The sequence below is a fragment of the Saccostrea echinata genome, unplaced genomic scaffold (genome assembly GCF_033153115.1).
Source record: "Saccostrea echinata isolate AGI-Se365-2 ecotype Australia unplaced genomic scaffold, CSIRO_AGI_Sech_v1 ptg000014l, whole genome shotgun sequence".
Lineage (NCBI taxonomy): Eukaryota > Metazoa > Mollusca > Bivalvia > Ostreida > Ostreidae > Saccostrea > Saccostrea echinata.
Genome location: NW_026889763.1, coordinates 11,579,212 through 11,707,500, shown reverse-complemented (window position 1 = coordinate 11,707,500; position 128,289 = coordinate 11,579,212). Strand labels below are relative to the sequence as shown.

Here is a 128,289-nt window from a genome sequence, read left to right as displayed (position 1 = left end):
CCGTCACCCATTCTTGACCTTCACCTACATTCAACTTTTTTCGGAACTCCTCTAGGTTTACATGGGGAAAATCGCCGGTCTTAATCAATTCGTACGTAAACTTTCAATTATTTTTTAAAAATATGAAAAAAAAAAATCGCGCAATTAATGAATAAAAATTTTACAAAAAATGCATACTTAATATGTGAAATTTTGAATCACATGATCTCAAAGGATTTTTAAAAGCTTATTGTAGGCATTAAAAGCATTCTTACAATGAAACAACTGAAAGACAATCTTAGCTCAATATCTTTAGCTTATATAGTTCAATTCAATATACGATTATCTATAAATTTCAGTTTTTTAAAAAAAAAAATCATGAATCAGTTATAATATCGGTGACAACTGATAATTAATAGGTTTTATTACACTTGTAAGTACTGTTATTACTCTGTTTCTATATAATTAGTTTCTCCGCTTCGTGAAATAATTTCCTCCCTCGGGGGTATATTTTACCTCATACCTATTCCATAATTGTATAATATTTTTGACTTATTACAGGGTGCAATATAATATACCCCTCTCATCTTCAACAACCTTCAACTCCTTCTTTGGCCCTCCTCCTTCCCTTCCCCTTTCACTTTTTCTTCATCTCCCCTTTCATTTTTTAGTTCATCTCCCCTCAGTTTTTCTTCCCTTTGCCGACACTTCCTCATCCCGAACTTTGACTTCTTCTTTCATCTCCTCTCCTACCTCTTTTGCTCTGTACACATAAAAAGTATACAAATATTTAAATTATAAATCCCTTTAGGAAAGTATGAAGCTTGTGCACAGTCTTATTTTAAGACTTTTGTCAAATTACATGTAGTTATTTCACTCATATTCAAGATTCGGTCATTCGATGCCCGCTCACGCATTAAAATTTTTTTCTTTAACGCTGATCCCCCCCCCCCCCCCGAAGAATCTAATTTATAATCAAAATGCACTAATTGCGGCGCAAAATTAGACAGAGCCTTTAAGTTGATGATTTTATAAAGGAATCATAGTCATCTATCCCAATGAGAGTTATATCCCTTATCAGCGTATTGATGAACCTTAAAATCATCTATAATTTGCAGATTTATTTTTTTACAAGACCCAGAAGGACATTTCCTGGGGATCCCAGGTTCACGTTTTTCAATCACTTAATAGTTGCGTACATTCGAAATCACGTTTTTAAACATGACTAAAACTGCAATACACATGTATAATGTAATAAAGTGATGACTACTTCATTATGTCTAATTTACAAAATCAGCAATTTCAAAAGAAGTTATTTTTACGCTATAGCGTGAAATATTTCTTTGGAAAGCGCTATGTACAATGAGTTTCAGGTGTTTTTTTGTGAATAGATCTCTCTCTCTCTCTCTCTCTCTCTCTCTCTCTCTCTCTCTATATATATATATATATATATATATATATATATATATATATATATATATATATGCATATGCGTGAATATTATATACAAAACAACACAAAATTGGAGAGAAAGGGGAAAAGAGAGATTCTCTAGCTATAGAGAAATAGGGACATGATTACATTCGTTCTCTACAACATCTCTACAACATTCGTTCATCTACAGACGATCAGTCCCTGAAATATAATTTCTGTATAGATTTTTTTTCTTAATTGTACATGTATTAGATGTTAAGGATGAGCCGGTGGAAAGTTTCCTTGTTTTTTAGTAATATATGTGATCAGTTTGAAAATTTAAATGGCCATAAAGTGTTAGAGCCAAAAAATATATAAAAGATCCCAATTTTATATATCAGTATTTGCTGTCGTGTAATGTATTTAAGGATTTTAAAAAAAAATTATATCGAGTTCCTTTGGTTTTTCTGGTGTTTTCTTTCTTTTTTAATTATTTTTTTTAAATGCATAAATGTAGAAACATTGGTAACAAATGAACCCACTGCTAGTATAAGCGTTGTTTAACGTTACTTTTTGAAAATAAGATATATAAAAAGATACAGAATTTAAAAATTTTAAATTTGTGAAGTGATGCAGTATATTTTGTTTCATCTGTCTTATCACCCAAGACGTGACAGCACATCGGATATACAGTGTATTTGGCAGATTAAATGTGTTCTGTACATGAAAGCAATTAAGGTATAAGCTTTAATGGATTCACATTATTATTAAAGGCAAAATGTTAAAACAGAATCCGTTCTATTAATCTTTACGATATCCTTATGAATTCGGCTATAGATCAATAATGAATGACACAGCCGTGATTAAAGCAGTTCACCCGGGAGACACAGAGTAGACATATCAATATCAAAATGACGACGAAAAAAATCCTCTCCGATGTTTATTACTGAGTTGAGATTTTCTGTGGTTCAGTAAATAAGGAGTAGGAGCTACTAGACACATCGTGTGACAATGACAGTTAACAACAGTATAGACGATCATGTCCATCAGGCGATACAGGATTTCGCCTGGAATCGAACCCTGCACCAAACATTGTCAACGTTCATCGCAGTAGTGGGAACGATACTAAATTTGATAGCTATATCTGTGTTGGTCAAAGGAGGGCTTTACAGACAAAGTCCGTTCAAATTTGTACTGAACTTGTTTGTCAGTAATCTTTTCATGTGTTCAGTGTGTCTGCCTATTATTTCCTCGTACACGTTTTCGGAACATTTGGAAAACAATGGAGTCTGTTCGTTCTATGGATATATCATTTACAGTATACTAGGAACCGCTGTTCTCAACATTGTACTTATCTCACTGAATCGCTATTTTTTAATTGTGAGGTTCACTCTGTATCGAAAAATTTACACTGCTAGAAACATCAGGATAATGCTGGCCGTCGTCTGGACATTCTATCCTATTTTGTTTCTTTTTCCACTGTCGGGGATCTGGGGATCATTTTCGTACGACAGGTTCAGGTTTATATGTCACCCCGTACACTCCAGTGATGGCTTCCGAGATTTTGCTTTCACTATTACATTACTTCTCACAGTTCCGTCTATTTTATTCTGCTACATCGAAATTCTCAAAAAAGTCAACTCGACCTTCCGACGAGTGCGTAATTTGCAAAGGGCACAGGCTCGCAGGTTAAGGAATGAAAGACAATTGGTGCGGACTATTTTGGTAACCATTATATTGTTCTCTTGCATGAATCTCCCTTTTATTGTGTTATCTATTGCAGACCCTTACATGGACAAGGCGAGCCTCGCAGCCCATGGCTTTGTGATATATCTTGGATGGTCCAATGCTGTAATCAACCCAATGATTTACTCAATACTGAACAATCAAATTAAATCTTCCTTACTAGACATTATAGGAAAAATACTGAAGAGAAATTCTCGCAGGATTTTCCCATCAGAAATGCCAAAACTTGAAATAAGGGTAATTTCTTTACCACTTCAAGAATCGAGCGTCTTCGTGGAAGTTAGAGAAATAAAGTATCCCAACTGAACTTGCTTCCAATTCAAATTGTATAAAAAGATTATTGTGGTGAAAATTATTTTCTATGGACATGTAATATATGTATCTTGTTTGTTGTTTTGACTATCGTTTATATATTTTGTGCGCATGTGCTGTAGATAATGCTTATTGAGCTACATCTAATTTGTCTCACAAACCAAGACAACTTTCATTTGGTCATGGCTCTTCGGGAGGGGGGGGGGGGATGGGAGAAAGGGAAAGGAAGAAAACGGAGGAGCTAGGCATAAAAGAAGAATGGGAGGGGGTTGAAAGAGAGAAGAAGGGATTTAGGAAGAAAAGGTGGGAGGAGTGAAAATTCTACCCAATTTCTCATTCCTCTTCTTCAAAAAACCAGCTCAATTAGTTCCACCAGTTTCAATGAGTTTCAGGGAAATCAGAAATACTCAAAATTTTACTCACCGAAATATGAACTACTTTTGATGAGTTGTACAGAATATTTATGTGCAATGCCCACCCACTACCCACTTCCTTCTACAAAGTTAAAAACTCGTCTTCAGTGCTTTTGGAAGTTACGAAGAGGTATACTAGCATTTGTTAATGATGAAGTAGACAATGAGCTCAACCAATGTAGCAACACTCATATGTCCCTTAGTAACCAATCCTTGACCTATAGCTAATGTGGGATTAAGCAGGTCGTTCACGACTACAATTATCTCCATATATTCAGGAGGAAAAACAGGCCAGTAGCAACGGTTTAAAAAGTTGGGGGGGGGGGGGATCTTCCCAAAATAATCTGACAAGCTAAATATAAAAGAAAGAAAAAGAAGAAGCTTATTTACTGTCCAAATCCTGGAATTTGCCAGTACTTGACCTTACAACATAAAAAAATTGGGGGGGGGGGGCAATCAACATCTGAAAATTTACTATAGCAAAATGCTATACTCAGAAAAAAAGGGGGGGGGGGCTGCTCCCCCCTGTGCGTTCTACGGGCCTGAAAAATGTATGATATAGATCTATATATACAATGAATATTGACATATGCCCTAAGTAAAGGCTCAGGCAACCAGGGTTAATGCAGATTAAAAAAATGAGTTTTGAAACACGTACGGCCTTTACTGCAGAAAAACATTACATTAAGGCAAAACCCACCAATATGAAAATCAGATAAGATATATATTACTACACGCGTAATACATGTAATTATGAAATAAATTCACTGACCATGTATTGCTTTGTTGGAGCCCAACTATTACGACTCAAATACTACGGTATACCTGTCGACAATATACTGTATGCCAGAATTGCCGCTCACAGATCGATCACAGGTGGCAATATTACCTTTTCTAAGATTTTTTCGCTCATTATCCTAATAAAAAAAAACCCATAGTATGCTCACAGCATCCCTCAAGAGGTTATGATATAACCAAAGCTGAATCCACATATTGGGAATCTACATTTATCAATATGATTTTCATATTCACCCTGGATCCTTTTTCCTTGTACACAAGCAAATATGAAAAAAAAAATTATTACAAATTTGATCCCCACCCTAAACCCAGGGTCCATTATTAAAAAAAAGGTTCATACAGCTTGGGTTTATTTCCATATCAACAGTTTAGTGTGACTCAGCTACTCTTGAGAAGGTCGTTTTTTTAAATACAACTTCACTTGTAAAACTCCCATACCAAATAGTTGCCCCATCATAACCGGGGGATGGGGGGGGGGGCATGACATGATTAAACTTGAATTTACACTAACTGGCGGTATTTCCATATCGATATGACTAATCATGGCCCTGGTGGTCTTGAGGAGAAGACTTTTTTAAAAAAATTCTCCTTATACATTTATACGTATGTAAATCTTTGACCCCCTATTGTGACCCCACCCTACGCAGGGACCATGATTTGAACATGAGTCTACATTACCTGTGGATGCTTCCATGTTAATATTATAAAATTATGGTCCTGTTGTTCTTCACTGAGAAGAACTTTTTCCAGATTTTTTCTCCTATAGTTATATTCCCATGTAAAACTTTGACCCCCTATACTGCCCCCTCCCTAATACCCCGTGGTCCATGATTTGAACAAACCTGAATCTACACTGCCTGAGGATGTTTCCATATTAATATGACTTATCATGGCATTGCTGTTCTTCAAGAAGAGAGTTTAAAAAAAAAATCCGATATATTCCATGTAAAACTTGATCTCCTAGTTTTGAGACCCCACCCTATCTCCGGGGGTTCAAACTTGAATCTACACTATCTGAAAAAGCTTTCATATAAGTTTCATCTATTTTGACCCAGTGTTTCTTGGGAGGAATTTTTAAAAGATGCCATTATTTCTTATTAATTTTTAATTATCTCCTCTTGGAAGAGGGCGTGGCTTTTCATTGGAACAAACTTGTATCTTTCACCTAAGGATCTTTCATTTAAAGGCCGGTTGCCAATCCCACCTTCTTCTTGTTTGTTGAAAAGAGACCCCCTCCTCTAGAAATAGGTTTTTCGAATTTTGGTTTTTTTTTTACCGTCACAGTCCTTTTCAGACACTTTTTTGTGCTCTATTATTTTCTGGAGAACCCTCCCCTTCCCCCATAAAAATCTGAATTATATTATCTTTAACCAGAAAATATCTGCAACATTTACTTCTTACGATTTGTTTACTGTGTCAACGACACATGTATTGTAGGGTTCCAAGGATAATATTTGCGATAACCCCTCCCCCTTTGAAATTTGGATCTGCCCATATCCCTGTCACCTGGGCATGGGAACCAGTCTCAAGGCGTGGGTTTGTTTTCTGAATTAATATTTTAAACTGATAGAGTGCCTCTGCTTAACTGTCATTACTTCCAAGCAATGGTAAATAAATAAATTATGGTAAAAATTGGGAAAAGCTTTATATATGCAACCATACAAACAAGCTTTTATTAAAAGTACAGTGAAACCTGTCTTATCCGAAATGTATTTGAAGACAAATTTTGTGTGTGAATAGACAGGGTGCTGCAGTGCTCAGCGTAAAGAACATGGAAAATAGTAAAATGGGAATAAAAATAAAGGTCAGAATTCCCAGAGAAACAGATTGCACAGGTGTTGGAATAGACAGTTTTCACTGTATCAACATGGCAAATTGCATTAATTGCTTGCTAAATGTCTGTATTCAAGATAGCCTTCCAAACTCTTTCCCCGTTCCCCCTTTCCTCCATTCTCTAACGAGAAGAATGGATCTCTTTAGTACCTCAATGAAAAGTAACCCAGTAAATTCATATAGGTATTCTTTATTCTATCAAACAGAAACAACCATACAACAAGTCCATTAAATGGAGTAGAAAAACCATACAAAAAGTGTTAAATTATTGCATTTCCTCTAGGATTAAACAGGATTTACTCTGTTTTCTTAATACAAAAGAAAAGTTACAAATAGGGCTTCACCATATCTCAGTATATAACAGATTTGAATATCTTCATTTTGTTTTAGATATACAGAAATAAAGTGGAAAACAAAATATTGTACATGTACACACATATATATAAATGACAGGAGGTGATGATACATGTTTAAGAATCAAAACAACTTTTTACCTTCATCAGGCAAATTACAAGCACCCAAATATAAGGAACCCACGATAAGACTACAAGCCACATTCAGTGCACAATCTGGCCCTGAACGAAGCAAGGTCTTGTTTATGATTGCGTACATGCATATGGGCAGCTATGCACTTTAATTTTAACAGGTCAAATTAACCCACTAAATATGCAAAAAACAAAAACAAAAACAAAACACACCTAAGGCTATATGAGTAAATCAATTAAATACTGAAAAATATTGTGTAAATGTTTACAAGGAAAGAGCTGAGATTTCAAATTCCCAGGAATCCTCTATAATAATCAGAACAGTTTGATTGATTTGATATAGAGTTAAAGCTGTGTCACTCTGAGGAATACAGTCTGAGTCACACAGCTAGAGTACTCAATTCTACATGGTATAATTCATCTGCAATTCTAAATCATTTACTGTAAAATAGATCTAAAATATTCATTAAGTACCCTATATGTGTATAACACTTCCACATATATTCCAAGAAATTTAAATAAACAAAGAAAATTTAAACAAACTTTGGCTTAGACAAGAAAACACTTTTCTAATTACCGGTATTAAAATGAAACAAACTTAGTAAGTTTTAAATAGGTACACAGTCATACATGTACATCAATACCTGCAGACAATATCAAACTACTTTGCTAAATTGTGTCTATAAATACTGAAGTCTACACCACAAACAAAATTACCGGTAAAAACTGATTATTGACAGCAAGTACTTTATAAGGGAACTGTCATCCTCTCTTTCTCAGCATTCAAACTACCCGGTATCTTTTATATGTATAGCTGCTTAGGTCTAATAATAGCCTCATAAAATACTGTATTCAGCTTTTATATCGCTCAGGCACTCTATAAAAATAATCTACTAAATCTGACTGGAATTTGCATTTTCTCATCCCTTTCTTATTTTATTATCCAAGCTAATTTCACTTAAATGTTCATTTTACAATTTTTCCCCAAAATTGGAATGAACTACTATCTCAATACTTTCAGACTAGTAAACTATATATCTATAATAAAATTGTATAGGCCAACAAAAATAAATGAATTAATTTGCTATATTCCTTCTGTTGATCAAAGTCACAGATTGGAGAAACATTAAATCTGCATTAATAGCCCTAATATTCAAAGTAAATGTCCTTTTTATTCTGTTTGTGAAAAATAACACGAGCGACGAGGTACAAAAGGGAGAAATAAGAACAACATCAACATCCATTTTAACCCTGTTCATTTTTTTTTATAATTACATAAAGCATTATTAGTAGGGCTGTGCAATAATATCGATATTCCGGTATATTGCGATTTGTTAACAAAAAATATCATATTGTGATATGTTTTTCCAGTAACGGTATATCTGTAAAATGCTTGGGCTTGTGATTTCTAAAGTAAAATATGAAATTCAAGATGCCAGAAACACTTTCAATCATGCCAAATAATAAGGTTGCTGTTGTATGGTTGTATTTCATTGAAAAACTGAAGTGAAATTGACAAAAACTTTTTTTTGCTACAACGTATTTATAATACACATGTAGTTTTATTCACTCTGATTATAAATGGAGGTTAATAAACTAAGAAAAGAGCATTTTAACTGTTATTAAAAATATTGCAATACATATTGCAATACAGTTTAAAATATCGCAATATATCGCAATACGAAATTCCCAGCCGATACCCAGCCCTAATCATTAGTAAAATATATTGTGTGAATAATCCCTTACACATTTATATGCCTTTCCTTGAAATACATGTAATCATGTTATTTTCATTTTACTGACTAGCAACCAGTTCTCAAAAAAATTCTTGATAAAAAATGCAATAGTACACTGCTTAATATCTGTGGGAAAAGATTTCTGAAAAGGGGGAAGACAAGTACTTGCTTAAGTCACTGCAGTTACTGTAGATCACTAAATTTTCACGACACCTTATTTTAACGAGATAGACATTTACTCTTTATTAACGAGTCAAAATTTTCAAGAATTGTGGTTACTGTTCTACATAATCTTTAGGAATACTAATATATGCGAGAATGATATTTTCATGAGCACGTTGTCTCGTGTAATTAAGTGAAAATAAAGTTCTCGTGAATAAAAAGTGATTTACAGTATATATGCCTGGTGCTCATATAACACCACAGATGCCAGTCTCCCCAAAACAAGAATGCTAAATGGAAATATTCTGAGAATGTATTTTCTCTTCATTTCATAATTATGCTACTTTGTAATTGGTATACATTCTCCTACTTTCATATATCACAATTTTAGAAAACTGGGCAGATGACATTTAATTCATGTCATTCACAAAACAGAAAAAAAACTTGAGAACTAGTTGTTTTCCAGTAGTACTCTGTTCATGTGAATTCTGTTCAAATTCATGCATAATACACTTAAATTTGCCTATGTAACAAAGCCTTTAAAGTTTAATAATAAATATACCAAGCACCATACAAATGCCTTATAGTCTTTTCCTTCCAATGGAAGTCACCCAAAATATCACAGAAAGCTGACAAAAAGCAGGAAACATATCGATATCTGTAAAACTGTACACAGAAAAGAGCACCAAAACCAACGGGGGGTGGGGGTGGGGGGTAAATAAAGACAAGAAAAACACAGAAAGAAAAAGATAACCTGCACAGAAATACAGTGAGCCAAGAGCTCGGTGGATAATCTATACGATATAGATTTGGATTATTTATTACACGTTTGTGTATAATGGTTAATAATGAGAGGTACAGTTGTGTCTCTTTCATTAAATACTATAAGCTATAAAGGAAATACACAAAGATAAGCACTATATTATAAAACTGAGCAAACACAATTTAAAGGGTCACTACATATACAAATTTGACTTGATTTCCAAAAAAAAAACCCTCAAAAGATGTTCACAGATTAAATTCTTTGCATCAGTAACCTGAATGACATCTAGTATTCAAAATAAAAGCATTATACTTAACAATGAACCTTTCAAGCAATCATCATATGCATACTACATTGTTAATACCACCAGAAAACCACTACAAGTATTCAATAAATACCAAAATGACTATACATTGTATGTTATGGCCAGTATGAATATCAAAATAAAGGTGTGAGCACTATCAGGAAAACAGACATTTTAGTCCACATTCAATATTAAGTTTCATCATCTCTCTGTTCACTCTTATAAAAAAAAATTTGTTTGATTCATAATGATTTTCTATAAGAAATCTACATTATTAATGCAACAATTTCAGCATACCCTGTGGTGCAAAATTTCACAGAAAGTGCCATTTTGACTTCACAAAATTTTAAAGAAATATTAGTTATGAAACCCAGTGAGAGTTATCTCTCTTACCAGAGTGTCAGTGAACCTTAAAGCAATAAAAAGTGCCTCTTTGATTTTCCTAAAGAGTTGAAGATAAAAGTCTTAACTCCTTACAGGTTAGCTTCAGCAGCTGTTACTATAAGATTCATAAGTATTAAAAAAGTTGGAGGTGGGTACTCTGCATCCGTACTTGTTATATTTGATTTACAATAATTTTGCACCACAGGAGAGAAAAAGTACATGCAGACAGTAATAATCTACATGTACAATATACAAATAACAATATCTTGTAACAGTTTTAAGAACAAATTCATCTGAGTGGCAAATTTTTTCTACAAATCATCAATGTACATGTAAATTAACAATAAATAAATAATTTTGTTGGACAAGTGTCCAGATATACCCCATATTATTATGACATAACCCATTGCATATGACTTTTAAGTCTAAGAGTCTGCAAACAACATTAACATTTCAAATAGTAAATTATTTTTTTTTATCAAAACATATTGACAATATTCAGATACCACCCACTTTTCAACATACTATGCATATAGTTTATAACCACACAACTTTTATTATTAAAAAATTAATAATTTACCTTCTACACATGCTATCAAAAATTACAGCTATTTAATTGATATAAAAATAATCACCTATTACAACACACACACATATATGAACTCCCTCAAGTAAAATAAATATTAACCCCCTATAATATTAAGCTGAGCCTTCATTTATCAGAATCATGCCGTCTTCTTTCTGAGAGGTTTAGTTCATCCTGAAGTAAAGAAAGAGTTTCAATGAAGGAATTCTTCTCCTGGGTCACTGACAAAAGTTCGTCTTCTAGGTGTGCGATTCTCTCGATAAGACGAGCGTTTTCAGTGGTGTAAGTTTCCAGCAGCTGTTTTACCTCCTTCGCAGTCTCAGATTCAGGGCTACACTTTGATTTCCTGTTTTCCTCCCTCAGAAGTCTATTCTCGACCTCCAGTTCCTGTAACTGTAACTTCACAGATCTTATACTTAGACACTCTTCATAGTTACTCTGCTTTAAGACCTGCACCTCACCTTTCAGTTCATCTACCTCTCCATTTAGGTCTTTGGTATCTTGATTTCTGTCAGATATCATATTTTCTGAAAATTAGAGAAGCATTCTATAACATTTACAAACAATGATAAAATATTTTAACAACACTATGCAACACATTATACATGTTTCCTATTGTTTCAAAACATAAGCAATTCAATAAATAAAAAAGTCCCGAGAACAGTGTGCACCAAACTTTGTTTTCAACATTAGCCATGGCAACATTTTACTTGCCTAAATCACTTTTTACTACCCCCTTAAAAGTGTGAAAAATAAAATGACACAGTTCTATAAAATGTTTTGTCATTTTATTGTCATGTGACACAATAGTATCCACGCAAAAATATTTGACTCTGTAATAAAACTTTTTTTTGTTTTACACATGAATGCAGTCTAATGCACTATAAACATTTCATTACAATAGATGTATATTTCTAACTGAGTCATGCCCACTGTCTGCCTCTTTTCCATTGGACCCCTTAGGTATGTTTTAATTCAAAGCGTTTCTTGATGTCAGTGACAACAGTATTAATTTTTTCAGAAAAAATGTTTTTGACAACTTTTTAAAATACTGAGATAGAAATGGATAATTATCGCTGAAGATTCTACTAGGCCAATCGGGCTAGTGCCAACCTACATTTACTAACCTGATCAAATTTTCACTAGTGTTCGGACATCAGGCTAGTGCTTTTGGCACACACTGAGAGAATGCTGCTCTACAAGATACGTACGATTCAGGTGCATGACTCCATCCCTCCCTCTCATTATGGTCAGGGAATGAATCTGAATGTGGGTTGGTTCTGGTGGGTTAGGAAATCCTGGGGGAACTACATCATCCTTAAAATAATAGCAAGGTGGTTGGTTAATTATAGAATACAGGCATGTTTGTTCTTAATGAAAGATATACAGTCACATACTAAACTTGCCCATAGGCCAACTATCATCTGCCTCAGAATTAAAATTTTTTAAGCAACTCTAAATTCTTTTTCTCATTTTCTAATTAGAATCTTAAAATAACACCCACTGATTTAAACAAAATTAAAGATAAGACTGTTACTTGTAAAATCAGCATAAAGTTTGAGACATCCACGTGCATAGGTATAGATTCAGACGGTTTATCATCCTCAACAAAGTTTGTAAGTGTGGTCAGGCTGGAGGTCTTGAAATGTAAACCAAAGTCGTGGGCCTTGACAGCCAAGAAGCCTTCCTCTGAACCGAGACAGGACTCCTGCTTTGACCCGGGTCCAGAGGTAAACTTCAGCTTCACTGCTGGCTCAGAGATTGGGGTAAACAGCTTCTCCTGGCCAAAGAAACCTGAATTCATAAAAGATCTTTGTTACTGATCTTTAATGAAAGTTATAGTAAAATCTAATTTTGCGTGTTGGTTAAAATACTGTTAAAGTGGTTATATTGAAGGGTTGAAAGTTTGACGATTTCAGTATATTATAAAAATGGCGAATGGAAACTTTGACAATCTACTTGTATTTCACAGTGTTCTTTAACAGACATGAGAAAGTTGACAAGTGAAAATTTTGATGACTATGAGAAATTCGTCAACATTTCCACATCGTCAAAGTTTCCACTTACATAGTAGAATCCATCAATTTATATAGGTGGGATAATATAAACAATCATCTTCTATAATCTAAGATTGAATAGAACTTCAAGGTCAGAAAAATTTGGCAGATTCAAATTGTTTATGTGCAGTTTTAAGGTTTTGATTACATATCTTCAACAGTTTCTTTCAAACTGAGCATAACGCAAATTGGAGTGGACTGACAGAAGAAAGGTGGAAGGAGGGAGGATTGACATGACAAATGTTATATACCCAAGTCATATCATGGCCTGTCATAAAACAAATTAATTTCACAAATGTAATATGACAGCAGTATAAAAAACACCCACCACCTATGCCATGAATCAGACCCTGTACCTGTGGGTGAGAGGAACTTCTGATGGAATGTGTCGTATATCATGTTTCCTGGCTGGATGGTTAGGAGTTGCTGAGCCTGGATCCGGGCCGCCATATCCTCCCCATCTCCTTGTAACAACAGCTCTAAAGACGTCAGTTTGAACAGCACCACAGAAATCTACAGTATTGGAAAAGTAAACTTACATGTAGGTATACTAGGTGGGAGCTGGTAGCATTAGTTTGTGATTAAATACTAAATTTTTTTTTTTATTTCTTTCTTACAAAAATATTTTTCTATAATGAAACTAAATCACTGCAATAGCTATGCTAACTTATGACTTTACTGCATCTCATACATACATTTTTATACATATATAACAAAACACTTTAAATTTTTTTAATATATATATTAACAAGATAAATCTATCTGCTTAAGATTTGCATGACACTAATCCTGATAAAAGAAATGGATTAATTACTTATCAATGTTTTAACCATAAAATAAAAATTACAAAAATAATATAAAAACTTTCATGCAGGTATTTCTTCATAAAAGTGAAATTTTAAATCTTAATTTAGAAACATGTAGACAACATTACCGTTTCTTTGCCCCTTGCTTCAGCTGCATTTTGCTCTGCACAGAAGGAAGATAGGTCGTCTGCTGCATCAGTATCTGTAGAAAGGGACTCACTGATTGGTCGAGCTTTCTGGAATGCTGGGACTTCTACATCATCCAATGACAATTCCTCAAAGTCATCTTCAGAACTGTCTGTCCTAATAGACATACTGTCCAAACTGTCTGAAATACTAGAGCTATCGTCCCCTAGATTCTCCATCTTGGCTTTTATCTTGTCTGCCAGTCCTGACATTTTGGAAGTGAACTTTTTCATTGAGTCTGTTGTCTTTGGTAAAATTTTCTTGCTTTGTGGCACTGGAGCTTCTGAAAGTGATCCATAGCCAGACTCTCGCCCCACCGAGCCGAGCGCTTGAGTTGACTGAGAAATTCTCGACTGTAGATTGTTCTCCAGGATAGCATGAGTTAGAGGTGGCTGACTGGAATCAGGAGCAAAGTTCTGAACATTGGACTCACTGTAGGACTTTCCCAGTGTGTGGTGAGAGAGATCCATGATATCAACAATAGGAAAACTCCTGTTGGATGAGTCTAAAAGCAAAAGTTTATTAAATATATAATTTTTGAAAACAAATCAAGAATGCTGCTGACAAAATATTGTATTTTCAAATAAATAGCCCTGTTTCCATTTCTATCATTCATATTTTGGAGACACAAATGTTCCAGAGTACTGTGGAATCAATGCTTGTGGATTTTGTTGGTCATTCAAACCCATGAATTTACATCCCTAGGAACAATAACTTTGTGAATGTACCCTTGTGAATGTATCAATTCACTGAAACTTTTGTATATGTGAATTAAGGTTTAAGTCAAAACTCATTCACATGACAAAGCATAACATAAATCTCCATGTTGTTTACATAAAAAGCTATGAGGAAGGTTTACAATGAAGCAGTGAGACAAACAAATCAATACCAATATGCATGAATTTCCAATTGAGAAACTTTTTACAACTATAACTAAAACCTAGTACATGTACCTACCGTCTTGACTTTCATTCACTGCTAGAGAATCACTGACAGTAGATTCATCCTTCTCTATCACTTCATCCATCAAATCGTCTTGTCCACTCGTGGAGGTCGGTGGACTGATAAATGTCACAGGTATCCCAGGATTCTCTAGTACAACGGGACAAAGCATGGCAAACTCTAGTTCTGACAACATCAGGGGAACAGAGAACGTCACAGTCGGGGATACTGTCGTTATAAAATAACTAACATCGGCATTCATTTGTGTCTGAAAAATAGTGAAAGACTCCTGGAGACGCATGATGAAAATGTATTGAGAATGGGTCATTTGTGCCTTGAGGGGACCGGGACCAATTTTTGCCACCACATTGAAATCGGCTACCCTCAAAGCAGAATATTGCACATTATCATCTTTGGCACCATTTTCAGTATCACATGTTGATGGAGATCCTTGGAATTGACTGGTTTCTGACTCTTCAGACGTAGTTACACTCTCATCTGAATAATAATCCTTCAATAACCGGCGAGTTTGTCGCTTCTCTCTGTCAGAATCAGAGTACTCTTCCTTACTGGATTTCTCACCTACAGAAATGCTGTCACCATTAGGTAGTCTGGATTCTGACCCCTCCATTACTTTATCTGATTTATCCCCCTCCTTCCCAGCCTTGGGCGGGGATTTTGAGATCCAAAGAGTCAAAGGAATAGACTCCACAAATGGTAAAGGTCTGCTCTTCACATTAGAAGGTCCTAAAAACTCTAACCACACTTGTTCTGCATGGCAGCACCACATATCAAAACTGGCATCGTGTTTTAAAGTGTTTGACTTCCAGATTTTGTTCACTTCTTCCTGAGAAAACTTTTGAGCACACCCATTCAACAAATCCAGGGCTCTCTTCTCAATGAAGTGATTCTCCAAATTTTTGGCATGAGTGTTAAAAGTTTCCGGTATGGCTCTCAAACTATTGTTGTCATTGGGGAACTTCTGGGTACAGAATAGTGGGGAAGCTGCATAGTTGGATATAATGTCTGACAGACTATCACGTGAGAAGGGGCCACTGACTCTAGTGTTAGTGGCACACATCCTGGAGATCTGTAGCTGCACACTGCTTGGGAAGTCTGGCAATTCACACTTCTCATCAAACGGAACAACAATCTGGAACATAGATCCACCACAATAATAACACATAGTCAAATGTTTCTGACCTGTGTGTGCATTTAATAAGTACAAGTAAAGTATAAAGATAAAGAAATAATCTACAGTGTATACTTCTTACCCTTGGCATAATAGCCTCCACTTTAGTGTCAACATGTTCTAATGGGACATCTTCTAATTCAATCCTTTCCTACAATACAAAATTGTCTGTAATGATAGTGAAAAAGGGGGGGGGGGGCTTGAATTTTAAACTACCTGATGATGCTTCCATGTCAGTAAGACTAAACATAGCTTTTCTGTTCTTGAGAAGAAATATTTTTTCTATATGTTCTTATTCTTATGTAAAACTTTCAACCTCCCTGAATTTACACTACCTGAGGATGCTTTCATATCAAAATGACTAAACATGATTTTCAATTCTTGAGAAGAAGATATTTTCCTATATGTTTGTATGTAAAATTTTCAATCCCCCATATGCATTGTGGCCTGACCCTATCCCTGGGGGTCATCATTTTAACAAACTTGAATCTACACTACCTGAGGATGCTTCCATATCAAAATGACTAATCATGGCATTGCAGTTATACAGAAGTAGATATTTTCCTATATATTTCTATTTAAGACTTTGATCCTCCATTGTGGCCCCACCCTACCCCCGGGGGTCATGATTTGAATAAATTTAAATCTACACTACCTAAGAATGCTTCCATATAAATACTGGGGGTATGACCAATCAGGGCTTTGCTGTTCCTGAGAAGAAGATTTTTCCTATATATTTCTATGTAAAACTTTGATAGTCCATTGTGGCCCCGCCCTACCCCTAGGGGTCATGATTTGAACAAAGGACTATATTCGGTAATGACCAATATTTGCCCCCAAAATCAAACTTTGACGGAGAAATATATAATTATGTTCTAGAACAGGGGGATATCTGCAGACTTCAAAGCACTGAATATTTTCATAAGCCATGACGCCATATGTTTGATATGATGTCAGGAAAATGACGTAAATTCAAAATTTCCATGATTTCTACAGAAAAAGGTGTATATTACGTCGATATTTTGAGTAAAAGTCACCGAGCGCAGGTCTGCTCCAACTCAATATTTTGATATAACGTGAAGAATGATAATATCAATGAAATATGTAAATATTGTTCTGGAGCAAGCCTGCGCTCTATAAATTTTATAGTAAAAATTGAACAAATTTTGTCAATTTTTCCCTCTTTCTGAAAAAATAATACAAAATCCGAATATTTTGTGACATCATAGAAACAAAAATTGCCAATAACCTACTTTGAAACTATAATATTTTTTGTTGATTTAAATTTCTCGTACAATATATACAATTCAGCAAATTTCAAGGAATTTTCAAAATATGACTTTTGTGGGGGCAAAAATATGCATATACCGCATATAGTTCTTTGAATCTACACTACCTGAGGATGCTTCCATTTAAATATGACTCATCATGGCTTTGCTGTTCTTGAGAAGAAGATTTTTAAAGGTTTTTCCTATATATTTCTATGTAAAACTTTGATCCTCCATTGTGGCCCCACCCTACCCCTGGGGGTCCTGATTTGAAAAGAACTTGAATCTACACTACCTGAGGATGCTTCCATATAAATATGACTCATTATGGCTTTGCTGGTCTTGAGAAGAAGATTTTTCCTATCTATTTCTATGTAAAACTTTGATCCTACATTGTGGCCGCGCCCTACCCTCGGGGGTTATGATTTGAACAAACTTGAATCTACACTACCTGAGGATGCTTCCATTTAAATATGACTCATCATGGCTTTGCTGTTCTTGAGAAGATTTTTAAAGGTTTTTCCTATATATTTCTATGTAAAACTTTGATACTCCATTGTGGCCCCGCCCTACCCCCAGGGTTCCTGATTTGAACAAACTTGAATCTACACTATCTGAGGATGCTTCCATATAAATATGACTCATCATGACTTTGCTGTTCTCAAGAAGATTTTTAAAGATTTTTCCTGTATATTTCTATTTAAAACTTTGATCCTATATTGTGGCCCCGCCCTACCCCCGGGGTCATGATTTGAACAAACTTAAATCTACACTAGCTGAAGATGCTTCCACATAAATATGACTCTTCATGGCTTTGCTGTTCTTGAGAAAAAGATTTTTAAAGATTTTTCCTATATATTTCTATGTAAAACTTTGATCCTCCATTGTGGCCTCACCCTACCCCCGGGGGTCATGATTTGAAAAATCTTAAATCTACACTACCTGAGGATGCTTCCACATGAGTTTCATTTTTCCTGGCCCTGTGGTTCTTGAGAAGAAGATTTTTAAAAGATGCTATTAATTTTTCACTAATTCTTTATTATCTCCCCTTGAAAGAGGGTGTGGCCCTTCATTTGAACAAACTTGAATCCACTTCACCCAAGGATACTTTGTGGCAAGTTTGGTTGAAATTGGCCCAGTGGTTCTTGGAGAAGAAGTCAAAAATGTTAAAAGTTTACAGACAGATAGACAGATGGACAGCTAGACGGACAGACAGCTAGACAGACAGACAGATGCCGGACAAAAAGTGATCAGAAAAGCTCACTTGAGCCTTCGGCTCAGGTGAGCTAAAAATGGGTAATCTACTAGTCAGGGACATACATAATTCTAATTTTGATCTCTATCAGACTTCAATATCATATAGGGTAATTTACTTCTTAGAGGGTAAAGTGTACCAAGTTTGGTGTTTGTGAAGCAAAGAGTTCTCAAGATACTGAGCAGTCAGTATCTTCTTATGTCTAGTTTGACCTTGAACTTTGATCTTGTGATTTCAAAATCAACAGGGGGAACCAGTGTACCAAGTTTGATAACAGTCAAGCAAAGGGTTCTCAAGATTTTCATATATTAAGTTTGACCTTGACTTTTGACCTTATGACCTCAAAATCAATAAGTGTTAGCTACTCTCTACAGGTAATCAATGTACCAAGGTCAAACAAATTGTTTTCAAGATGTTGAGCGAACAATATCTTCTACTGTCTTGAAAAATTTGATCCTTGACCTTTGACCTTGTGACATCAAACATCTACTCCTCTTTGGGAACCAGGGTACCAAGTTTGATGTGAAGCAAAGGATTCTCAAGATAGTGACTAATCAAAATCTTTGTATGTCCAGTTTGGCCCTTGACCTTGGTTTTTGTGACCTCAAAATAAGTATAGGTCATTTAATTTTTAAGAGGAACCAATGTACCAAGTCTGATGTCAGTCAAGCATGGGATCTGAAGATACTGAGTGGATAATATGTATTTTTATGTCATTTGACCCTTGACCCTATGACCTCAAAATCAGTAGGGGTCTTCTACTCCTTAAGGGAACAAATTAATGTACCATCTCTGATGTCAGTCAAGCAGAGAGATCTGAAGATATTGAGCAGACATTATTTTCCAATGCCTTGAGTAGTTTGACCCTTGACCTTTGATCTTGTGGCCTCAAATTCGATAGGGGTCATCAACACTTTCAGGAAACCAGTGTACTAAGTTTGATGTCAGTCAAGCAAAGGGTGCTCAACATATTGAGAGGACAACACTTTGTCTACTGACAGACGGACATACAAGTGCAAAACAATATGTCCCCTTTTTTGAAAGAGGGAATAAAAATTGTTTCATTTACATAAGTGTTCATATTGTTTTATTACAAATGTTTTGATTAGAGAACAGTTACTAATGCAATGTATTTTTTATTTTAAGTAAGAACTTACAATACTTTTGGAGAGGTTGAGCATGAAGAAGTTGGCCCAGAGCAGAGTTAACCAGTCTACATTGAGCCGGATTGGGTTCAGGAGGACATACAGATTGGCATGGGGAACTGTAACACATCAAGCCAGGGTTTATCAATCAAAATCACACAATGGTTAGAAAGAAATCTTTTGACCTTAAATATCTGTAAAGACTGGATGTATGATATACGATAAAAGCTGTTACGAAAGACACCTATAGGAAATGGCATACATTTACTTAACAATGCGGTAAACTGGTAACAATTTAGAGAACTATTATAGTCTATCTATAAATACATGTATAGAATATTCCTGCTCAGCAAATTTACTGGCTCATTCTACATTGAGTTCTCTATATTCAGTGTGTCGCCCAAACTTTCAACTTTGTACTTCTTTAAGTCTGAGGTATGCTACTGCAGCCCTAGGATTGTGAATTATGACAGACAGACATTTATCTATAAGAACTTATTTTTGCATGATTCATACATGTCCTAAAGTATTTTGGTGCCTTTGGTGTAGTGCTTTTTGCATTGATTCATTTATACCACGGAATTATGATTTTGTATTAATAAGTTACACAGAAATACCCGTATGTTAAATTCATGAGTATGCCAAAAAATCCCTGACCAACGCTTATGCTTTTTTTTTTTTTTCTGAACACACTTAAGCACCATTTCAGATACCCAACCTTTTGTGTGAACTTTTATCCATTAAAATCTCTACATTAGTTTCATATCAGGAAGGTAACTTTTTTTACCTGGAAAGCCAATGTCCTCAGGGAAGAAATAATCAGTGTATTCAGCGTGCAACACTGACATATCAGGGGGGAGATGGAGCTGCTTTTTATCAGAACTCAGGAACTTCTGAGGGTTATTCCTCTTATTATCAGCAGTCGACACTTGATAAATTGTAAATTCCTCAATCTTAATCACATAACAACTTTCCAACAGCTTGGTGGAACGGTGTCTTCTCTGGTTTGGTGACCCATGACCTTGACCTGTATTGGGAGGGGGTGGTCTGGATGGAGAGGTTTTACTTTGACTGGCTGCTGTATTTTCTGTATTTTTATTGGTCAGCTTGTGAGCTGGGGACTGTGAAGGGGATGCTATATTTACAGTTTCTCGAGCCTTGGAGGCCTGTTTTTTGAAAGCAGAAAACAGTTGCTGGACCCAAGGGTTTCTTGATCCTTGATTATCAGTGTATCTGTACCAGTTCTTTCTTTCACCCCCTACAATAAACAAAAACTCCTCATGATTCTTCATTTTGGATAAAGAAGGTTATATTGTGATTTGTCTATAAATGATGCTTTATGCAAGGGAAGGTAACTCTATATGAAGTTAAAGCAATACTGATAGATTCAATAATATCCATAATATATTTATAATAATATGATCAATGAAGAAAAGCATACCATATTGGTTATAATGACAATGCAGATATTTTAAACTATCAAGCTAGTAATGTACACAACCATGCTTATAATTTAACCACTGGGCCAGTGTACTCTCCCTATAAACCTGCCATTAACATACATCACACTACTATAATTCATGTAGCGAATAACGATACACTGTACAAGTGCAGTCTACAAGCAGCAGCACAAAAACACCCTGTATACATCATCATTTCCACAACTTAATCCCAATATATGTAATATCTTATAAGGTAGATTTATAGACTGAGTGCTATACATATGTCGTACAATAGAAGTGGACATTAACCAGATTTATTTGTGCTATTGTATAAAAATTGTGCTAGAAATTTTGAGTCACAATAATAATACATGTAGCTTGAAATTAGGGATGTCAATGAGTATTTGAGTACTCGACTATCACTTGGTCAAACCGATCTTGACTATATTTAATTGTTTAAGCAGTCTGAAAATGACATAAAGTTAAACTGACATGAAAAAAAATATTTTAACAAGTACTCCACTATCGCTTTCTAAAAGTCCCAATTACACGACTAATCTATCCAAGTGTAATTGACATCCCTAATATAAATAATTACTGAAGACAAAACCTAGTACCAAGTTCATAGTCTGCAGAATAATGAGTTGGCCAAAATTCTAACATACAACAAAATTGACAAAGAAGTGTTGCCAGTAAATGTAAAGCATGGCAGTGGTGGTCTGCTATATGTCTTATGTAGAATCTTATGTTTTTTGTTTGTTTGTTTGTTTGTTGTTAACGTCCCTCTTGAGAATTTTTCACTCATTGCCAGTGGAGAGCTACAAATTTTGACCTATACTCGGCACTCAGGGCCATTGAGCAGTGAGGGATCTTTTTCGTGCCAGCCCCTACTGCGACACGGGGACTCAGTTTATATGGTCTCATCCGAAGGACTGGCTTCGGGGCCACCATCGCTGAGATTTTCTCAAATCTGAGATTTCTCAGAATATTTGAGTTTTTCTCACCAAACTGTGCCACCAAATAAATATTTTCTCAAACTCAGACTTATCTTTTGAGTTTTCTCTAAAATCTGATATTTTTCTCAAATCTGAGATTTCTCTCTAGCATCCGTATACGCAAATATTTAAAGAATGTCGCCTAAAATTCTGTGTACAAATATTGCTAAGCTTTTGATTCTTATTAATAAATAAATCTATAAAATTCTTAATTGTGAATTGGAATCTACTTTATACTCACAGTGCATCACACACAGAAATCAAAAATCCTTGACCGTTCAGATTATTTATAAGAATAAGCTTGACTTATGACCATTCTAAAGTACATGTATAAATTACGATAAGAACTTGTAAACGATAAGAACTTACAGTAATCTTTTTTTTAAATATACGACCAGTTACATTTTGAAATAATCATAATATAAATAATAATAATAATAATAATTAAAAAAAAACAAGTATGGTCCTGAATGACCTTAGTTTCAGACATTACACGATAACATGTATGCAGTGAAACTTTTATTTATGATATGATAATAGGAATTGATCAATTAATCGTCTCTTGAAAAGCGTATGTGAGATTGATTTGGGTTTCCAGTGTAATTAATGACGTATATACATGTATTGTTCACTATATTCGTTGTTAAAAAAAAAAGAAGAAGAAGATCGAAGGGGATCGTAGTATGTAGCCTCCTCTGTTTCTCTGACATTTTCTATAACAGGGATCATGGAAAATGCGATGTGTTTCTTAGCCTCGTCTCTAAACATGTCCGTAGTTCAATTTCAGGTTTTTCTTTCGTCGGGGGAAGGGGGGCTGAAATTACCTGACAATAAAACAATTCTCATCAAAATTTTCTTGATAAATTGGGATCGCATAAAACCAAGCATACATATGCTGGATATGTTTTCTGTCGCAACTTATGCATAAATTTTTACGAAACACTAAAGAAAATTATGATGTGAGAAAATTAGCTATATATCTAACATTTGATCGGCTAGTTAAAAAAATCACTAAGTGTTTATTTCTTAAAGGCAGAGATTTTTTACCGGATGGTTAATTCCAGGTGAGGGAGGGGCTTATTTTGTACAGGTGTGAATGCCTCGAGCGCTAGCAGTCTATATATATATTATCAAGCTAAAAATTCCATACTAATACAGCTTCCCTATTGTTTATACCCTATGTGGTAAACATCAAAGGATCAAAAGTTAATTTGAAGGTCACCAAGAGTGCCAAACAAGGTGTACATGGTATACACAGGGATTAAAAAGTAAATGTCAATCAAGTTCTAGCACCCAGTGATGTACCTTAATGTACTTGATTGACAGGGGTACACAGACCAGGTATTTTTGAAGGCGGTGCTTAAAATCTCTGCCTTTAAGGCCGAGTTGGCAGTATTTTTAAAATCATTATTTCGGAGGTAAAATTTGTTTCCTTTGATCGCTTAAAATGATTTTTTTTTTGAAAAAAAAAAATCTAAATAGGAATAAAAAGCTTATATCTAAAATATTTTTGCTGTGGAGAATAAAATGTAATAGATATATATATGACATTTTACAAAACAAAACTAAAGAAAGAAAAATATGTATTCGACCAGCAAATAAAGTCTGATCCGCCTATCTACTTTTTGTAATCTTTCGACACGTAACGTCACAATGGCGGAAGTGACACCTTGGTGTATATTTTGTGTGTTTTTTTCGACAGACGAGCCAAGACTATAACGTTTGGATATTTTTTTGTGTTATTCTTCTGTAGGGATGATATTACGGGGACTCGGTGAATATTTATTGTCGCAAAGATCGTAATGGAATCCTTTCCTTTGAATGACTCGAAACAACAAATAAAAGACGAAGGAAGTTGAGAATGTGTATTTTCCTGATTATATGCCAAAATATTGCATAAACAACTAACTGAAAGGTAAATTCAATCATTGATTCAAAAACTCCGTGCATTATAAGAAAAAAGGTCGCATATAACAATGAGAATAAGTCTTAAGATTTTTCTCAAATTTCAGCTTACGTGAGACGAATCTCAGAAATGTTGGTGGCACAGCGTTTTAAGAAAATCTCAGCTGAGGCAAAAATCTAAGATTTGAGGTTGAGATTTGAGCTGAGATTTTTATATGTTGGTGGCCCCGAAGCCTGGTCTCCACATCCCACAGTGGGATTCGAACCCGCGACGTAAGGATCATCTCCTTACTCCGCGACTCTAGAGCGAGCGCTCTAACCACTGCGCCACGCGGGCGACTAGAATCTTATGATGGTGGGGACTCTTCTTGATGACTGACCAAAATGTTCATGACTTCAGGTCAATCAAGCATTGAGCATAATATGCCATAAATTCTTATATGCTCCATTAGATAAGAACACTGTATTCAACCAAATTTTAAAAAATGTAAAATGATATAATAATGCAAAGTTGTCACAATGATTTGACTTTAATTTCAAAAAAGGAAGAAAAAAACCCAGATGGTTTCCCTCAGTAGAGATCTGTAATAGAAGAGTGTCTAGACATGCTTCAGGGGAGGGAACTCCCAAGGAACCTACACAAACCAAAAATAGCAAGGACTTACCCTGAGACATGATCAGTTCCTCGTCTACAGAAAACACAGCCTTTGTAAAGTGTCAATCAAATCAAAAGCTTCAAATAGTAAACATCTATGCCTGTTTACCAATATAAGCAAGAAGCCCATGGGCTACAATGCTCACCAGCACACATCACTCTTCTTGATAAATGTTGTTCAAAATAAATGAAAGCCCCACATTGTGTCTGCACACTGGATAAAAGGGTCAAACAGTAAAAATGAATGTTATCTGTAGGGCTGTTAAAATATTGATTTCTCTTATTCAACTCTGCTAAACATGACAAATGGAGTCTTTAAAGATATTTCCTATTCAAAAATTCTCCCCATTTGAACCTACACAATTTTGCCCTACCCTAGCCCCAGGAGCCACCTGGAATATATAGTACATAGGATACTTCTAAAACAATTTGAATGACTCTATTCTTGAGAAGACAATTTTCAAATAAATATTCCTATGTTATACTTCCACTCTCTTTTATAGTCCAATCCAAGCACTTAAGTCCATGGAAGTGGGATTCCTCCCAGACAGACAGACAGACATAAGTTTAGACAAACACTGGACAAAATGATCCCTATGTATCTGCCATGCTACACAGATGACACAAAAAAAATCACTTGAGCCACTGACTCAGGCGAGCTATAAAAAATAGAGTGTCCAATCACTCCAATGGTTATGATAATTAGTCCATGTCTTGCATCACATTTATACTTGATTATTATGTTTTACCTGCTGGGAAGAACGGGTAGATATCTACTGAGAGCTTGTGGATGATCACCTGCATAGCCCCTCCCTCAATCTGACTGTTGTGGCCTGGAATGTTTTCTGAAATCAAAGAATAAATCTGCCATCTCAAACAGTTGTGAAATAATCTTCAGCATGCTGATATGTGGAGAGCAATAAAAGTGGTATTTCTTAGACATTGATTTTACAAACCAAAATGTTGATGACATTATGGACTCTGAGTATAAAACAGATTTACAAAAAAAAATGGGGTTTATGGCAACTCGTTGACAGACAAGATTGAATATTTGTATTGAGTGTGTTCTTTTTAGTGCATGAAAGGCAAGCAGTCTAAAGTTGCTGATTCAAAAATATAATATAACACAGTTGGATCTAAGAAATTTTCTTTAAATAAAAAATGATCATGGCAAAAATTTTATTCGACACCTGGGACAGTAAGACCATGACATCCCAGACAAGTAGACATGTGCTTCTTTTCAGCCTGAACATTATGATGAATATTTATTTTTGCCGAAGAAATCAAGTAAATTAAGCAGTTAGTGTATTTTAAAAACTAACATCCAATTCTGATTGTGTATCATACTTGTATCCGTGGTGTTGTCATCACAAAGGTGAAGGTCAATCCTGCTACTGATCACATGATAAGATGTCGTCTGCACGTCAAATCGCTCAAATAGCTGAGAAACATGGGAGGGATTAGACTGGCTCCGAGGTCTCTGGGACTGGGAGTTGTCATTGTAAAGGGAGGTTAATCCTTGTATCTGTAAAATATCTCATCATATAACATCATACAAACTAGGATACACAAAAAAAATCCCTTCATAAAATCATAGCTTACATCTAGTGCCTCTGCTGCATTGTTTTTGCTCTGCTCTCTTGATTTCTCTATCATGTCCTTGAGTGAGTTGATATACAAGATGGCTGCCTTCAGCTGAGTGTCTGTTAGGACCCAGAGTAGATCATCAAGTAACAGCATCACACGTGTAGAAATAACTCCACAATCTGTATGGGAGAAACATCAAATTAAACTGCTTATGCCATTAAATAATTCAGCAAAAGATATGGTCATGAAGTGTAATTAAATAAGTCCATTAAATTATTCAGTAATTATGTCCTGTTCATCACAAAGATCATTTCTCAGAGATAACTCAAATATAAATAATCCTCTTCTCTTGTTAGTAAAATTGACTGATTACGTATGCTAAAAGCACTCTTACTTCACATTATGCTTATATAGACTTAAGTAATTTCATTTTTGAGAACAGTTACTTTATTCATATAGAACAATAACCTTACCACTGAGTCTCTTTTTGATGGTGATTCTGATTTTTGATTGGTTGGCAATGAACCTGAGGGGCGTGGTCAGAAATGTTTCAGAAGTCTCCCCCTCCACAGCAGTGGCTTCAATCCTTGTTGTCTGCCAATCAAACTCCTTAAATAACAGGATCTGTCCTCTCACTGTGTCCCTGATTTTTGTTGGCCCAAGGTCATCTGAAGGCTTCCAGTTAGGTGTCACACTTTGAACTTTGACCCTTGACAACTACAAAAATTAAGATGCATTTCTATTTTATTTCTTAAAGTTTTTTTTCTCCATACTTTATCTTTCTTATATAAAACCACTACAAAAGTTTACTAAAGAAACATTAAAAAGGATTTTTGAAATATTTTAATTTCAAACAGTTCAGAATAAATCTGTGTAACTATAATGGATAGTGTTCCTACTTTTATGGGCTAGGTTTTTATTCTCACCTGTAGAGATGCATGGAATTTTCTGGAAATGAATTTGACCAGCACCGAGTTGATGTGGACATACATTCCGTCAATGACCCGGTCCACAAAGCCATACTTTCCCCCACTTCTATAGCTAGCCACGTGGGCCGGGCTGTTTGGGGGGCGTGGTGTGTTACAGGTCTCTATCTCCAATTCAACTTCATCTAGGTACTGAAAAATCCCATCAAATTAAACAAGTTTAAGTTTTATGTTGATTATCAAGAACAACAACTATCATGAACTCAATTGTTTTATCTGACTATAGCTAACTGATGCTTACATAATTTACAAGAGAAACTCAAAATGTTCACACTGACAGTAACATGGGAAATCAAATTGTCTAGTACTAATTGTGGAAGTAAATAATGGTAGCTTTGTAATTCATACACTGCATATCAGTACATTCATAAACAATTATAATAAAGTCAATTTCTTACCAAACACAGGGGCTGTGACTTTAGTTTTGTCCACTGTACCTGTATAGAAAAAAAACAACATATATTCAACTCCAGTTCTATCAAAAAACATGCTATTTCAATATTTCATAAACAATTACACAGTGCAACATGCTAAATATAAATATTAACATGGACACTTGCATACACACATAAACTGGAAAAATATCAGCTTACAATTCTATAGATACTATTATCAGTTCACAAATATAACAGGCCTACAAGGTAATGCACTATGTATAATAAAATGTAAGCAAGTGCTTTCTTCAATACTAAGCTTTTATTCCACAAAAAATATCCATAACAGATGTCATAATATCCTATTTCAGGACAATGTTGTCAATAATATATTAAATGATATTTACCCGTTGTTAATTGCACATTACCCCTGGGGGATATTTCTGCAATACCAGAATTTGGTATTGTTAAAACTGATAAAAATATGTTTAAAAGTTTTGGTACATGGAGGAATATTTACAGGAAAGCTTTCTTCTCGTGTATTTGGCATAAATTACCCCTAGCATAAATTTCCATGTTTACAGTAGCCAAAAAAGCCCCATCGAGCAAAAGTAAAATATCATATATAAAGGTATATATGAAGGTATATACCCTAGTTGGTTTTTAAATCTCCTGTTTTAGTTTTCTTTTCTTTTTGACCAGCACTTCTTAACACTGAGAAATTCTGCTTAGTTATGAAAATTGTACATACACATGTACTAAGGTTCAATCAGTGTTGGTAATGGGTTTTGTCATCCCACTATTAACGTAATGTTTTTTACTTAGCCCTACAGCTGTTTACAGGAAATTTCTTCTATAATGTTTCCTTTGTTTGCCAAATATGACAATAAATCACTATTATACATTACTATACCAATTACAAACTATTCCATCAAAAGAAATCTATATGCTTTATGACTTGGTTTTATTTCACTAAACAAAAAGTTTTTTTTCCACTTGAATTATCAGGTCAAAAGCTTCATCTCACATGTGGTAAATTCCTTCAAATATTGATTCGCTTGCCTTTTAAGTACCTTGTAGTTGCAATTTTCATTTTAAAATAAACCCCACAAATTACTTTTTGTAAATGAAACAGCCTCAGATTATGTGCATACAGTAAACAATTGTAACTGATACTGAAAAATAAATGTAGTGTTTTCTTTCCACTTAACTGAGGATATATTCTATGCAATAATTCCGGTACTGACTAAATGTTGCCCTTTGTACCATCTGTAATTATCTCTGTCCCCAACACCCCCTTCTCAATGAACTGTAATTTCAGGAATAAAAATACAATGCATTTTAGAGAAGGCTTGTCATAAATTTTAGTGTAAGAATAAATTTTAAAATATCAATGAGATGAATATATATGACATGATCAAACATTATAGTTATTCCTTTAAAAATTGGTTCCTATATAAATCTATACTAAAAAAAAGTCTAACATTCCTAATGCTTTACTGAGCGGTCATAAAAAAATCGATGTTTGACCGCAGAGTGAGATATTGGACCTGTGGACGAGATATGGGACCGCTTACATTACACTGTGGGTGGGATTAGCTAAATCTTATTTGCATTCGTTGGTATGGAAGCCAGCAGCAAAAGATACATGTATAATAAAAATTAATAATACATAAATAAAAGGTATAACAACACATTTATTGACTGTAATCTCAGGCAAAATGTGTTTTGTTGACCCCTCAAATCAAACTGTTGGGTCCGACAAAACGCACGCTGCCCTCGAACCCAGTCAATAAATGTATAATATTATCCACTGGTCAAAGCATATGAATGATCTGTCCTGGAACATCTGGTTAGTCTGATGATGACATGAAACATCAGGTAATTCTGTGGTAACAAAGTGTCATTGTTTAAGCCTTGATTTAGTAATTTTTAGTTAAATATAAATTAATCATTGATCTATAAAACTTTCAATTCAGTATTTACCACGTAGTTATTGATTTGACTCTCTAAATGGCATTTTCTATAACCTTCACTATTATCAAAACTTATATTTTTCTTTTATATTGAAGAGGAAATACGATGTAAAAGAAAACTAGAATTTAATCAAAAGATCAAACATTGTACTAAAACTCCTATCAGACTGCATGGATTTCAGCAACCTCATCATGTCCAATGCTTGTGACAAAAAAAATCCAAATATCAGGTTTACAAAATACATTATTCAGAACATTTATTTTCTCTTTGTAGTCATTTTATTATTTGCGTTTCATTTAAAACACAAACTGCGGAGTACAGATCAATTGTCTGGACTCCCCATCAACAATCAGTTCTCACCATCCCACTCTTCAGACATACATGTCAATGTCTTGTGGACCTTCATTGATTTAATTCTGGTAGAGAAGGCTTCTACCACCTCTAGAGGAATAATTTCATCAAAGCTTGTACAATAATGCTAAAAAAACCCCTAAAAACTGGACAACAATGCTGAATACAACAATACAACAAACCTCAAAACTGGACAACATTGCTGAATACAACAAACCTCAAAACTGAACAATAATGCTAATTCTACTACAGTTATTGCTGAGATCAAAGAAATGCCGCGGACATTATTCTCCAACAAATCACGAACGTCATCAAAAAATTATCAGATCAAAAACAGATATTAAACCTGTACAGTTGAAATGAATATTTCACTGTAGAATCTAATACTTATTTAGACCATGTCGATGTGTCATCTTCCGCAGTCTAAAGAGTGTGTATTGCCTAAAATAGCTGTAAATGTCAGGTTTTATAGCTAAGTTGGGCCGTTCCACGGACCTCCCCACAACATTTACACTCCGTGATTTTACTGACAAAGCAATGAAAAAGACAACTGATTTTGTTATTTTTTCATTTTTAAAATTTAACCAGTATATGTTACAAACAAATTTATAAATAATTAAAGGATATAGTTCACCCAACAAAATCTCAAATCGTCTGCATTTTATGCAAGTAATCAAACAAATTGACCCTCTGGTGTTAAATGGAACAGCGAAATCGCGACATGATGACCTAATTCGTTTCTCTATAGAAGAAACGATCAGCCGTATTTTAGAGCTGTTAGTAGAATAGAAATAAAGTCCTTGTTGTCGTGAATGATGCAGGATAACCTCCTCGGTCTCGAAATGTTGTTTGAAATATAAAAGCCTCGGCTAACGCCTCGGCTTTTATATTTCAAACATTTCTCGACCTCGGAGGTTATTCTGCAACATTCACGAAAACGCTGACTTTATTTCTTAAATAAAACAAACCTCAAAACTGGACAACAATGTTGAATACAGCAAACCTCAAAAACTGGACAACTGGACAACAATGTTGAATACAACAAACCTCAAAACTGGACAACAATGCTGAATACAACAAACCTCAAAACTTTACAACATTGCTTAATACAACAAACCTCAAAACTGGACAACAATGCTGAATATAACAAACCTCAAAACTGGAAAACAATGCTAAATACAATAAACCTCAAAACTGGACAACATTGCTTAATACAACAAACCTCAAAACTGAACAATAATGCTAAATAAAACAAACCTCAAAACTGGACAACAATGTTGAATACAACAAACCTCAAAACTGAACAATAATGCTAAATTCAACAAACCTCAAAACTGGACAACATTGCTGAATACATTAAACCTCAAAACTGGACAACATTGCTTAATACAACAAACCTCAAAACTGGACAACAATGTTGAATACAACAAACCTCAAAACTTGAAAACAATGCTAAATACAATAAACCTCAAAACTGGACAACAATGCTAAATACAACACACCTCAAAAAAAACCAGAAGTCTCTGATGAGACTGTAGCTCTACTGGTCTGTTTGTAGAACAAAAGAAAAGTAGCACTTGGATTTGAAACATTGCAACATGCAACAATAAATAGAATTATGTATCTTAATGTAGTCTACTTTTGTGACAAGTTATTGAAATCAAATGAAAACTAGGAGTAGTAGCGTTTTGAAAGTATTTCACGGAAATTTCTATTTTTAGTACCGGTAACCATGACAACACCATTCACCCAAATAAAAAAAAACAGAAATACATATTATGTATCGTAGTGTATTCTAACTGTGTGCCAAATTAGATTGAAATCAGACCAAAATTGTAGGAGGAGTAACGTTTTAAAGGAATTTCACAGACATTTCTATTTTAAGTAACCATGGCAACACTGTTCATCAAATTCAAAAAAATGCACTAAATTATGTATCTTAGTGTAGTCTACTTGTGTGCCAAGTTATATTGAAATCAGACCAAAACTGTAGGAGGAGTAGCGTTTTAAAGAAATTTCACAGAAATTTCTATTTTTAGTAACCATGGCAACACCGTCCATCGAAATCAAAAAACCGATGCACTAAATTATGTATCTTAGTGTAGTCTACTTGTGTGCCAAGTTATATTGAAATCAGACCAAAACTGTAGGAGGAGTAGCGTTTTAAAGGAATTTCACAGAAATTTCTATTTTTAGTAACCATGGCAACACCGTCCGTCGAAATCAAAAACCGATGCACTAAATTATGTATCTTAGTGTAGTCTACTTGTGTGCCAAGTTATATTGAAATCGGACCAAAACTGTAGGAGGAGTAACGTTTTAAAGAAATTTCACAGAAATTTCTATTTTTAGTAACCATGGCAACACCGTCCATCGAAATCAAAAACCGATGCACTAAATTATGTATCTTAGTGTAGTCTACTTGTGTGCCAAGTTATATTGAAATCGGACCAAAACTGTAGGAGGAGTAGCGTTTTAAAGAAATTTCACAGAAATTTCTATTTTTAGTAACCATGGCAACACCGTCCATCGAAATCAAAAACCGATGCACTAAATTATGTATCTTAGTGTAGTCTACTTGTGTGCCAAGTTATATTGAAATCGGACCAAAACTGTAGGAGGAGTAGCGTTTTAAAGAAATTTCACAGAAATTTCTATTTTTAGTAACCATGGCAACACCGTCCATCTAAATCAAAAACCGATGCACTAAATTATGTATCTTAGTTTAGTCTACTTGTGTGCCAAGTTATATTGAAATCGGACCAAAACTGTAGGAGGAGTAGCGTTTTAAAGGAATTTCGCAGAAATTTCTATTTTTAGTAACCATGACAACACCGTCCATCGAAATCAAAAACTGATGCACTAAATTATGTATCTTAGTGTAGTCTACTTGTGTGCCAAGTTATATTGAAATTGGACCAAAACTGTAGGAGGAGTAGCGTTTTGAAAATTGTTTACAGACAGACGGACAGACAGACAGACGGACGGACGACGGACACCTTACTATCGCATAAGCTCTTCTGGTCTCTGACCAGTAGAGCTAAAAATACTTTATCTAAATCCTGATCCTTAATTGCATATGATAAATCTTTTTATCAGGGATTGCAATTTCTAACCGGTTAACCGATTACTCGGTCGGAACGATGGCAATCGGTTAAAAAATCTGTAATTGATTAGTTGAAAAAAAATTAAAATGCATGTGAAATTGAATGTAATCAATTTTAGAAAAGAAAATTCCTGCTTAAACATTTAAATTTAGCATTTTCACATATTTATGATTTGGAGGTAATTATGGCTCTCCAGATTAAAATTGTGGGGTAATTGATCAGTCTGTGATGTGTAAATCATCTGCGTTTTTTCAGGCATGTTTCACGGTTTCCTGATTTTTTTCTTGTCTATTGAAATAAAAATAAATGCATGTAGTTTTCTGATCAAAAATAAAGACAAATAGAATGTTTTTTAAGTTTTAAAATCATTTTTTAAAGTCTTCTTGTGCATAGGAATAGAGCTACTTGAAAAAAAGTCAAGAAAATGTGTAGTTTGATACGATTAACCGGTTAATCAGTCGAAATGTCTTGCAGTTAACGGATTACCAATTCTGTATTTGATTGCCATCCCTACTTTTTATATTCCTTGAACATCTGTGAGGATCTTAGTTTTTATATTCCTTGAACATCTGTGAGGATTTTAATTTTGAAGAGATATTTTTTGCTGAATCCTAGCAGAAAGAATGATCCATTTATATATATAAATGTATGACACATAAGCAAGGACACGCTTAAAAGTTTTCAGCACTATCTATTACATCTAGATCTATCAGATCTATAGTATCTGGAGAGAAATGAAATCTACATATCAGCTGTATCAGAACTGCTTTTATTGATGCCAGCTTGCCGAATTTGTGCAATTTCTAATTAAGATGTCAACACAAATCAAACCAACCAGATTATTGTTGTCTTTTCTTGTGAGACTGAAATTATATCTGTAATAATACTGAATAAGAAACTAAATACATAAAAGACATTAGCAACTCTGCCACTAACAGGTTCATTTGTTAAATAAGTGAGCCAGACCCAGCAATACTTTCAAAACTTCTCTTCATTAGTTTTATATTTATCAGCCTGAGGGTTGTTCCTTACACCCTGGGACTGGGGAATTTCCCCACCTATAATGACATAATCCCCCAGTTATTCTGGTATTCCCCCTCAACCCCCTGTTAGGGAAGGAACCCCAGACCCCCTTCTATTTTTTTAATGTCCCCCTGCTATTTCAATTCTTAGGGACAACCCTGTTTATAAATGTTAAGCTTATGTTTATTCTTTTATGTAGATATTTACATGTCATAATTAGTAGTTTTGAGGGTGTAATAAGAAAAGCATATAAACTCTTTATAAATAAAGAGAGACTAATAAATCCAACAGAAATTTAGAATTTCACTGTTTGTTGTGTTTCGAACTTTATTATTCTTGCCCAATCTCAAGTTATATCAAGTTAAAGCTTTATCTTTACATTAAGCTGCCTGAAACATTCATCAGCACTGCCTTCAATTAATATCTACATGTATCAGTAGTATAAAGCATGGTGAAAGTACAACTGTCCACTGAACTTGTGTCTCTTGTTCAATATTTTTCTTCACACTGATTAGCATCATACAATTATCTCCAATACATGTACTTTGTGAAGGAATCTGTGAGCATGGTAATTAAGCTGCAAGATTTCTTTTCCTTTGAATCCTGTTGTATATTTAATATCATAGAATAAAATGCTCGACAAATCACATTATCCAATCTTAAAATACATGTTCATATGCCATTAAGATAATTGAAAAAAAAAAACCAAAACTTTCCTGTGTTAATGGATATTGATCATTTTATATGTATGAACTATCAATGAATGTTATTTTTCAGGTCCAAATATCAGATGCGGGTAGAGCTTAACAAAAGCAAAGACTGACTATCATCATGTAGATTTTAAGACATCCTTATGACATACCTTAATGGACAGTTCTATAATATAGCTTAATGGACAGTCCTATGATATACCTTAATGGACAGTCCTATGACATACCTTAATTAATGGACAGTTCTATAATATAGCTTAATGGAAAGTCCTATGATATACCTTAATGGACAGTCCTATGACATACCTTAATTAATGGACAGTCCTATGACATACCTTAACGGACAGTCCTATGACATACCTTAATGAGAGTCATATGACATACCTTTAGTTAATGGAGAGTCCTATGATATACCCTAATGGAGAGTCCTATGATATACCTTAATGGACAGTCCTATGTTAAACCTTAATGGACAGTCCTATGACACACCTTAATGGACAGTCCTATGACATACCTTAATGGACAGTCGGTTGCAGACAGCTTTTGATAATTTCATCCATGTTGGCATGTCTAAGAGCTCCATTAGAACCACCTCATCCAGTTCCAGATTAGAGAGTTCACCTTCTCCTTTTAGAGTACTCAGGTTAATTTTGTCTGGAGACATGTTCTTGGTGAACCTTGAATAGTGGTTAATAGGATATATAAGCTGCAGTTCTGTAGCTCAATTGACAAAAAAATTAATTTGGCATGGATGACCATACACCTACTGCACCTCTACTGAATCTTTTTTTTTTTGGCCCTCATGACAGGGTCTTACCACATTTTGAATATACATATATTTAATTCAGCAAATCTGATTCCAAATTATACAAATGGTAGTGCATGTGCACTGAAAATTGCCAAATGAATCATAACATTTTTTTCAACCCTTTAAATTTACCTGCCATTTAAATATCTTGAACTCCCTTTACCATGTTCACTGTAACAGTACAATACCATACCAATAATGATATGGTACTTTTTAATGATACCTCAGTCTTTCAATATTTTTCATTGAACAATATGATTTTAGGACGTAATTATTATATTATTGTTATTATAGATGCTATCTTTATAACTTCTTTTTTCATTGAAAAGTTTTAAGAAAAAATATTCACACAGAAATATAATTCATATTTCCGTGTGAATTGCTCTAGCAACATGTAAGTCATGATAATATACAGAAAATTTGAGAAAATATTAACTTCAAATCTGTGTCCAAGCCCTTTCACCTCAACTTTGTTGAGGTGAGCTAAAAAGGATTAAATATCAATATGGATATTAGTAGTAAATGAAATGGAATTTTACTGGTAATTTTGAAAGAACTACTCAGTACAGTACAGATACTAAGTACTGTTGTCCAACCCTACAGATAATAAAATGACGTTTATCAAACAATTTCTGTTACATCATATTTCTCCAAATTCTACCAATTTGTTCTGCAAAAGAGCAGTAGTGCAGTTTTCATGAAACAGTCTACGGCAAATTCATTTAGAATGGAGTTACCCGCCCCAATGGGGTGGGTAACTCATTCTAAAGAAATATACCTGCTTTACTAAAAAATATACAGGACAAATTCTTTCACTTAACAAGGTCCATAGGACATTATTATTTTAGTAATAGTTTCATAGAACATTTTTAGTTATCTCACAAAATGTGGAAAAGTATGCTTTAATTACTGTAACAGTAGATTTTGAAAAGAAATATGCCAGGGTTCGACACTAACTTTTTTAGGCTTTAGTCCGGCCGGACTAGTGCTTCCTTACTTTTACTAGTCCGCATGCGATTTTATGAGTCCGTCAAAACAAAAGGAAACATCAATGTTTTGTAACATTAATTTAAAAATAAACATTTCAATATACGTTTTTTTTAAATACTTTTATTAAATAAACAAAGCATTTACGTGAAATGGTTTATTCCCCAGCACGGATTCATTGAAATCTCGTGATCAACGAGTACAATCGCATTCCCGATGTCGTTCTTTTTCTCTTGCATTACATCCAAAAAAAAACGGTCCTTCGGATGAGACCGTATAAACCGGGTCCCGTATCGCAGTAGGTGCTGGCACGAAAAAGATCCCTCACTGCTCATAAGTGCCGAGTATAGGAGAAAATTTGCAGCTCTCCACCGGCAAGTGGTGGCATCTCCATATGAGTGAAAAATTCTCGAGAGGGGCGTTAAACAACAAACAAACATCCAAAATGTCTGACATCTTTCTTTTCTGTGTCATATAAATTATGACCGCTAAAACGTTTCACTTCATATCAATCAGTCGAAAAATTAAGCTCTGACTCGAAATTGTCTAACTACCCGCCAAGAAGCTAGAAAGCTAAAAATAAATGCGGGGTTTTCCAGTAAAAGTTGTGGAGAATCGGACATTGGTAAATTATTCAAATTGTTTTCCAGGAATTTTTATTGGTCCGTTCGGACTAATTAGCCACAGATTTTATTAGTCCGAATAAAAGTGTATTAGTCTGAGACTAACGGACTAACGTTAGTGTCGAACCCTGTATGCTGGGAAGGCTCTGCTGTAATAGATTTTAATTAATGTACATGCATAGGCGCTTGGTTTTAGGATAGTGTATTTTGCGCATTAGGCCTAGATAAATTGTATGTATCTGGTTCCCCGACAGACCCTAAAATATGAACCGACCCTGAAAAATTTATCCGCCGAAATCTTTCCCGTAGTAAACAATTCAATTTTCACTATTAGAAATCCTAATCTCGATCACTTCCATGTTTGAGAAAATGCATATCCTATACACATTAAACAGAAATGCCATTAGTAAGCCGCCCTTTGGGAAAAAAGAAATGAACTCTTTGTTTTTCTCATTTTGTTTATTGTCAAAGTTGAATTTTAACTGATGTTAAAATAAAATAAAATGTTTTCCCTACCTACCTACCCTATTTTTTCTCGGATTGGAATAGGAAACACAATATTTATTTACCTTGGCCTTATCTGACAAGTTTGGCATGGTTTCTGACCTCTCTAGATTTTCTGTGTAATTCCCAGATATCTCTACATTTTACATAGTTAGAAATCGTCATTTCTGTTGCTTTCAGTTTCAGTGCTAGGTAATCAAGGACGTTTTGGTTTACTGCATGTTTTATACGGCAAGTTCAAATCAGCAGACGATTGAAGGGCATTATTCAATCATTTATATTTATATTCAGTGTAATTTTCTTTAAGAAATCCATGATGTTCAAATCTCTATAACACACGTGAAACCTTGTCACCGCGCTTCAGAATACAGTTACACAGAAGGAACTATATGAATTTTCAATACTCTAGGAACACCAAAATGTTTATTGTTTTGCCTCAATTTAATTGAAAAATTTAATAAATTAAATTTTAAAAAAAAACTGTATTATTAATGTAAAAATACAACAACTGTGTGTTTAGAATTAATTTGTCATTTTTTTTCCTCGCAGTGTTCATTTGTGTTATTTAACTTCCCAACGTCACAAACGGCTCTTATGTCTATTAAGCACACCAGTTCTGAAAGGCGCTAAATACATGTTAAAGATTAACGAAATAAACAATTATGAATAGAGAAAATTAAAGAATGTAAATATAAGCGTTGAATTCTTATTTTTGGATGGCATCAGTCCTATAACACACCTGGCCGTGCCGACAAATTATCATACCGTGCTAACGCGTGGTATTCAATTTGTCGGCACTGCCAGGTGTGTTAGGACTGACGCCATCAAAAAATAAGAATTCAATGCTTAATTGAAGCTACAGTGTAGATCTTACCCAACACCAGTAGGAAAAGTGTAGATATTGTATAAAATCAAGAGTGAACCAAGGCACCCCTAGATAGAATGTTCTATCGTTAAAATGATATTGTCCTACTGACCCGGTTTAACGATAGAATTCGTTCCGTGTATTCGCAATGTAGCAAAATAAACACGGGCGATAACTCGAACTCTGTGCATTTTCTATGAACAATCCAGAGAGTTCCGAATGTCAACATGGCGTTAAATTTGAAGCGAGGAAAAAACGTTGAGAAAATGAGTTGAATTTTCGTATTTATATGGATTATTTTTTAGGTTAAAAGGCATATACAATCTCAAAAAGGTTTGTTATGATTAATTTGGTAGTTATTTTCAGTGCAACTCCTTTTGTATTCTTCAAAATCATTTCGGAGTGGATCCACTCCGATTTGCTACATTGCAAGTATATGGGACGTATTCTAACTGTGGTGAGGGCTTGTCCCGAGACACAGTTAGATTATTCTAACTAAGGCACCCCATGAAATCTAAGATGGCAACTGTTGTGTGTTCACTCTTTTTATATACAGCAATATGATATTTTTAAAACAGGGTTCTAGATTCTCTATATTTGGGGCCGTTCAAAGGCCCCATTCCCAATTCAAAAAAGGTACCTTTTTTCCCAATTGAATGTGTTAATTTTCCCAAATATTAAAGAACATTTAGTGAGATATGTAGTTACTATAACTTGTAATTCATATTTCTCTATATCACAAAACAGAAATTTAGTTCATAATAACCACCAGAAATTCAATATATCATGAATTTAATCATGTTAATACATATAATGTGTAGTTATGATTTTCCCAAAATTCCCCAAAAGGTCGCTAATTTTCCCAATTTTTACGGCCAAGGCCCCAGTCCCAAAAAGTGGTGTGAGAGCCCTGTAAAAAGTGCTAATTTTAGCGATTTTGATTTTTATTTTAATGTGTGTATTTAGACACACCTAGAAAAACACATAATAAGCAAAATACACCATCCTGAAACCAAGCGCCTATGGGTATATGTAGAGAAGTCACACAATAATAAAATAAAAATGTTAAAAACTACATTTATTGTACAATTGGCACTGAAGATTTCTAATCATCCAAACTTTTCCGACCAGTGAAATTTCTTCTACTGTTTCGAGAAAATTCGAAATCACCGAAATCTCTGTCTACGTAAATCGAAATATTAAAGTTGCACCTACTTGGATAAGTGTTTTAGAATTTGGTTTTTGATGATTGAAGCCATCTCCTTTCTTTCTACCAGTGAAATTTAACATAAAAACATCTCTCCTGTCTGCCCACACAAACTTTACAAAACTAGACCTGTCATCCGTCAGCGAGTTTGTTTCGCCTGTATCTTGACGCCATTATTACGGTTTGTTCCTCGTATCAACGAGAAAAAAAATCAAAGCAATTAAAAAAGGAAAACATCCATATTTTTGTTATAGTGTCGAATATTTCTTAAATGAAAATGTAATTTATGAATGTGAGAAAGACAAAGACTAATGAGATGCTCCCATAACATTGAGTATCAATTGATATGAGCGGCCGTTTTCCAATGGAGGGCGGATCAAAATGTTTGCCTGAAAGGGAGCAGAAAAGCGTCAATCAAATAACACCCTTTTTTAAAAAAAAAAAAAATTATATACAATCTATCAGTGGTATATATTCCTTTCTGTATATGTGTAGGCTAAGGTGAAGTCGAAGACTTCAACAGGCGCGTGTCAGTAGTGTCAGTATGAGAAGGGTTCACCTCCGTATGGGGGGGGGGGGGGGGGTTTCACCCTCCGAAAAAAAAATACGAAAAAAGTCCAGAATGGTGTAATGATGTAATGAAAATGAAAAAAAAGGTTTTATTTTGGTTCGCTATTTATATTACGTTTTCACACATGTATTCTGGTCTAAGTATCAAATAAAAAGAAATTGTTTGCCGTATAAATTTTCTGTGAAGTTGAAAGACATCCATGATTGTCATTTGACCAGTACATTTTTTTTAAACAATTATGAAAATAGAATTATCATGACCACTTAACAAAATTAAGAAATTTTAATACCTATATATAATTTACGAAAGCCCATTGAGCTCATTTTCGTAGGTAACAAAAATATATTTTTCGCGTTATAACGCGAAACTTTCGCGAATAAACGCGTTACTTTCGCGAATAAACGCGTAACTTTCGCGAATAAACGCGAAACTTTCGCGTTATAACGCGAAATTATACATATATAGTCATGTTACTCAGGAACCTGTGATTTTGACTGACAGATAAAAAACATGAACGCAGAGGGGGACTTCTATGAATTTATAAATGACATTTCTTTAGAAGATGTAAAAGAGAATTGATGCGAGAAATGGATAGATTAGTGTTGATTTTGCATTTAATCTCAAAACCCTACTAATTAATTAAATGAATATTCCTTTAAAGATTTTCTTGTTTTTCACTTGTTGAATCCAAGAAATTCTGTAGACTAATTTTTTTTCTCAGGAAGATCTCCACTCGTTGCTTTCTTTGAATAAATTGTCAATGTTTTAGTAAGTAATAGTATGACCAAATAGTGCAACCTTAAAATACAATGTTGTATTTCTTCAGTGAGTCAATCGGAGATGAAATATTTGATACGAATATTTGTCATCCAATTTTCACATTAGGTTACTCATGTGATGTGACACAATTGTTCCGTGAAATACAAATCTACCTCATTGTTGTCAATTTTCTGAGATCTTTTATTTCAAATTCTATATAGAGTGTTCAATCTAATTAAAGTTATGCTTGTATTTTCGCTCCTCTACTATACGCTTCAACACTTGTATTGAACAGCATTGAGAAAGACAAAATGTGACGGCAAAAAAGATTTAGAAAGAGGAAAGACACATTCAATGGCGAGAAAACATAAAATTTCAGCTCGTGATAATCCAAGTTCAAAATAGTCTTTCGTTTTTCCCTGTAATGAATAAACTAGATCATTAAAAAGTAAAACAAACTGTAGACTTATGCAAATGTCTCTGTTTTACAGGGAAAGTTTCGCGTTATAACGAGAAAGTTTCGCGTTTATTCGCGAAAGTTACGCGTTTATTCGCGAAAGTTTCGCGATATAACGCGAAAAATATATTTTTTTTATCTACGAAAATGAGCTCAATGGGCTTTCGTAATAATTCAACCCTTAGTGCTTAGGTAAAATTGAAACTTCCTTTTTGAAATACTTTGCTTTACGGTTTCCTAATAAAACAAAAACATATCCCGTAAACAATTTTTATTTCATTGTTCAATAAATAAAATGCAATTTCCTAAGAACATTTTTCCGCATTTGACAGCAAACAAAATAATTGTCTTGTTTCCTGATCCTTCCCCCCCCCCCCCCTTTTCAACCAAACTGCAGTATAAATAGTTAATTTTTACAAATTGAGTAAAATGATGTGTAGGCTACAGCCTTTTTGCCTATATGGAATATAGGTTAACACTGGATAGTACAATGTACAGGTAGGCGAACACGAGTTATCGCTCATAGTACGAGTTATCGTTCATTACGTAGATCTATTCACTCGTACGTGGAATATTCGACATGTGTTAAAATACATGTATACGGAAATAAATGAAATATTCTTAATTAATATTAACATTCACAGGTAATTTACATTTATTTCACTGGCAATTTACAATTGGTAATTATATATTAAGTCGTACAGGTAAAAGTAGAAATACTAATCCATATAAACAATGTATCCATTTAAATTAATCATCAGATATGGATAAATTGATGACAAGCGTGGATTTATTTAAATTCAAAATAAAATTCGTTGAACTATATTATTAGATTTTTTTTCAATATTCATTTGTATTTCGATTGATGCAATGTTTATGTGTATTGGGAATAGAAAATCCGCAGGGGGGGGGGGGGGGTATTATCCCCTGCAAACAGGCACGTATCGTTACTTGAACATTTAAAAAAACCTATGTCTAGAGGCTACTTTAAGATCCCGCCCCCATTTTTACAGCCAATCCAACCCTGATGACCTATGCTCGGCACTTAGGTCCATTGAGCAGTGAGGGATCTTTTTCGTGCCAGCACCTACTGGGATACGGGACCTCGATTTATATGGTCTCCTCCGAAGGACCGGTCTCCATGGCCACGTCCCGCAGTGGAATTCGAACCCGCGACGTAAGGATCGACTCCTTACTCCGCAACTCTAGAGCAGACGCTCTTACCACTGCCCCTTCCATAATTGAAAGATGGATTATTTTTTTAAAATCGACTCAAGTTGTAAGATAGAAATTACTGTAGTATTATTTTTTTTTATTTTAATAATATACTCATACCTAAACCACTACTGAGAATTCTGCCTATATTAGTACAGAAAACACATTCGGAATATACGCCACTGTCTATTATTTCAATATATTGCATATAAACACACTGGGACAAACATTCTACATGATCAGGGACCTGCATTAAGCAGAGACATAAATAACATTCATGAAGGGAGGCAATTTCAATCTGGGGGAGAGGGGTGAAAGCAAAGTTAATCAGAAATTCTTTGACCCCCCCCCCCCTAAAAAGAAAAGACTCCAGAATTCTCTGATGAGACAAAACAAAAAAAAGGAAGATAAAAGTAGCAATTGGACTTGAAACTATGCAACAGCAATAAACAGAATAATGATCCTTGGTTTAGTCTCTTCAGACTTAAACTGTAGGAGGAGTAGCATTTTGCATTTCACAGAACTTTCTAATTTTAGTAACCAAGGCAACACCGCTCATCTAAATCAAAAACCGATACACAGAATTATGTATTTTAGTGTATTTTACTTGTGTGCCAAAATTGATATAATTGAAATCAGACCAAAACTGTAGGACAAGTAGCGTTTTGGGAGTATTTCACAGAAATTTCTATTTTTGGTAACAGAGGCAACACCATTCACCGATAAAGAGAATTGTGTATCTAAGTGCAGTCTACTTTTATGTCAGGTTATATTGAAATCAGACCAAAACTATAGGAGGAGTAGCGTCTTGAAATTTTTTTTTACAGAAAGACGGACGACGGACCCCGTAATTACTATCATGCACATAAGCTCTTCTGGTTTTCGACCATTAGAGCTAAAAAAAGAGAGGAGAAATAGTCAGCAGACATTATCAATAAGGGATCACAACCATAAATTAGTATTAATTTCCTATCATAATTTTATGTAGTACATGTCATAGGCACTTGATGTTACATATTTTTCTTATTAAAAATATAACCCATACCTAATAACTTTTTTATGTAACTTCAAATGCCTGTTACGAAAGCCCATTGAGCTCATTTTCGTAGGTTAATTTTTTTCGCGTTATAACGCGTGACTTTCGCGAATAAACGCGAAACTTTCGCGTTGTAACGCGAAAAAAAAAAAAAAAAAAAAAAAAAAAAAAAAAAATATATATATATATATATATATATATATATATATATATATATATATATATATATATATATATATATATATATATATATATATATATATATATATTTACCTACGATAATGAGATGAATGGGTTTAGCCTGTGGTGCATGTATATAAACTGAAAAAAAATTTAACACCCTCCCTCCGGGTTCTCACGGGCCTTGGTTAGTACATATATATATAGGTCCCTGATTATGTTGATTGATTATATATAAATGAAAAAAGTATGTCGCTATACCTTAATATCAGTAATGAATATATGCTAATACTCAGCTAATATGTTATATGTAATATGCTGATGCTAATTTCTTTTAGAAGCTTCCATCTCTGCTTTTGCCAAACTGTTGACATGAACTTCAATATTCATCTATTAATTCTGATAATTTTACCCTACTTTACATTGCAAAACGCGTATACTGCACAAAGAAGTGAAGGGAGGAGTTTTAAAAAAAAAAAATGACTCCTAATTTTTTGCCTATTTGAGGGCGGGTAAAAACTTTTTCCTAATACCGGTATGACGCGGTTCAAAGCTAACAGTCGTGAATGATTAAAAAATCATATACATATTTGTAAAGCACAGATCGTATTTTGATAATAAAAAAAGAATTCTAAGGGGCCAAAATAATAATAATAATCTTTTAAATTAGTTTCTCAGGTCAAAAATTTCAAAATTCAATGCGGCAGGCATTTTTTTTAAGAAGGGGGGGGGGGGGAGGGGGGCGGCAGGTACCTCGTTTTTCACTCTTATCAGTCAGCAAAATGTTGATATCAATTGTATCTTTCTTTTTTTACTCTTATTTAGATATAATTTGTACTCTGCTTTAACTAATGTAAAATCTAAACATTCTTATAAAAAGTTAAATTTACATATTGCGTATGTATTAATTAAAAAAAAAGTCTTTCTAGCATGTATGAAAAGGGACATACATGTAATTCAATTTTCTTTTGAACTTGAAAAAACTTGGAAAATTGAGTTTTTTAAACTTTTTTAATGTGTCAATATAATTGATCGATGCGCTTAGGCTGCTGAGGCGGCGCCTGAGATACTTAAGAGTAATTTTTTTTGGCCTAAAGCTGTCAACACCACTGCCAAGACTGCACCCTGCAGGAAATGCTGCGATTTATGGTTTATTGTAGTGATTTGCGGTGAAGTAAAATTTGAAATTCTCAATTTTTGTAAAGGACAGTATTTTGATGTTCGAAATTTTGATTTTATAAAATATTCTTTGGATCATTGTATCATTTAGGCCCGTAGAAAGCGGGGGGGGGGGGGGGCACTTTTTTCCGAGTGTAGTATTTGCTATGATAAATTTTTCGTTATAGATGCTTGTCCCCCCCCCCCCTCCCCTTTACACACACACACTTTTTGATGTTGTAAGGTTGAGCACAGGCAAATTCCAGGATTTGGACAGTAAATGAGCTTATTAAAAAAAAATATTATTATTTATATTTTTATTTTCGCTTGTCAGATAACTTTGGAAAGTTGCCCCTTTTTTTTGTTTTTTGCCTGTCAGATTTTTGGGGGAAGTTCCCCCCCCCCCCTTGAAATAATTTCTACGGGCCTGTCATTTTGTTTTAATCGTATGAAAAGAAAAGAACAATTTTACAATATAAAGTGTTAGAATGGAAATTGGGCTAAAACTGACCTCCTGATGAGATTTAATTGAAATCAGTTTTTTGATTGAAGTGGAAAAATGAAATAATGACAAACTTAATGGTCATATACAATGTACTTTAGTCAAGACCTTGCAGAAAATTATTATCCACTGACAAATGTTATTTTTTTAAAGTAAATTCAGACCCAGTGAGACATTCATTCCAGCGGCACGTCTGTATATTTACTTTTAAATGCGATTTAATTGACCCGGGGTTAAGTTTAAGCAGAACGTAAATTATTCCCGAGGTATAGACAGGATTTTTAGAACCGAATGTTTTCAGCCGTTTTTTCCGGAATATTCATAAAGTATAACAACTGACAAAGATGGTGTTTGCGCAATCCTTGCTATTTATTTTGCCGGGATGATAAGATAAATATTTTACATATGTCCACAGGTGTAACTTAACTAGTCATGGCTTCCGTAGAGTGTCCTCGGGACCAAAATGAATGGAAGGAACGGTCCAAACACTGTGTGTCAAATGAACAGAATTATCATTGTCTGAAGGACGAATACGGAGACTTTGTCAATGCTTGTGTCGATTCGATCTGGATTCAACCAGGTAATATTACTATACTGCACACCTTTAATGCAAGTATGCATATCTAATGTGAAATAGGGCGTGACCACTATCAAGGCCGATTGGAACAGTAAGTAAATTTGAATGCTAAGATAGGTACATGTATAATAACTTCCGAGTTTCAAGGAAGCTTTTTTAAAAACTCTTTATGCTTAGGCATGTTGCATTGATATTTTTTTACAGCATATATCTATATTAGGTTTTTGTTATCAAGCCGTATCTGTTTAGTGTTTACCAACCAACCATAAACCACATTTTATGACGCACACTCCCATTCCGTTCTTTATCTGTTTATTTTCACCTCAACTAGCGAGGTTACTTTCTGGTTGGGGTCTTCTGGATTTACTCATAAATCATGCAGTTTGACCAATAAGTCTAAATTGTATCATGGCTGTAGTGTTTTTCCTTTGAAGTAAAGTGTACAATAACTGGAGATACACCGATGGGCGGAGCCAGCAAAAACTGTGCAGTGTAAATAAATTATTGAACACCAAGGCGATTTCAACATTTTAAATTACATGTATATTGAAGAATCACAGAATTAAGTAATAGTTATTGTATATTTATTATGGTGTATCCTGATTTATTTGGACGAAGGGCGGTGACGAGTGCGAAGCACGAGTCTCCACCCCTTCGTACAAATAAATCAGGATACACCATAATAAATATTCAATAACTTTCTTGTATCATGGCCAATCAAAGCTTCAATAATTGTTATGTCCCAAATTTTCAAGCATGATTTTTTAATTACGCCAATAAAAATTATAGTTTTTGTCAGGGGACCGCATGGATCCTTCCCTCCAGTATTTTTTAATACGCACATTTTATGCGTGTGTTCATGAGAAAGGACGTCGGATTGTAGCTCTCCAACTTAATATAAATACGGATTGTTAATGAAATTCATTAGAATATCAAGGATGAAAAATTCGAAGTTGAAGATTAAGGGAAATTCAGGTGTTAATCGAAAATCAAGAAAAAAAGATATCCGTTGATCATTTGACATACTCGAGAGCTGTGGCATGAGCAAAAACGCTGTATTAATAATTCTTCATCTATGGATGCAGTGCAGCTGAACTTTATTCTAGTTGAGCAAAGAATACAGCAAAGATGGTATATCCTGCTAAAAGGCTCTATTATAATAGGTGTGATATTTTAAGATATTTATTTGTGGAATTCATGTCAAAAATTTGATTTCTCGATGCGGTGGATCGAATATTTGCAGAGTTCCGTAAAAACATTTCGTATTTTGGGATAGAAGTGCACTGTAATTTATGTGAAAGGCATTTATTTCATTGGCAGAAATTGTGTCTTTGTATATAACAAAGCCCATTTAATTCTGTGATTCTTCAATATACATGTAATTTAAAATGTTGAAATCGCCTTGGTGTTCAATAATTTATTTACACTGCACAGTTTTTGCTGGCTCCGCCCATCGGTGTATCTCCAGTTATTGTACACTTTACTTCAAAGGAAAAACACTACAGCCATGATACAAATGGGCTTTGTTATATACAAAGACACAATTTCTGCCAATGAAATAAATGTCTTTCACATAAATTACAGTGCACTTCTATCCCAAAATACGAAATATAATATATAACAAAGCCCATTTAATTCTGTGATTCTTCAATATACATGTAATTTAAAATGTTGAAATCGCCTTGGTGTTCAATAATTTATTTACACTGCACAGTTTTTGCTGGCTCCGCCCATCGGTGTATCTCCAGTTATTGTACACTTTACTTCAAAGGAAAAACACTACAGCCATGATACAAATGGGCTTTGTTATATACAAAGACACAATTTCTGCCAATGAAATAAATGTCTTTCACATAAATTACAGTGCACTTCTATCCCAAAATACGATATGTTTTTACGGAACTCTGCAAATATTCGTTCCACCGCATCGAGAAATCAAATTTTTGACATGAATTCCACAAATAAATATCTTAAAATATCACACCTATTATAATAGAGCCTTTTAGCAGGATATACCATCTTTGCTGTATTCTTTGCTCAACTAGAATAAAGTTCAGCTGCACTGCATCCATAGATGAAGAATTATTAATACAGCGTTTTTGCTCATGCCACAGCTCTCGAGTATGTCAAATGATCAACGGATATCTTTTTTTTCTTGATTTTCGATTAACACCTGAATTTCCCTTAATCTTCAACTTCGAATTTTTCATCCTTGATATTCTTATGAATTTCATTAACAATCCGTATTTATATTAAGTTGGAGAGCTACAATCCGACGTCCTTTCTCATGAACACACGCATAAAATGTGCGTATTAAAAAATACTGGAGGGAAGGATCCATGCGGTCCCCTGACAAAAACTATAATTTTTATTGGCGTAATTAAAAAATCATGCTTGAAAATTTGGGACATAACAATTATTGAAGCTTTGATTGGCCATGATACAAGAAAGTTATTGAATATTTATTATGGTGTATCCTGATTTATTTGTACGAAGGGGTGGAGACTCGTGCTTCGCACTCGTCACCGCCCTTCGTCCAAATAAATCAGGATACACCATAATAAATATACAATAACTATTACATATTGAGGAGTGACCTGGAGCTTTGATCGTATCGGCGTCATTGTGAAGCATTAATCTAGTCTTTTGAGGGGACTACCATTTTAATGATTAAGAAAAAGTTATTGATCCAAGAGGCTGCGGGTTGTAGGGGTGGGGACGGGGTGGGGGCATATGTCAAAACAACCAAGGATATTCATTTCTAAGGCATTTAGGATGCATGCATGGAAACTTGAAAAGGGGGATAAAAGAAGCACTGTTTGACTCATGATTGCATTACTTAAAAAAAGAATAATAAAATTTTAAGGAGTAATATGCAGGCAAATTGTAAAACTTGAAACTTTAAGGAAATTACAAGAGTTTATTTTGTTTCTTTGTTCTTTCTTTTGTTGTTCACTTTTTTAAAGAGTATCTCAGAATTCCCTGCTATCAGTGAGGAAAAAGACAGAATTGTTTGCTATAGATATCAATTGTGATTTTCCTGCAGTGTTAAATTTGGCAACATCAATATTACCTATTTCACAAATTATACAACAAACATGTGTAATTTAACTGTGTGGTTTACTTGCCTTGTGGAGTTTTGTGGTCTCCAGATATGCCAGTATGAGCCACAGGCACCTGACGTTATTTATTTTTCTTTTAATAAAAAATATATAACCCCTAACTTATAAGTCTTACGTAGGAGGTATAATTTTTTTTTTTTTATAAAAAAAAAATAAGTAACATCAGGTGCCTGTGATATGAGCATACTTTTTAATACATGTATAACAAAAAAAGGTTTATAGCAACATCCATAAAAAAAAATACAGAGATAATATACAACTTTTCTTATGCAAACCACAGCCCCTTCGACAATATACAATTAAAATATACCATTGGGGAGTCATCAAGGCTTCAGTTCCGCAAGAGCAAGCCTATTTCCCGAGGCTAATAAGTTTGCTCGAGGGGAACTGGAATTCTGCTGACTCCCTCAATGATATACTTTACCTTTTTATTATACCGATACTAAAATTGGACCAGTTTCAAAACTCGTAACTGCAATTCTACATGATGTATTTTATATGCAGTGCAATTATAAGGTGTGCAATGGAAATATTGATTACTGAGAATGTAGATAAAATAAATAAATAAAGTCAATCAAAGGTATTTGCAGCTGAATAAGTGATCTATGTATCTGCAAGCAATATTCTGTTTATTAATATATATGATAAAGTAACGTGATATATATATATATATATATATATATATATATATATATATATATATATATATATATATATATATATATATATATATATATATAAATATATATATATATTAGGCCCCTCCTTCTTATATGTAATTTTAACTGAGCTGCGTTATGAATATTCATGATTTTCTTTGGAACATATCGGAACTTTTTATATGATTAAAAGAAATTGCTAGGTGTTCCAAAAGGTGTTTATAAATTTATCAAAAAAGACACACTTTTTTGCAGGGAATCAGTCTTTTTACGGTGATTTTCAGGGTATCAGCAAAATATATCGATTTATTCTTATATAGTGAAGATTTATTCTTATGTAGTGAAGATTTATTCTTATGTAGTGAAGATTTATTCTTATATAGTGAAAAATCAGTAGAGGTATAATAAATTTCAATAAAACACATTGTGAATAGTTGATAGTCAGTAGTACCGCTTTCTTCCTTTTACTGTCCGAGTTAACGTACAATGTATACCGCGTATACAAACAGACAGCTTGGTGTGTGCCTGGTGTAGTTGCAGAACTGTAGCTCTCCGAAAAAAAAAAATTGACAGACCGGAGAGCTACAGTGCCACCCACAGAAAAAACTGTATATTTATTGCGCACAAAAAGTTGCGCTCGGTTCTGGATTTATTTCTCCAAATTCTTACCTCAACTGCACAAAAGCTCAATTTCAAAAAAATTCCTTAGACCTCTATCAACTACTCTTGTAGTTGACATCTTTACGAAGCGCGTTTGGCCGAATTGTCGAGCCACCCAAAATGGCAGTATTAACAAGTGGGATTTTGGATAGTCTTCATTTCAGGCCCAGGAGGGCTATTAACAACGGTTATAGGAAATGTTTTGATGTGGGAATAGTGCAAAAATGTGTAAGGAACACACGGTCAGTAATATATAGAGATTGCAGTTTAAAAATACGGAGAAATAAATCGAGAAACAGCGCACTTTTTTGTGCGCAATAAATATACAGTTTTTTTCTATGGGTGGCACAGTAGCTCTCCGGTCTGTCAATTTTTTTTCAGAGAGCTACAGTTCTGCAGCTATGCCTGGTGTAGGTTGAAGCAGAAGTATTTTTTAAGGTATTCCATCCCTAATAGCCTCAGATTCAATGAATTTGAATACAGATGTGTACGGGTGGAATACTCAGTATATTTAGACATAATTCCCATTTATTACTATAAGCATGTAAGAATGGAACGTGTCCTAATTTATGACCTTGACCTTTGTTGAAGAGTTATCCCCCTCTTTTTTAAGCAATAAAAATCAATTTTAAAAAATCTATACGGTAAAAAAAAAATCTTTTAAATTGTCATTATATTTCTAAGGATTTCATGCATCTTTCCACCACAGTATTTATTGAAATTCTTATTATTTGAATTTTTATTTCAAAAGAATCGCTTGTCTCCATAGACTTCAATGCAATTTCTGTTAATTAATTACTGTTTAGTTAATTACATTTTTGAAACTTTCTCTTGGTAAATCCTTTTCTACTGTAAAATGCTTTGAATTAATATCAGAGTATTATATACATGTACGTGATGGATAGAGAATTAGGTCCTATTAGGGATGGTAAACCTTAAAACTATTTACTTCTTTTGGAAGTAAATTTTTGGTTTGTTTGGTATTATTGTTGTGAGAGGGATTAAGTTGAGTTGACCATGTAGAGTAATACGAAACTTATTTAACAAAAAGCATGCATGTTAGGTAACAAGCGATTGAATTAGACTGTACATTTGAGGAGTAAACTGCAAGATTCTTTGAATCTGGGTGAATTGAATGAAAGTCAAAGAGAGGTAACTTTAATCTAAAAATGCTTCTATTTGATGGGGAAAAGGGGGGGGATGTAATGTTACTGGTCTCTCGGTTTCCTTTACTGGTTATTTACTTATTATTGTAGTGGTATTAGCTAGGTACAACGGTGTCCTCAAGTACTTTCAAAATTGAAGCAACACGTAGTATTTTCCTGTGTCTTTGATAATAGAGGTATCTCTGATCTCATCGTCTGTCTGTCTGTCCGTTACACCCAGAATGTTTATGGTAAATTACAATCTTTCTCCATTAATTTCTACAGTCATCTTAGGAAAAAAATCAGATCAATAAGGATATCCATGCTCTTTTTTTTCTTTTCAGGAAGATGTCCGGTCTTTATAAGTGAGGAACATCGACTGGAATCTGTCGTCTGCAAGTCTACCAATTACACGTGTCCTGAGAACACTTATAGTTCTAACGAAGTCTTCAAATGTAATATCTCCCCGCTATTTTCTTTATTTATTCGGTTAGAGCAAGCACAGTACTAAGGTTCTGAACATTATAGTTTTTCTGTATTACAGATCCTGCCTGCACTATGAGCACTCACCAAAGGTATGTGAACAGATGCTATTCTGAAGTGTTGGAATTCTTTGAATTTATTATGTGTTTGCAAATGTGCAAAAAATATAAAACGTAGGAATTTTTTCACCAAGTCAATAAAACAAAAATTACATTGGGAAAGGGGGATTTCAAAAGGATTACCATCGTCGGAAACTCACGGTCGGTCTCGCTTCTCTTACCTAAGATAAGTAAGAGAAGAGAGACCGACTGTGGGTTTCCGACGATGAAGGATTACTGGTATCTTACAGCAGCAAAACAGTGTACATTATTTACAGGAGGGTTTTATTGTGCCGCATTAGATTAGCATCATGCAAATTTTACCTCCCAGTAAACAGAATGAGGCCACAAGAACATGCATTCTGCAGTGAAATATATTGAGCGGATTCTTTCACACTTGTACGTGTGTATAATAGTTTATTATTATTGATTAATACAAGTAAAAATAAAACACAGCATAGTGAGAAACGGAAGGTAAGTCATTATACAGTCTGTATTATGCATGTATTAACTGGTACTAAATGTACAACTGAGCTACAAATGCTGCTTCGCGTCTTGATTGTCAGGGTAAACGATCTTTTCCCATTCATATTAAAAGTCATTTGCTGTGTAATCAAAGTAATGAGAGAAGGGGCGCAGCACATAATTTATAAATGAATTACAAAATTCTATTGTAACATGATCATAACATTACCTTCATTTAAATACTACTTATTTGTTCAATGGTATATGAATTGTGCACATATATCGTTGTAGAACAACATCCATTACATATTCTCTCATAATGAATAATCAGTCCACGACGGCGCCCACTCCCCAAGAGGAGTCCACTTCCTGTGGACCGGCATGTATGGGCATCGCTGTAGCGGTACCCATTGTGGTTATCTTACTGGTAGTAGGTGTGGTGGTCTTTGTTATGAGGAGGAGGTCAGGATCCAGGGGAGGGAAAAGTAAGCGTCAACTTGTAAACAGCCTCACTGAGATAAATGTCATCCACGTTGCAGCTTCACGATTTTCAATCAAGTTTTGAAGTTATTTGATGAAGATTTTCAGTGTCTCACTATTTTCTATCCTATTTCGCATATCATACATATTTCGAGCTTCTTGGAAACTCTTGAATCAGCATTAACTATTCTTGTAGCATCTTGGAAATGGAAACAGGGCGCGGATCATAAGGTCACGTATGGGTTACTCTGTGGCTAAATATATTATGTACTACATCTTGCTCACTTTTCGAATAAGAAAACTTCAAATCCCTATAGTAATGAATTGCGAAATTAGCTGTTGAAATACATATAGATTATATCATTATACAATATAATCCTGTCTTTGTACCTGTTACGAGAGAACTCTATTTACCGTGTAAGGCTGTCCAAAGTTAATTCTATATTTAACATCACCCACGCGCGTAGGTTTGGGAGAAATTAGCACTTTGAAAAAAAAAAAATCGGCAACATTTTTAAAGTTTGTATTTAATTACGGTACGTTTGCTTTTACTTTTAGCAACTAAGAACTGCATTCCATTTTAATAGGAAACATTTGGGCCCTGTTTGGGGTATATTTGAGATAAGTCTAATATTTGGACCCTGTGTGGGGTATATTTGAAATAAGTCTAACATTTGGGCCCTGTGTAGGGTATATTTGAGATAAGTCTAACATCTGGGCCCTTTGTGGAGTATATTTGAGATAAGTCTAACATTTGGGCCCTGTGTGGGGTATATTTGAGATAAGTCTAACGTTTGGGCCCTGTGTTGGGTATATTTGAGATAAGTCTAACATTTATACTGACAGATTTACTAAAATTGATCATCAAATAATAAGCATACATGATGCACAAATCAGTGAATACTCATTTGTTTGAAAATTTTCTTTATTTTTTCCCTCCCTCGTAGAATTTGAATTTTTTAGGTGACGTTAAACGTAGAATTAATTTCAGCCAGCCTAATTAGCGACTGTTCAGAACCTTGGGCGTCTTGTTATTCAGTATAGCGGAATAAAAAATCATTTGTGTACTTTTGTATGACACATGTACCAACATACTTTATTTCCGGTTGCTTTTCAATATGTTTAAGCCATAGTTAGCTTTAATACATTTATCATAAGGAAATCAAGCCGTTTAGACATCGACAGCCATTTTTATGCATGGTCATTCAAAGTATAGTTCTGCAGTTTTCTTTTAAATTTATCTATCTTTTTTACAGAGCAAAGTATTCCAAGAATGTTTCACAGGTTCAAGAAAGACAAAAGGAAGGAAGACACGCACATTCACCTTGGTAAGTAGAAAGAGGAATTTTTTATTGCCCTATGACACACAAGTTTAAAGCTAAAACATTTATCCCCAAAATTTTTGTTTTTTCTTAAAAATATTTGCAGATAATGAGGAACAAGGGAAGAAGCTGCTAAGCAAGAAACTAAGTGAACCAGATATGGTCAAACCAGGTAATTCATTTCAAAATTACACTTTTATCTTTCTGTGTGAAGGACCATTTTGAAAAAAAAAAATATTAGAACTTTTCTAAAGGTAAATTACACAGGTAAACGTAGGCGGAAAACACATAGGCGGAAATAATAATAACTTTCCTTTTTATGCTAAAGGTACTTTGCACACTAAACGATGAGTGTATTTTCAGATGACACGAATCCATTCTCAGATGACACGAATCCATTCTCAGATGATATGTTAGATGACAATGATGAGGGAAACAGCCCCTGGATGTGCTTCCTGAAGAGTTGTAAGCACGAATTGGCATACGTATATATAGATATGATTAAACATGTTATTCATTGGTTTGAAATAAATACAACAATTTCCAATCCCAAATGCTGGCATGCATCTCTCTCCTCGTTACCAAAAAAAATTGCAATTCGTACCACAATTAACCAGAGCATAATACATGTACTTAATCTGACATCTGAGATTCATTAATTTTCATGTTTCAGTAAATTTAAAGGTGGATAACCTGTATAAACCCCCCAGTGCCGAGAATCTGGGTTCCCGGTTACGGTCCCTAGAGGCACTGTCTATAGTCGGCAAGTGGGGCAGCGGCAAGACGACTCTGGCAAAACAAGCTGTCCTCGACTGTGCCCTTAACTTCGTCAGCAGCACCTGTAAATTCACGACTGTTCACAACATATCCGACTGGAAGAAAGGTGTGTACGAAAATTGTACCTGTTTTGTTCTCCTCCAGGATTGTATTAAGGAGTGGTACGCACCGAGTCAGGTGGAGGAGTTAGCTAAAGGACTGACTGATTTGTTTCTGAATGCTCGTGGTAAATGTTTTGTAATTCTCGCCGTGCGAGACACGGTGTGGGAGAAATATGAAAATGTATTATCGCAGTGTGAAATCTTAAAAGACACAAGACTGCATTTTATGCGAGACAAGGAGACTCTTTGTTCAAAAGACTTTAGGGAAATTTTGTCCAAACAATTACAAGCTAACAACGCCAGTGTCCACATTTCCGAGAGTATCCCTATTGATGACAAATCTAAAGAAGCGGCTTTAAGTTCAACAAAAGCTGAACTTCTAGTTTCCAAAGAAAAATGTGTCATAGGATTACCAGAATTGATGGCATTCTCGTGCAAGAACCGTCGAGTTTTAGCGAATGTCGAAAGATTCTGTGCAGAACCTTTTAGTGTCATAAAAGACGACTTGAAACAAATGTCAGAATCACCGAAAGTTTCCGAGAAGCATAAGTTCGTGGCCTTAACATACGCTATGATTCACAATGGCAGCTTCCGTCTTGACAATTTAAACCAACACCTACTGAGGTCTATACGCACCATTTTTGCTGTGTTCAGTCCGCCTGATGATTATTTTGAAGAAGCGGTAGAAAAACTAATGGACGACTACATTGAAATAAGTGTGGATAAAGAAACTTACTACATCCAACACGAAATCATTAGTAGAATTATTTTTGAAATTGTTGCCGAGAGTAAGATGGAGTTTTTGATCCAGAACTGTGACTCCAGGCTTCTGTTGAACTGTATCAGACCTGCCACATTCTCATTCTCGTCCATTTTCGGTAAATTAAACAAAGAGTTGGTTGTAGGAATTGAATCAAGTCAACACCAAGCGCTTTGTGAGAGGTTCAAGGAACTAGAAAAAGGAGGTGAAAACGAGGTTCGCAAACACGTGATCATGGAAGACGCGGGATTCCAGAGACTTATGATGTCCTAGGACGTCAAAGCTGATTCAGAAACATATTTCTATTAATATTTAACATATCTTAATAGCATACTGCCTGGGTATTCTAATCTTTTCATAGCAATATGTTAGCCTCTTTCTGTGTAAAAAAAAAATGCAAAGGTTATGCCGGGTATTGCAAGGTCAATATTTGTACGACATCATTTTAGTATCTATACCTGCTTGATATCCAGAAACACAAATGTTTTATCCAAATAATATCTGCTGATACTAAATGTTTTTAAAGTTTTTCAACGCCGTGTTTTTTATTTAAATGTCTTTTAAATGATTTAAATCTTCACTGCCAGTATAAAGTTTCGGACTATGAATTTCTGACGTAAAGATACACGTTTGGAAAAGGGAAGATGGAAAAAATGTTTTTACATCAAGGAGGTAATTTGGAATTTAAAGGGTGTGTTTTTATAGTTTGATATACATGTACTAGTATCTGAACAAATAAAAAAAATTGTTTGAATTCAAATTCTATGTTGCAGAAACATTTGTTTATTATAGCAGGAAATCTTTCAAAATCAAGCTTCTTCCGCCATCTGTTCAAATACTTTCAAAGCTAATTCAACTTGTCTTCCTTGCAAAAATAAATTAAACATGAAATGCGGTAGCTTAATTAGAATCACATTGTCCGTCCGTTAAAACTTTTAAATTTGTAGTGATATAGTAACAAACAGTTTTCAAAGTAATGTTTTCAAATTTTGTACAGAAGTACTCCACTATAAGAGCAAGACACATATCTGGTCATAACTGTCTGTCTGTATATTCATGATACTTTTTTTGTGTCATAATGTAACCAGTTTTTAATGCAATGATTTCAAATTTTGTACAGAAGAATACTATGAGAGGAAGACGATAGAATTTGGTTCAAACCACTTTGTGTTTTGTTGGGACGCGATATCTCTATATTTCCATTTCTATTTGTTTTCTGTGTGATAACTCTGAGAAAGTTAGTTGAGTTGATTTCTTGATCACTCTACCGGAATGTAAATTTCGCCAAACAAAAGGTCAGGGGCTAAGAAGGCCTAATATGCATGTAATTCTCGTGCGGCTGCCTTTGTGTTTGACGTCAGTGGGCGGGGACTATTGAAATTGACATGTGAGGCCTCGTGTAATTTAAATCTATTAGTCTACATTTTTTAAAATCTAAATTTACAATTTTATTTCACAATGAAATGGAAATATAAGGAATCACTGTTTAATTATAGTAGAGTATGCCAGGGACATCAACGATAGTTGGAAATGTGGGATAATTTAATTATGCATTACGGACTTCGCCCGTTATGCAAATTATCTCACGTTTCCAACTATCGTTGATGCCCTGGCATACTCTACTATAACTAGACAGTGGTGGGATGAAGGACACATGGTCACATGACTCTGTTTAACTACGTCATAGTCTCCGTTTATATAAGTGCAAAACGTGTAAACCATCAGTTCTTGTATTAATTTTTGACAATTTGTTTACTTTGATTACCATCTTATATAAGAAAAATAAAAAGTGTTAACATTCTTGTAAACATTAACAAATTATGAAATTGTTTGATCCACTCCTCTGTTTCCCTAAACTGCGCGTCCAACAAGTCGGTGACGTCATACACGATCTGTTAGTACAGCAAGATCATACTCGGTGAATACAGGGACGGTATTTTTATGTAAAAACAGGTCATAATCAGTATGTGATGAAATATTCTGAGAAACGGGGAACGCAAAATTTTTTTTTGCATTGCTGATGACGGAAATCTTATGTAGGTATATCTTATTTCGCTTATTTAGCTTACGCGTGACGTCATAGTTGGTTTTTCCCGTACTCGGGAAATGTAAACATGACACGGTTTTGTCATGCTTATGCCTTCTTTCACGATGCCCTGTGCAATATTGAGGTCAGCTTCACCATTCGAAATTTTTACAGTTAATCAATAATACGAAGGACTTGCATTTCAAGGTAAATTTAAAAATATTGAATGATAGATTTTTTTGTAAATTACGTTTTATGTTGTTTAAGCTGTCTTAAAAAGTACGTAATTTTCCCTATACAGATGCAGAGTAATAGAAGAAACTTGCTTTTTCGAATTTTAAACCCTATTCATACTCTAAAATATTTTAAAAGATACATGTTCACTTACATATTTTTTTTTTTTTTATAAATGCTTAAAAAATCCCATAAGCCCCTTCGCGATAACTGCGGTACTACTCTTTTGCAGGGCAAATTAATAACATTTGGCGAAGTTTTTGTTGACAGATAATTAAATGACGTATTTTAAACAATTGCTTTTACGTCATATTTCACCAAAACAAATCATTTTGCTCTGCAAAAGAGCAGTGCCGCAGTTATCGTGAAGCAGTCTATTGTGGACAGAGTAATGAGCCCGGAAACATGGAGAATTAAAACTCCACTTAGATACTGTAGGACATAGTATTCGTTAATCAATATCTCGAAAATAAGGTCAGAAACCTAATGATATTTCTGCTTTAAGATATGTGGGACATAGTTAATTAGAAATATACAAAATATTAAAAAAAATTGAATGACAAGTATTTTTTCAGCTCAAGGTCCTTCTTCCCCTTAAATAACTGTTTTCAATGTAACGTTTTCAAATTTCGTATAGAAGCACTTTATTATAAAGAGCAAGGTACATTTTTGGAGTCATATTGCTTTGTCTGTCTGTCTATATGCATGTCTGAATTTATATCCATTGTGAAACAATAACTCAAACAATGTTCATCATAACTACTAGTATTTCAAATTTTATACAAAAATTGATCAATAAAGACACCTTTTAATTTTGAGGCCCGTCTGTCCATCCATTCGTCTATCTGTCAACACTTTTAATGTGACGCTATAAAGCAGACCGTTTTCAAGGTAACATTTTCAAATATTCATAATTGTATATAAATACAGCTCAAAAAACTTTTAAATCTAACATGCTTTTGTGAACTAAATGCAAACTTGGACATAAATATATTGCTACTAAAGTGCAAACACAAGATGTGAGGAATTTTGCATTTCGCATTCATGATTGATATTTTCTTTTCAAATATTTAGTTCCACTCTCTTTTGTTAGAATAACAGCCATAATGTCACTAGATTTGCGCTAAACTAGGTTTTCACAGAACGTGTTGGGAATTGAGTACGTTTCCCGCTAAGTGTTCCCACATGTGTTTTTTAGCCTTTGGCATGTTTTTACCAAAATTTTTAATTCCACCGTAAATTCAACTAAAATGTTTTAAATTGCGTTTCAATCGAAATTGTTTCCCAGTTTCATTAATGTAAAAAACGCTTTACTTTTGAGAAACTCTCTTGTGTCCATCAGGGAGGTATTGACAGCTGTTAGTACCATGTGTGCTTGTCTACTATTTCCCAGAAAACAATCTGCATGTCTATAAGTTATTTCGCTGAATGCCATAACTCAACTCCTTTGCCCTGGAACAGTCAAGATTCAAACGAAGTAAAAATTAGCTAGAACTAGCTAGAACTATGCTCAATTCCAAAATAAGGATCTGTGCGTGAGGACGTAGTTCTTAACATGCCTATAATTGCAGTAAGGCTGTTATTCGTACAAAAGGGAGAGCAACTGAGAAATTCAAAGACAATTATCATTCATGAATAAAGAAAATTTAATAAAATAGCATAATTCATCAAATCCTTTGTTTGCGCCTATGTTGAGTAGCAATATACCGGTATTTACTTCCAAAATGCATTTAATTAGTTCAAAGAAGCATGTTAAGTTTAAAAAGAATTGAGCTGTACTTTACAATTAGAGAAAGACACAAATACATTTTGGGGCAATATCGCTTTGACTGTCTGAATGTCTACATGTATATCTATCGTGAGAAGACAAGTCAAAAAGTTTTCATTGTAACAATTTCAAATTTAATAGAGAAGGAGTTTATTATTAGAAATAGACGCGTATAAATTTTGTGATCACATAGTTGCATGTATTTATGTATATTTATTATACTTTCATGTTAAATACTAAAATCTGATTGGTTTAGACGCATTTAACAATCCGTAATGTTACCCTCAGCGTTAGCAACACACTTGACAACGGGTAACATTACGAAAATATCACATGCGTTCAAATCATGCGCGTACGGTTCACCGTAGAATTCTCAAAACGTCGGTTGTGCGTTTGAAAGAAGCCGAATAAACGACGTCAATATAAGCTTGCGTCCGATGTAGCTTACTTGAAAACAACAAACGACAGACGAAACATCCTTGCGAGTACAAACTTTAGATGATAAAGGACTTTTTGAGTAGCAAACAAACAATAAAGAGGTTGGTAAATCTTTTCCGAAGCTTTCTTATTGAGAAAAATAGAAGCGGGGAGTTTGAAAGCTTTCTAAGCGTGACCTTAACGAAGATCTCCGAATTTTTTTATGACATCCGAAATCAAAAAGACATTCAGTATAATAAAATAAATAGTGCACGTTTTTGAGGGTAACAGTTGAAATTGACACCCCTCGGAAAACCATTGTCAACCTCCGCTGACGCGTCGGTTGACAATGATTTTCCTTGGGGTGTCAATTTCAACTGTTACCCTCAAAAACGTGCACTATTTATATAATGTCCAATCTTTAAAATGTATAATATTCTACATGTATATATTGTTATGTATTATTTAAGCCGTAAGAATTGGAATTTGTCTTCCTGGTCGAGTTTCGACAAGAGAAACAGCCTGTTATTGGCATGTAACTTATATGTTTTTCTTTCACAAAACGTTTACAAATACCAAGTCCACGTGCTTTAGATTTCTATTTTTTTATTACTATCACACATTAATTTTAATTAAAGGATTTTCAGTTCTGCTAACAGTTGATATCGATTGTATTACTCCGGGGCGTTCATCAAAGCTACCGGTTCCTTATAAGAGTGTTCGTGAAAGTTTGGTATCAATAAGTACTAAAGATTTTATGTAAGAACACTGTCTACAAATATTCAACTTTACTGTTTGAAATAGAATACATAGCGTAAAAATCCTTTCGAAAAATACCTTTAAAAAGTATTGAAATGAGCACGCACTATTCAATATTCAGACTACATATATAATATCTATATTCCACCATATGATTATAATCTTCTAAAGTACACGATTGAATGAAATAATCACGTTATAATTTTGTTTATCCCGTGTGTCCAAAGCTTTGAGGCCACCACATTCTTCAAATATGAAAGTTTATTATACGCTCTAACCTGATGAGTGATGACCAATCTTTATGAGAGGTATTAGTACATGCACGCTCTTCAAATGATTTTCGGAGGCGCAGTTGACCAGAAAGACTGAGTGCATGATTCTAATGGAGGAGGCTCTAAGCTAAATCCCTCCGTCGCCAGTTCTCCCAGTTAAACTTATACTGGTAAGTGGACCAGTGTGTCCGTCTGAGAAGTTCCTGAATACGACAATAGCGCCCCCACGGGTCATGGATGCTGATCTGGGTGTGAGTTGCCCACTGAATGTTTCGGATTTTTTCAATGAGGTTAAATTCCACTAATGTCTCTAGAACTTCATATTCGCATCCTTCACAATTCATCGTCATCAAATCTAGATCATAAAGTCCAATTCCTGGAAAAAAGAAACGAAAATTAAGAGCAGTCTTAAGCATATTAAAGAAGGCGAAATGTTTATGATTATGTTATGGTTGCCTCCTAGGAATACATGCATATTGTTGATAACAATGGAAGATATGCCTACCCAGGTCCGTTAAAAAGTCAATGACATTGATGATGTATATGGGGACTGTTCCATTCTTCTTGGAAAACTTTGTCGTTGCACATGCATTATTACCCTCTAGATTAACCATCACTCTTTCAGTTTTAGAGCCTAACCCTATATTATAAATACTAACTTTCTCGTTTCCTTGGAACTTTTTCTCCAGAATATCTGTATATGGCGTTAATGGCTCCAGTATGACATAGTACATGTTATAGAGTTTTGAGAAGTTCCCTGCATCCCAGCCCCAGTTCCCCCCAACCTCTATCATCAAAGTTTTTTCGTTCAGATATTTATGGTGGGTCCTTCGAATATTTTGTAATTTCCCATGGTCACCTCCAAAAAAAGCGGCGTAATTTCTATCGTAATCTTGCTTGCTGGTGCTTAAACATTTATGAATATTTTTGAGTTCTTTGGGTGTCAGTACAGAGTCCCTCGGCTGCAGACGAGATTTGGCGGACTGACTAACAGTCTCGACATGAACATCTTTCCCAAGTTCACCTTTCTCTTTAAGATCTTCTACATGTTTTCGCACAATAGGATTGAAGGCTTCTCCTTTGAGCAGAAGTGTCAGCTTCTCTTTAATTTCCTCATCTAAGGAACGATCGACAAAGTATTCACTGGGCGAACCTTTTGAGTTCTCTTCAAATGTTATCCTAAATAATTCAGTATTGTACTTCTCTCGATTGGTTTCTAGAACGTGGTGATCAGGAGAAGTTTTTTTGAAATAAACAAAAAGCAGGAGACAAAATGACGTTGTTAGTCCGATCACGATAAAGCCGCTACGAGAAATTCTCATGATGCTGAAATATAGTAAGAAACGAACTATTTAACAAAAATGGTTCAAGGACATCTATATTTTTAGATTTCTTATATGAGCATTCTCTGGGTAGGGTTAAGCTATTGCTACATGCTAGAATACTAGCTATAAAAAAGCTAGCTGGAAAAAAAAAGTTTAATAGCCACCATATATACTATATCCATGTATAAGTGTCATTTACTTATTTTAATTTTTCTTATGCCCCTTCAAGAAAATAGTCGGCGCATAAAAGATCCTGTCCTTCAGTCCATTTGTCTGTACCTTACGCTTTCATAGTAACTGTGTAAGATTCGTACACAAATACATATTTGTGTGTGAGAACATTAAGCTTTGTCTTATTTTTCTGACCTTGCCCTTCCCTATATCACCTTAAAGTTAAAATCAACATTGATTTCTTTATATTGTTTTAGCTCAGTGTCAAAGAATTTGTTAAAGATATTTTTAAGTCACTCACTGATATACATGTATATTGGTAAGAACTATTCAACTGTGTCACAATTTCTGACTTTACCCTTCCCTATGACATTGATATCACTATTCCTCAGTTTGCATTTATCTTAGTTTAAGGACATATGCAACGTACCTTACCTACTGATAATTTTCCAAGATATTCTTAATTTAAGATTATAGTGCCATCAGATGTTCATTGACAAAAAATCAGCATGCGTTACCAGGAGTTTTGAAAAGATATCAATTGATGAAAATTCTTGTATAATTCAACAAAAAATACACAAAAATTACTAAACATATATTTTAAATGTTTTGTTCATCCAAACTTGTTTTAGAAGAAGTGTACAACAGCAAATATAGACATTAAAATGTAGCACACACTTCCTTTCAGTATCGGAACTCTTCAACTCCAGGGAAAAAGACAATAAAGTTCAAACTACGTTGCATATGTCCTTAAAAGAAAATGTTTAAGATAATTTTTGTTAAACTTTATACACTAATGCAGATCGGTAAAAGCTATTCCAGGATGTCAAATTTCTAATATTAAATTTCTTTATTACCTTGACCTATAATTATTCCTTATTTTGTATTTTCTTTTCAAAGAAATTGTTTAAAGCAATATGAGCTGCATTTTTGAGAATTTTATTTTGCTGTCTCTGCTGTTATGCTTAATCCCTATGTAATTTAAACCTTTATGATCAATTAAACTAAAATAAAGTATCAATTTGTTACAGAAGAAACATTTCTGTACAATGGAATGTAAAGTATTATATAAGAAATCAATATTGTACACGACGACAATAATGTAATTTTGCTTCAATCAAAGCTTAAGATTAGTTCTTCCATCGCAAGAGAAGTTTATAAACGTTCTTTTTTTCTCTTATTGAAATAGTTAATTACAATAATGCAACAAAAATTTCCGACATACAAGTTGCAGCTCATATTGCTTTAAAATATTTTCATCAAACTTTGTACATTGTCGCAAAGTGGTTAAAGCAATTCAATTGGGTCATATTTTTCTGACCTTGACCTTTCCTTTGACCTTTAACTTCACAATTCAAGATATTTTTATCTAACTTCATACAACGGTACACTTTGATAATAGCTATTCAGCTCTGTCAGATTTTTATGGCCCCGTATCGAAGATTCGGGGGTATATAGTTTTTGCCCTGTTCGTCCGTCTGTCTGTCTGTCTGTTTGTCCACAAAAACTTTAACATTGCCCATAACTTTTGGTAGTTGGAGCTATGGCTTTCATATTTAACATGTGTATTCCTTGTGATAAGATCTTTCTTTGGGTACCACCATATTAGAACTTTTGACCTTGACTTTGGAGTTCACCCAGTTTTGCAAAATTTTCCCGAACATTAACCTTGGCCATAACTTTTGAACGATTGGTGCTAGGGCTTTCATACTTCACATGTGTACTCCTTGTGACAAGACCTTTCTTTGGGTACCACCATATTTGACCTTTTGACCTTGGAGTTTGAACTACTTTTGTAAAACTTTAACATTGGCTATAACTTTTGAACAGTTAGAGCTAAGGCTTTCATACTTAGAATATGTAATCCTTGTGACAAGACCTTCCTTTGGATACCAACAACTTTGACCCTTAGACCTTGACATAGGAGTTTGACCTACTTTTGTAAAAAGTTAACATTGGCCATAACTTTTGAACGGCTGGTGCTAGGGCTTTCATACTACACATATGTAATCCTTGTGACAAAACCATCCTTTGGATTTCAACAATTGGACCCTTTGACCTTGACCTTGGAGTTTTATTTACTTTTGCAAAACTTTAACCTTGGCCATAATTTTTGAATCGCTGATGCTAGGGCTTTCATACTTCACATATGTAATCCTTGTGACAAGACCTTCCTTTGGATACCAACAACTTTGACCTTTTACCTTGACCTTAGACTTTGACCTACTTTTGGAAAACTTTAACCTTGGACACAAATCTTGAAAAGTTGTTGCTAGGGCTTTCATATTTGATATGTTTTTTCCTTGTGACAAGACCTTCCTTTGGATACCAACACTTGTAATCCATTGACCTTGACCTTGGAGTTTGACCTACTTTTGAAACACTTTAACCTTGGTCATAACTTTTGAACGATTGGTGCTTCAGCTTTCATATTTCACCTGTATATTTCTTGTGAGAAGGCCTTTCCTTAGGCACCATTAATTTTGACCATTTGACCTTGACCTTGATGTTTGAATTACTTTGAAAAACGTTAACCTTTTCCATATCTATTCAATGGTTGCTGCTAGGGCTTTCATATTTCACAGGTATATTCCTCGAGACAAGACCTTAATTTGGGTACCAACATATTTGATTTGCATTTGAGAAAGTTTAACCTTTGCTATAAGTTGCCATACGTGCGCATCAGTGTTTCACAAACACATCTTGTTCTTTCCTTGACTTTCCTTATAATCTTGGCCTTTCCATGATCTTGAAATTCTCGTTGAAGATTAAAAAAAAAACATATTGGTCACAGCAGTTTACATGTAACTTTTTCATATTTTTTCTCATCTTGTCCTTCCTTTGGCGCTGAATTTTACTTTTTTCCTCACTTAATTCATCCGATTTAATTTCATAAAGGATGACTTCATGCAACTCCATGCATATATTCATCTCTATGAGAGCAATTCAACCATTCTTACTTGAAAGGACACATGTAAACTTGTTCCGCATAAGAGATCATTAATTACATTATCAAAAGAGAAAATCGTCAAATCAACAACTTAAAAATAAAGCTGAGATCAAAACCAAAGGATGAACTTTGATAAACTTTTGTAGTTGTCTGGTATAAGATTTTCAGCAATGTCTATTTTAATTTCGTAAAAATAAATAATAATTTTCCCCAATGTACCATTGACCATATAAACCGTATAAAACGGCGTTCAAGGAGAAGCAAAAATGAGATATACTGGTAATGATTGCAATTGCCTTCAGCACTTGTTCAAAATAAATAAAACATTACTTGGAATAATTTGATATTATTGTTACATGGGTATTTTTGTTATATGGATATTATTGCTATATGGATATCATTGTTAAATGGATATCAATGTTACATGGATATCATTGCTATACGGATATTATTCGTTATATGGATATAATTGTTATATGGATATTATTGTTATATGGATATTATTGTTATATAGATATAATTGTTATATAGATATAATTGCTATATGGATATTATTGTTATATGGATTTTATTGTTATATGGATTTAACTGTGATATCAATATTATTGCTATATGGATATTATTGTTATATGGATATTATTGTGATATGGATTTTATTGTGATATGGATTTTATTGTGATATGGATATTATTGTTATATGGATATTATTGGCAAAGCAATGGCAAAGCTACAATATTGTGTGATTCTAGTTCTTTTTGACTAGATCCATCAGTCCCATTTCAATAAATGTTAGGCAAAACTAATATAGATAATTCAGTTTATTGCTTTTTATGCCCCTGGATCGAAAGATCCTGGGGGTATATTGTTTTTGTCCTGTCTGTCTGTTTGTCTGCTTGTCTGTCTGACTGTTGTCAACTTTAACCTTGCCCATAACTTTTGATTGCTTGGAGCTATGACTTTCATATTTCACATGTGTATTCCTTGTGACAAGACCTTTCTTTGGGTACCATCATATTTGACCTTTTGGCCTCGACCTTGGAGTTTGACCCACTTTTGCAAAATTTTATGAGACTTTAACCTTGGCCATAACTTCTGAACAGTTGGTGCTTGGGGTTTCAAACTTCACATGTGGATTCTTTGTGACAAGGCCTTCCTTTGGATACCAACAACTTTGACCTTTTGACCTTGCAAAGGAGTTTTACCTACTTTTGAAAAACTTTAACCTTGGCCATAACTTTTGAATAGTTGGTGCTATGGCTTTCATACTTCACATATGTAATCCTTGTGACAAGACCTTCCTTTGGATACCAACCACTTTGACCCTTTGATCTTGACATAGGAGTTTGACCTACTTTCGAAAAACTTTAACCTTGGCTATAACTTTTGAATGGTTGGTGCTAGGGCTTTCATACTTCACATATGTAACTTTGACCTTGACCTTGACGTTTTACTTACTTTAACAAAAAAAATTTAACCTTCGCCAAAACATTTTAACAGTTGCAGCTAGGGCTTTCAAATTTCACAGGTATATTAATTGAGATATGACCTTTCTTTGGGTATCAGCATTTTTTATCTTTTGGTCTGGATTTTGACTTGCATTTGAGAAACTTTAACCTTCACCATAAGCTGCCATACGGGGGCATCAGTGTTTCACAAACACATCTTGTTAATTTTGACAAACGGTGTTGCTATGGTGACTAGAAATAGAACTTTTTCCTCCTACAGTTTTATTACGATTGAAATTATAAAACCTGGAACACATGTATGCTACAACATAAAAACAATTACATTTCCATGAACAATGATATGCAGTGGCTGACAAAAATATTTAAGTAGAATATAATGTGCAAAACTATTGCAAAACGCTACTTATGTATCCTATACAGTTTAATTAATTAGTCTGAATTCAATAAAACTCGGTACATGAGATTACTGGAGTAAGATACACAATTCTAGTTATCGATGTTGCCAAATACCTACTTAAAACTGAATACAAGTATGTGAAAATCGTTCAAAATCCACCCCTGCTACGGTTTTGATTTGATTGCAACAAAACTTGGTACAAGTTAAGAAACACATCAACTTGAAGATACATAATATTCTGTAACTTTAAAATTATATTTAAAAAAAAAGTGTTTTAAGTTCGTTTGCTGCTTTCCTCCTCCTTTATTTCACATGTAAGTATAAATCAGGGGCTTGTTTTACGAAAGAACTTACGACTAAGACCAATATTTAATTCTGCTTATTTCTTTATTTTTCTTTTACATTAATTTGAAAATGATTTTTATCTTTTTAAACAGAATTAAGAAAGATATTTCTTGCTAGCAATTTTAAACGTTATCATTAACTTTGCAAAATTTTACAATCAACTTAAGATGTTGGTCTTAGTCGTAAGTTGTTTGGTAAAACACGTCCCTGAATTGTATCAAGTATTAATCCCAAAACTGACCATTGAATAATCGAACCTTGACAGTGGAAGCGGATTTTTTAAATGATGCAATTAAGGAATGTCATTCGAGGACATTTTCTAAAATTCAATATTTAACAGATATCGGTTAACATTCAACAGCAAACAATTTTATATCAAATTGGGGGGGGGGGGGGGGGGGCACTGCTCGATTTTTCGTTTTTTCTGTCATCAATTTTAGGATTTAAAAAAAACACAATGTTATAAAACATCAGACATTATAACTCTATAATATAAAATGACATTATAAAATGACCATATAAAATATGATCTGTAAATAGAGAAAAAAAATGGTTGTACGACATACCTGCTAGGTTCGGTGGGCAATTATCACCCATTCATGAGTGGATAAATCAATGAAAGGGCCAAAGTGTGAATGAAATAATAGTAAAGCACATACAGATGTTAGTAACCACCATACGCGGATCCAGGACTTTTTTCAAAAAAAAATCTTGACAGAAAATCCCTTGTGTGAGTGTGTGTTGCGGGGGGGGGGGGTTACGACAAGTCGCTTTCCTTCATTTATAAGACTCTCCTTTTCATTTTATCAGGGGTCCGTGTTTTCCAAGGGAAAGGGATTCCCAAGTCATTTTTGGCTACTTTACGATGTAACTTTCTATTAGTTCTGGACCCCTTCTAGATCTGCAAATGACACAAGGAAAACGGGGCTCAAAATTTAAGGACCCTGACATAATCGATAAGAAGTTTTTTGTTTTAAACCAGTCAATTTACTTTTTTTGGGCTTTAAATGAATAATAATTATAGTTTTTTTAAAAAAAAAAAAAGCATCGCCATTTCCGCAACAACTTGACACACATGCAATATTTGACTAAAAGAAAAATTATAATGAGTTCAACTGAGAAAAAAATATACTAATTTGTACCATAACGAACCACTGTGTATCTACAAGTTGATTTAATCTATATAGAATGGGGTAGAAATTTTTTTATAATTTTTTTTTTTGATGGTATATTTGGATTATATCACAAATATAGTCATTGAACTGTTGAATGATAATTCAACAGGGGGGTCCTGTCCTCAAGCTCCTGTGATTTTAATGAGTATGAAATTATCCACTTCGGAAATTTTGATCTTTTTGAGAGGACTCGAGGCGAAGGAGAAATAGGGGAACGATTGCGTTTCAAGTCGAACGGACATACATTATAATTCAGACATTTTTCACAAAGCTCATGGGCTTTGAAAACTTGGAAAGCGCTGAAAATGTGTTTATATCAAACATGTTATTCTTGAGCAATCGTTCGTTTAAATCCGGATAAAATTAATTTGTGTTGATGGTTTACTATTTATGGTTCTACACAATGTTTCCTGTGTTACGAAAACGACTTTGTTTATGAGCTTGTACCAACGTTTTCAGCTAGTTTTGGATGCAAACGCAATGTTCTATTAAAACTAGTAGTTTAGTAAAAGAACAAAGTATGTCTGCTTCAGAGCACGTCTCCCGTGTGAGAACATTGTATAAAGCAATTCTAAGGTGAGTCACAGCACCATAATTTTTCAAGGGTACTTGGGTATTGGTTTTAAATATGTTTGTACCTTATTACATATCAGTAAGATACATACATATTTAAAAACCAAGATCCAAGTACACCGTACCTGTGGAATTTTTATCAGTAAATGGCAAATAAAGTCCTAAGATGAAATTTCTGATCAATTGTCAGAAGTTGTGACCAATCACCCAATTGGCCTTTAATAGCCCGTTTAAGATATATCCCAAAAAATAATAATAAACAATTAGGGTAAATTCACCATGCATCGGACACCCTCGCACTTCAACAAGTTCTAGCAATATCGCTACCGACCGAATATTATCAAAATGGAGCTTAATATGTAGTATGTGGTTAAAATATAATTTTTTGACACAACCGCGCCCTATTTATTGAGAAAATATATAATTAAAAACCGATTTTTTCGGAATAAGTCAGAATTCACCATGGATCGGACAATATCCACCATGCATCGGACATACGATATTTAAACCAGAAAAATATCATACCTTGATCTCTGTGCTTCAAAAAGAGTGATATCGAAACATTTTTATCAATTCTTTTATTTAAAAATTGAACTTCTAATTAAATTTGAATGACTTTTTTGATCCACAAATGTGAAAAGATTTTAGTTGCATCACATTGCCTTAGAAAGGCTTTACAGTACCAGTAATATGGCAACTCACGCCTTTGTCTCGTGGGTTACCATCATCTAGTTTAAAGAAATAAATTGAGTCCACTTCTAGTCGTCATATATCGCTTATTTGTATTTTCACTGAAAATTTAGAGTTTCTATTTTTTATTTCTGTAAAAAACAGCTGTCATTTGGGTTTTACATGAAAATGGAAGTGATTACCCATGCATCGGAAAGTGTTCAATGCATGGTTAATTTGTGTCCAATGTACGGTGAAATAAACATACTAGTTAAAAACAACTCTAAAATATATTATTCAAACATTGAAGTAAAATTTTTGAAAAATTTCTGTAAAATAATCAATTATTGATAAATTTTACCTAGGTCTGACCCGTTCCGTTGACGTCTATTTAAAAGAACGACAACTCTAAAAATTGCAAAATCGTAAAATTCTGGTTACTCCCCTTTGATGATGCAAAATATGACGTAATTTCAAGGCCATTCTTGTGGTATTTTTATCACAACATGAAAATAAAAATCGGCATCATTAAAAAGTTTAAATCTTTCCCTTTAAGGACATATGCAACGTAGTTTGAACTTTATTGTCTTTTTCCCTGGAGTTGAAGAGTTCCAATACTTAAAGGAACTGTGTGCTACATTTTAATGTCTATATATGCTGCTGTACACTTCTTCTGAAACAAGTCTGGATAAACAAAACATCTAGAATATATGTTTAGTAATTTTTGTATATTTTTCTTCGAATTATACAAGAATTTTCATCAATTGATATCTTTTCAAAATCCCTGGTAATGCAGGCTGATTTTTTGTCTACGAACATCTGATGACAGTATTATCTTAAATTAAGAATATCTTGAAAAATTATCAGAAGGTAAGGTACGTTGCGTATGTCCTTAAGACAGAAACAAGTAAAAACATGAGGAGACTTGGGTTCAATGAAAGTTTATTGCTTAAAGTTGTTCGAAGCAAGGTATGTGTCTGATGCATGGTTAACTCACCCTATGGACTTCAGTGTAGGTCGATATGTGGTTATAAGGACCGATGTCAGTGATACTGACTGAAGATAGAAAGTGAAAGCGACCAAGGCTACGAAACTATCAATTTCTGTGTCTGAGGTCAATACACAGGAGTTCGCAATTTTATCAATAAAGTCAATAAAAATCACTCGATTGACCTAGCCATGAGCTTGGTCAATCGAGTGATTTTTATTGACTTTATTGATAAAATTGCAAACTCCTATGGTCAATATCACTTGACATGGGTCCTTATAACCACATATTGATAGTTCACTGAAGTCCATAATTATAGTTATATTATATAATCACTCAAAGTGAATAATCTGGCACAGTCCTAACTGAACAGACTTGGCTGTCATTACATCACAATGGTAAAAACATGCTTCTTATATTATGACATCAGGTTTTTTACTTAACTTTGGTGCAGCCGAACGGTGAGTCGTGTGATATCATATTCTGCAGATAAGTTTTCGCTTCAATATCGCAAAAGGACAAATATCACATGATATCCTTTCAGCCAATGAAAATTATGAAAATAATCTTGTATAATATTATATAATAATATATAATATTTACAGAACCATTCAGCCAGCACTATGAATGCCCAAGGACTACTTCTGTGTTTGTTATGTCGCAATATATTATCCCCAGCTCTTGCATGATGTTTGTGAGATTTTTCTGAGAGATCAATCTCTGAAACAGTGGGGATACAGGAAAACTTGTTTACCAAAAGTTCTTGCTTTTAGCCTTTTTACGTATTTTGATGCGGATTCATAATATTTATAGGGGTATGTCTTTTTACCACAAGGAACCACAAGGTACCACAAGGAACCACAAGGATACCACAAGGAATCACAAGGAACCACAAGGAACCCCAGGGATACCACAAGGTACCCCAGGGACACCATATACAACCTTAATTATTCTAAATATGGTTTATATGCACTTGTAAATTAGAAAAAAATGTTTTTGAAAGACAAATTAACACTTTTAAATTAATTGTCTTAAATATAGAGGAGTTACCCAAGTTAAAAATTTATAAGTAATATTAATTAATTAAACAATTAAGCTCAATTATGCATGTTTAGTTTTGAAGAACTTTAATATTTTATACGGTGTAAATAAATAATCATGTTTTAACTATGATTGTGTATTTCAATACGCAAAACCAAAGGGCACTCACATAAAACCAAATAATACTCTTAAGGTACCACAAGAAAATCCCAGTGTACCCTAGGATACCCAATTCAACATTAATAAATGTACATGTAAATATGGTTTATATTTGCACTTGTAAATGACACAGTAACTGTTTATTGTATATACTTCAATACACAAATCAAAAGGACCAAAGGATAGCCTTAAGTTACCACAAGGACATCCCAGGGTAACCCGAAGAATATCCCAAAATACCCCAAGGACACCCAGTTGGACCTTTATAAATCTAAAAATGGTTTTATGCTTTTGTAAATAACATAGTAACTGTTTATTGCATATTTTAATACACAAAAAAGGATACCAAGGATTGGCAAGGAAACCCTAGGTATCTGAAGAATACCCTTAAATACCCCAATAATGAGCCATATAACTGACATTCAATTCAGCTTTAATAAATGTAAATATGGTTTATGTGCATTTTTTAATTACATCATTTAAATACATTAATACTTAAAACTATATACGGCATATCTGAGGTAAAAAATAAAAATACGAGATAGAGTGTAGTTGAACATGATATTTGTTATTTACGTTCAAATTAAAATTTTCACTGATTCTGAACTTGAATAACCCCATGTTTCTATAGTTAAAATGACTTTAAACTGTGTCTGATATTTAAATGCGGAGTCAGTAAAAAAAACAATTATTGTTTTACCCTTAAATTTCTAATATGAAATATATGGAGATAACGAACAGTATTCAAGCTCAAAAGTCCATTATACAATACAAAATAGGAGCAGAGCAAACACGGACCTCCAAACATCAGAGGTGGGATCAGGAGCCATGGAGGAGTGAGCATCCCCTGCCAACCGGTCACACCCGCCGTGTGCTCCTTGTCATGATCGGGAAATAACGGAAAAATCCGTCGACAATTCAGTGTGTAAATAATGGCCTAACAATTAGTATGAAAAACGTCAGTCAGCATTTGACTCAATGATGAATTGTATTTGCTGACAAGGTCATTGTATCGACCATAGAACTTACGAAATGATGACTTTAAACGAGACCGCTGATATTCTTGTTTCATCAACTTATTTGTCAATAATTTACCTCGTTTTAGAAATTGTACATACGTAGAGCATGCTCTTGCGTATCGAATCAACTGAGAGATATATACCCCGTATGCAGGTGATGAAGGTATATTGCTGCATAAGTAAGGGAAGTTGATGATTGAAAAGTTAAAGTCATCACATTTATCATAAAGCTTGGTTGTTAGATTACCATTAACGTCTTTTTCAAGTAAAATATCCAAATATGAAACAGATGTGTCAGACTCTGTGGTATCTTTTATCTCAAGTTCACCAGGATATTTCGTATCGACATAAGAATGAAAATAGCCATTGTTAATTGACAATACGTCGTCGATATATATCTAAATGTCGAGTTGAACGCCACAGCAAGTGTTTTCTTCTTTTCACGTACAAGATTTTGGACAAATTCTGCTTCATATGAATACAAAAAAAGGTCTGCTAATAACGGGGTGCAATTGGTACCCATAGGAATTCCTAGCCAATAGATTGTTGGAAGACCTGGTCTCCAAAAACCACATAGATATTGTCAATCAGAAACTCAAGCATTTTTTTAATGTCAACTTCAGAGTACTTGTGTGTACAATCAGAATGTTTTTTAACAAAATAATTTTGCAAATGACCAATGTCAAGGTAAGTATATTTACGAGTTCCATTTTTATTGAAAAAGCAGCCGTCAATGATATCAAAAAGCCTGGACTTTAATTTATCGTGGGGAATGGTTGTGTATAAAGTTGAAAAGTCGTTAGTTTTATGAAACGCGATTGATTTAAATTGTGTAATTTACAGGAAAGTCCTATCCTTATATAAAGTAATTAAAACAAATAGAAAGATCTTTTTAATCTTAGTTAGTCTGAACTTATCAAAAATACGCCATATATGACTTAAAAAAAAAAAATCATAATTCATTCTCATGCAAGTTTAATAATTATAATTCACACATATTGTATTAATAAATTATCTCCTATAGGATAGTAAATAGCTTGGCTACTTGTCTCAATCTATTATACCTGGTAGTAACTGCATGGTTAGTTTTGTAGATCTATATTTATTAGAGAACAAAGTTCACTTACTAATAGGACCTTTTTTGGCCTTGTGAATTTCTGAAGAATCAAATCTGCTCAGTCTTCATTGAAAATATGTTAAAATTTCACTTGGAACCTCAGTGACTGCATACCAATTAAAAATGACATAATTTTCTCTCTAGTCCATGTATCAATAATTATGAAGTCATGAGTTGCCTCATTTTCCTCAAATCCTGAAAAAACTCTTTAAAAACGGTCAAAAATTGAAGCTGTTTCTCAATATTTTGCATAGTCCCCAACCTCTGATATAAATTGTTTATTTATATATTGAAAGAACTGTTTCATCAGATTTTTATCCATGAAATTTTTTTTTGGATCGTGGGGTGGGCTCATATTTTAATTAACTGAAGATGCTCAAATTCGTCCATTTTCTTCAAAATTCGGGAATATTGTAATTTCACAAAGCCTATTTTGCAATACCTGAACCCTCAAAGGAAACTTTTTTATGGGAAATGAAAGCAATATGTCTCTTCTTTATATTGAGGTTTAAAATGGAATCTTGGGACTTTGTCAGTTAATTGGTATATATAGGGACATGCAGAGCCATTTTAAGGAGTTAGTGGACTTTTTTATGCCACAAAGAAGTGAATCCACATTCACTTTTTTTTTTTTTTTTTTTTTTACAAAATCACATGGATTTTTAATAAAAAATTATTTAAAAAAATTTTGCATACAATTTTTTTGAACTCTCAGAATTGTTATTTAAAAACCCCAAAAGAAATAATTCAGACTGAAACATTATCATTATTAAGGGAGATCTGTCAAGTTCCCCACATACCATAAAGTTTGGTATTTTTTTTTTAAATGTTTTTAATTACCTCAAAATGGGTTTACAAAATTTTTTTTAGGAAATCAGCTAGTTTCTCATCAATTAAGTTTAATATCGTGATAACCCTTGGCCAACTTTAGTTGATATTGTTAATTTTACCAATGGCAGGCACCATATATGATTCACTGATGCAGGAAAAAATGGGTTATACATTTATTTTATTTTTTATAAACAATTTTCAAAATTATTGCCCATCTTTAGCAGACTGTAGATCTGTAGAAAAGTTGAAAGTACCAGGGTAGTAGAAACAAGACTCAAATTTGGAAAAAATGTGTCAGCTTCAGGTATTTTTGTAAAACATATTATTTTATTTAACAATTTCCAGCTAAATATAGTGACACTTATATCCTATGTAAATGGTACCAGAAAAACTTATTAAGTTTGTTGATTATATAAAACCCAGGTATTTTATCACCAAGCATGCAGTTTTACATTTGTTTATACACCTAAGGTATGGTGTAACCAGTCCTTGTGTACCTTGCGTATACACAAGTTAATCACTGAAAACTGTTGATCATCACTGATGATTACCTGAAATTGTGGATATATGCATGCAAGCAAACAAGAAATCTTGTACACAAGAGAGTTCTCCATATGTCATTGAAAATAGATGTATGCTATCATTTCTATATTCCATATAACTTCTCTTAATTGAGATGATCATGTTCCGTACAATCTATAGACATTCATACAATGCCATGAATGCATGATGATTTATTTTTTAATGAATGTATCAATCTAATATAGAGAAATTTAATAAGTTTGAATTCATGCATTCCCATAACAAAGAAACTCACAACCTTGGACTTCCTTTTTACATGTACATGATTGTTTTTATATTGTATTAAGGAATAAATGCTATGAAAACAATGAACGAAAATGTTTTGTTGAGAAAAGTTTTTGTGTTTATATATATATATTTAGTTTTTCTAGTTTATTTCCTGCGATTTTTACCCAGGAAATTTTTTCAAAAGCAGTGTAGTTTTAGTAAATTAACTGAAATTATTGTTGTTTACTTACATTTGGATATATAAGGTGTGTGAATTCAAAAATTGGAAATTTTGGAGAAAATTCAGTTTGTTTTAACATATTTTTCCAATTATAAGATCATAATATGTATATATACATTCTAGTTGAATACTTTTTAAGTATATAATCAATAGAATACACAAATCCATAGAAAAGTTTCAGAATTAATTTTTATTAACCAGTGTTAACAGAATTTTATTTGAAAAATTAGAACTTTTTATTTAAAAAGACAAATCTCCACCAAAAATTTAATCATATACAGACAGTCAGACCATAAATTTAACTCATGTAGAAAGTTTAATAAATGATGTGTTAAAATTAATTCCCAACAAATTACTTAATATCAATTTATATAAGGCAATTTTGAAAACTAAATCAGGCAAAAAAAGAATTTTGAAAGTGTTATTTTTTTTAATACAAGATTTGGAAGTGATTCTATTTAACCTTGATCATTTTGTTGCACTAGCTCCTGACTTCTGATATGTTTACAAAAAAACATCATCTTAAATTTATAACACACTCATTTTTTTTTATTTTGTAATTAAAGGCACTTCATTGTTTGGAAACTGTAAACCATTTATGGGTAGTTTTTCATACTTTCTAGACTTGAATGAGGATCCAAGTTTTTCCCCCCAAATCATCTATAGTTGCACTTCTGACATAAATAATTTATTTTATGTGTTAAATACCAGGGGCAGAAGGGGTTTTAAAAGAAATAATTTGAAAATGGCACCGTATGCATTTTCTCAACACAACTGTAAGCACTTTCAAAAGAAGATTTTCAAAAAAATGATGCTTTTTCACTATATTACCAATAGATCCTCGCCCTACACCAGAACCCCTAGCTAACCCACAGGCCATAAAGTTTCACAATTTTGTAAGAGGCACCCTTGCTCATATATGCATCACACCATGCATTTACTGGTAACATGTTTGCCTAATTTAATATCCTAGAATAAAGAATATTTTGAAAGAAATAATGCTTTTTCACCAGATTACCTTAAAACCTGACCCCTGGGCCACAAATTTTACAATTGATAGCTCAATTAATGCTTATTACATTCATGTCAACAGTTTGACTATTGGATTTCCAAGAGTAAAGAAGAAGATTTTAACAATTGCATATACAATGTATTTTGATGGTTTTAGTCCCATCCTTCAAGCCCAGAAGGGGAGAGGGGTCAAGGACCATGAAATTCAAAATTCATGTTTCCCTTTACCTATAAAAACTGGTTAACTTTACCCATAAAACTGGTTAAAATTGGTTCAGTGGTTCAAAAGAAGCTGAAAATTTCAACATTTTATGACCAATGAACAACAAACATAAACAAATCACAATTGGTAGGTCAACTGAATGACTCAGGTGACCTAAAAAAAATTATATTTACAATAAACAGTTTACTTTGTAATTAACAAAGGAACATAAATCATATTTAGATTTATTAAGGTTGAATGGAATGTCATTTATTAATCTAAGTGGTTCTTTGGGTTTGTTTGTTGGGATTTCATCATGGTCCTAAATGTCCCTTGGGGTTCTTTTATTCTTTATGTTTTGTATTATACAAATATACAATAAACAGTTATAATTCATAATTAACAAGTGCATTTAAACCATGAAAAGATTTTTTAAAAGTTGAATTGAGTGTCATTTGGATTTTCTTTCAGGTACCTTGGCTTATCCTAGTGGTACAGGGGTTATCATTAGGATTCTTCTTGGATATCAACTTTTGGTTTGTGTATTGACTACTGCAATACACAATTAACCATTAACTTTTTGTACATCATAAAAAGATACAATAATTTAACTGTTCCTCTGAACTATAAATGCATAATTTAGCTTAAATAAGTATATTTACTTTTAAATTTTTAACTTGGATAACTGCTCTATATTTAAGACAATTAAAGTGTTAAATTGCCTTTCAAAAACATTTTTCTCTAACTTACAAGTGCATATAAACCATATTTAGAATAATTAAGGTTGTATATGGTGTCCCTGGGGTACCTTGTGGTATCCCTTGGGTTCCTTGTGGTTCCTTGTGGTATCCTTGTGGTTCCTTGTGGTACCTTGTGGTTCCTTGTGGTAAAAAGACGCACCCTATTTATAGCTATTGATTTTTTGCACTGTAAATTAATATCCCATTCAGGATATTATTATCCTTCAGAATAATACAGTCAATCTGATTGGTTTAGAGCAAGTGTCCTTGGGTGACAAACCTACTCAGACCTGATAATTTGTGATGTCTCCCTTCTAAATAGTCCATAATTTTATATTTTATTCTATACGGGCTGTTATATCCCATTTTAACAATTGATCCTAACCTGCTGAACATTGCTGCTTTATCATGTTTATATATTGTCTTGTAAATAACTCTTGGATAGAACCAGTTTTCATATACTCAACCATACTTTGCAAAAGAACACCATTAAAATCATTTTTATATATGATTAAACCTCAAACTTGATATATGTCATTCACAATGTAAGGGAAAACAAAGTGTGAGAAGTGTTGTATTTATCATAGTTTATTTGCTCGTGTTATTATAAATTAAAGCAAGGAATTTTTTGTTCATCACACTCAGGTTACATAGAAGCCTTCCATTAGAGATGAGAGCTATGGGAGACCAGTATGTTAAAGATGAATTTAGGCGACACAAACAAGTCAATCAAGCGGAGGCTTATGTGTTCATGCAGGAATGGACTGTAAGTTCAAGATGTCTATTGAAGTTTATTTTAAATTACAATTAAGGACATATGCAACGTACCTTACCTACTGATAATTTTCCAAGATATTCTTAATTTAAGATTATAGTGCCATCAGATGTTCATTGACAAAAAATCAGCATGCGTTACCAGGAGTTTTGAAAAGATATCAATTGATGAAAATTCTTGTATAATTCAACAAAAAATACACAAAAATTACTAAACATATATTTTAAATGTTTTGTTCATCCAAACTTGTTTTAGAAGAAGTGTACAACAGCAAATATAGACATTAAAATGTAGCACACACTTCCTTTCAGTATCGGAACTCTTCAACTCCAGGGAAAAAGACAATAAAGTTCAAACTACGTTGCATATGTCCTTAACTGAATAAAAATGTTTAACAATGTTGTAAGGTACAAATACACTAGATGTTTGGTTATCATCAATGTAAAGTTTATGTTTGGTTATCATCAAATGACATCAATGTAAAGCTTATCTGGTCAGAAAAATTAATTACATGGGAAATTAGAAATACTTATACAAATGTTACATGATTACTACATGACATAATTATATCATGATTGAAAAAGAATGATGTTATACTACAGAGAGAAGATTAACTGAGTTATATATTTTTTAATTATAAATGATGCATCCTTTTGAAATTTTCTTGTCTAGAAATACTACCTGTCTCTAGGAAAACAATTATCAGCTCGTAGAAAAGAACAAATTGTGGGCTCACATCTCAGTGAAGATTTTGTGGACCATTTCAGTGACGACCAGGCGAATCAATTACTGGAACTTCATAAAGCAATAAAAAATCCTCAGGAAGGAGAGGGCAGCTCACCAAGCTAATCATCTGTGATTGAATAGTGTGATGTGTTCAGAATAATGTACTCCAGTATTATTTTTTTCATATATTCACTTGAGTGAGAGAAATTAAATTTTGTATTTGAATATGAGATGAAAAGTAAAACATGATGGTTTCATTTACTGGCAGAATGTTTTGTAGCAAAGGATACCTTTCATGTGTTAACAGTTATATTAAAAAGTACAGCTGTGTGATCAGTGCTGGGTACTAGCATATAGCAGAGGAGGGGGGAGGGTAAATACATGATCTATAATATTATACGATTATTAACTGGGTCAAAGGACAACAAATATGTTTGACCCAGTAGTTGATACTACAAAGATATGAGGCTTAAAAGGAGGTTGTGAGAGTAATTCAGCAATATTATTTTTTTCCTTAATTTTTTTTTATCATGCATTGTACTTGTTCACAGGATAAAACATTCTCCCCATTACTTGCAAAGGCAAGGCTAGATCTCAAGATACATGTATGTTACACTATAGAATGTATAACACATTACTTGTATAATGTTAACTTATTTATTTATTTGCTCTGGGTATAAAAAAAAATTATGAAAAAGATGGTCTAGAAATATTTTGTTCTGATGCAAGATTTTCATCATGCGTTATACATGTATAATTCAATTGTATATGTATGATCTTGTGTTACAAAATTTTTAACATGTTTTGATGTTATATTGAAAATAAACATTTATATAAAAATACCCAATGTATACTTGTATACATGTATGGAAATGACAGCAGATCTCACCAGGTCAGTTAATTCCTGTATGTAATGAGCTGTTTATGATCAAGACTTTTAAATATATGTCATCCTGTTGAGTTTATAAGAAATTGATTTATATTTAAGAAAGAGAAATGATAAGATTAACATTGTTATATTAGCTCAACAAATCCAAAGCTATTCTTGAGCTGATCAACTAAAAGTGGTCTCTGTTGTATCGGTATGAGCTGTATGGACCGTGGATATCGGCCTGTGTAGCTCAGTGGTTAGAGCGCCTGATAAGGAATGCGGGGGTCTCTAGTATGATTCCCAGGCCCAGCAATAAATTTTATCCTTCACTATTACAGTACATATGGTGCCATGTGCCTAGGATTTGAAAATGTGTCAGGTCCGTAGCAACGGTTTCAAAGGGGGGGGGGGGGGCAGTTCCCAAAAATCTGACAAGCAAGAAAAACCCCCCACCTAATTAACTGTCCAAATCCTTGAATTTCCCAGTGCTTGTCCTTACAGCATCTTAAAAAAATTTACTTTAACAAAATACTAAACTCAGAAAAAAGTGCCCTCCCCCCTGCATTCTACGGGCCTGTGACAATGTGTTCCTTGGGTCGTGTCGTGTGGACTGGACATGGCTTAATGTTAGAGCAGTTCAGTGGTTAGAGCACCTGATAAATAAAGTAGGGGTCCTGGGTTCGATTCCCTGTCTAGCCATTAATTTTCTCCTTTCCTAATACAAAATTAAACAAAAGAATACATATAATTCTTTAGGAAATATTCATAAGGGAAACACAAGGATACTAGTAGTAATACATGTATGTAAGTTGAGACAACAGTCCCCTCACATACAGTATAGGGCTGCAGTGAGTGATTCAGAGATCTACACTGAGGCTTCTTCATCCAATGAAGTATAGAGTCTAGTTTGCTAAAAATTTGGCCCTGCAGGCAAATACTGGGCTTCAATATGCACACGTATTAAGAAACACACATTCAAAAAAAAAAAGAAGAGTAAAATCTTAAGGTGAATTGATGTTGATGCTAAGAGAGATTACTCGAAATCGATGGTATGTTATATTTTTTGTCCCGTTCGATAATTTTTCGCTCGTGGAAAAACGTAACCAGCTTAAAGTAAAGTTTAAAAATTTTTGACCTATCAGGCCCGTAGTAAGCAATTTCAGTTTGGGGAGGGGGCATAACCATACATTTTCAGATTTTCATTTGGGGGGAGGGGGCACTATCAACTACCAAAAATTCCTTGACAAACAAGAAAAAAAAAGTAAATAAAGGTCATCAGACGTTATTATTGAGGGGGCACAAGTAAATATATTAGCTATGTTGTCTATAGTATTCTATATATCCCCCCCCCCCCGTGTCCCCGGTTCCTACGGCCATGCCTATGCAAGTGCTTATGACCGTATCACAATCGATCGGCTGAGATTGGACTTGGCTGGATATTTAGACTGACATCGAATTTAAACATATGTTTGTGTGGTAAATGAATATCATACAGTTTCAAAGCACATTATTATGAGCTCATAAACATGTATAAATGCTAATTATCAAGATCCTGCCTCTTTAAATTCAAAAGTCATTATTTCAGTTAAACTGCCCGGTTAATTTTTTGCAAAGTAGGTCAAAGGTCAAGGTCAAGTGAATTGTAATGCAGGTATTTTTCATACTGTCTTATGACAAACATTGGACAGCATATACTTACCTCTTAAATGTCAAAAAATGCTGTATTCCGGCACTATGAACAATTTTGAAAAATAGGTCAAGGGTCACGAGATCGGTAACCATGGTAATTTACAAAAACCATAGTGCCAAGCAAAATATGTATATGTATTTCATTTGTATTGTATAATTTTTATTTGAATTGTATAATTTTTCATATGTATTCTATAACTTTCCATTTGCATTGTATAATTTTGTATTTGTATTCTATAAATTTCCATTTGTATTGTTGAATTCTCCATTTGTATGGTATAATTTTAAATACAAATGGAAATGTATACAATACAAAAGGAAAATTATACAATACAAATGATAAATTATACAATACAAATAGAAAATTATAGAATACAAATAAAAAAGTATACAATTCAAATGGAAAATTATAGAATACAAATAAAAAATTATACAATACAAATCAAAAAATATGCAATACAAATGGAAAATTTTATAATACAAATAAAAATTATACAATACAAATAAAATGTTATACAATACAGATAGAGAATTATAGAATACAAATAAAAATTTTACAATGCAAATGAAAAATTATAGAATACAAATAGAAAATTTTACAATAGAAATGGAAAATTATACAATACAAATGGAAAAGACCGAATGTTGCAACGTTTGACATGCCATACAGATGACTTATTGCTATCTGGATTCATCCGTCGTCGTGCGATGTGTGTCGTCCGTTAACATTTGAACATTTTCAGCTTCTTCTCTGAAACCGCCGAACCATTTTCAACCAATTTTGGTATATAGCATCAATGGGTAAAGGGGAACAAAAAATGTAAATTTCATGGTCCCTCTGGGGCCGGAGGGGTGGGGCTAAAATCACCAAAATTAATGCAAACTTTAAAAATCTTCTTCTTTACGCCTGGACATCAAGCAGTTAAACTAATGGCATGATTGTAATAAGCATTGAGCTCTCTACCAAAATTGCGAAATTCATGGCCCCAGGGTCAGGGGTTCTGGTGCTAGGGTTGGGCTGTATAGATCATATAGTGCATTGTTTCTTTGAAAATCTTCTTCTCTGCTCCTGAGTATTATATAAACAAACAAACTAATACATAGTTATGATGAGCAAGAGTGCCTCTTCCAAAATTGTGAATTTCATGGCCCCAGGGTCTGGGGCTCCAGTTTTAGGGCTATATAGATTAGATAGTGAAAATACATTAATGTTTGAAAATCCTATTCTCTGCTCCTGTGTATTAAACAGACTAAGTACTTCGTTATGTTTAACAAGGCTGTCTCTTCCAAAATTGTGAGTTTCATGGCCACTGGATCAGGGGTTTTGGTGTTAGGGCGGGGCTCTATTGATAATACAGTGGAAATGCATTTCTCTGAAAATGTGTTCTCCCGGGTATCAAACAAACTAACTAAGTACATAGTTATGACGAGCATGGGTGCTTTTTCCAAAATTGTGAGTTTCATGGCCCCTGGGTCATGCAGAGGTTCTGGTGTTAAGGTGGGAATCTATTGATTACTAGTATATAGTGAAAATGCCTTTAATTCTATATTAAATAATCCTGTCTGCACCTTGGTGTTGAGTAGGTACACAAAGTGCATAGTTATGATGATCAAGGGTGCTTTTTACAAAATTTTGAAAACTTGTGGTCCCAGGATCAGGGGTTCTGGTGTTTCTTGGGGGGTTGGGGGTTGGTTCTATTGATAATATAGTGAAAATGTGTTAATTCTTTGAAAATCTTCAACTAAAATCTTCAACTGTATAGTTATGATGATGAGGGAACATCTTCAAATTTTTGAATTTCATGATCCTGGGACATGGCTTCTGGTGTTATGATAGGGTTGTGTTGAATCTGTAGTGAAAAAGCATTGTTTCTTTGAAAATCTCTGCTCCTGGGCATATCGAAAGCAAACAGTTTTAATAAGCAAGGGTATTTTTACCAGATTTTTTAACATCTGGACCATTTGGTCAAGTGTTCTGGTCCTGACCAAGGCTTTATTAATTTATATTCTACTGAGAGAAGTTATTCCCCTTTGCCATTCACTTTTGATAATTTTAAAATCACTGTAAATAATGCATTTGAAAGGTCAATGGAATAAGTGAATTATGCAAGAATTTTTATTGTATAATACAAAAAGTATTTCTATAGTTATAATGATCAAGACATTAGTAGACTTGTATTTATAATAGATAAATAAAAATGAGACAAAAATAGCTTATTTTATTAATTGTTCTTCAAGGACCAAGAGAGGCCAATGTGAAAGGTTATGAAATTGGGTTAGAAATAGTACTTACAGAAACACTAATAGTTTGTTAGTAGTCTGCATGGTGATAGTGATAAATGGGGGACAGATTAGAACTTAATTCATGAATTGTTTTACTGAAAATTAGACTAATCATTTTGTTGATCCTGATCGTCCTATTTCTCTTGCTTTTGAGCCACAAAGATTCATTTATCAGTTTATTTTATACTCTATGGATAATCTAAACTGTTGTATTATACTTAGGTGGCCGTTTAGGCCCTCGGGCCTCTTGTTATTACTACGAAAGCGTATTACGGCCGCAGCAGTATCTTTTACTAATTCGTTTAAGCAAAATATTAATTTGTTATTATATAAATATTGCATGTAGTTGAGTGTAACATTGAAAATTTTCACCCCAAGAAAACCATTGTCAACCGAGGCGCAGCCGCTTAGGCGGGTTATGTATTTTTTTCTGCAACAGCTGCGACATTGATATTCCCATACTACAACCAAAGAAAGCATTTAAAATTTACATGATCGTGTATTGTACTTGACTTTTAGTTTCTCTAATGTGTACTATAAATTTTTTATTGTTTAACATTAGCCATTACGGCAGCGACTGGACTAGCAAATGAGCCCAACAAGTATTAGTGGAGCTTAGCGGGAACGATAACTCTGGGTAGAGAATATCTTTTCGTCTATTAGTTCCACCGTGTAAAGAATATCTTTCCGTCTATTAGTTCCACCACAAAGCAGGAACCTTCGCTTAGGGAACCACGCCGTGTAACGGTGAAATCGGTGTATTGGCGTGAGTTTTCCAGGGGAATGGACAGAGTCTGACATTCTTGTGGATCTTTTACTTGCTTCAAAGGTTTGGTAAGTGAAAACTTGATTTTTATTACTGAAATAATTAAGTGCTTGAAAATTTATAGACGTGGAAGTGCTAGTGCTGTCCAAAAAAATCCTGGAAAAATGTCAGACTACAGACTGCAGACATTGATATGTAACACTTCAAGCGTAAATAATATTGAAACCATGGATTGCATTAAAAGTAGAATTAAATAGATGATAATTATTAGACTTTAAATGCATCAAGATACCTGAAATTTAAAAAAATCGAATTCTTTTTACAAATGTACGGCAGCCATGGAAAACAGGAAGAGGCTCGGTCTTCATTGATAAATAAAAATATAACCGTGCAGTGTAAAAGAAAAAAAAAAAGCCTCTCAGATTGAATGAACCATGTCTTTCAGTAAAATTGCTTTTGACGTCACAGGAGAACATGCACATGAAGCATCCTTGTGTTTGCAAATACATATATAGTGTTCTTGTGAAATAGTAAATACTCTACATTCCAGAATGTATATACAACAGCACATTATAATATGTTGACGATACGACCACTTAGGTGAGCACAGATACCTATTCAGTTTTAATTTAGATCCGTCTCTTCTAAAGCTCTGTCCCCACGTAACATTTGGTACATCTAGACTCTGACGTCACATGAGTTTGCATTTATTATCAAACGAAAGCCTGAACAATGCTAATTTTAAATAGAGAACTTTTAATCTGCTATTTATCTGCAATATTCTTTAAATCAAGGTTAGTTTATTTCTTGTTGAACTTTCTTGTTACCGTGAGAACCTAGTTTGCGACGAGATGCAATGTGTTGCATTGTGGGTCCAGAGGTTAATTACTGCGGAAAAAAATGTTTGAATGAATGTGCACAGTAGTAATTTTTCTTTGCCCAGATGTTGTCATAGAGCTCCTAGTGCAAGCGGCTCTTTGCGCCGCTTGCTGCGCTGGCTATTAAAACTGCTCTACATTTAAATTCACATAGTTATTTCAACTATCACAAAACATTTCTCAGAGTCTTCAAGTACATGTACATATCGATTGGCACTTTTCAAGTATAATTGACATATTTGGTAGAATGTTACATTTACTGATTTAGTTTTTTGTTGGTCAAGTTAAGGGTAAAGTTGTTGTAACATACTTTATTGTTTAAGAAGTAAACTTCCCTTTTTTGTGGATGTTGCAGGATTATCCGATCTCCTTGTTCTTGAAGTGTTTGAAATATAAAAGCCGAGGCATTCTGAGCTAGGAGGTTATCATTTACGATAAAAAGAATTTTATTTCTATTCTTCTACCAGCTCTAGATTATGGCTTAAAATTATGTTATTATTTCCTCTGCAGAGAAACAAATTAGGTAACCAATGTACATGTCACCAATTGGCAGTTTCATGTTTACTTTTGTATTGATTGTAATAAAAATGCAGGCGATTTGAGCTATCATCGAATTCAAAATATCCTGTAATCATTCATATATTTGTTTGTCACAAAAGAATGATTAATTTTAATCAATAATGATTATAAAAAAAAAAATTATTGCTTTTTTCCGTATATTCCTGGAATGTAACTGTTATGGGGAGTTCCGTGGAACAGCCCCTTTAGTTATAAAAACAAACATTTATCACCAGTTTTAGGCAATACACAATGATGAGACCTTTTAGATGACACATCAATATGGTCTAAATAAGTATAACATTCTTAAGTCATATATTCATCACACAAGTACAAGTTTGATATGCGTTTCTGATCGGATAATCTTTTGATGATTTTCGCGGGGTTTGAAATTAACAGTTGCTCACTCCCCATCTGGGGCTAATTTTCCATGTGGGGGACTTCAAATTACGTTCAAGTTGCCCACTTGGCGATTAGAAAATTTAGAATAATAAATATTTGTTTTCCAATTTTGTCTGAATGTTTTGTATTTTTCCTTTTGAAAAATTTCATAATCAGTAAAGCGTTAAATAATTAGCAGTAAGAAGCACTTCTACGTGTCTATAGTAATTGATTGTGATGGGCACATTGTGGTATCAATGGGTTACTGAGCCCAAGAAACCAAAAATTACTGCTGTTATTTGTGAATGAAAATGTGCCATGTGCTCTACATCTTATTTTTGAATAACCACATCAATCTTCATGCACATCAAATTTAGATTTGTTTTGCATAAGGCCAGGTAAAATCAAATTTTAGATTCTCATCCCCTCCTGCCCTCTTAAAGTGCCCTGCCCCGTTGTATCACATTCAACAGTGTTAAGAATAATATTAATTTCACTATGTACAATGATGTACCCCTTATTTCTAATTTTGTTACTGGGAATTGTTAAGTGTTGATAATTAGTGCAAAAGAGGGAAATATTCAATTCTGTTTCATTTAGTTATACATACTATGTACTTTTCATTTGTAGAGATTCTAAGAGTTAGTAATCTTCCTATAGGTACTCAGATAATGTGCGTGAGTACTTGTCAACATAAAACAGACCTAGAATTCCTTGCAGTTGTACTAAACTGTATGATCTGGCAGTTAGAAGGGTTTTTATTGCATTAGATGTAGATGTGTATTAGTTATAACAACCCATTAATGATGATGTATGCTTCCTCTTCTGTATTTTCTGTATAAAGTTTGTAGGAACACAGTGTATTTATTGTTTCCTGTAACCATGTAGTCTCTCTGAACATAAAACACAGCAAAACCTCAGACATCATGACCTGTACTAGAAGAAATCGTGAATGATATCATTAGAGCTAGTGCCAGTGGTTCAAAAATTGTTTTGAATGGTTTGTATGAAGGGTTTTCTTCAGTAAAAGATGCGCAAGGGTGGATTGATATATTTATTTTGGCTGTCTTCAGCAGTGAAAAGCATCGATGTGAACTTGAGAGGCAACATTGATGCATTGATCAGTGACCTGCCTTGGGTCTGTCACATTGTTTTATTAGCAGAGTTTGCCGCAATATTTATACAATCTCTTCTCTCAGTGCATTGATTTTGTTCAATATTCTTTCTGTTGAAAATTACCAAGCTTTGTGGTTATGTGTACAGTGATCTTGTTTGATAATTTCACAATGGCCATCTCTATAAGACATATTATTTTAGTTTCAATATTTTATCTAGGCACTAAATGTCTTGCTGGGTAGATTCTTTTTGTACAAGCTTTAAATCATTATGTTTGAAATCTTCCATAAATCACCCCATTGTAACTTTAAAACTTTCACCGGTTTGTGTATTGCATGTATGTACGTCAGCATGTGGAAGATAGATATTATGAGTTGTATTATGGTGACACTGTATTATGGCAACCCTCACCTGAATGCTTCATTAGATCCCAATAAAATCGCTAGACTGGCATTTCTTTTTAGACAGAGATGGGTTAGTTCCAAGGTAGTCCTGGTATTACACAATAAATCTGGATAATCATATGGTGTTTAAAAGAATGGGGTAAGATTGCTCTTTAATTAGTTCAGGTAATCTGAAATACATTGGAGAAAGTTTTAAAACTTGACCTTGTAGAATAATCTAAGTCCATTAGGATCTACTTAGAGTACAAGTGCATCCTTTATCTGTACGAGCATCCTCATTAGGTGGGACTTGGAGATTCATTATCCATCTATCTAGAAGTTTAGACAATACTTCATGGTAAGACATCCTTTTCTTAGTTTCATTGAGATATATAAATGTAGATTTCACAACGCCCCATGTGTTAAGGAAGTTTGGTCATGATGAAGCTAACAGGGTAAACAAACTACAGATCAAGTAAAAACGGAACTACTTCACTAATAGGCATGGTCTGTACAACTTCCCTCAGGCATTTCAATATTTTCTAGATTTATTTTTGAGAAATGCCTGGCAATTTCTCAAGTGTGACTGTTTACAAATTTAGATTATTCATTTCAGTGGAGCATAAAATTTGAGATTTTTTAAATCAGGTATGTATAGTATCTCTTTAGCAACAGAGATTATATAACCTGTTTAATGTCAGTTTATCTAGCTAGGGCTAAATTGTGTTGTTTTTTAAAGTCAATTGAAGCATAAGAAGATTATGTTGTTGAGTGGGTGTAGATTCGAGTTACAGTGATAACAGATAGGAAGGTATATATATGTACTTGTCATGTTTTGGGCAGAAGGTTGGATCTCCTTGGAAAAAGTTAATTGAATGTTTTATATTCATTAGCAATGACAAACTGATTTGTGTACAGGGGAGGGGGGATAAACTCCCCTCATTGAAGATCGTGAAATTTAATGCATATATAAAAAGTTTCAATGTAACAGGTAATCAGCCTACAGTAGTGTGTATTTTGTCCATTTTTTGCTACAAATAAAGTGACTCATAAGTGTGTTGTAGCCCAAGGCTTTTTTAAATGAGTTTGACTGCCTGATATTTGCATGTATTTTATTAATATATATATATAGATATTTGTGGGTGATTCCTATAACTGATCCCCACTTCCCAGACTGGGAAGAAACTTTGATGTAGATTTATTTATTGATCTAGTAATGTCTCTCTCTAATACTGACTAATGTTTACTCATCATTTGATTTTTTTCCAGAAGTTTCGGTGCATGCGAGAATTTGATTTTCCTTTCGTTGGTTTTAAAATTTTATATAATGTACGTATTTGATGAATGGAAATTGTGGGATTAAATTATTAAACTATGTTACTTCAAACTCTCAGATTTCGATGAAGAATTATTAATGAAATAAAATAATTTAAACACAGTTGAGAGAATTAATCTGGAATCAATATTATGTACTTTAATATTGATTTTAGAATTATTCCACTTCAAGCTAGATAGTTTGGAATAATGCTTAAAGGATCTGATAATCACTGTGCTGTGGTTTGTCTGATTAATGTTCGTTACATAATATAAATAGAAAAAATAATCCGATTCAAAGACATATTCTCGAACACAGTCAAGAGGAGAATTTATCATGGACAGTGTTGATATTTACATTTAATCATTGGAAGATGATGTCTTTTGCTACTCATTAACACAAGATGTTCATACAAATTGAATAATGTATGATCATGTACAATGTACTATAATTTGGCACGGTCTGTCTGTGCTAACAGAGAAAATGAATGTTTTGTGATGTATTTTATTGGGATAATAACCATGGAGTGCAAATATATAATATGTGTAATATTTTGCAGGGTGAAGCTGACCAGGATGGCATCGAGCGGACTCTCGGGCCCCACCTATAAGATCCACCAGGTGCCAGAGCACTTCCACGAACACTTCATCATTAGTGGGTACAGGCACCCCAAGAGTACTCCAATCCAGTGCATTCTCAGTGTGTTTGATGCAACTAATGAGACACTCAACTTCTGGACCCATTTCCTGCCATCTTGGTATTTCTTGTGGGTGTTACGAGACCTCTCAGAGACACTGGACTTCAAGCATGACAGTTACACATGGCCACTACTGGGTTATATGTTTGTCTGCATCATCTTTCCTTTGGCTAGTGCTGCAGCACACACCTTTAATACCATGTCAACTTTGGCACGACATATCTGTTTCTTCATGGATTATGGTGCTTTGAGTATTTTCAGTCTTGGGGTGGCCATTGCCTACAGAGCATACTGTTTTCCATCTGATTTGAAAGACACCTGGTTTGGACAACATTATACAGATATTGCTGTGGTTAATAGCCTGATTTGTACTATGGTGTCTTGCCAAACTCGCTTCATGCCACCAACCACTCTTAGAAAAGTGCTGCGCCTTGGTGCCTTTGCCTGGCTGTACTGCTATGACTGTATCCCAATTGTTTACCGCCTTCTGTTCTGTAGCCCTGAAGATTGCACACTTCAGTCCCAGTTCATACATGGACGGCAGTTCTTCTTTGCTGTCCTCGCTGCTTTTTTGTATGCTACCCACCTACCTGAGAGGCTGATCCCTGGCCGCTTTGATATCATTGGCCACAGCCATCAGCTCTTTCATGTATCCTCAATTCTAGGAGCCATGGACCAAATGCAGGCTATTCTGTACGACATGAAAGATCGTGGGCATCACCTTAATGGAAGCCAGTGGGAATTCAGCTCTGCTTGGAGCACCATTGGCGTGATATTGTCAGTTATGACTGTTAATACCTTGGTTATTGTTTTCTTCTCTATTAAGTTAAAGTTAAATCACCATAAGGTGAAATGATACTGAGGCTGTATATTTTCCTGTTGATTCATAATATGTTCACAGCTTATTATATACCGGTAAGTTCTATGTGTAATTGTAACTAAACAAGATTATCATGGCTTATTTTTCTATTCATGATAAACAATCAAGGACCAATGTATACATACTAGGTGATTTTGTAAATCTGTGCATGAAAAAACTTCTTAAATCTAAGGAATGACTGCATGTGACCCATTAACATTGTATTCTTGTGTACGCTGTGTTCATATATAACTGTAAGTTAACAGAGAGGGATATTACACAAATTTATATAATTGATGACATTCCTGTACATGGCTTATACCGGTAATATATAATAATTTTATACAATTTCTGCACATACATGTATTGATAAACTGAAATTGATTATTTACTGTAAAGTACTTTTTCCAATGGGTCATAATTCCATGGAGTCACAATTTCTGTTTAATCTGCATAAAGAAAATTACACATTTTTATTAGATTGCCATTATATGCCTTAAATGTACTTGATGCATACAGAGACAAATTTCAGTACATTAAATTTATGACTGCTTACATTACATATATAACATTATATTAACATTTCCAATGTCTTTGTCCGAGATAAAATTACAAATTGTAAAAATACTTTATTTCTACATAAATCTACTGGTTCATCGATAGGCGCGGTTAAAAAAAATCACGTGCGGGGCGGGAAAAAATAGAGACAGAAGCGGGGCTATTAGCACGGGAATTTGCAGAATCAGGAGCATGTAAATATAAGGAATAACTGTCAGATTTTTTGGATTCATGACGATGATCAATCGATTGGCTTGCGTGATAATTTTATGCATAAACACCTTCGGCGTTTATGCAAATTATCATGCAAGCCACTCGATTGATCACATCATGAATCCAAAAAATTAGACAGTTATTCCTTAAATATAAATAAATACCATGTGGAAAAAAATACTTCTACAGTTATCCTTAAATTTGTGTCGTCATATCAAACTGCAAGTATAAAATTTAGAATATTTGAGGAATTCACCAAGTGTACAAATTTTTTCTGTTTTTATATTCCACTGATAGACTCTTCATCTCTTGTACCTATATCATAAAAATATTGTGGAAGAACTTCATGCATCTGATTGTGGAAGACCAACACTTATTAGTGCTGCAGTACTGTGATATATATACATGATGTCATATTTTTATATATAATCAGTTTCCAGAAATGGTCTTTTTGCTATGGATGATTTTAAGAATAAGCACATAATGTCCTTGTGTTATAAAATACTTCCTCTCAGCAAAATGAAACCTTAATGTAAAAAAAAAACAACACTCCCAGAATGTCATCATTACAACATGTTACAATTGTAGGAATATAAGTTTGTAACTGGCAGACATAAGAGCTATATTTCTTATTAAGATTTTTTTTAACCATTCAAATAGATTTCCAATTGCAAAGTTCCTACAGAAATATGTACATGTATTAAAGTATTTAAAAAGTCTTGCATTTAGCGATTTATCAATTATGTTAGAACAGCTGACAACTATAGATCTTCTAGATACTGCCTTTGTCTTTACATGTTTGTGTATTGTTTACTTGTCTTTTTGTTTCAAAGCCTTCTTATTTACATGATTGTGTATTGTATATGACTTTTAGTTTCACTAATGTGTACTTAGATGTGGCTATTCGACTTCAGCTGATTGGTGTATTTTTCTGAATATACATAATATATATTTTAAAGTCATACATTTTATTTTACTTTCTTGTTCACACATTTCAGGTCTTTCAGAAACTGTTTTCATAAGTTCATAGCCGTGTTCAATCATTCAGGACTTTTTTTTTGAGATCAGATATTATTTTATTGTTTGAAGTAAAAAAAAGGAGTTACCAGTTCAGTTTTGTTTCAACTTTTTTGCTTGTTGTCTGAATGTCTAGATATTTGAAACATTTTACCAAGTGTTGAAGTGTACGTTTATCATATATTCACTCACAAAGGTTACCTGCAATCTGAAAAAGAAAAAGGGACTAAATTAAGGACAGATTTTTTATATGAATGTCCTCAGGAGGTCAAATACTTGTTTAACCGATATTGTCAAGTTTACTCAAGCTGAATATTATGTTGAAACTGTGGTGCTTTAATAATTCTATTCAAAAAGATAATGGTCTTGTTGAGTGCACCAGAAAAAAATATATATTCTTAGAGGTTTTATATATAGACTTATTTTTGCATAATTTATTTGAAAACAAAATCAGCATTTGAAAGAATATGTGGCTTAATTTTATAATTTTTGATCTTGTACAAATGGCAGTGTATTCTTTGATAAATTTTGTTTCAATGGTAAGAGATTCAGAGAAGGGCATTTTCCCCCCTTCCTCTTGAAATTTACCAGTTAGGCATCTGTCTAAAACTTCAGTGTCTTAATTTTATAACGACCATTTTTTTCTTAATATGAACAAAGAGTTAAAATATTAACACTGGTATTCAAATTGGAATTGAATCAATTTTCATGAAATCATACCGGTAAGCAATGTTACTGTAGTTATTGTGTGGTAAGCACCTCATGCAATTAAGTAATAAGTGTGTGTTTTTTAAAATTAAATTTCACTTGCAATATTGAAAATTATTCTGTTCAGGCAAAATGCTGCTTATTAAAAATTTTAACACAAAAATTATTAATAAAATTCTAAATACTTAAAACTTTTCATTTGTAATAATAGAGTGTCTATTGATGTATAAAATCTATGTGTTTAGTTCTATATATATATATATTGACCAAAGAGTTATATATATTGTCAGAACTTTTTTGGATATTAATTTTGTTTTGTTTTTTATTATAATTTATTTCAGTCATATTATTTTATATCATTTTCACAAGAGACCAACAGTTAGAATATACAAATTTTAAAAATACTCTGTGTGATAAAATTAAATTGCACGTGCTTATAAAGATATTCAGTAGAATATGAACATTTAGCAGTGGACAATATTCAACTCAATATTTCTTAAATAATGGTCAGGTATATGAATAATCCTTTCATTTTACCATCAACACAGATGTACTAAGGTTTAGAGAATGTTGAAGACAGTTTATTATTATGTAAAGTTATAGAATGCAGTATATTCAAGCATAGTTAAGGTTCCACACTGATTGTATAGTGCAATGACATTCTGTAGTTGTGGCTTGGCACTCATATATTCTTTGCAATGTTCCTTGTTGATTTTTTGTTTCAATTTTATGTTATGCTTTGCAAATATTGTAATAAATTTTGTAAAAGTATATTCATTTTGTTTTTTGTAAATGATTTTTTTTTAAAATACAATTTTAGGTGGACATAGAATTTTTTTTAAATGGCCATAGATGAATCTGAACTATTAATCTGTCAAACAAAAAAGAATAGTATCTTTGACTCTGAAATCTGTAAAGTGTTTACATTCCTTGACTTAGATAAATATTGTAATAGGTCAGACAGTCATGTTTCCAGGATCATCATCTAGATCACTCTTCTTAATCTATACAGAAACCCATGCAGTTTCTGAAACTGAACAGATTTTGCTGTAAATGATTGGTTGTAAGTTGATTTATGTCCCACTTGAAAATTTTTCACTCATATAGAGGCATCACCATAATATACTGGTGAAGAGCTTCAAATTTAAATTCAAATTTAGTCCTATTCTCAGCATTCTGTGCCATTGAGCAGTGAGGGTTCTTTTTTGTGCCAATGCCTACTGTGACACAGGACCTCGGTTTTTAAGGTGTCATCCAAAAGAACTGTGACTTTATTTCTAATGCTGGGCGGTTGGTGAAGGAACAGTCACTGCCTAGGTTTATGTCTTAGGTTTGATGCAGGGTGGCAAATGAGAATCGAAACCAAACCTCCCAATCATGAAGTGAATGCCCTACCACTAGGCTACCGTAAATGAAGAATTCACGAAACAACAAAGTTCATATTTAGAAATGTTTTTACTTCTTGGCAACCAAGAATTTCTTATGACCTAGTACTTTATCAAGTTTTACAACAAGTATTAAAATTTCAAATTATACTTAGCTAGTGCAAGTACATATTCTTTTTATCAACTTTTCTTGCCATTAGCTCACCTGAGCTACAAGATGAATTGAGCTGTTCTGATTGTCTGGCATCCATCTGTCTGTCCCCTTGTCTGTAAACTTTAAACATATTTGTCTTCTGAAGAACCACTGGGAATTTTAACCAAAGATGGGCACGAAACATCTTTGGGTAAAGGGGATTCAAAATTGTTTAAATGAAGTGCCAAGCCCAATACCTAGGGGAGATGAGAAAAAGTAAAAATAGAGTTGGGTCACAAAAAATTCTCAATAATCACTGGGCTAAAAAAAGGTGAAACTTAAGTTAGGTGAAGGTTTCCTGACATAGTGGAGATTCAACATTTTTCATATCTGCCCTTGGAGTAGGATGGGGCCACAATAGGGTTTCAAAATTTTACATGGTAATATATAGGAAATATATTTAATTTAAAAATTTTCCTCTCAAGACCCACTTGGCTTGAAAAGAAAAAAAATTACCTGAAAACTTCCTGAATGTAGATTCAGAATATCAAATCATTGTCTCCAAGAGGAGGGGCCACACAAGAGGATCTAAGTTGTTCAAATCATCCAAAGAAAAGGTAGAGTTGGACTACAATAGGCAATCAAAGTTCTACTAATATACATGTAAAAAAAAGATTCTTAACCACTGAGCCAGAAAAGATTAAACTTATGTGGAACTTCACGACATTGTAGATATTAAAATCTTAAGAACATTAGGGCCAAGGTTACTCAGACAAGCATTGTAGCCCATGAGCCTCTTGTTTTATTATTGTAAACTAGCTATTTTGCCAAACTTTAATAAAAATTACTATAAGATTTGTACAATAAATCATTTACTATTGTAAAAAGATAAGTGCAGTGACTTTACAACTTGAAAAGAATGATAATATATGATATTCACCATGGGCAATCTGCATAGAAGGCAAATACAAACAATTATAATAAAGTTTGGTGAAATACCGTATATACTGGCCTATAAGTCTGTTTCTTGGGAGTTAAACTTTGGTTCAAAACTCTATGTCCGACTTATGGGCGAGTTATAAAAAGATTGGTATTTTAGAGGGCCAAGCCCTCTCATATAAGCTTAAAAAATACAACCGACTTATAGGCGGACCGACTTATATGCGAGTATATACGGTAGCTAGTCTACAATTTCTTTTACTGGGTTGTAGTATATTGGACAGTTTGTTCCTGTTTTGCACACATTTGAATTTCCGTGCAGGTTTTGAAAAGATGTGTGCAAAACAGGATTTTGTCCAGGTAAAATCATAACTTAATTGCTATAGTCTATACCATAGTTGTGAATTTGGAGAAAGAGATTCTACGGAAAGAATAGGAAGAAAAATGATTAATTTTGCATTTGATATTTTGATTTATTTCTGTAATTTCATATTTAGAAAAAAACTATTTTAAAACATAAAAAATATCATAAATACTAATCAAAACTATAATTATACACGTATTCATATGGTACTAAATGGACAAGTTATTTTTTTCATTAATTAGGATTGAATTCATTTACTCATTCATTTTATCTTTATGAAATGGGTGAGCTGCAATAAGGATATTTGTCTAAATTATCAACTTCATCCTCATTTTCAAAATTTATTCTTTTTAATATATATTTTAATGCATTGGTAAAATACAGGTTATTCCAGAGAGAGATCAGACTATAATTGCTTTATCTAATTTCTATACCTAATTATCAAATGTGCAAAATGGGAACACACCTATTGGACTATATGGACTATTGGCTATGGGCCTGGAACAGAAAGTTCAGTGGTCAGGGCTTCTGACTAAAAATGCAGGGTCCCAGGTGCAATTCCTGCTCCAGCCATAAAATTTTTCTCCTTTTCCTTAGGCAAAGCCACTTTTTCTTTATAAATAAAAATAAAATCCATAAGGCCATCTTTAAACAAGAGGCCCATGGGCCACATCGCTCACCTGAGCACACTGGCTAGGAAGAAGCAGAAATCATTTCAGAATTGAAATGGTTTAAAAGGGGGGGGGGGGGAGGGGCAAACTTAAATTTACACTACCCCAGGATGCTTCTATATCAATATTACTAATCATGGCTTTGCTGTCTTAAACAGAAAAAATTTAAATATTTTTTTCTAATGAATTCCTATGTAAAACTGTGATTGCTCATTGTGGCCCCACTCTACCCACCGTAAATTTGAACAAATTTGAATCAACACTACCTGAGGATGTGACTATAATAATATGACTAATCATGGCTTTGCTGTTCTTGAGCAAAAGATTTTTTCAAGATGATTCCTATATATTCTTATGCAAAACTTTGACCCTCTGTTGTGCCCCCAACCCCTGAGGGATCATTATTTGAACAAACTTGATTCTACAATACCTAAGGATGCTTCTGTATAAATATGACTAATAATGGCTTAGTTGTTCTTGAGAAGAAGATTTCAAAGATATTTAAATTTTCCTATGTACTGATATGATCAGGTTCTTACAAGGGATATATAGGTTTTCCTTTTACTCTAAGCTAATGATTGGAATGCTTATTTAGACAGCTCTGTCTGATGGTATGCCACATAGTATTTAAATTTTCTCTTATCTAGAGATGGGGACTGTGTAAGGTACTACTTGCACCATGTTTCTCCCCTAGGTTCCCACTGATAGATAAGAACCAGTTGTCTCAATCTTCTTCAGATTTACTATGCCCAGAACTTCACATCAATTCCCTAGGATACTTGCCACTGGTGTTTATAACTTTTATTTTGTCTTACCCTTAAGGTTTTCCATCCTCTATCCTTAAACGTCCATCACATACATAATACCCTGATATTAATTTGTATCAATGCTGTGGTGTTTTTCCTTTGATGTCCACTGTGTTTTTATTTTTGATACACCATGACTAACTGTGCTCTACCAACTATGCTCTATCAAGATAGAACATGCCAGGGTAATTAAATGCAACAATTCCAATGACCCTTGACCTTACATTGATAAAGAAAAAGAATATAAACAAAGTAGCTGACTTTATAAGCAGAATACAAACACATATAAACATAGTGAATGTATACCTTTCCTTAGGTCTACATAAAACATTCTAAATTTTGCACATCAATTTTTAAATCCAAAAGCATTTTACAGTAGAAAAGGATTTAACAAGAGAAAGTTTCAAAAATGAAATTAACTAAGCATTAAGTACTTAACAAAAATTGCATTGAAGTCTATGGAGCATTTTTTTAAAAAATAAAAATTCAAATAGTAAAAATATCAATAAATACTGTAGTGGAAAAATGCACTAAAACACATTAGTAATACCCTTAGGCAAGTGCATTCCAAGGGTTGTCAGGTCATTCCACTATCTGAAGTCTTCAATGCGTTTTACTCAAATGCCCCTTAACCATTACACCTATATATTCCTATGTAAACCTTAACCCACTGTTGTGGCCCTGCCCTACCCTCAGGAGTCATGATTTGAACAAACTTGAATCTACACTACCTCAGCTAATCACTGGAGTAGACCGTGTGTTAAAATTCATACCTGTATATTAAAATGCAACTTTTTTTTTCAAGATATAGAGATTTTGGCCAATAACACTGCAGGTTATCACTGTTGACGTAAGAATGCAGTACATCACTGTATAGTCTCATTTTGTGATATATAGGGTTGTCCCTAAGACCCGGGATTTCCCCGCCTATAATGACATAATCCCCTGGTTATTCTGGTATTCCCCTTTAACCCCCTGTTAGGGCAGGAACCCTAGACCCCCTTCTACTTTTTAAATGTCCCCTGCTATTTCAATTCTTAGGACAACCCTGGATATACATAAATATTAAAAATGACTGAACACAAAAAGTTAAGAGTGAATGAACTTAACTTTTAATATAACAAAATAAATGTAAAAAATGATCAGGTTTTTTTTACTGGAAGCAAACTGCATCTGCAAGAAACAAATCAGATTATTTTCTAGTGCAGAACAAATTTCAACAGAAAAATTGGAAAGATTTCAAAATAACTGTTTTATATAATAGTATTCTTACTTTAAGGATTGTCATTCAAAACAAGAAATGAAGTGTGGCCCTACCCTAGCAGTCCCCTTCCACTCCAAGCTCTGGGTGTCAGGGACAGGTTGTATTCTTTTTCACCTCTAAGTATCCGCAAGGAAAGTGGTTTCTGCAAAGATGTACAATTTAATCTTCAAAGGTCACCAGAACCAGGAGAAAAATGCAAGCAGTCGTTAAGAGTTGTCTATCTTTATATAAAATGCAAGCAGTCGTTAAGAGTTGTCTATCTTTATATAAAAATGCAAGCAGTCGTTAAGAGTTGTCTATCTTTATATAAAAATGCAAGCAGTCGTTAAGAGTTGTCTATCTTTACATGCATTAAATGAATTTGAAAAGTAACATGAAGTTCTTTCATTAAATTTATTAAAAAGGTTTCTTTTGGAAAAACATTAAAAATATATCAATACAATTTATTCCACAAATTACAAATTCTTATTATGAGGGTTGATCCAAAAGTATATATAATACTTTTTAAGATATAAACACATTTGGGTAACGCCTATCACCGCACAATAGAAACATGACCAATATGTCTTTATGACATTACAACTGGGAACTCATTTTCAATTCATTCACAAATTAAATCTATTAAATCTCTCACACATATATTATTTAATCTAACTGCCAATTCGTGCACCAGTGTTGATGGTTTATTAGGTTACTGTTAGTCAAAATTATTTGAAGCATTTCAAAGTCCATTTTCAAATTTGTTTTTGGGCTGTGTGTGCAAAAATCTTCTTGTAAGGCATTAGATTCAAGAGTCAGTCTTTAGAGTCTGGTTTTTCCTCCAAGCACTTTTTCTTTTTCTTCGCATATGTCAATCTTTTGACTTCCATTTATGGATGCCTTCTATGTACAATGTATTTTTTTTTTCACCTCCATTAAGTTTCTTTACTCACCTTATTTAAAATAAAATTATCTGATGTCATGCCTAGGTGTTAATCGGGACTGGTATCAACCTTTCAGCAGAGAAAGAGTGAGTAGACAATCAATTCACCTTTACTGTCACATGATTGAAGAAACAGGGAAATAAACTTTGGACAGTTAAGTTTTAATGAAACAGCTAGCTCAAAGCGAGTCGCTTTTAACAAGATGGCAGTTAAACTCCATTTAGATTATTTGAAAGCATGGAAATTAACACACGTTTGATATATTTAAGAGATTTGTGGATGAACTGAAGATGAGTGCCAAAAAGTAATGATATATTCATAAAGATGTCATTTATTTTATTGTTGTGTTGCAATAGACATTGCCTTAGTTGGTGTTTATACTTAAAAAGTATTGTATATATCTGAATGAAAATTTCAGGCAATAGTCAAATTGGATTGAAGTATTAGTATACCAAATTTTGTTCATTACTTCTTTTATTAAAAATCTTATTCATAGCCTTAAGTAGGAACATTTCTTTTGGACCAACCCTCGTATCTACTAAGTAAATAATAACTCTATATATAATGTTTTTATACTACATGTACATACATCTTTGCTGTGTTGAACCACAGTTGCTATGTTTTGAAGATTCTGGAAATTATGTGACATTACCGATCCAAACTTCAGCACTTTGTCATTTACACAAAGTCCCTGTCAAAAGTTAAAACAATATAATATAAACTATAATAAAACAACATGTATGTGAAACACATACACAGTAAATATAGACTTAAAATATAAATAAATATTGGTTACTCAGTATCCTGTTTATATGTATTAGGTAGAATTCTTATGAATCAGAGGCTACTAACATGAAACATGTCCAAATTAAAAAGATGAAAGATATTAAAAATATTAATTTTATTACATATTTACTATGGAATCTGGACAGGGCTATGTAGTTCAATATCGCATCATCACACCATTGAGCTTTGGGTCGATAACGTAATAATACGATGATGATGACGCGATAACAATGATGAATGGCTTGATGTTTTGAATTTTCCGTCTTCTGGCAGTCATGTTGACTTACTGATGAAATCTCGCTAAAAATGTCTGTAGATACGACTATGAAGGGATAGGAGGTGGATAAAATATAAAGGTTGATAATAGAATATGTCTAGAATTAAGGAACTAAAGGTAGCTGATTGACCAATGCTGGAAAGTGGAGAAATACATCCCCAACCGTGCGCAGAAAATTTTTGCACCGTAAATTGCACTTTATTTGCATTACGGGATCTGTAGCATTATGGTCAAATACTAAAATGTAAAACCATAACACTACAGTTCTGCAGCTATGCCCTATCCAGATTCCATATATTTAGATGTTTTCAATATTTTTTCTTGCCTACGGTTTTACATGAAATAATTCATAGTCATATTTTGTTGAATTATATTATTTTATGAATTCATGTGTTATGGATAGAATTAATAATTACACAAGTATATGCAGGAGATCCTTCATCCACCTTGTCTACAGTCAGGAAGGGGGATAACCTTGTGTGTGTTTCCTCTGATGTGGCAGATTTTTCCTCTGTTGGACTTTGCTCCTTCTGAAGACGGGCTTCAGCATGGATTTTGTAGAGTCCTTCCTCAATTTCATTCATTACAGCTTTATGATCATTTTGAAGATCTGAATCAGAGGGGGAAAAGATCATTTTTTTTAAAATCAGGAACTTAACTAACTTAGTAACTCAATTTTCATCAGATTTGTTTTTATCCCAGGACTCAAGGTCTTTGATAAGGTTAAGCCCCAGCTAAAATTTTGTTCCTTCCTAAAAAAGGTATCTATAGAGGTCCCTCTCATTATTGTAGAAAGCTTGCATATAAATTGCTTTTCACAGAAATATTGTGTTCCTATACAGAAAAAATAGTTGTAATAGTGAGCACAGTGAGTAGCACAAAGTGCTGCTTGTAATGCTAGCTCAGTAGACTTATTTGTCAAGCAAATTTTGTGTGATACCTTCCCAGAATTCCTTTGCTACCACAATATTCCGTTCAATAATGGCAGACAAGGCATATAGGCAACCAAGATTTGGTTCTTACAAAGAGCCAAATGGAAACAAAAAACATTTGCAGCTTCTCTTAAAAAAAAATATCCTTAACCAAAAGTCTCTGAAATTGGATCTCTACTGGTCTTTTTTACTTTAAAAAAGTAGAGAAAGGTAGCAGTTGGACTACAAACTATGGCAACAGCAAGAAATAAAATAATGATCTTTGTTTTAGTCTCTTTCTGAGTCAAGTTTAATTGCAACTGGACAAAAACTGCAGAAGGAGTAACATTTTTGAAAGAATTTCACAGAAATTTCTAATTTTAGTAACCATGACAATACCCTTCACTAAAATCAAAAACCAATACAAAGAATCTATCTTAATGTAGTCTACTTGTGTACCAAGTTTTCAGAAATCGGACCCAAAACTGTAGGAGAAGTAGTGTTTTGAGAGAATTTCACAGAAATTTCTATTTTTAGTAACCAAGGCAATACATGTACTGTTCAATGAAATCAAAAATTGATAGACAAAATTATGTATCTTAGTGTAGTCTACTTGTGTACCAATTCATATTGTAATCAGATTAAAATTGTAGGAGGAATAGCATTTTGAAAGAATTTCCAGAAATTCTATTTTTAGTAACCATGGCAATACCATTCATCAAAATCAAAACCTATATACAGAATTATGCATCTTACTGTAGTCTACTTGTGTATCACACAATTTTAAAAATGGACTGAAACTGTAGGAGGAGTAGCATTCTGAAAGAATTTCACAGAAATTTCTATTTTTAGTAATATGGCAACACCGTTCAATGAAATAAAAAATCAATATACCAAATGTGAGTATCTTAGTGAAGTCTACACTTGTGTAGGAACTTAGACTGAAATTGGACTGGAACTATAGGAGAAGTAGGGTTTTGAAAGAATTTTCACAGATATTTTCATTTTTAGTAACCATGGCAATACCATTCATCAAAGTCAAAAACCAATAAAAAGAATTATGAATCTTAATGTACATGTAGTCTATTTGTGTTCCAAATTATATTGAAATCGGACTAAAATTGTAGGAGGAGTACCATTTTCAAAAGAATTTCACAGAATTTTCTATTTCTAGAAACCTTAATTGGCAACACGGCTGACCAGTAGAGCTGAAAATGAGCACTATTTTTGACTCGCAAATGGAAGTGCAACTAATGTATGACAAGAAATGACATAAAAGTCTTGACTAAGAGCCTTTGATCTTTAACCTTCTAGTTTTACCAGCACTTGGTGAAAAGGCTGATCTAAGTTAAATGTGTATAAAAATGTTTTTGATAATACAAAAAAATAATACAACTCACACCGTTAAACATATTATTATCTTTTTAATAGTGAAATACTGTAATTTATTTATTGAATAAAAGTGATATTTTGTCACAATGTGAAAGAATATAAAAGTGATGTTTTCTTGTCACAGTATGAAAGAATATCAGAAATGTGGCAAATATTTTTCTTTCATTCACAAAAAGAGTTGTAAAAATACTCCCTGGACTGCTACATGTATAAGATTAGATAGATAGAGTAAATAAACCATCCTAAGAGAGAGTAAAACTGCAAAAGTTTCTCCAAATATGTTGTTGAAATCCATGTTTACATTTTCAATCTCACAATCGCTAAGCTATGATGTCACAACCTATGAAACTGTGTTATGATAAGACGGAGGCAAAGGGAAAATACAAAATGTAATAAACAGGCGATATTTCGTTTGTTTTGTAGTTTTGTAGTTGAATACGGAATTTGTTACACTCATGAGACAGGATTTTTTTTATATTTTCACTTGTGCATTGCACTCGTGAACATATAGGGTGAGTTAACCGTGCATCGGACACATACCTTACTTCGGACAACTTTAAGCAATAAACTTTCATTGAACCCGAGTCTCCTCCTGTTTTTACTTGTTTCTGTCTTAAAGGGGAAGATTTAAACTTTTTAATGATGCCGATTTTTATTTTCATGTTGTGATAAAAATACCACAAGAATGGCCTTGAAGTTACATCATATTTTGCATCATCAAAGGGGAGTAACCAGAATTTTACCATTTTGCAATTTTTAGAGTTGTCGTTCTTTTAAATAGACGTCAACGGAACGGGTCGGACCTAGGTAAAATTTATCAATAATTGATTATTTTAGAGAAATTTTTCAAAACTTTTACTTCAATGTTTGAATAATATATTTTACAGTTGTTTTTTTGTAGTATATTTATTTCACCGTACATCGGACACAAATTAACCATGCATCGGACACTTTCCGATGCATGGGTAATCACTTCCATTTTCATATAAAACCCAAATGACAGCTGTTTTTTACGGAAATAAAAAATAGAAACTCTAAATATTCAGTGAAAATACAAATTATCGATATATGACGACTAGAACTGGACTCAATTTATTTCTTTAAACTAGATGATGATAACCCACGAGGCAAAGGCGCGAGTTGCCATATTACTAGTACTGTAAAGCCTTTCTAAGGCGATGTGATGCAACTAAAATCTCTTCACATTTGTGGATCGAAAAAGTCATTCAAATTTAATTAGAAGTTTAATTTTTAAATAAAAGATAAAAATGTTTCGATATCACTCATTTTAAAGCACGGAGATCAAGGTATGATATTTTTCTGGTTTAAATATCGTATGTCCGATGCATGGTGAATATTGTCCGATCCATGGTGAATTCTTACTTATTCCGAAAAAATCGGTTTTTAATGATATTTTCTCAATAAATAGGGCGCGGTTGTGTCAAAAATTTATATTTTAACCACATACTACATATTAAGTTCCATTTTGATAATATTCGGTCGGTAGCGATATCGCTAGAACTTGTTGAAGTGCGAGGGTGTCCGATGCATGGTGAATTCACCCTATATATATATATATATATATATATATATATATATATATATATATATATATATATATATATATATATATATATATATATATTCACAAGTGAATTAAATTTCATATTTAACTACAAAACATTGAATATTAATTCTCTTTTTACTTATTACTGTTAATTCTACATCACAGTGTATACAGATTACTCACAAATGACTTTATGTCTGGTATGTCTAACCGTGTACACATCAATGTCTGCTCTAGGATACCCTTCAGTGTCTATCAAAGGTTCGTTCATTCCAATCCCCTTTTGCTTCAAATGAAAAAGAACGTATAACGTTACATGAATGATGAAATCGCACTAAAACTATCGCAAAGAAATGCAAGTTTTTTTTTTAGTTTCTCACCAAATATAACCTCCTAGTCTAAAGGGATTTAAGGACTCCAACTTTTTTTACATACCGAATCTAAAACCTCTAGAAGAGCTTTTATTTCTGCTTCAATTTCATCTTTTTTCTTCATCATTTTTTTCACGTCATCCATAGAGGCTGCCATCTTGATGAAATTTCCCGGATAACGCACCCGAGGAAAATTGTCGTTCCCAGTGGCGGATTCAGAAATATCAAGTAGGGGGTTTCAGGAACGTAGTGGAGGGTATGGAAGGAGGTTTCCCTCGAGATTTAAAAATGGGCTCCGAAGTGCATTTTCCAGCATTGAATCAGTTGTTTATAGCTCAACTGAGCCGAAGGCTCAAGTGAGCTTTTCTGATCAAATTTTGTCCGGCACCGGCGTCCGTCTGTCTGTCTGTAAACTTTTCACATTTTCGACCTCTTCTAAAGAACCACTCGACCAGTTTCAACTAAATTCCCATAAAGTATCCTTGGGTAAAGGGGATTCAAGTTTATTGAAATGAAGGGCCACGCCTTCTACCAAGGGGAGATAATTATGAATTAGCGAAAAATTAATGATATCTTTTAATAATCTTCTTCTCAAGAACTACTGGGTTGGAAAATCCTCAGGTACTGTAGAATACATAAGAAAAATCTTTAAAAATCTTCTTCTCAAGAACAGCAAAGCCATGATTAGTTATATAATATAGAAGCATCCTCAGGTATTGTAGATTCAAATTTGTTCAAATCATGACCCCTCTGGAGTAGAGAGGGACCACAACAGGGATTAAAGTTATACAAAGGAGTATAAACTAAAGGATATATCAATAAAATATTTCTTCTCAATAACAGCAAAGTCATGATTAGTCATATTAATTCAAAAGCATCTTCAGGTAGTTTAGATTCAAGTGTGTTCAAATCATATCCCCGGGGGTAGGGCAAGGCCACAATAGAAGATCAAACGTATTGGAAAAATTCTTGAAAAATCTACTTAAGCCATGATTATAGTCGTATTGATATGGAAGCTTCCTCAGGTAGTGCAGATTCAAGTTTGTTCAAATTAAACCCCCCTCCCCCCTCCGACCACTTTTATATTTAAACTTTATACTGAACTGATTTCTTCTTAGCCAAAGTGCTCACTCAGGTGAGCGATGCGGCCCATGGACCTCTTGTTTTCTTTCTTGCTTGCTTTGACAGGTTTCTACTAGCTTATAGAATAATCTGTGTAGACCTCAGGACAAGCCCTCACCATAGGCACTTCCTAACTTAATTGTTAAAAATATATATATTTACTATACTACAAACATAACATATAGGCACCCCCCAGCTTAATTGTTAAAAAAAATATCTACTATACTATAAACATAACAAGGCATGAAACTAGCCTCCATGTTGGATTCCGTTTAGGGGCACTGTCTGACTAATAGCGAGAATTTCTCTCTGAAGTCGGGCTTTTCTCAAACATCAGAAGCTGTCATTAAAATCAGGTTGAATCTTGCAGTATGTTCGTCGCATTCACACGTTTTCTAACATTTATTCGCAAACAAGGTCTCCTCGGCAGCAACTAAAAGGTTTATTGGGGTATAGACAATATGGTCTCTTCACCATATGTGAAAATAAGACCAAATTAAACTAATGAAGCAAAAAAAACTAATAAAACTAAAAGGAATTTGAGGAAATTTGGGTTAACCAATATCTTTTCTATTTGGTAGTATTATCTGATAGATCTGACACACCTTATGTATTGATATCTTTTCATGAAAAAAGAAAAGCATATAATATTTTATTATAGAAATAGTTATTTCAATGTTGGCTACAGTAAATTTTTATTCTTTTTAAAAAGAAAGAAAAATTATGTTCAAATCAGAGGAGAAATATAGTGACCTTGACCAGACTTTGCTACTAACATAGAACGATAAAACTTTATCTGATGAAATGTGAAGATAACGAACAGTGATCATTCTATAATACACATTACGAGCAGAGCCAACACGGACCTCTGAAAACAGAGGTAGGGTCAGGTGTTATTGAGGAGTAAGAATCCACTGTCGACCGCTCACATCAGCTGTGTGCTCCTTGTCGTAATCGGGTAAACGGAAAACAATTCAGTGGAGAAAATATGGGCCTAACAATTATTACGAAAGAAGACAGTCAACATTAGAATGACCGACAGATTGTATTTACAAACAAGGTCAGTCGCCCGCGTGGCGCAGTGGTTAGAGCGTCTGCTCTAGAGTCGCGAAGTAAGGAGTTGATCCTTACGTCGCGGGTTCGAATCCCACTGTGGGACGTGGAGACCGGTGTCTTTCGGATGAGACCGTATAAACCAAGGTCCCGTGTCGCAGTAGGTGCTGGCACGAAAAAGATCCCTCACTGCTCAATGGCCGTAAGTGCCGGGCATAGGACAAAATTTGCAGCTCTCCACCGTCAAGTGGTGGCGTCTCCAAATGAGTGAAAAAATTCTCGAGAGGGACGTAAAACAACACACAAACAAACAAGGTAATTGTATCGACCACAGAATTGCGAAATATGTTGACTTGAAACGGGTTTGTTGATATCCTTGTATCATCAACTTATTTGTCAATAGCGTGCCTCGTTTTAGAAATTGTGCGCACGTAGAACATGCTCTTGCGTATTGAATATATGGTTATTATGGTATATTGCTACATAAGTAAGGGATATTGACGATAGAAATAGTTTTTAATGAGGTTTAGTTTAGTTGTCAGTTTGCCATTAATGTCTTATTCTAGTAAAACATTTAAATATGAATCAGATGTGCCAGACTCTGTGGAGTCTATTATTTTGAGTTCAGTGGGATATATCGAATCAAGATAGGAATGAAACTGAATATTTTTAATTGATAAAACGTCATCGATATACTAGTACTAGTATCTATGAAATATGGGGATGACGAACAGTATTCAAGCTCAAAGTCAATACAAATCGGGAGCAGAGCAAACACGGACCTCCAAAAACATCAGAGGTGGGATCAGATGCCATGGAGGAGTGAGCATCCCCAGCCGACCGGTCACACCAGCCGTGTGCTCCGTGTCATTTTCGGGAAATAACGCGAAAATCCGTCGACAATTGTGTGTAAATAATGGCCTAACATTTAGTATGAAAAACGTCAGTCTGCATGACTTAACTTAATGATAGATTGTATTTGCTGACAAGGTCATTGTATCGACCATAGAACTTACAAAATGATGACTTTAAACGAGACTTTTGATATTCTTGTTTCATCAACTTGTTTGTCAATAACTTACCTCGTTTTAGAAATTGTTCATACGTAGAGCATGCTCTTGCGTATCGAATCAACTGAGAGATTTACACCCCATATGCAAGTGATAAGGGTATATTGCTGCATAAGTATGGGAAGTTAACGACTGAAAAGTTAAAGTCATCACGTTTATCATAAAGCTTTGTTTTTAGATTAATTACCATTGACGTCTTTTTCTAGTTAAATATCAAAATATGAAACAGATGTCTTAGACTCTGTAGTGTCTTTTATTTCAAGCTCACTGGGATATATCGTGTCGACATGTGAACATGCCAAGAAAAGGTACGCATTCTAGTTTTAGAGCGAACTCAATAAAAGCGGAATTAGCGTTAATCTGTGATTTTTCCCCAGGGAGATGTGTGCGAGGCAATTAATGTCAGCAGTTTTGAGGGAAGGATCTTAAGTTTTACTGGTTTGAAATTAAAGCTAGAATACTTACAATTTAAAAGCCTTTGCACCTTTTTTCCTGTTGTTTTTTTTTTTTTTAAAAGGGGGGGGGGGGCGATTTTCCATGCAAATCATATGCGGTTAAAAAAGTATTAAAAAAAAAGGAAGAAAAAGAAAGTGAAATAAATTGTAGTGAACTAATTAATTGTTCAGTAAAAATTAGACGCCTTTCAAATTTTTCAGTGTTTATATATCAAAATATTTTTTCCTAGTATAAATTAACATCGGGCACGATGAACTTGGTTGTTGTGGAAGTCTCGCGCCTTATTAAGGTATCATAGCGGTAATTGACCAATGAAAATGAACTTTCAATTGTAGTTCCATACATATAAAATTATTATTTTTTCCTTTTGAATTTTTTTTAAATTTCCTTCCAGTCTATTTTTACAATTTTGGTACCTGTGTCTAGTGCATTTTACATATTTTGTAAATAGATAAAGGTTTTTGACAGGAACTATTTTTTTCAGGGCATAGGAGGCTACTTCCTGGGGTAGAAGTTTATTTTTCTTTGACTAAGAAAACGGAAAACTTAGGATCCACCCCCTCAAATCTGCTGCCGTTAATTGTCTCGCCAGCGTTAGGGGAATATGGGTGATTTGCATCAATTACACTTTTATTGACTCCATCGCTGTGGAAAAATGGACGGGATTTCTTGGCATGGTCAGAAAAATTGTGTAGATACATGTATAAGATCATTGGCCTTGTCATGATTTGCTCTTTTAAGGAGCGTTTTTTTCCCCTAAATTTTTAAATAATTTGTGCATAAATAATTTTAGAGAGTGTTACTTTTGTCTATTGATTATGGTGTTCTGCAGGTTTCATGCATTTCACTCGACCCAGTAAATCAACATTAAGTCATTTTCTGTCTAAATATATTATTTCAAATGAATTTGATGCATTGGAAATGAAATTCAAACAAACAGAAGTACGGAAAAGGGGGGGGGGTGTCTTTTACCGGTCAGAAAAATTGTGTAGATACATGTATAAGATCATTGGCCTTGTCATGATTTGCTCTTTTAAGGAGCGTTTTTTTTTTCCTAAATTTTTAAATAATTTGTGCATAAATAATTTTAGAGAGTGTTACTTTTGTCTATTGATTATGGTGTTCTGCAGGTTTCATGCATTTCACTCGACCCAGTAAATCAACATTAAGTCATTTTCTGTCTAAATATATTATTTCAAATGAATTTGATGCATTGGAAATGAAATTCAAACAAACAGAAGCACGGAAAAGGGGGTGGGGTGTCTTTTACCGGTCAGAAAAATTGTGTAGATACATGTATAAGATCATTGGCCTTGTCATGATTTGCTCTTTTAAGGAGCGTTTTCTTTCTCCTAAACTTTTAAATAATTTGTGCATAAATAATTTTAGAGAGTGTTACTTTTGTCTATTGATTATGGTGTTCTGCAGGTTTCATGCATTTCACTCGACCCAGTAAATCAACATTAAGTCATTTTCTGTCTAAATATATTATTTCAAATGAATTTGATGCATTGGAAATGAAATTCAAACAAACAGAAGCACGGAAAAGGGGGGGGGGTGTCTTTTACCGTGGAAATAACTATTGTTAATTGATAATACGTCGTCGATATATCTAAATCTGGAGTTGAAGGCCACAGCAAGAGATTTCTTTTTCTGATGTCTCATAGATTTTGAATAAATTCTGCTTCATAGGATTTTAATTTATCGTGGGGAATGGTTGTGTATAAAGTTGAAAAGTCGTAAGTTTTTAAGCTGTTGAATTTGGTAAAATCTTGTGATTTCAAATTTTCCAAAAGTTCCTTGGAATTTTTAATTATCCACATCTGATATACATCACTTCTCGAATATATTGTTGCACAGTACTCTTGAAGTTTCCCCTTCACTACTGTTAATATCTTAGTGAGGAGTAAAGAAAGAGGCTTGGTTGAACATTTACTGGAACCCGCTAAGTATCTTTGTTTGTAAAGATTTTTATGAAGTTTCGGAATCCAATATAGATATGGTAATTCAAATTCATTTTGGTTGTTTGGAATATTAAAAATATTCAAAACTGATATATGATTTTGAAGAATTTCTTCCTTAGAAAGAGAACTATAAGTTGGATTACCACTTGTAGAATTAAATCCAAGTTCCTCTAAAGTACATTTAATATAATTGAGCCTTACAAACAAAGACAATGTTGTTACCTGCTTTGTCAGCAGGGACCAGTACGTACTGATCATGTAATCTATCTAATTCTTTTTTCACTTCTGGATTATTGAATACAGAAGGATAGATGGTTCTCATATTGCCCCTCGATCTTTTAATGAAAGCAATTATAATCGTTGATGTATATATTTGTAAGAAATTCAAGGTGTGGACTTTAATTTTAAATATGATGGAATACAAGCCGTGCCTGGTTTTCTAATCCATTATTCTTCTCGTTGTCTACGAAAAGGTGTACTCAGTGATGGACTATTAGTATGATGGTAAATCTTTTCTAGAATTCTAGCTTAAATGATCAGATATATTAAAATGCTTATATAGAAGCTACTGGCTCCCGTTGTTAATTTGAAATATGTGCCCCGATATTTGTTCATTAAGTGAACCCTTGGTTTCACCAACATAAATAAGCCCACAAAGCGTGCATTCTATTCGGTAGACAACATTCAGATTCTCCCAAATTTTGGTATAGAAGCTCTGTTCAGTAAGATTACTAGTAAACTAAGAGCTAGTAATCAAAATATCACAGGTTTTACAGATTTTGACAGAACATTTTTGAAACAGAACAAATGGGATCGGAAAAGGAATCGTCAAATGTATCTCTAATAGAAACTTTACATTCCTTCAACGAATCAACATATGTATGAAAATGAAAATACCTTGTATTATAAATTGGTAAAATATCTATATATCTAAATATCAAATTAAAGGCCACAACAAAATTTCTTATCAAATCGGAAGTTTTTGAATAGATTCATTTCCATTAGAGATATGTAAAGAACCATCTGTACACTGCACACCAAAAAGTTCTGATTTTGTGGTACATGTTTTTTTTTATGCAGTTAGAATAATCTGCCCCTACACCAAAAAATATAGTCGAGATCTAAAGCCAATTTCAAGATTTGTTATAAATTCAAGTATTCATTAGATTTTGATAGGTCAAGATAAATTGACTAAACTGTTTACATGTATTTTGCAAAAGCGAGAGGACATTTAATCTCATTCTTCTGTCTGTTCGTCTGTCTGCCTGTCCTTGTGTCTGATTTTTGACCTCAAGACCTTGAAGTTTAACCTACATTTCAAATATTTTAGCATTGGTAATAACATTTGAATGAGAATAGATGGGGCTTTCGTATTTGACATATGTACAATACCTGTGACACTTTCAGAAACTAATTATAATTTTTGACCTCATGTTCTTGATCTAGAAAATTGACGTATTATTCAAAAATTTCACTTTGGCCGTACCTTTTGAACTAGAAGGAACAGGGTTTTAATATTTTATTTTCACATGTACATTACCTGTAACATACCTTTTGGAATTTATTATAATATTTGACCTCATGACCATGACCTTGAAGTTTGATGTTGTTTTCAGAAACTTTGCTCTTGGCACTGACTTTTATTAATGCAAAAATTTAAATGTTTTTTGTACGGTGAACACAAAGACTGGACAAATAGACATGACAAGACATAATTTTCTAAGATTATATAATTCATACAAACAGTTACATTTTTCATAGCCACAATACAATGTTCCTAGTAATTCTTGCCGGTTAAGTTGTTTTCATTGATTAGGAGTTAAGGGTTTACAAATTAATTACTTTGTCAGATCGGCTAGAATTCATATTGGTTGTACATAACTTCAGCACCCTTAAAGGAGTAAAAAATAGAACAGAACAAATTGGAGATTTACATGTATGTACGTCATCGCCCTATATTCTGCTGTTGTCCCTTAGGTTGTCCACACCCCCACTACCTTAACTTCAAAATATGTAAGTTAAGTATATCTATTAAAATTACAATTTTTTTTTTGAAAACCGAAAATAATTTTTGTTTGTGCTAAAACTAAAACCTAACATTAACAACATTGACTGCACGCATTCCGTGAAATGTTTATCGTAGGTTAATGATATACACTTGTATGCTTAAAAAGAATAACTTTCAAAAATATCCTCACTAATCGATTCAATTTTTCAAATATGTTGCCATTTCTCAGTTAGACATGTTTGACCTTTGCTACATGAAGTCTGAATTTCACGTATATTGACCAATATTCTAATCATAGTAATCCGTAATCCTTAAACCATTCCATCGGACATGCTGTAGGGCTTAAGATTTTACCAAGGTTGTTGTCAGATATAAAAAGGACACGCTAACCATTCAAACTGCAATTCCGAAGCTCCAGTTCAAAGGTTTGAAGAAAAGAAGAAACATGAGGACCCTGTTTGTAATCACCCTCTGCTCTCTTACAGGTATGTATAATTGAGATATATTAAAACATGATGCAGCAGACACGTTTACAATGAACTCATATTTACAACAAAATAACTTTCCTTCCCAGCATTTCAAAAATATATTTTGAACTTATAACAAATTATGTTAATAACGAATCAAAATGCTTCGTGCCTAGCACGCATTTTACTATATTACTTGCTTCATGGAATTTTCTTTGTGCTGGTTTGCATATAATTAAGGTCATCTTGTTATTTTAAAATAAAATATACAATACATGTATATCTGAATCTTTTTAAACACATATAAAAGGAGATGGGTGAACATAGCGTGCAGAAAGCCTATAGCTTCAGGTATATAAAAATCATGTTCAGTTTGTGAATTTAGTATTTAGAGTAAAGTTCTCATTATTGAAATTTATGAAATTATGATAAACAAAACTTTTCTGAGGAAAATTTTCTCGGCAAAATTTATTCTTTTGTTAAAAAAATTAATGTGGTATTCGTGGGGTTCGAACCCTAGCAATAAAAATCCTGAGTATCATTTTCTTTCGAGACTAGCATGCTAACCACTAGACTACACAAGTCCTGATGAAGTGTGGCATTTAAATCATGTTTGTGATATGACCCTTGACTTAATGGACTTCAAGTATTTCTCGAAACGATGCGAATTTTGTGTCATAAAAGTATATTTTTAAGGTATAGTGGGTCATTGCTCCATATTTTTGGTAACCAAAAAATGTATATTTTTATGCAGACTTTGAGGATTAACTTTCAAAAAGGTGGAGCGAAGACCCACTCATATCGAAAAATAGTATTATAGTATGAGAAAATGACTCTTTTTGCCCGCTTTAGTGTGTGTCTAATATTTCACAGGCAAATAATTTCAATCTTTGAGGAATTTTTGCAAAATGAAGAGATTTTACATAAAGTATATTTTAATGTTAGACGAAATATCAAGGAAAAATTTGATATAACTGAAATTTAATTTTTCATCTTCATGTTTGTCATACTATAGGCTTATCGCTCGCCATGTTCACCCATCTCCTTTAGAAAGTTCTATAGTCTCTATAATGATCTTGTTTTCAACTTTATATATCTTATTTTGACTGACATATTTCTCACCAATTTTATCCCATGTTTTTATACTAAATTTGACTACGTAATATTCCGTCTATCTGATCAGTACATAGGGTTCACGGTGGGTAGGACCGGTCGATTAGCAGATGCTTACCCCTCCTAGGCTCCTGATCCCACCTCTGAAATTTCCAGGGGTCCGTGTTTTATACTTTTTTTTAAAAAACAAATTTGTATTGTTTAAAATATTTTTGAGATCGATCACTGTTCCTTATCTTTGATATTGCAAAGGAATCGTGACACTCTGATTCCGATTCAGGTTAAAAAAAATTAAGATAGAAAAGTTGACCAAATGATTTGTAACGATTTTTTGAAACATGCCATGCTTTATTTCCGATAAATCATTAAATATTTAGTTATTTTTTTTTTATCATAGCTTACAATATAGACCGTGTTTTCTTCTTCTCATGTATAAGATTTTGAATAAATTCTTCTTCATATGACTACAAAAATAGGTCTGCTAACAAGGGGGCGTTATTTGTAACTATGGGAATTCCAACAGATCCTTGAAAGACCTGATTTCCAAAAACCATATAGATATTGTCAATCAGAAACTCAAGCATCTTTTTAATATCAACTTCAGAGTACTTGTGTGTACAATCAGAATGCTTTTTATCAAAATGATTTTGCAAATTACCGATGACAAGGTAAGTATATTAACGAGTCCCATTTTTATTGAAAGATCAGTTGTTTATGATGAAATCTAAATCTTTCTCGTGTTTATCTTTACAGCACTGGTATTGTCCGAGATGTGCCGGCATAACGATGATTGTTCACATGTCATTTGTGATAGCGGATATGACGTCATGTGTCAGGCCAACCAGTGCACATGCAATCCGTCACATGGAGGTCATGGACATGGATGTGAGTACAGTTTTTCAAGAGCATGTTAAAAAAGGAATAAAAAGAAAGTAAATTTATGTAAATAAATTAATAATTAATAAGCAGTTAAATGTGATTATTTTCTCTACAGAAAGGCGTATCCAATAGTATCATGGGTGTTATCTCCGGTCATTAAAATACATTGAAAAAAAAAAAACCCCAAAATAAAACAATAGCAAACAGAAATAATATAATAAGATACATAACATTCTGGTAAATAATGAAATTTGACGAATGTTCACCTAGTCTAGCAAACGTTAATCATTAAATGTTAATCATCAAGCTCGTCTGAAGTCAAACTTGCAAAGTGTTTAATTGTTTGGTTAGAATACAAAGGGGTTGTACAATTTGTGTTTCATATCCTGATCACATAACATACATGTACATATTTAAAACAAATAAACGGCAAAAGATTAAAAATCTTTTCGTTTAAAATTTTCAGAGAGAGAGAGAGAGAGAGAGAGAATATTAATATTGATGGAAAGTTAAATATGAACTCAAATGATTTGTAATTTGTGTTTGTTTTCTCTAAATGATCCCAAAGCTGCTGTGAAGTGTTTGAGCTGGAAAAAAAATCATATTCAAAAGGAAACTGAATTCTCTATCACATTATTTTTATGGTTTATACCACTTTTTCGGTTTCCCATCGACTTTCCTTTGCCACTTAACAAAACTAGTGAGTAATGACCCCCCCCCCCCCCCCCCCCGACAAAAAAGGGGGAAAATCTGTTATTTTAATAATTCTAATAATTATATTATATGTAATCTTACCTCGATCTTCGATGTATATAAAAGCATGAATATTAAATGACATCAAGAGGCAACGGAATACAAAATATGGACAGATAGGCACTAGATAATGAGTAAACATGTGATCTATACATGCATGGCACAAATTACTTCGTTTGATGTGAGTAACATAATATGGGAATTTATGTTATCTGTAATTTAAACTTTTGACTTATGGAAACTTAATGTACTTTTTTCTGTTAATTTTTTAGCATGTGTGTCCCAGGCCGACTGTACAACACTTCACGCACATTGTTCTTCAGAATGGCACTGTGTAGACGGACAATGCATGTGCAGACATCACTAAAATAGAAAATAGTCCTCTTGTAAGTAAACAATCAGACCCTCCCATATACATACGTATATATTTATATACACAATATATATATATATTATCAAACACAAATAATTCTGAGTTTTGAAGAAACATACTGTTTTAGTCAGTTTGTTTATGCTTACTTATGTTAGCATTCTAGGAGGCCTGGTTAATGTATTTTTTTTTTTTTGCAGAAAAGTTACTGAAGAACGACGAAGAATCATGTCACTGAATAACTATATAATGACTTAAAATAAATGAAATTTTACATAATAAGAAAGAAGTATAAGAATCAAATACATGTACATATATATACATGTACTTGCATAAAGGTGCGAATCTCCGGGAACACATATAAACTTGTTGAAAATCTATGGTATACATTTTTTTTTTATCAGGCACATCAATTTTCTAAAGCACAAACACTAATTTGAAAATTGTATACTTAGTATGTGTTTCTAATTGCTATATAAATTATTACTGATTACACAAACTGGAACACATTCCTTCATTACTATTCATGGAAGTTTAGGTTAACTTTTATCTGCTAAAGAAAAGATTAATTCAGTTTCATCGTACACACTGCAAACTGTAATGAAAGTTTCTATAATTACTTTGGCTTTCTTTGTTGTGAGATATGTATAGCTATTATAAGAATATGTAGAGATTTTACTGTTTAACACAATCATTCAAGAGCTTTATTAGCCTGCAAAAATACTTAACCCACGCACTATATCATATGCAGGTGATAGCGGAATATTGCTAGATAAATAAGGAAAGTTGACAATAAAAAAAGCTGAAGTCATCTCATTTTCCGTTCCATTTGGACTAATATATATATATATATATATATCTATATCTATATCTATATAATCAATATTTTCTCAGGCATCACCGCATCAGGTCAAACACTGCTGCATTGCATTGATCGATTTCATTGACACATTGAAAACGGAAATAATTCAATTTTCTATTTTTCCAAGTTGAAAAAGAAAATTGAGTTATTTTCCTTTTCTAAAATGTATTAGATAAACAATATATTTCTTGTTAATTAATACGGCATTTTATGACTTAACTTTTAAATAAATGGTTGGAATAAAAAATCATTTAAAGTTGAATACATATTATAATCAATGCAAAAGAACAAAAAAGTAAGAATCAGTTGAAATCATCATTTTGTTGAACGACTGACATGAAAAAAGTTGTAACACTTGCTAAAAAAAAAGAGAACCTGCCTGCTGCATTGAATTTTGAAATATTTGGCCTGAGAAATTTTTAATTATTTCTTTCCTTAGGTGTTACGCATGTAGTTGGCGTCTATAGTCAGTAAAATATATGAATTTGAATTACCATACCTATATTGAATTCAGAAACTTCATAAAAATCCTTACAAAGATACATAACGGGTTCCAGTATGTTCTACCAAGCCTCTTACTTTACTCCTCACCAAAATATTAACAGTAGTGAAGGAGAAACTTCAGGAGTACTTTGCAACAATATATTCGAGAAGTGGTGTGGATACTTAAAAATTCTAAGGGACTTGTGGAAAATTTGAAATCACAAAATTTTACCAAAATCAACAGCATAAAATCTTACGACTTTTCAACTTTATATACAACCATTCTCCACCATAAATTAAAGTCCAGGCTTTTTGATATCATTGACAGCTGCTTTTTCCAATAAAAACGGAACTCATAAATTTACTTACCTTGTCATTCGTCATTTACAAAATTGTTTTGTTAAAAACATTCTGATTGTACACACAAGTACTCTGAAGTTGATATGAAAAAGATGCTTGAGTTTCTGATTGACAATATCTATATGGTTTTTGGAGAGTCTTTCAACAATCTATTGGAATTTCATGGGTACCAATTGCGACCCGTTATTAGCAGACCTATTTTTGTATTCATATGGAGCAGGCAATTTGTTCAAAATCTTATACGTGAAAAGAATAAAACACTTACTGTGGCCTTCAACTCGACATTTAGATATATCAACGACGTATTATCAATTAAGAATGCTTATTTCCATTCTTATGTCGATACGATATATCCCAGTGAGCTTGAAATAAAAGATACCACTGAGTCTGACACGTCTCTTTCATATTTGGATATTTTACTAGAAAAAGACGTTAATGTAATCTAACAATAAAGCTTTGTGATAAACGTGATGATTTTAACTTTTCAATCGTCAACTTCCCTTACTTATGCAGCAATTTACCTTCATTATCTGCAAACAGGGTTTATATCTCTCAGTTGATTCGATACGCCAAAACGTGCTCTACGTATGAACAATTTCCAAAACGAGGTAAGTTATTGACAAACAAGTTGATGAAACAAGAATATCAACAGTCGATACAATGACCTTGTCAGCAAATACAATTTATCATTAAGTCAAATGCTGACTTAGGTTTTTCATATTAATTGTTAGGCCATTATTTGCACACCGAATTGTCGACGGATTTTTCCGTTATTTCCTGATCAGGACAAGGAGCACACGGCGGGTGTGACCGATCGGCAGGGGATGCTCATTCCTCCATAGCACCTGATTCCACCTCTGACATTTTAGAGGTACGTGTTTGCTCTGCTCCAAAATTTGTATTGTTTAATGGACTTTTGATCTCGAATACTGTTCGTTATCTCCATACAATTCATGCAACAGATTTGATCTAAAAGACTAAAAATATGACCACTAAATATTAAGTATCTTTGTTTAATAAAGCTAGTATTTTTTCTTTTTTTATTATTTGAAATATATTCAAATGTAATAAAAATAGAATAATTTTCTACCTACATGTACATGTACTGTACCTATATAATCTATAGTTTAGAGACATTTTGGAGAACTGGATAATTTTAGTCTTAGGTGTAAGATACTATATGAAAAGGTACACAGGTCCTTTGAGAACAAGATTAATTTCACATACAATATGCAATATTCCACTGAGACAATTTGTGTTAGTCTGTTTCGGAATTTTACGAGGCAGAAAATGTAAATAAATCTTAAAGGGGGAATGAACCATATCTACGGATTAATTTTCAATGTCATCAATTCTTACTAGAATTTTTGTTTTTAGAAATATAAAAAGAGATGAATATTTTCCTCTTTTCTACAAAACAAACAATCTGAATTTGGGACGTAAAAGATTTTGAATTAAAATCATGACACAAACAGTAAATTTCCAACAAACACACATACATATAGCAGTAATTCAAATCATTAAATCTGGCATGGGCAAAAAATTCATTCGCTTCGACACACAATCTAATTCTTGACCTTTTATCAAAAAGCATTGCTTCTAGTCGAGATAAAAAGATAAACTGCTTCATGACTTTGACCAAAAACAAAACTTCTGGAAAAGATTATGTTATATATACAGCTTCGTATCTTTGACTTGGAAAAACAGTAGTTTTGTTCGATATATTATTTTCTAATTCGTGATTTTAACCTAAAGCATTGCTTATAGTCGATAATACACCTGTATAATATGTTCTGCTTCGAGGCTTTGACCTGAATACATCGCTTCAAGTCAAGAATATATTGAAGGTTGGCTTTGAAAAAAAAAAACATGCATGCACTTATGTTTAAATGAATTAAAAAACAAAACTGGAAAATGACGCGTATAAGTTGTGAAACGAAATCTAAATTTCACCACCTCATGTTCATCATAGATGAGGCATAGTTTTAATTCATGAGTATCAACATGTATGAATTTAAATTAATTCCAGTGATTACAGTATAATATCAGCAATTTATACCCCCTGGAGAAATAAGCTCGAAACATAATCATGGAACAGTCTTAAGTCAACATCATAATGGAATATAAAGATAACAAACAGTAATCATCGTCAAAATTTCAAAGAAAGCAGAGCAAACACGCACCTCTGAAAACATCAGAGATGACATCAGGTACCAAGGAGGAGTTAGCATTCCCTGTCGACCGGTCACACCTGCAGTGTGCTCTTTGCCATGATCCGGAAACGGAGAAATCTGTAGTAATTTAGCATGAAAATAATGGCCCAACAATTTGTATGAAAAAATCCAGTCAAGCAAGGTCATTGTATCGACTATAGATGCTGCGAAATTTTGAATTAAAACAAGATTGACCTTTGTTACATCAACTTGTTTGTCAGTAACCTGCCTCGTTTAAGAAATTGCTCCTACGAAGAATACGCTCTTGCGTATCGAATCCACTGTAAGACATAAACCCCGCATGCAGGGTATTATGGTACATTGCTACATAAATTAGGTAAATTGATAGAAAATTCAAGTAATCAATCACATTGTGTCCACACCCTATCCTGGGGGTCATGATTTGATTTGCACTACCTGAGGATGTGACTGGTCATTGTCTAGCTGTTCTTGAAAAGAAGATAATGAAATATATTTTTTTCAATTTATTCCCTTGCAAAACTTTAATTTTCAAATCTGACTGAGCCAGTTACCCACAGGCCGTGATTTGAACTAACTTGTATCTGTACTACATGAGACTGCTTGGATATTGGTATATCTCATCATAGTCCAGTTGTTCTTAACATTTTTAAAGATTTTTTTCTTCTCTGTTCCAAGTAACTTTAGGCCTCTATTACCTGATTTCCAGAAGCCATGTATTTGAACAACTATACCTGAAAGCGTTCACGTAAGTTTCATCCTTTCAGCTAAGACAAGGGTTCTTGAGAAGAACCTATTTTTACTTTTTTGATTATCTCTCTTTGGAAGGGGCATGGTCATTAATAGTACTTCGGGCCATGTTTGGTTGAGATTTACCAGTATACCATATACCAAATTTACCAATAAGTTTTGAAAATCAAAACACATCAGTTCTTTTGAAAAATAAATCACAACTAAAAGATACTCCGTCATTGGTAAAATGTCAGGATTGACATGGCATGTTTATTGCAGAATAGAGATATTACGCCTCGAATAATAATTTTTCTGTTCCGCTTCTTATCTTTTAGGACTGTATACAGTAAATTGATATATCTTACCAACCTTTGATGATTAATTCAATATGCATCGCTTCCGAAATGTCATAGTGACAAAGCTATATAACTAAATATCAGCTTCGATTTACTTACGAGATCTCAATGGTATGAGTGGGTTGAGAAGAGTTTTGGGAAAGTGCTCCTTTTATTGATGAAAGAATGAAGTTACAACAAAATACAATTCAGCGGATAAAAAATCAAACCTTCTAATGCGACAGATTTCTTTCGTGATTTATTCTATCCATTGTGTAAAAAATATTCCTTAATTCATATGTTTAATCAGGAGCAAAATGTTAGTATTTTCTTGAATAAGCAGGAACAAACTAAACTAAACACTTTCAATTGTAAGTGACAATAGAAATGGATAAATGTTTGCTTTGTTTCTAAATAGGAAAATCTTCAGTCATTGAAATCCATTACGAAGAAAAGGGCCATTTCTCATTCTACAATATTTAAATTTTTTTTGTGTTTTAATTTCCAATTGAAATTCGATATGAATATTGTTTTCATTGTAAATATGACAGGCAGGGGATAAGGTAGGAAGTTACGCTACTGTTTGAGGATTGAAATTTTTCAAATGGCGGATTAAATCTAGGACTTAACTATTCTTCTTCTGTTATCCTTACTTTGTTTCATATAAAGATATATTTTGATTAAATTCTTCCAAAACACCCTCCTCATCTGAATATAACCGTTTCTAATACCGCGTTCTTTGACTAATCAACCATCAGATAACCTTTCATATATTCACAAGGATATTCTAATATTATCAATTTCTATAAGGAATGAATGAATGGGATTTTTCATTGATCTGTTGTATGTGTACGTATATTAAAACAGGGCTAAAACCATTCTTGTCTTTGTTTGAACAAGCAGCTCACCTGAGAAACAATACTTTATATTTCAGAATGTCTTTGGCTGTGCGTGACTTGTCAAAACGTTAGGGATAGTGAAATTTCCAGTAATTATACATGACATATAGGTCATATAAAGTTTAAGCATCTCTTTGCACGAATTTTGCCTGAATTTCTGAAGAGGTTTCCAGATGAAGGCTCGACCATTGCTGTTTCAAGTACCCATACAATATGGATTTTTGTACCTATACAATATGAACTGCTTAAGAATTAGTAATTTACGCGTAAGGACTGTTTTGTTTTCAATGAGAATAATGCTTGAGTAACTTAAAACAATGGCCCTAGTGAGCTTTCGCGTTATTCATTTGCCTGATATGTTTTCTTTTCAACTTTTTTGACTCCTCCAATACCACTAAGCCAATTTCATCCACATCTGGAAACCAGGTATTCTTTGTAGTACAGATTTTAGATTCCCAGTGGTATAGGGTGTGGCACAAGAAGAAATCAAATAAGAAAAACATCTTTAAAAGTATAAGAAACAGCAATACTGATTAATTATGTAAATATCAAGAATCCTCAGAGAGTGTACACTTAAATGTGTTTAAATCAGGTCCTCCCTGAGGCACAATATTGTCCTCTACAAAAATTAAGGATTTCTCAATTGGGCCAAAGTAAGGGATGGAGGTACAGTTGTATTACCTGGTAATATATATGCAACTACATTTTCTTTACAAGAACAACAGGGTCATGATAAGCCAAATCACAATAAAAATTTAATATTCACTTGGTGTAAATGGAAAGTAAAACAATTATGTTCTAAACACAATGATTAATTAAAAATTTATAATCCATCCAAAATAACTAAATTTTTAAAACCTTGCCATCTTTACTGGTTGTTTACGCCTCTTGATAGACACGGGATTTTAATTGACTACAAAAATGAGAATATTAAGCAATCGCATCAATTTTGAAGTTCCCTACCTATTTTAGTGCAATTTAGAAAAAAACCGAAGTTTATTTTCATCTGAAATTTCATGTGCAGCTATATATAACTTTTAATGATTTTCTACTCCAGCTAATCATCATCAAAACCTTTTTGAAAAAATTGATTGTTTAAAAAAGTGCACATTTAAAAATTGAAGACCATGTCATAACATCAAGACAAGAGGCAAATACTTATATGTTCCGTTAACCACAGACGTCTCAAGAACAGTGTGTGAGATATCTTTCCTATGAAAAATTCAATATCAAAAAATGATTTTAATTGGAAAGAGAAACTTCTTCACATTACTTCCGTTTTGATCAGGCGGGTTAAAATTGCTGACTAAGTCAAAAACTATCAATCTTTTTTCTAGCTCTGCGAACGCTATCTTTACGACTAGATCAAAGAATCGGAGAAAAGACAATACGTTCTTCAGATTGCCTTCAACACAAAATGATATTAACTGTCACCTGATGTGACTTTACGAATATAGCAACCAAACCCAGTCTAGTGATCACTCATACATCTAATGTAGTAGAAAATTGTCGACAAATTTAAAAACCGAGTTAGTTTTAATAAAAAGATTATTAGTGAATCATTGCAATTTCAAAGTAAACCTTTGAATTATTACTATGCATTGATTCCAGTAAATTATATCATATCTTGAGCCTTCCTAGAAACTCATGCAAAATTAAAATAAAGGGTATAATGTTTATAAAGAGGACCCCACTTTTTTCTGAGTATAGTATTTTGTTATAGTAAATTTTCCTTTAGATGCTGGTTGTTCCTCCACACACACACACACACACACCCTCACACACACACACACACACATTTTGTCGCCAGAAGGTAGATCACAGGCAAATTCCAGGATTTGGACAGTTTTTTTTGGTCACCCAAATTTTTCCATTACTAAATAACCTCAAATTCATTCCATGTTTCTTTCTAATAAGATAATGTTTACTTGTCAACCAACCAGTTTTGTTCTCCAATGAATCTGAGTTCATTTGCAATAAAAAGAAAGAACAACTTAGTTTTGTGAGAAAGGTCATTTGTTCAATTTACCACAAATATATTTGATCAGTTGATGACATTAGTGTCAATTATTGATTAACCAAAAAATGACTGAATAAATGACAATTTAGTTTTTTTGCTTGTCAGATCATTTTGGGAATTTGCCGCCTCTCCCCCCCCCCTTTTTCGGTCAATTTTTTTTGCTTGTCAGATTTCTTTGGGAAATTTCCTCCTACTTTTGAAATCGTCGCTACGGGCCAGATAAAGCTACAGATCATGCATGTATCTGAGAAGTTGGAAAAAATGATATTAAGACATATAAACATTAGACTAAGCGTCTAGGTTGACACCGTCTGTAAAATATTGCTTTCTAGAGGCACCGTCTGTTTGTTACAGAACGGTTAAACACAAGTCATTAAAAAAAAATCCTATATTACTGATACGGACTCAATTCAATTTGTAATTTAAAAATTCCAGTCTTATCAATAATGATTCGACTCCAGTGAATTGAAATGCCAGTTTATATTGTAAATGCGTTACAACACAATGTGATTAAGTCATAAACATATAAATATATTCTAATTATCAAAGTCCTACATCTCAGAATTCAAAAGATATGTTAATTCTCTCGAGTTGGAGAGTACCAATACTTAAAGGAAATGTGTGCTACATTTTAATGTCTATATATGCTGTTGTACACTTCTTCTAAAACAAGTTTGGATAAACAAAACATCTAGAATATATGTTTAGTAATTTTTATATATTTTTCTTTGAATTATGCAAGAAATTTCATCAACTGATATCTTTTCAAATCCCCTCGTAATGCTTGCTGATTTTTTGTCTATGAACATCTGATGGCACTATAATCTTAAATTAAGAATATCTTGAAAAATGATCAGTAGGTAAGGTACGTTGCGTATTTCCTTAAAAATCAAATTCGGAATTTTCTCAAAAGTGGGTCATATCGAGGTAAATTGGAGGAAGCTCTTGTTTTTTCAAGAGATCTTAAGACAAGCAGTATCTCAGATCTATGGAACACCGTATTAACATATATTCAAATATTTGTACCTATCTCCAAATAATTGTACCTATCTTTAAATAATTAAACCGATCTTTAAATAATTGAAGAAAGGTACAACTGAATTAAAGATCTAAATAATCCTAAATAAAATAAAGATACGTATAAATAATTACACCTATCTTAAAATAATTGAACCTAGGTTTAAATGAATCAAACCTATCTTTAATTCCATTATAGATATGTTCAATTCAATAAACAGATAGGTGCAATTGAATTATACCTGTCTTTAATTCATTTAAAGATAGGTTTAATTGATGTTAAGATAGGTATAATGAATACATCTCCACAAAGGATTCAAAGAAAGGAACAAATCAATCATACCTAGGTTCAATTCAATTGCACCCATCTGTAAATCAATTATATCTATCTTTAATTCATGGTATTTGTACCCATCTTCAATTCAATTATACCCATCTTCAAATCAAATGTACATATCTCCAAATGAATTATAGATATGTATAATTGAATTAAACTTATCTTCAATTCATTTGGAGATAGGTAAAATTGAATTGAAGAAAGATGTAAATATTTGAACTGAGAGGTAAATAAAAAAAATTGTACCTATCTTCAAATAATTGATCCTATCTTCAAATAAATTTCAGATATGTACAATTTAATTAAAGATAATGACAATTGATTACACTAATCTTTAAATGATTGAACCTAGGTTCAAATGAGTTAAACATTGTTTTAATTCTATTATAGATAGGTTCAATTCAACTACAGATAGATGCAATTAAATTAAACCTATCTTTAATTCATTCGAAGATAGGTACCATTGATTTAAAGATAGGTACAACTGATTTTAAGATAGGTACAAATCAATCATACCTAGGTTCTATTCAATTGCACCTACTTTTAAATCAATAATACCTTAGGCTATCTTTAATTCTTGGTATTTGTACCCATTTTCAATTCAGTAATCAAATGTACCTACATGTATCTCCAAATGAATTAGAGATACTTGAATTAAACCTTAGGCTATCTTTAATTCTTGGTATTTGTACCCATCTTCAATTCAGTAATTAAATGTACCTATCTCCAAATGAATTAGAGATACTTGAATTAAACCTATCTTTAATTCATTTGGAGATAGGGACAATTGATTTGAAGATAGGTACAATTACTTGAAGATTAGGTACAAATATTGGAATAAATGCTAATTTGGCGTTCCATACACATCTACCTCTCACTGTTCTATTAATATAGCATTTGACCAAAGTTTGAGGAGGGGGTCATATGTCAAGTTCACGAGGTCATTTACCCTGGTATATTTTACAAGAGAAATTTTGTAGAACAACACATTAGCAAAATATAAAATCAACCACTGACATGTGATTTTAAGTGTTGTATACAGACAGACAGATAGACGCCGTGAAAATGTCGCTCTGCTTTGCAGGCAACAAAACCTACTCCTATCTCGACATTCCCTGAACAAGTGACAAAG

At 33.5% G+C, this 128,289-nt stretch overlaps 8 protein-coding genes across 13 annotated transcripts in view; 4 read left to right on the top strand and 4 right to left on the bottom strand.

Annotated features, from left to right (window-relative positions):
• LOC133186743 (1,4-alpha-glucan-branching enzyme-like) overlaps positions 1-42 on the bottom strand; it is a 13,170-nt gene extending 13,128 nt beyond the window's left edge. The window contains exon 1 of the mRNA XM_061322033.1: positions 1-42. This exon is cut by the window's left edge and continues 87 nt beyond it. Coding sequence (XP_061178017.1) covers positions 1-11 — 11 coding nt within the window. The 5' untranslated portion in view covers positions 12-42.
• A 2,361-nt stretch (positions 43-2,403) lies between these two features.
• On the top strand, positions 2,404-3,444 carry LOC133186490 (melatonin receptor type 1B-A-like). Its single transcript, XM_061321728.1, has one exon. The coding sequence runs from the start codon at positions 2,404-2,406 to the stop codon at positions 3,442-3,444; it is 1,041 nt and encodes a 346-aa protein (XP_061177712.1).
• Positions 3,445-6,668: 3,224 nt separating this feature from the next.
• On the bottom strand, positions 6,669-40,037 carry LOC133186742 (bridge-like lipid transfer protein family member 3B). Of its 2 annotated transcripts, XM_061322030.1 has the most exons (18): positions 39,880-40,037; positions 35,392-35,554; positions 27,734-27,772; positions 27,276-27,467; positions 26,823-27,066; positions 26,365-26,528; positions 26,110-26,287; positions 25,512-25,607; positions 24,773-24,796; positions 20,553-21,023; positions 19,778-19,884; positions 16,180-16,248; positions 14,921-16,058; positions 13,906-14,468; positions 13,328-13,484; positions 12,452-12,708; positions 12,126-12,231; positions 6,669-11,441 (listed from the first exon to the last, which is right to left on the bottom strand). In XM_061322030.1, the coding sequence occupies exons 1-18, from the start codon at positions 39,921-39,923 to the stop codon at positions 11,041-11,043; spliced, it is 4,413 nt and encodes a 1,470-aa protein (XP_061178014.1). In that variant the 5' UTR covers positions 39,924-40,037; the 3' UTR covers positions 6,669-11,040. The 2 variants fall into 2 exon arrangements, with proteins under 2 accessions (XP_061178014.1, XP_061178016.1); XM_061322032.1 differs by lacking the exon at positions 24,773-24,796.
• Positions 40,038-46,120: 6,083 nt separating this feature from the next.
• Positions 46,121-57,158, top strand: LOC133186741 (uncharacterized). Of its 3 annotated transcripts, XM_061322027.1 has the most exons (8): positions 46,121-46,329; positions 52,257-52,367; positions 52,457-52,487; positions 53,250-53,443; positions 54,695-54,766; positions 54,867-54,932; positions 55,124-55,225; positions 55,434-57,158. In XM_061322027.1, the coding sequence occupies exons 1-8, from the start codon at positions 46,182-46,184 to the stop codon at positions 56,669-56,671; spliced, it is 1,962 nt and encodes a 653-aa protein (XP_061178011.1). In that variant the 5' UTR covers positions 46,121-46,181; the 3' UTR covers positions 56,672-57,158. The 3 variants fall into 3 exon arrangements, with proteins under 3 accessions (XP_061178011.1, XP_061178012.1, XP_061178013.1); XM_061322028.1 differs by lacking the exons at positions 46,121-46,329; positions 52,257-52,367; positions 52,457-52,487 and adding an exon at positions 52,768-52,892; XM_061322029.1 differs by lacking the exons at positions 46,121-46,329; positions 52,257-52,367; positions 52,457-52,487 and adding an exon at positions 52,879-52,967.
• A 4,838-nt stretch (positions 57,159-61,996) lies between these two features.
• On the bottom strand, positions 61,997-63,196 carry LOC133186489 (uncharacterized). Its single transcript, XM_061321727.1, has 2 exons — positions 62,380-63,196; positions 61,997-62,250 (listed from the first exon to the last, which is right to left on the bottom strand). Exons 1-2 carry the CDS (start codon positions 63,194-63,196, stop codon positions 61,997-61,999), a joined length of 1,071 nt encoding a protein of 356 aa, XP_061177711.1.
• A 6,943-nt stretch (positions 63,197-70,139) lies between these two features.
• LOC133187221 (succinate dehydrogenase assembly factor 3, mitochondrial-like) lies at positions 70,140-81,321 on the top strand. Its single transcript, XM_061322576.1, has 3 exons — positions 70,140-70,279; positions 79,729-79,849; positions 80,531-81,321. Exons 1-3 carry the CDS (start codon positions 70,173-70,175, stop codon positions 80,705-80,707), a joined length of 405 nt encoding a protein of 134 aa, XP_061178560.1. The 5' UTR covers positions 70,140-70,172; the 3' UTR covers positions 80,708-81,321.
• Positions 81,322-86,160: 4,839 nt separating this feature from the next.
• LOC133186740 (membrane progestin receptor gamma-B-like) lies at positions 86,161-95,647 on the top strand. Of its 3 annotated transcripts, none has more exons than XM_061322025.1 (2): positions 86,161-86,261; positions 91,384-95,647. In XM_061322025.1, the coding sequence occupies exon 2, from the start codon at positions 91,400-91,402 to the stop codon at positions 92,375-92,377; it is 978 nt and encodes a 325-aa protein (XP_061178009.1). In that variant the 5' UTR covers positions 86,161-86,261; positions 91,384-91,399; the 3' UTR covers positions 92,378-95,647. The 3 variants fall into 3 exon arrangements, with proteins under 3 accessions (XP_061178009.1, XP_061178008.1, XP_061178010.1); XM_061322024.1 differs by lacking the exon at positions 86,161-86,261 and adding an exon at positions 89,612-89,669; XM_061322026.1 differs by lacking the exon at positions 86,161-86,261 and adding an exon at positions 90,084-90,157.
• Positions 95,648-100,265: 4,618 nt separating this feature from the next.
• On the bottom strand, positions 100,266-106,856 carry LOC133187220 (26S proteasome non-ATPase regulatory subunit 9-like). Its single transcript, XM_061322575.1, has 6 exons — positions 106,730-106,856; positions 106,478-106,580; positions 102,841-103,034; positions 101,951-102,052; positions 100,492-100,580; positions 100,266-100,347 (listed from the first exon to the last, which is right to left on the bottom strand). The coding sequence occupies exons 1-6, from the start codon at positions 106,820-106,822 to the stop codon at positions 100,317-100,319; spliced, it is 612 nt and encodes a 203-aa protein (XP_061178559.1). The 5' UTR covers positions 106,823-106,856; the 3' UTR covers positions 100,266-100,316.
• Positions 106,857-128,289: the final 21,433 nt, after the last annotated feature.

Bases quoted from the DNA above. Each gene is read 5' to 3' on its own strand.
- LOC133187220 (XM_061322575.1), bottom strand. From the start codon at position 106,822: ATGGCAGCCTCTATGGATGACGTGAAAAAAATGATGAAGAAAAAAGAT. The intron at 102,053-102,840 runs GTAATTATTAAT...AACTTTTGACAG, and splicing joins GATCTCCTGCATATACTTGT to GGACTTTGTGTAAATGACAA. The intron at 100,581-101,950 runs GTATGTACATGT...ACATCTTTGCAG, and splicing joins TGGTTCAACACAGCAAAGAT to AAACCACTTTCCTTGCGGAT.
- LOC133186742 (XM_061322030.1), bottom strand. From the start codon at position 39,923: ATGGCTTCAATCATCAAAAACCAAATTCTAAAACACTTATCCAA. The intron at 26,529-26,822 runs GTAAGGTTATTG...TCTCCCATACAG, and splicing joins CATCAAAAAGAGACTCAGTG to ATTGTGGAGTTATTTCTACA. The intron at 14,469-14,920 runs GTAGGTACATGT...TTTTGCTTTTAG, and splicing joins AGTGAATGAAAGTCAAGACG to ACTCATCCAACAGGAGTTTT.
- LOC133186740 (XM_061322024.1), top strand. From the start codon at position 89,650: ATGGTGTTTAAAAGAATGGG. The intron at 89,670-91,383 runs GTAAGATTGCTC...AATATTTTGCAG, and splicing joins ATGGTGTTTAAAAGAATGGG to GGTGAAGCTGACCAGGATGG.
- LOC133187221 (XM_061322576.1), top strand. From the start codon at position 70,173: ATGCAAACGCAATGTTCTATTAAAACTAGTAGTTTAGTAAAAGAACAA. The intron at 70,280-79,728 runs GTGAGTCACAGC...CATCACACTCAG, and splicing joins TTGTATAAAGCAATTCTAAG to GTTACATAGAAGCCTTCCAT. The intron at 79,850-80,530 runs GTAAGTTCAAGA...TTTCTTGTCTAG, and splicing joins TGTTCATGCAGGAATGGACT to AAATACTACCTGTCTCTAGG.
- LOC133186489 (XM_061321727.1), bottom strand. From the start codon at position 63,196: ATGAGAATTTCTCGTAGCGGCTTTATCGTGATCGGACTAACAACGTCA. The intron at 62,251-62,379 runs GTAGGCATATCT...TCTTTTTTCCAG, and splicing joins TGACTTTTTAACGGACCTGG to GAATTGGACTTTATGATCTA.
- LOC133186741 (XM_061322027.1), top strand. From the start codon at position 46,182: ATGGCTTCCGTAGAGTGTCCTCGGGACCAAAATGAATGGAAGGAACGG. The intron at 53,444-54,694 runs GTAAGCGTCAAC...TCTTTTTTACAG, and splicing joins AGGATCCAGGGGAGGGAAAA to AGCAAAGTATTCCAAGAATG. The intron at 55,226-55,433 runs GTAAGCACGAAT...TTCATGTTTCAG, and splicing joins GATGTGCTTCCTGAAGAGTT to TAAATTTAAAGGTGGATAAC.
- LOC133186490 (XM_061321728.1), top strand. From the start codon at position 2,404: ATGACAGTTAACAACAGTATAGACGATCATGTCCATCAGGCGATACAG.